At 42.1% G+C, this 114,660-nt stretch overlaps 1 protein-coding gene across 1 annotated transcript; it reads right to left on the reverse strand.

The window, feature by feature from the left end:
• Positions 1 to 213: 213 nt before the first annotated feature.
• LOC124711697 (UDP-glycosyltransferase UGT5-like) lies at positions 214 to 71,474 on the reverse strand. Its single transcript, XM_047241898.1, has 5 exons — positions 71,227 to 71,474; positions 51,459 to 52,039; positions 38,202 to 38,424; positions 20,681 to 20,900; positions 214 to 605 (listed from the first exon to the last, which is right to left on the reverse strand). Exons 1-5 carry the CDS (start codon positions 71,237 to 71,239, stop codon positions 296 to 298), a joined length of 1,347 nt encoding a protein of 448 aa, XP_047097854.1. The 5' UTR covers positions 71,240 to 71,474; the 3' UTR covers positions 214 to 295.
• Positions 71,475 to 114,660: the final 43,186 nt, after the last annotated feature.

Genomic DNA, 114,660 nt, shown 5'->3' on the forward strand with positions numbered 1-114,660 from the left:
GCGTGAATGGCTTCAGAATATTTGGTGATGGAGGAAATGTTGACTGCATTGCCTTCAGATGCTATCCATATGCAAGGTATGAATGGACGCAAAAATTGGCTGTGGATCATGATTGAAGGCATGAGTGTTGCTTAAGTGGGTGGGTGGATCATCAGGGATAACAAGGGGGCGAGATTTTGCAGTCGTGAGTTGAGTAATCATTGTTAGATCCTATATTTGTACAAACACGATTTATTAGGTTGACTGAGAAATGTTCATATTGCTTATATAGGACATATAAATAATAAGACAACTATCAGTCCCTCTTGGTGGACTTGGTGCTGGTCCCCTTAGCTTTGGATCTGCCAGCAGTCCACTTCAGTAGCCGCAGTCCCGCACTGAAGGCTGCTCTGGTGACGAGGAGAGCCAGCAGTGTTACGGCGAGCAGCGCCCCGACGACATCTAGCAGCAAGTATTGGTACCAGGCGAGGTCCAGCGCCGCGGACCTGAGGTGCGGCGCCCCCTGGTGCCTGATCACGTACTCTGTCCAGTAGACAGCCTCGTCCAGCGGCTTCACCGGGCGGTCGTTGAAGATCCTGGACAACCGCTGGGCGTTCTCGCGGTACCTGCACACCAAGAATCAACAGGTAGATAAACTACAGGCCTGGAAATTAACTACAGCTATTGTTACTGGAATATAGATGATTTACCGTACATAATAGAATATTTATACTTCATTAGGCGTCACATACAGACAGTAAACCATACACTGTTGTCACTAACGGCTGTACTCCTCCAGAGAAAGGATGCTTACGCTTGTATACAAATTACGTTTCTATATTTACGTATGTTGTATAGTTTCAGGTTACTGACCGTTGGGCTAGCATGTCCTAGTCTTCAGCTGTCCCTTTAATTCGGCTAATGTGTATCTCCACACAGTGGCCTATTAATTATTAATGGACGCCATAACAGACATATGATTTTTCTACCCCTTATCCTGGTATGTGGGCCAGAAGACCTTTCTTCATGCATTCATTCTGATAGCTCTTCATTTGATACCTTACCTATCCAGTTAATTTTCAATATTACCATAGCTGCAGCCGCAGAGACTATTGGACATGCCAGCCACAGCAGGAGTTACTCTCTACAAACACGATTTATTTTAGTTTTGGTTTGCACAAGCTTGTGCAAAGAAGTGGATTGTGTCTGTGTACTTAATTGTGTTCACTAGTGTATACTAGCTTATTCGACGGTTTTGCATAAGTCTCACTGCATATACAGGGTGTTACAAAAAGGTACGGCCAAGCTTTCAGGAAACATTCCTCACACACAAATAAAGAAAAGATGTTATGTGGACATGTGTCTGGAAACACTTAATTTACATATTAGAGCTCATTTTAGTTTCATCAGTATGTACTGTACTTCCTCGATTCACAATCAACATGTGTGGGCTGACGAGAATCTGCATGCAACTGTGCAATCACGTCATCAACACAGATTGTCTGTGAACGTTTGGGCAGGCATTGTTGGTGATGTCTCGATTGGGCCCCACGTTCTTCCACCTACGCTCAATGGAGCACGTTATCATGATTTCATACGGGATACTCTACCTGTGCTGCTAGAACATGTGCCTTTACAAGTACGACACAACATGTGGTTCATGCACGATGGAGCTCCTGCACATTTCAGTCGAAGTGTTCGTACGCTTCTCAACAACAGATTCGGTGACCGATGGATTGGTAGAGGCGGACCAATTCCATGGCCTCCGCGCTCTCCTGACCTCAACCCTCTTGACTTTCATTTATGGGGGCATTTGAAAGCTCTTGTCTACGCAGCCCCGGCACCAAATGTAGAGACTCTTCGTGCTCGTATTGTGGACGGCTGTGATACAATACGCCATTCTCCAGGGCTGCATCAGCGCATCAGGGATTCCATGCGACGGAGGGTGGATGCATGTATCCTCGCTAACGAAGGACATTTTGAACATTTCCTGTAACAAAGTGTATGAAGTCACGCTGGTACGTTCTGTTGCTGTGTATTTCCATTCCATGATTAATGTGATTTGAAGAGAAGTAATAAAATGAGCTCTAACATGGAAAGTAAGCGTTTCCGGACACATGTCCACATAACATATTTTCTTTCTTTGTGTGTGAGGAATGTTTCCTGAAAGTTTGTACATAAAGTCCGGGAACACTTTCACTTATTTATTGGACAAGAACAAAACATTGTACAGATATCACACATATGTCATTTTGAAGAGAAACCCTGAAAGTTTTTTTTTCATGTTTATCGCCACAGTATAGTTTAGTGATTTGTCGATAGTCAGCGCTAGTCGCAAACATTGCGAGTTCAGGTGCGGCGTGAGCTTTCTGCGTGTTGGAGTTCGACAACAACAAGTGCGCTACAGGTGTTCAATGGATGTTTAGAACCATGTACGGTAAAAAGCCACCAATAAGGAAGGCCATTTCCCACTGGCACAACAAATTCGATACAACGGATTGCTTGTGCCCGGCAAAGAGAAGCAGACGACCCAGTGAGAGTGAAATGAATATGGAACGTGTACAAGAGACATACGTAAGAAATCCAAGGAAATTGGTGTGTTGTGCATCCCATGACCTCGAAATGGCTCCAATGACAGTGTGGAAAGTCCTGCGACAGAAGCTGTCTGTGAAACCATTCAAATTGGAACTAGTGGAGAAGCTCAAGGACGACGACATAGACAAACGTTTTGAGTTTTGTTCGCAGTTGCAATAATTGAATGAGGATGGGGATGGCATTGTTAATTGCTTAATTTATAGCGATGAAGCCACTTTTAACACTAATGGGAAAGTGAACAGGCATAATCGTCGAATCTGGGGTACAAAGCATCCACACGAATGCATTGAATTTGAGCGTGATTCCCCAAAGGTAAATGTTTTTTGCGCCTTCTCACGTCGAAAACTGTATGGGCCATTCTTCTTCGCAGAGAGCACTGTCACTGGATACTCCTACTTGGACATATTCCAGCAATGGCTGATGCCTTAGATGCAATCGGACTCTCCGTTCATCTTTCATCAGAATGGGGCCCCACCCCATTTTCATCGTGAAGTTCGTAGGTGCCTGAAAACGGAGCTGCCGCATAGACGGATCGGCCGTGCTACAGAAGGGGACAGCTGTTTCAAGAAATTGCCGCCCCGATCACCAGATCTCACTCCGTGTGAATTTTTTCTGTGGGTACACATTAAAGATATGGTGTATGTACCGCCTCTACCACGTGATGTAGCAGAGCTCCGGCAGAGAATACGGGAAGCTACTGCCGCAGTCGACGATGCCATGCTGGGACGGGTATGGCAAGAATTCGATTACCGTATTGACATCTACCGGGTCACTGATGGTTCGCATATCGAATGTTTGTAAAAAGAAAGTTTCAGAGTTTCTCTTCAAAATGCAAAATGTATGACATCTGTACAATGTTTAATTCTTGCGCAATAAATAGTTGAAAGTGTTCCCACCATATATATCGTGATGTAATAAAGTATCATACAAACATTTTGCATACGTCCAACTAACATACGTCAATGGCAGATAGATAAAATAGAAAAATCTCGAAGACTAAGTGTAGAATTAGTTTGCCAAGGAAGAAGAATCATAAGACGTTGACTACTGAATTTTGATAAGGAAATCAGTAAGATATTATCTGGAACTCTAGGTGAAGATGATGCCTCTTATTTTAAGGCAAAGAGTGTTATGTTAGAGGGACAACAAAAACAGCTGTTGTGGTTAACGAGAGAGCATTCACAATAGAAAAAGCGACGCTAACAAGTTTCAATCGGACATTACCTTCCGTAGCGAGAAGTAAAAGGCTCTGTCAGCATGTAATACAGTTTAAGAATTGCGCAGTTAGAAACTAACAGAAAGCCGTTATACTGATAATCATCAATGAGCAGCTAATTCAGCTTCCGTTTGTGTTTAATGAGCTTGATTGGGAGTATGAGTTGCTGAATACAGCAATTGTAAATGTGCAGAAAAGTATTCTGGAACCGCACAGAAGTAATCCTGTGCAAGGAGTCAAATATTTGGCGCTAACAAAAGACGACATTAAACGTAAGAGATTCCCAATGGGATGTATGGTCAATAAACGATATTCACTGCTTAAAGTAATAGATCTTGATGTATTCATTGCTGGTAATGTTTTAAGTTGCACAATAAATATTACCGTTGTAGACAGCAGTGCCTTTGAAACGTATTAAATATGGCCACTTCCTGTTGAAGTTTGTGCAAGGAAACATTTATTTATATATATAACCCCAGAGATGGAAATACTATTAATAGATGATGCTAAAAGACAATATGTAAAGCTGAGTAATGACCAGTTACTTTGAAAAAAGACAGATCAAAGTCACAGAGTATAGAAGCAGACGTTTGTTCTTTTGTCTCCATATGATCACAAGATGTACGAAGCAAAGATGTTACAGTCTGTTACGCAGACACCCATAGATTTTACTCGGAAGTTCAAAAATGGTTCAAATGGCTCTGAGCACTATGGGACTTAACATCTATGGTCATCAGTCCCCTAGAACTTAGAACTACTTAAACCTAACTAACCTAAGGACAGCACACAACACCCAGCCATACTCGGAAGTATTTAGTGATAAATGAAAGAATCTGGAAACAGATAAGGGGTAATGAGTGGTTATTTGTAGCACCAGAAGATTAGTACTTGTTCCACAGATCATGAATACGACACTTCGTAATGATGTGGAATGTGTCAGGTTAATAAAAGGAGTCTGTGAACCATATTACAATACACAAAATATTACATGACACTTAATACTTATACTTTTTTGTGTGGGGGTGGGGAAATTACCCACTTACTATATCCAAAAATTCATCTAATGAGTAGCAGGAGTTGCCATTCAGAAATTCTTTTCATTTCCTTTTAAATGCTATATGGCTATCTGTCGGACTTTTGATGCTATTAGATAAGTGACCAAAGAATTGTGGCAGCACAATTTACCCCCTTCTGAGCCAAAGTTAGATTTAACCTTGAGCAGTGAAGATCATCCTTTCTCTTAGTGTTGTACCATGTACACTGCTATTACTTTTGAATTCGTTCAGATTGTTAATAACAAATTTTATAAGTGAATATATATGTTGTGGGGCTACAGTGAAGATCCCTAGCTCTTTAAATAAGTGTCTCCAGGGCGATCTTGGATGAGCTCCAGCAATTATTCTAATTACACGCTTTTGTGCAATGAACACTCTTTTACTCAATGATGAGATACCCCAGAATATGATGCCATACGAAAGCAGAGAATGAAAATAGGCGCGGTAAGCTAAACGACTGAGATGTATATCGCCAAAATTTGCAATGACCCTAATAGCATAAGTAGCTGAGCTCAAACGTTTCAGCAGATCCTCAGTGTGTTTTTTTCCCTTTCAACCCCTAATCAGTGCACACACCTAGAAATTTTGAATATTCTATATTAGCTACCGATTTCTGATCGAAGTCTATATTTATTAATGGTGTCATTCCATTTACTGTGTGGGACTGTTTGTCCTGTGTTTTGTCAAAGTTTAATGAGAGCCCGCTTGCAGAGAACCACTTAATGATCAAAATATCCACGGGTGTACTGCCGGTCTACAGTGTCCAACGGGCACAATATTTCGGCGATCATACATGTCGCCATCATCAGGTGAACTGACGGACTGAGCTCCTGTGAACGTGCCGGCACGGAGATCCGTACACTATGGCTGCTCAGGGGGAACTGGGTTCGGTCGCGGCGGCGGCCGATTTAAATACCCTCCGCCCGCGGCGCGCTCACTCCGCCGTCCGCGCCCCGCGCCACGGTCGCGCGGTGGAACAGATTGCGACGGCGTCTGAGATGACGTCGGTGTGATGGCTCTGCCCGCCGTGGTCGTCACAACTATACATTTGCTCGATTTACTCTTGGTTAACCCAATCGCTGGTTCCCAAGCCTTGCTAAGATTATAGCCACAGTCACGGTTTATGAGGTCGTCATTGGTGCGAATTTCGATGGCCTCTCTAACAACGCCGTCCCAGTATCTTGACGTCTGTACCAGAATCTTCGTGCGTTCATACTCCGTAACGTGATTTTCCGACAAACAATGTTCAGCGACCGCCGACTTGCTCGGATACATCAGTCGAGTGTGCCTCTGGTGTTCACGGCATCGATCCTCGACGGTACGCATCGTCTGACCAATATACGACTTGCCTCATTGACACGGAATCTGATACACGCCGGCCTTCCTCAAACCCAGGTCATCTTTGGCGCTCCCCACCAGTGCACGAGTTTTATTCGGAGGACAAAACACAGTTCCGACCCGGTGTTTCTTTAAAATGCGGGCGATTTTCCCCGAGAGTGCGCCTGTATATGGGATAAACGCAGTGCCTACCTCCTCCCTCGTGATTTCATCTATCTCCACAGGTTGTTTTGTAGTGGGTGGGCGGAGAGCACGTTGAATCTGCCACTCTGAGTACCCATTTTTTCGAAATACTGTTCCCAGATGTTCCAATTCCTGGGGTAGACTCTCTGCGTCAGAGATAGTGCGCGCACTATGTACTAGAGTTTTAAGTACCCCATTCCTCTGTGAAGGGTGATGGCAGCTGTCTGCGTGCAAATACAGATCAGTGTGCGTTGTCTTCCGATACACCCCATGGCCTAGGGTGCCGTCAGGCCTTCTCTTGACCAAGACGTCAAGGAAAGGTAGTTTACCCTCCGTTTCAGTGAATTTGATGTTGGGGTGTATGGAGTTTAGATGTGTAAGGAAGTCAAGGAGTTTATCCATACCATGTGGCCAGATGGCGAACGTGTCGTCCACGTAACGGAAAAAGCAAGTAGGTTTCCATTCGGATGACGACAGGGCTTCCTCCTCGAAGTTCTCCATGTACAAATTCGCTACCACCGGTGAGAGTGGGCTACCCATGGCGACTCCCTCCGTTTGTTCGTAGTATTTTCCATTAAAAAAAAATACGTGGAAGTCAAGACATGCGTAAAAAGTTCAGTGGTCTTTTCGTCAAACTTCTGACTAATCAATTCTAGTGACTCTCGCAGGGGTACCCTCGTGAACAAGGAAACGACGTCAAAACTCACCATGATATCTGACTCACCCAACGTGAAGCTATCAAGGCGTTTAACAAAATCCACGGAATTACGGATGTGATGAGGACATTTACCCACATAAGGACTTAATATTCCCGTCAGGTATTTGGCCAACAAATATGTAGGTGCCCTGATGTTGCTGACAATGGGGCGTAATGGTACCCCCTCTTTGTGAACCTTCGGGAGTCCATATAGTCTAGGCGGTACCGGACCTTGGGGTAACAATTTCTTAGCGTCACCCTCCAGTAAATCTGCGTCCTTGAGAAGCGACCTCGTCTTGTTGTCCACCTTCTTTGTAGGGTCAACGCTGATCTTCCGGTATTAATCGTCATTTAGCAGGCTGTGCATCTTATCAGTGTAGTCCTTATGGGAGACAACAACTGTAGCATTGCCTTTCTCAGCCGGTAAGACAACAATTTCAGAGCGCTCCCTCAGATCACGAATGGCCGCCCTCTCTTTGCTAGTGATATTTGACTTCATCGGCTTGGATTTCGTCAACGCACGACAAGTTTCACGACGTATTTCCTCAGCTGATTCAGGCGGGAGTCGAGCTGCAACCTGTTCAACAGCACTAACAATTTCTGCGACCGGAGTGAATTTGGGGGTGGGAGCGAAGTTGAGACCTTTCTGCAAAACCGAGACCGCATCATCACTTAACACCACGCCACTCAAATTGATGACAGTCTTGCCCGGAACCTGCAGAGATGGTTTGTCAAGGAGACGTGAGAACTTAGCTGTTTGACGTCCTGTAGCCTTTTTATGGGCGGAATCAGCTGACACCCAGGTGACACCATCAATCCAATCCCAGGAACAAGAAGTAAACTTACTAGCCAGTTGCAAATGTAGTTTGAGTAATTCCTGTGAGATAAACTCAAGGCTCCGGCGGGTGAATTGCACTCTCTCACGTACCAATGCGAGGCTGGCTCGTTTCTTGATACTCTTAGCTGCTGCAGAATCGATGTGATGCATAAGCTTAGCAAAATTTGGAACAACATTCTCGGAACCACATCCCTTTAGAAAGGCAAGAGTACTTAGCAAACGACATCTACGGTGGCGCAACTTTTCAAATTTCTTCATGCTGCGGTACATCTCCTCCCCATAAAGGTGTATGATGTGATTCTTGAGTTTCTCCCGGCGTATTTGATAATCAAAATATCCACGGGTGTACTGCCGGTCTACAGTGTCCAACGGGCACAATATTTCGGCGATCATACATGTCGTTTCCTTGTTCACGAGGGTACCCCTGCGAGAGTCACTAGAATTGATTAGTCAGAAGTTTGACGAGAAGACCACTGAACTTTTTAGGCATGTCTTGACTTCCACGTATTTTCTTTTTAATGGAAAATACTACGAACAAACGGAGGGAGTCGCCATGGGTAGCCCACTCTCACCGGTGGTAGCGAATTTGTACATGGAGAACTTCGAGGAGGAAGCCCTGTCGTCATCCGAATGGAAACCTACTTGCTTTTTCCGTTACGTGGACGACACGTTCGCCATCTGGCCACATGGTATGGATAAACTCCTTGACTTCCTTACACATCTAAACTCCATACACCCCAACATCAAATTCACTGAAACGGAGGGTAAACTACCTTTCCTTGACGTCTTGGTCAAGAGAAGGCCTGACGGCACCCTAGGCCATGGGGTGTATCGGAAGACAACGCACACTGATCTGTATTTGCACGCAGACAGCTGCCATCACCCTTCACAGAGGAATGGGGTGCTTAAAACTCTAGTACATAGGGCGCGCACTATCTCTGACGCAGAGAGTCTACCCCAGGAATTGGAACATCTGAGAACTGTATTTCGAAAAAATGGGTACTCAGAGTGGCAGACTCAACGTGCTCTCCGCCCAACCGCTACAGCACAACCTGTTGAGATGGATGAAATCACGAGGGAGGAGGTAGGCACTGCGTTTATCCCATATACAGGCGCACTCTCGGGGAAAATCGACCGCATTTTGAAGAAACACCGGGTCGGAACTGTGTTTTGTCCTCCGAATAAAACTCGTGCACTGGTGGGGAGCGTCAAAGATGACCTCGGTTTGAGGAAGGCCGGCGTGTATCAGATTCCTTGTCAATGTGGCAAGTCGTATATTGGTCAGACGATGCGTACCGTCGAGGATCGATGCCGTGAACACCAGAGGCACACTCGACTGATGTATCCGAGCAAGTCGGCGGTCGCTGAACATCGTTTGTCGGAAAATCGCGCTACGGAGTATGAACGCACGAGGATTCTGGTACAGACGTCAAGATACTGGGACAGCGTTGTTAGAGAGGCCATCGAAATTCGCACCAATGACGACCTCATAAACCGTAACTGTGGCTATAATCTCAGCAAGGCTTGGGAACCAGCGATTGGGTTAACCAAGAGTAAATCGAGCAAATGTATAGTTGTGACGACCACGGCGAACAGAGCCATCACACTGACGTCATCTCAGACGCCGTCGCAACCTGTTCCACCGCTCGACCGTGGCGCTGGGCGCGGACGGCGGAGTGAGCGCGCCGCGGGCGGAGGGTATTTAAATCGGCCGCTGCCGCGACCGAACCCAGTTCCCCCTGAGCAGCCATAGTGTACGGATCTCCGTGCCGGCACGTTCACAGGAGCTCAGTCCGTCAGTTCACCTGATGATGGCGACATGTATAATTGCCCAAATATTGTGCCCGTTGGACACTGTAGACCGGCAGTACACCCGTGGATATTTTGATTATCAAATACGCCGGGAGAAACTCAAGAATCACAACCACTTAATGATTTTCTGAAAAACATCGTTTACAATTTCACCAGTTAATTCTTGTCTGTTGTGTGATAGCTATACCTGTATCATCGGCAAAAAGTACCAGCTTTGCATCTTCGTGAATATAGAATGGCAAGTCATTAATATATATTAAGAACAGCAGAGGACCCACGACCAAACCTTGCGGCGCCCCATTCTTGATTGTTCCCCAGTTTAAGAAGTCACCAGTTTCTTGCATATTATGTGGTTTATTTCAACTTTATACACTCTTCCAGTTAGGTATGATTTAAATAATTTGAGTGCTGTCCCATTCATACCATAGTACTTGAGCTTATCTAGAAGTATTCCATGATTTACACAATCAGAAGCCTTTGAGAGATCACAAAAAATCCCAATGGGTGACTTCCAGTTACTCAGAGCATTTAATATTTCGTTAGTGAATGTATATACAGCATTTTCCGTTGAAAAACCTTTCTGGAAACCAAACTGACATTTTGTTTAAAAAACTTAACTGCTGTGGTCATCAGTCCCCTAGAGCTTAGAACTACTTAAACCTAACTAACCTAAGGACGCCACACACATCCATGCCCAAGGCGGTTCCAGACTGTAGCGCCTAGAACCGCTCGGCCACTTCGGCCGGCTTTTGTTAAAACTTTATTTTCACAAAGGTGTGAAGCTACTGTACAATACATTAGTTTTTCAGGAATTTTGGATAAAGCAGTCAGAAGAGGGATTGTGTGGTAGTTGTTGACATCAGACGTATCCCCTTTTTTATGCAGTGGTTTAACAATGGCATACTTCAGTCTATCTGGGAAAATACCCTGCTTCAGAGAGCTATTACATATGTGGCTTAGAATCCCACTTATCTCTTCGGAACAACCTTTTATAATCCTGCTGGAAATGCCATCATTTCCATGTGAGCCTTTACTCTTGAGAGAGTTTATTATCTTTCTAATTTCAGGAGAGGTGGGTGGAATTTCAATTGTATCAAATTGTGTGGATAAGGCCTCTTCCATTAACTGCCTTGCTTCCTCTAATGAACATTTAGATCCTATTTTCTCTACAACATTTAAAAAGTGATTTTTCAAAATGTTTTCGACTTCCAGATTGTTGTTTGTCAAGTTTCCATCCACTTTGATAGTAATGCCGTCATCCTGTATTCTTTGTTGCCCTGTCTCCCTTGAAATAGTGTTCCAAGTTGTTTTGATTTTGTTACCAGAGGTATCAATCTCAGACATGAAGCACATGTTTCTGGACTTTTTAATAACCTTTCTTAATGTTGCACAGTAGTTTTTATAATATTTGGCTGTTTCTGGGTCATTACTCTTTCTTGTTGTTAGATACAGTTCCCTTTTGTGGTTACAAGATATTTTTATTACTTTAGTAAACCAAGGTTTTTTGCATGGTTTCTTATAATTAGATTTAACTACTGTCTTAGGGAAACAGTTTTCAAATTCTCTTACAAATGTATCACGAAATAAGTTATATTTTAAATTAGCATCGGGTCCCTTGTACACCTCATCCCAGTCTAACTGCGGAAGATTTTCCCTGAAATTTCTAATTGTTGAGTCATTAATTGAATGCACAACTTTGGAGGGTAGTTTTGCATTACTGAATCGAGCTATGTCATATACTGTAAGTAGCTGAGCACCATGATCAGAAAGGCCATTCTCAACAGGACAAGATTTATGTTTTTAAACTTATCTTGGTCTATAAAAGTGTTATCCATCAATGTGCTGCTGTCCTTTACTACCTGAGTAGGAAAATCAATGACAGATGTCAAATTGAAAGAACCGAGTAAGACTCCCATGTCATTATTCGTATTACACTCTTTCAGTGAATCAACATTGAAGTGCCCACAAATAATAATTTTCTTTCCCGTATCTGACAGGTCTTACATTGTTATGCAGTGATAGTGAACCCACTGATGTAGTTGTTTGTGGTAAGGCAAACTGAAATTTCTGGGTAAGTGTAGAGGATATGGTGCCCAATAACTGATATAAGCAGAAACTATTATTAGAAGAAACATAACAAATAATGATGTAGCTCCAAGCTTGAAAATGTATAGATGTATAAGTATATTGTTAACCGAGAAAACAGGAATATAATTGAATGCACTTTGAATTTACTTGATGAGCATGTGAAAAGACAGATGACTTAAATGCAGCAGTTCATAAATTGGACGAGTTGTAGAATGACATTTGGTATGATCGAAACTGCTTTTAGTGGGTTTTCATTAAGTTGTGTGCCCATTTGGAGTTACATAGGGTTAAGTATAGTAATTCTGAACGTAATTCTGTGTATTTCTCGACAGATTAAATGTTGTAGAGATTTGACCTTTTCAGGCTTTCCCGACCGATCTGTTGCAAATTCGCTTCTCGCGTTTGCCCTATTGTGCAAATTCCACAATGTTTCGTCGATACAACTGTTCAACGTCTTAACGGGGTGGTAGATGCCGTTTTAGCAATTTCATCTTTGGCGCTGTCAATATCATCGTTTACTATTATACCTTAAACGTACTTTAAACGTAAGTTTAAGTACTATAGTACAGCCAGTTTAAACATGCGCTCTAGGCTATGACTGTACTGCCTGACGCTTCTGTGGTTAAAGACTAAGTTAAATCTGAGCAGTGCGTTGTGTAGAGTCATGAATCGTAAGTTCCTGTTTCTTCTATTTTAATTCAATGGCAGTCATTGCCGGATTCCAGGTGGCGCTTAGTTGGATGCCTGCATCCAGTTGATAAGATTGCCCGCCTTACGGATATGCACGGCCTCCTTAAGAACCCAGTCCCAGGAAGATGACGCTGGGGATAAAATTTCAGTCTTTTCCTTAGACATACGATACTCAGTGTCCAGGCAATACTCCGCTATCATCTACATCTACGTCTACATTTATACTCCGCAAGCCACCCAACGGGGTGTGGCGGAGGGCACTTTACGTGCCACTGTCATGACCTCCCTTTCCTGTTCCAGTCGCGTATCGTTCGCGGGAAGAACGACTTCCGGAAAGCCTCCGTGCGCGCTCGAATCTCTCTAATTTTACATTCGTGATCTCCTCGGGAGGTATAAGTAGGGGGAAGCAATATATTCGATACCTCATCCAGAAACGCACCCTCTCGAAACCCGGCGAGCAAGCTACACCGCGATGCAGAGCGCCTCTCTTGCAGAGTCTGCCACTTGAGTTTCGTAAACATCTCCGTAACGCTATCACACTTACCAAATAACCCTGTGACGAAACGCGCCGCTCTTCTTTGGATCTTCTCTATCTCCTCTGTCAACCCGACCTGGTACGGATCCCACACTGATGAGCAATACTCGAGTATAGGTCGAACGAGTGTTTTGTAAGTCACCTCCTTTGTTGATGGACTACATTTTCTAAGGACTCTCCCAATGAATCTCAACCTGGCACCCGCCTTACCAACAATTAATTTTATATGATCATTCCACTTCAAATCGTTCCGTACGCATACTCCCAGATATTTTACGGAAGTAACCGCTACCAGTGTTTGTTCCGCTATCGTATAATCATACAATAAAGGATCCTTCTTTCTATGTATTCGCAATACATTACATTTGTCTATGTTAAGGGTCCGTTGCCATTCACTGCACCAAGTGCCTATCCGCTGCAGATCTTCCTGCATTTCGCTGCAATTTTCTAATGCTGCAACTTCTCTGTATACTACAGCATCATCCACGAAAAGCCGCATGGAACTTCCGACACTATCTGATAGGTCATTTATATATATTGTAAAAAGCAATGTTCCCATAACACTCCCCTGTGGCACGCCAGAGGTTACTTTAACGTCTGTAGACGTCTCTCCATTGAGAACAACATGCTGTGTTCTGTTTGCTAAAAACTCTTCAATCCAGCCACACAGCTGGTCTGATATTCCGTAGGCTCTTACTTTGTTTATAAGGCAACAGCGCGGAACTGTGTCGAACGCCTTCCGGAAGTCGAGGAAAATGGCATCTACCTGGGATCCTGTATCTAATATTTTCTGGGTCTCATGAACAAATAAAGCGAGTTGGGTCTCACTCGATCGCTGTTTCCGGAATCCATGTTGATTCCTACAGAGTAGATTCTGGGTTTCCAGAAATGACATGATACGCGAGCAAAAAACATGTTGTAAAATTCTACAACAGATCGATGTCAGAGATATAAGGCTATAGTTTTGCGCATCTGCTCGACGACTCTTCTTGAAAACTGATGTATCAGGTTGGCCCAGGCGTGTATGACGACTGTGTTCAACACAACGCTCTTGCACGGTTCCGCATGTCTGCCCAATACAAGATTTTCCACATTAGCATGGTCTCTTGTAAACGCCACGTATCCTAAAGCCAGAATTTTCTTTGATTGAACGCAACAAATTCCTCAAATTTGCTAGTGGTCGACAAACACACTACGTGTCGTGTCTCTTGAGGATTTTTCTATTCTTAAAGATATATCGCCAAAATAGGGCAAAAACGCAGTTGCAATGTGTGCCTCCACACTTCATTAACATCCCTGCTTGGAACGGAATCCATGGCATATCTGTCTGTCAAAATAGCTGTCTTGTTGGAACACCGTTCTTAGCTGCTGTAGCTCACCAGGCAGACTGTCGGTATCTGAGACCACATGTGGTCTACATACCAAAGAGCATCAGACACTGCTGCGTTGGGCAGCTTGTGGCCTGCAGATATAACTGTGTGTGAGTTGCTTTGCGGTAGGCACTATGTCCCAGTGTAACGTCTACTTTTCTTGTAACCGTGACATCTAGGAATGATATGATACCATCTTTTTCCACTTCCATGATGAACTGTATGTTCGGTTGGAGCGAGCTGAAATTCGGGGGAAACTTGACAAGAAAAGACATTATGATTATAGTTGCTTTGTTCAAATGTATGCATTAAAAGAAGTAGCATATTCGTGAAGTGTTCATGATAAAATGATATTGCTTGTGACAAAAAAGAGATCATGATGTGTTTACCATAAAGGTTGCTTTGTGCAAACAAGAATTAAAAGAAATAGAAACCATCATGTATTCCTTATAAAAGATTTGTTTTGTGCAAATATGTGTATTACAAATGGTGTATTCATAAAGTGTTTGTGAGAAAGTGGTGACGTATATGGTCCTCGACAAGTAGAAGATTATCATGTGTGTACAGTAAGCGAGATGCTTTGTTCAAAAGTATGCATAGTAAAGGAATTGCGTACGTGAATATAAAGAGTCATGTTGAATATGTGATTAATTGTGTCCATAGGATAAATGTTTTACAGGATTGATGGTGAACTGAAGAAGTGAATGTGTATGGTAAAATACATAAGTATAAATGAAGGAAGAGAACTGCTTGCAAAGGAAAAATGTAAATAAAGTAAAAGTTCATGAGGCACATACTAACACAGCTCACAGAAAATTTTGTTTCTTACACGCTCATTGAGTCTTAGTTATTTTCCCACCGAGTTTCCCCGTCTGAAAATATTTCCGCCTTGTATCCTCAGGCATCAGGGCTATGATTTGGACGAGCCACTCCACTACTATAGACAGTATGAGCTACCATCCGGATCCACTCACAGGACACTACAGAATGTTGCACATGTCCAAGAGGCCTGAAACACCAGAAAGTTTAATGTTGACTAAATGATGGTAGGAGGGTGATTTCAGAACCAGATGTTAAACTGTAAGGCATTTGCAGACACAGATGTGAACGCTAACCACGATTTATTCCTTATGAATTACTAATTAAAACTGAAGAGATTGCAAAACCATAGGAAATTAGGGGGATGACACCAGAAATAATGAAAGAAGCAGAGATTGTTGAGAGTTTCGAAGGGAGCATTACACAAAGATGTACTGTAACTGGGGAAAGGAATACAGTAGAAGACGAACGGATAGGATTATAGAGAAACAGTAAGGCAGTAGAGCATCATTACGTTACATTAATACTTGTTCCATAGATCAAGAATTATATATTCTGTAATGATGTGGAACATGTCAGTTTTTAATAAGTTTTTTACACAATATGATTTTTTTTACAGTTACTACTTCATATTTATTGAGTAGAAGGAGTTTTATTCAAAAATTATTTTAATTTGTTTTTGAATGTTGGTTGGCTGACTGTCATACTTTAAACGCTAGTTGTTAAATGACCAAAGACTTTTGTGGCAGCAAAATTCACCCCTTTCGATGCTGAAGTCAGATTTAACCCACAATAGTGAAGTTCAGCCTTTCTTCTAGTGTTGTAGCTATGTACTTTGCTATTATTTTAGAATTAGGATCGATTATTAATAACAAATTTCATAAGTGAATATATGTGTTCTGATGGTACTGTGAATATCCATAGTTTCTGAAATAAGTGTCTGCAAAGTGATCTTGGGTGGTTTTCTATTATTATTCAGATTACACACTTTTGTGCAATGAATAGTTTTTCTCTTAATGATGAATTACCCTTAAATATGATGCCATATGAAAGCAGTGAATGAAAATAGGCACAGTAGGCTAATTTACTGCAATTTTATCGCCAAAGTCGCAATAATCCTAATAGCATAAGTAGCTGTGAATTCAGCAGATCATCAATGTGTTTCTTCCAATTCAATTTATAATCAGTCCCCACACTCAAAAATTTTGAATATTGTTGCCTAGCAACATACTTGTTTCAAAAGTATAAATTTGTCAACTGTGTTATGTCATCTAAGGTACAGAACTGTTTATACTGTGTTTTCTCAAAATGTAGTGAGTGTCGATTTGCAGAGAATCACTTAATAATTTTCTTAAAGACATTATCTTCAATATCCTCAGCTAATTCCTGTTTGTTGGGGGTGACTACTACACTTGTATCAACAGCAAAAAACAACTAGCTATACATCTTCTTGAATATAGAGTGGAAAGTCATCAATTGTATGTTAAGAACAATAAGGGACCCAAGACTGACCTCAGTGGGGCACCATACCTCCTGAGTTAGAGGACTCTGCTAATTCTTGCAGACTATTTGTGCTGTTAATTTCAACCTTCTGCACTCTTCAGTGAAATATGAATTAAACCGTTTGTGCACTGTCCCACTCATACCACTACACTTAAGCTTATCTAGAAGAATTTCATGGTCATGATCAGTTATTCATACCATTTATATTTGATTAGTGAAAACATATATAGCATTTTCTGTTGTAAAGACTTTCTGGAAACCGAATTGACGACATGTTACTACTTCATTTTTACAAATGTGTGAAGCTACTCTGGGATACATTACTTTTTCAAGAATTTTGGATAGAATTGTCAGATGCGAGATTGGGCGATAGTTGTACCATCTGATCTATCTCCCTTTTTGTGCAATGGTTTAACAATAGCAAATTTCACTCTATCCAGAAAAATGCTCTGTTTCAGTGAGCTACTACATATGTGGCTCAGAATCCTACTTCTCTGTTCAGAACAAGCTTTTAGTGCTCTGTTGGAAAGCTTTTACTTTTGAGTGAATTTACTATTTTCCTAATTTCAGTAGGAAAGGTGTGTTGAATTTCAGTTTTATCAGATTGCATATACAGCAGTTTTATCAGGTTGCATAGACAGCCTTGCATACTAATGCACAGCTGGATCCCATTTTCTCCTCAACAATTAAAAATTGTTATGAAAAATATTTCCTACTTCTGACAAACTTTTCATTGAGTCTGATAGAAATACAGTCTTCCTGTGCTCTCGGTTGCCCTGTTTCCTTTTTAACAATATTCCAAATAGTTTTCATATTATTATCGGAGGTGCTAATCCCAGACATAATGCACATATTTCTGAACTTTTTAAAAACTTTTTTCAATACAGTGCATTAATTTTTATAATGTATGACTGTTTCGGGATCATTACTCCTTCTAGCTACAAGATATATTTCCCTTTTCTGTTTACAAGATAGTTTTATCCTTTTAGTAAGACAAACGTCTTTGTCATTTGTGGCCTATAGTGGTTAAGAACCTCTAAATCTATGAGATGGTGTGGAAGAGGTAATAAGTTCCGACGACGCAGTCTCCGCCGCAATGTGTCTCGAAGTATCACATGATGTATTCTTACCAGTGGTGCTGTAAAATACTTACCGAAAATAATTGCATCTGCTGTGTGTCTATGTCTCGTTATCCCTCAATTAATTGCAAAGAAAGTGAATTGGGGAACTTTTTATGAGGCAAATCTTAGGCATCCTGAAGTAGGGTGGAACTCATGACAAAGATAGGTGTGCAAGTTAACAAATTTGCGATGTCCAAAGGTATGAAAAATATAATACGATGTTTCAAATAGACGACGTAGATATGATTTTCAGTTATGGATAAATACAAAGCGTGAGATCAAACCTTTTAACATCTCCACCGGACATTGTATTTCAAAGACATTTCAAAATATTACAAGGCCCGGAAACATGATTTCGTGTGTGAGTCTCTTGGTAAGTCACTTGTATTTACCAATGGTTAAATGAGAAGCGTGTAGCGATTATGACGTGTTTCAGCTAGGTCAAAAAAGGGAAAAAAGGCATAACAATCACAATGGTAACTGCAAATGCAAAATGCAACGCGAAAAGGAACACAGTTCTGCATAAACTTAAAGCACGTGTGAATTACAATCATACTAATATTAACAGAATACTCGTCACTTGCTGAGATCTCATCGTATTGATGACTGTTGTCGTTTGAATGCACCCATCTCGAAATACGTCAGTTCCATGTTCTGCTAGTAACCAGTGTGCTTTGTGCAGAGCTCCAAGGAGTTCCAACAGAAACGTAAGTGTCCAGCACACTGATTGGCTGTCACGAGTCAAAGCTTCTGCGTGCGTCCCAGAGATAACTCGCAATTGTTATGCAAAGATGCACTGCTCTAACAGACAGAGTCCACTGGGAGTGGATCGTCTTTGTGTTGACAACTTACTTACGCATGGCAAGCGAGTATGCGACATGAACATTCTCGAGTGAAATCGGGTGTCCTTCAAGCTTATGAAAACTTGGAAACGAGGTACTGAATGTAGTACGAGCGTGGTTTCACCAGTCTGGTGAACTTCCATGAAAGAATGGAACATCTTCGTAGCGCCTTCATTAGTGTCTTTGATTATTCCAGGGACCGTATACAGAATTTCAACAGTGCACACCATACAATTCATTGTTGACAGCCGTCTGAAGTGGTGACTGTGTCGAGTGCGATTAAAAATAGAGAATATCGTGTTTCTTTCCGTTATTAAACATTTTTATTCGAAAAGTTTGATGACTGCACATATAAAAACAGGTTTGGATGAACTTCACACGAATGCGACGCCACTATTGGAGACCACATACTTTTGGATTAATAATTTTAAACGTGTTCGGAGAAGTAACCAAGACGAAGCAGACTCTAGCTATCTGAGACTGTAAGCATTTCAACTAAGTGAATGCATAATGCCCTGCACAGAGGACTGGTGATGCAGGAGCTCTGTGGGAGGTGGGTGCTGCGATTGCTCACAGCCGGACAAAAGTGGTCCAGCACAATATGTCAAGGTCTGGCGATGTTTAAGCGCAGTCCGCAAGATTTTTTGCACCGATTCGTGACTTCTGATGAAACCTGAGTGCATCATTACACAGCAGAGTCAAACTGGCAGTCAAAACTATGGGCAAAGGTTGGTGAAAGAACACCGAAAAAGATAAATGACATTTTCTCAGCTGGTAAGGTGATGGCCACTCTTTTTTGGGATTCCCAAGGAATAATCCTTATGTATTACCTGGCAAAATGCAGAACTATAACTGAAATCTATTATGCTTTATTGTTGGGTCGCTTGAAATTTGCGTTGCCTGGAAAAAGACCAAGGTCGGCAAGCAAAAAAGTGCTCTTTCGCTAGCAAAAACACACCCTCCTGCAAATCGACGATAACAATGGTGAAAGTCCAAGAACTGGGCTTGGAATTGGTTCTCCACCCAACCTACTCACCAGACGTAGCCCCTAATAGCTTCTTTCTGTTCCCTGACTTGAAACTTTGGCTTTCTGGGAGGATATTGTCATCCAGTGAGAAAAGTGTTAGTTGCAATCGGCGAATATTCTGCAAAGTTTGACAGAACCTAGTTTTCAAATGGGACGAAAACGCTGGAGGATCGCTCGACCAAGTGTACATCCCTCAGTGCAGACAATGTCGAGAAGTGAAGTCAGTTGTTTGCGAAACATACATTTTTTCTGTCTTTTTTGCTAGCTGTGCGGGGAAATAACTCAAGGTAGTCGAAGCAGAGAAGCAATAAAATACAGACTGGCAACAGTAAGCAATGCATATCAGGAAAAGAGAAATTTGTAGCAGCGAACAATATACAAAGATTGCTTCCCTGAAAAAGTATTTGTCTCGAGTTTAGCCTCTTATAGAAGTGAAATGAGGACGGTAAGCGCTTAACACAAGTTGGGAACAGAAGCTTTTTGTACAATTTAGTAATGGTGGAAAGTATGTGCATGTGGAGGAGGGGAGGGACAGTGTGATCATAGCTTGACTATAGCAACCAGACGGAAACTGATGTGGACTCCAGTAGTTATGCAGCTATGAAGGGTGTTACACAGGATAGATCTGGCTGGAGATCTGCTTCAAAGACCGCAACAACAACACTGACAGTAAGTCATATGAGTTCATCGCCAATAGTTTTCTGTTGGCGAAAAAGCCTAATCTCTGCGCATTTTTGAGTGGCCACTGCCCCAAAAATCACGATACTGCAGGCACGAGCGCAATAGTATATTTCTGGTGTATTTTCACAGAACCTCCGGATCTCCAAGGGGTACCTTCAGGAAGGCAAATGTCTCCTGCATTGTGCAAACATGATTGGCTGCAAAATGTGCTTATGCTTGACCAAGAAAGACTAGTCTTCCTCCTATCCTAACCAGAGTGGGGATCGCTTTGCTTGGAGACTACCTGTTTACCTGGGGACGGTGAGCACCTCGGCGAGCGCCCAACGCAGAGAGTCCTCGGTGATGTTGCTCGTGGCCAGCGTGACAGCGTAGCCCTGCCTCTGCGCCTGCGCCATGTTGAGGAGCTGGTCGCCGAACACTGGGATCCCCACCAGCGGCACTCCATGGCTGAGGGCCTCCTGGTTGCTCAGGAGACCACCGTGTGTTATGAACGCCCGCACATTCTTGTGGGCTGCAACATAAGGAAAACAAGGCGTGGCCATAGCTACAGTACACAACTGAAATACTGCCCTCGTATGTCCTAGTAAAGAACTAGTATCTCAGCATGACTCCAAACCCACTGAGCCAACATAAGTCTGAGGACACCCAATACTGTTCGATCCAAAAATAGCAGTCTGTAACTGGAGAAGCCACTAAGTTCTGAAGGGAGGTGTTTGTTTCTATTCCTGGTGAACTACTGTGCGCAATGGTTTCCAGTGCACTGGACGAATAGCGTAACCAATTGCCTAGATTATATCAGCTGTGTCAAAGTACATAGACTATAATCCATTCAGTAATTATTTTCTTCCCTGACCTATGGAAGGCATCAGAATCCCTCCTGTTCCTAAATCACAGCAAACATACTCATTAAATCGCTTCGATTCATCAGCAATACGGCAGTCTTCAGTGAAGTCTGTGAATCCATCCTCCAAACACATTGGACAATACTTCCCCCAATCACCTGCTATGACATACGTCTCAAGTTTTCCTCTTTGGACCAACTTGTAAATATCGTTTGCCTCTCATACCAATAACATGAGACACGTGAGCCCTTTGTATCTCTGGACATCAAAAAAGCCTATGAATGTGCACGGCCTTTTCAGTGTGCAGACTTCTGAAGGCGTCTAAGAACCAGAAAGGTTTTCAGTTATGGTGGTGTTGCGAGATGCTGTTTAGGATGTGACAGTTGGTTTTGGTGTTGTGAAGATAACACTACGGAAAAATAAAGTTTCTTTTCTTTCTCCTGTATTTTTTACTTTTCTTCCTTTATTTTCATCATACGAGCACTTTGCAAATGTTATTTCAGAATAAGTTTTGTAAATTTAATTTTTGGTACAGTTATGTGTTGTTTACATAATGTAGTTACTACGAATAATATTGCCATTTCCATTTATCATGATGTCATATGCTTTCTTATCTGTTAACATTTTGTTTGAATTCATTTTCTATGAACAGAATAATGTGAAGTTGTAGTCCTGTATAACACTATAAGTCAATGTAATCAGAATCTTTGAAAGTGTAATGCGAAGCGAGTTGTATTTGCGGTATCACGCCATATCGATAGGTCTACAGAGGAAGGCGCCAAGACAAAGTCTGGAGCGAGAAGAACATATGAGAGTGGGGGTTACTGTCGCGCCTTGCGTTTGCTTCTACATATTGTGTTTCTAACCCTCTGACCGAACACGCTGAGCTACCGTGCCGGCATCACTCAGCTATTGGGGCGGACAAACTTTGGTGTGAAGACCGGTAAGCTACGTGCACGCCATAAAGATGCCGTCTTAGACTGTAGACAACATAGACTGGTTGACGCGTACCACAGACTGTTAAACCAAGCAGAAAATATGGGAACACACTTTCTTGTCGTTTATTGACACAGAGAACTCTGAGTGTGAATGTATGGTGCGCTGATGGCCCCGTGATTGAAGTGATAATATTGTGTGCAAGATGGAATGTTCGGCTCATACCTGTAGAATTAACTTGATTTACTTTCGAACTCCAGATGGATATACTGTGAAAAGTGCACAGTAAGACATAGATCTGAAAACTATGGCTAAGCTGCATAACAAATATCATGACGTCAGGTTCTGTCACGTGTCAATAAAAAAACTCGTTGTATAGAAACAACGATAACTTTCCTTGGTCTTTCATTTTACGTAATTGTAAAATGTTATATTGTAATACTATTCTGATCTCTTTTCAGTAACATTCAGAGCATAATCATAATAATTATGCAAACTCATTAACTTATGACGCAGTCCTTATTATTGCAAATAATAGCTCTCAATATGAATCACATATAAGTTAAACAGTTTTATCCCTTTTCATTCGCTGTTAATTACCAATGTATCTTGACTTATGTAGTTGGAAATGCCGTGCGACTAGGGCCTCCCGTCGGGTAGGCCGTTCGGCTGTTGCAAGTCTTTCGACTTGCGTGTTGATGGGGATGAAATGATGATGATAAGGACAACACAACATCCAGTCCCTGAGCGGAGGAAATCCCCGACCCAGCCAGGAATCGAACCTGGGCCGTTAGGCATGACATTCCGTTGCGGTGACCACTCAGCTACGAGGGGCGGACACTTATGTAGTTTGTAAGTGCTGATCTGCATTTGCTTGTTTTATTGTTTTGCATTTGATCTCTTACGAACTATTGTCCTGTGCTGATAAAGTTTGTGTGCTGTGCAGTATCTTCCATTACATCAGCAGGCCGTAGTACGACTGAGATGTTCAGTTTTCTTAGGCGAATATGTTATCAATGGTAATCTATTCGACTGGGACTAATGGATGATCAGTCGCAAGTTGTAGTTATTGTGCAATTACTCGCATGCGAGAGTGAGATCTTCAGTTAAATTGAGGAAAAAGTAGGTTACTCTTGGTTTCAGTTACGTTAAACTTTCCGGACGCGAAAAATTAGGGGAGACGGATCGAGGTATTGTCAGTCCGAGTAGTTGAACATGGTCGATTCTAGCTCAGTCGATATTCATGAAGGTACTGTTTCGGATAATACAGATACATTTTGTGATACGCTCTGATCCTTTATCTTCACAGGCTGTGTAGAAGCAGTGAATTTTTCCGGGAGCGAGTGAAGGTAATAAATATAAGAAAATGTTGTACTTACTGCAGTCCAGGATTTACACTGGGACCTTCCAGGAAGGATGTAATTATAGTAAATGAGTCAAATGCTAATTGTACGCCACCAGCCAGATCATACTCATTGGGTTCAGGCAGTCAAGTGGATGAGGTATTCCTTGAACACACCCAAGCATGAGGCACATAAGGGCACACCTATGAGGACTTCATCACCATCTATGTACGGTTTATTGATGTTCAAATGTGAGGCACATAAGGACACTCGAGCAGGTATGACGTCTGCTTTATAGCATCACCACCTAATTTATGGTCTATTGATGACTAACTGCCCAAGAAGGTACTTCATGAGAAGATTCATGAAAAGTAGCATTGGGAAAAACATGGAAGCAGACCATAGGAAGGAAGCTAAGCACTATAATAATGGGATCGAGTTCATGTGAGAAATTTTGCCAAATGTTGTAAAGTTGGGGGGAAGCTCATGAGGGAAGCTCTTGCGACAATTTTGGCGGCCTTCCCAGATCCTTAAACGTATAGCTCTGGTGACCATTGTCTTAAAGAATATTGTAACAGGAAGGGAGTGTTGAGCTCATATTTCTCAGTTAGATAATGAATACCATGTTGTATAATAACTGTTTTTAAGTGGAGGTCCCTCCATCCCTGCACTAACATGGTGACCATCACAAAAGATGTACTGTCACATCTGCTTCTTTTAATTGCATGAATCTAGGTACCACAAGATCTGGGGAATGCAATGTTGTCAGTACAGCTGGGCATGATTACCCATTAATACAGGCCCATGCAGAAAACTAGATGGAGTAGACGAAAACAGTTGGAGAATAGCAGGTTTAAGAGTGCAGGGAAAAAAAGCGTCAGGTAAGTGCCTTGGGAAAAAAGAACCTCCGTGACAGTTAGGACATGTAGTTATAGAAGTAGTGATTTTCATCTATCTACGACAGATGAAGCAAGGGTAGTTCATGTTAGAAGTGGATATTATGCAGCTTGATACCATTATAAAGTGATCTGTTCATCACAAAGAGGTCAGTCCGAATCTGTGCAACAGCACAATATGCTGCTCGGCGTCGTCTCTGCCGCACTTTGTCAGCGACTTGGTTTGAGAGCAGGCCTGGGCGACGGCGACCCTAGCTTCTGCACTATCTTGATGCGGCTGAGGGCTGTGGTAGGTCCCTGCTCATCACCAGGCCAGGCACTGCGGCTTTACTGGTGCAGCTTGCTGGAAGGGCTAACTGCTTGGAGCAGCATCTGCTGTACAGTTCAGCCATTGGAACTAAGCTACTCAATGTTCAGTTCAGCCTGCAGCAGCCTGTCTCAGAATGTCGCAGCAGCTGCTACGTTAATGGCCTGTTCATCTGCTTCTGTCTTCTTGTCAGGGCCCACCCCAGTGGCTCCTTGCGTATCTGCAATTGCGAAGGGGTGGTTGTGTGCTGTGCAGAGTCTTTTTTCACTATCCATGGGAATGATGACTCTCTACAAGGAACACAGACCTGTTCATCTTATCGGAAGTGGTACGGAAGCTCTGCACACATCTGTCACAGTTGGCAGTAAGCCTCCTCTTTTTCCACAACAAGGACACCTGCAAATGAAGCCCTCTCTACCGCCATGACGGGTTTGAGGGCTGCAGTTGCTTCACTGACTACCTCACTACCTCATGTATTGTGGCATAATTGTAATTCATCGCCTGCTGCTGCGTCTTCCTTGGAACAGGCAGTTTCTCCCATCCTCCTACCTGTGGCCGTCTCACCCACCATTGACAGAAAATTCTGGCTGCCCACAGGAGGAGGATTTGGCCAACAGTTCCTCTGCTGCTGCCCTAGTCAGGGTGCGACCCCTCCATCAGCCTGGTTGCGTCTTGAGAAAGCGAGGCAGCCTCACCAGTTGGCGACATGGGGCCCAGCACTTCCACAGCACTTTGGCGACTCTTCTGTGCCATGGTAGCAGGTGCTACTGTCATGCTCGCCTGAGCACTTAAGGCACCCTGTGGAACTACAACAATGTTTGTTGACATGACCTTCCTGTTGGCACCTGTAACACTGGGGCTTGCAGTCCATTCCTGGTGGAAGAGCTTCCACCTGCACACGTACATGTAAAAGCTTCGGCAGTTCGACGGTGTCGCTGCAGTTGGTGACGACTGGTATAGTGATGATGAAAACTGTTGGCCTCTTCCTGTTCGTCTGGTTGTATGGCTTGATTGCTATATCCCAGAAGCCGGCATGCGGCAGCCCTTCTAAGACTGCGTTCTCACTGCAGATCCAATAGAATACCCTGAGCAGAGCCTTGGTAGCCTTCTCTCGCTGCTTTGGAGTCGTCGTAGTCTATGCAGGCGTCTCTATGATGTGGGCGACTAGAGCGCTCTCAAGTGGCCTGCAGTCGGCCATGCTCGCTGCCTGCAGCTCGGTTGCGGCGTCAGATTCAACAAACTCGATGCTTGCTGCAGTTGGCTGTCTCGTCATACAGTTCTGTCCATCCAGTGTCTCTGCATTGGATGTACAGACGAGGGACAGGTGTATGGTCGTCTTCTGTCTTCTGCTGATCAGGAAACTCGCTGAGTAGCACGACCGAGGGCATCTCGATTGCTTCAGCTATATTCTATGTGCTTTGTTTGCCCATGCTGTGGCACAAAAACAGGACTCATTATATTGTGTCGTAAGAACCGTTATGTGAGCATTCAAGAGAAGTTGGAATGTTAAATTTAGCTTCCCTGTATTTCAGGGACCACTGTAGCCATTGACATGAAAGTTTTATAGGATATTAAACTGTATGTTCTGAGCCTACTGAACTACAATAATTGCATTTCAGCCATTGATTTTGGAAATACATTTTTTTAATTACATGGTTAAAATTTTGTGTACTTTTTTGTACGTTATCCTAAATAATTTTAGTTATACATAACATTATGTTCTTGTTTTAGTTCAGTAGACTCATGGTATGTTATTACTCCCTGAAAGTTTGAGTACTCTACTCAAAGTGGTTTCTAAGATTTAGGGGAAAATGCAACAGGAAACATAAATTTTCAGGAACGGCTTCTAAAGTTTCAAAAGACTGTAAATCACTTAAAATATGCTTAATTCTTTATTTTTAGTCACTCAGAAACACCCTGCACCATACTGTGTATCATCCTCTTGATCTTTTCTTTTTTCTGGGCTCCTTAGTGGCGGACAGTGCTGCATACTCTGCTTTATCAATGCGAACTTTGTCCATCCATTCAAGTTCTCTTACGCAGTTTGTTCCAGGATTAATTCCCATATGCTGTAGCACTTTCACCCTACCAATGTTGTCATCAATAAAAGCAATAACAGCATCACTGACCATCCACTTTAGTATCTTCATTACAAGAAAAATATTTTTTGGTAAGTGAGTCCATATAAGATTATTGAATGACTCCTTGGGCTTTTGAGTCTGACCACGCAGACACTTCTTCAGTAATTCAGGATTTGCCAGGTCTCTGTAAATAGGTTTTTATGATATCTATAACTGCTGCTGGAATTGATTGTTTATGGCTGTATGAACTGTTTTAGTACTGGGCATTGCGGTAATTGTACCATCAATCAGGTCCAGGAGGGCAAAGGTGGTGTACTGGTTTTTCATCAGTTGACAGTCTGTATAAGAAGGTAGCCCATACTGCCTGCTTCATTTTCAACAAATCCTCGGTATTATTTGTAATGGCCATCCCATAGTTCATCAATCACTTTTTCTGACAGCCTGCCTCATGGTTTTACCATCAGAAAGTTTCTTGTCTCTCAAACTTTCCTTCAGTTTCCTCAACCTGGTGCCCATCCTCTTCTGGACATGACCAATACAAACACGTAATTTAACCTTTATAACACAGCAATCCACAGCCTTCTATATAAAAAATTACCGATTTTATTAGATCTTGAAGAAATACACATAAAAATTTTAACATTTTCAACTGCTGTAGATTATATTTAAAAAAAATGAAGTAAAATACTACACATGTGAGTTTATAAGTGATATATATATATATATATATATATATATATATATATATATATATATATATATACATATATGGGTTTTTAAGTGATATATATATATATATATATATATATATATATATATACGGGTTTTTAAGTGATATATATATATGTGTGAGTTTATAAGTGATATATATCACTTATAAATTCACATGGGTATTATTTTACTTTATCTTTTTAAATATAATCTACACCAGTTGAAAATGTTAAAATTTTTATGTGTATTACTTCAAGAACTAATAAAATCGGTAACTTTACACACACACACACACACAGATATATATATATATATATATATATATATATATATATATATATATATATATATATATATATCATTTTATTCAGAAAATTGCAAATTTTATAATGAGATAAAAATCGGAAAATGTGAAAAAAAATTCCATTCAAATTCCCCTCAATGGATACATTTTTAGAAACTTTCTTTGTGTTTTTATATTGGACATACAGAATATCTTATTGCACAAGGAATCTGACATGTATCAGCATTAGTGCAAGATGACCCTCTCTTTTAAAAAAAAGATGAGAGAGGGGCAACTAGTTTGGATGGGGTAGATTATTCCATCACAATCACAGAAACAGCAGCCTGAGGGAGGCCCTTGGAGGTCAGTGGCTCAGTGGCAGGACAGCACAAGAAGCAGCACAGACTGCTGCTGTTGGTGCCTGCAGAATTCCTGTGGTTTGGGTACATGGGCAGTGCCTGTGCTTTGTACTCTGTGTTGTGTTTATATTGATCAGCCGAAACACTGTTATTTAATTGGCTGTTCTCTTTATTGACAAAACTCACATTGGGTCGGATCACAGTGTGCAGTGCCAGTGCTTAACGTGAAAAACATAAGTTTGTTCACTTGATACATTTGTAATGCCTCTAAGACAGATTTTCTGCTGAAGTTGGTCACTTGTCATACTGCTTCTATTTGTTTCACATTACATTGTTGCCAGAAGTTTAGCCTTTGTGCATAATTTACTCTTACATTATTTTTGTTGTTTGGTAATGCTAGGCACAGTTCTTTGTTTACAAAGGAATCCTGAGTAGAGCTCAGTTTCGTTGTGCAATAAAGCCGTGTTAACTACAGGAATACATATATATATATATATATATATATATATATATATATATATATATATATATATATACAGGGTGTTACGAAAAGGTATGGCCAAACTTTCAGGAAACATTCCTCACACACAAATAAAGAAAAGATGTTATGCGGACATGTGTCCGGAAACGGTTAATTTCCATGTTAGAGCTCATTTTAGTTTCATCAGTATGTACTGTACTTCCTCGATTCACCGCCAGTTGGCCCAATTGAAGGAAGGTAATGTCGACTTAGGTGCTTGTGTTGACATGCGACTCAGTGCTCTACAGTACTAGCATCAAGCACATCAGTACATAGCATCAACAGGTTAGTGTTCATCACGAACGTGGTTTTGCAGTCAGTGCAATGTTTACAAATGCGGAGTTGGCAGATGCCCATCTGATGTATGGATTAGCACGGGACAATAGCCGTGGCGCGGTACGTTTGTATCGAGACAGATTTCCAGAACGAAGGTGTCCCGACAGGAAGATGTTCGAAGCAATTGATCGGCGTCTTAGGGAGCACGGAACATTCCAGCCTATGACTCGCGACTGGGGAAGACCTAGAACGACGAGGACACCTGCAATGGACGAGGCAATTCTTCGTGCAGTTGACGATGACCCTAATGTCAACGTCAGAGAAGTTGCTGCTGTACAAGGTAACATTGACCACGTCACTGTATGGAGAGTGCTACGGGAAAACCAGTTGTTTCCGTGCCATGTACAGCGTGTGCAGGCACTATCAGCAGCTGATTGGCCTCCACGGGTACACTTCTGGGAATGGTCCATCAAACAATGTGTCAATCCTCATTTCAGTGCAAATGTTCTCTTTACGGATGAGGCTTCATTCCAACGTGATAAAATTGTAAATTTTCGCAATCAACATGTGTGGGCTGACGAGAATCCGCACGCAGTTGTGCAATCACGTCATCAACACAGATTTTCTCTGTACGTTTGGGCAGGCATTGTTGGTGATGTCTTGATTGGGTCCCATGTTCTTCCACCTACGCTCAATGGAGCACGCTATCATGATTTCATGCGGGATACTCTACCTGTGCTGCTAGAACATGTGCCTTTACAAGTACGACACAACATGTGGTTCATGCACGATGGAGCTCCTGCACATTTCAGTCGAAGTGTACGTACGCCTCTCAACAACAGAGGCGGACCAATTCCGTGGCCTCCACGCTCTCCTGACCTCAACCCTCTTGACTTTCATTTATGGGGGTATTTGAAAGCTCTTGTCTACGCAACTCCGGTACCAAATGTAGAGACTCTTCGTGCTCGTATTGTGGACGGCTGTGATACAATACGCCATTCTCCAGGGCTGCATCAGCGCATCAGGGATTCCATGCGACGGAGGGTGGATGCATGTATCCTCGCTAACGGAGGACATTTTGAACATTTCCTGTAACAAAGTGTTTGAAGTCACGCTGGTACATTCTGTTGCTGTGCGTTTCCATTCCATGATTAATGTGATTTGAGGAGAAGTAATGAAATGAGCTCTAACATGGAAAGTAAGCGTTTCCGGACACATGTCCACATAACATATTTTCTTTCTTTGTGTGTGAGGAATGTTTCCTGAAAGTTTGGCCGTACCTTTTTGTAACACCCTCTATATCTGCTCACCACAGTCCTCAGCCACTTACACTACATAGCCTAATGCTGCTGCAAAATCTTAAGTTATCAAAGTGGACAGTTCTGGTGCAGCACTGTAGCGGAATTATTCCAGTACATACTCAAAATGCCAAAAAATTACTGGAATAGTTCTCCTTGACATAGTCCTAAATCAGACATTAATAATTGTAATCTTTGGAAACTGACTGAGATATTCTGTAGATGAACAAGTTTAAAATTCATGATCCTACAAAAAACACAGCTGAAAATAGATTTCCTAAATAATGAATATTTTCGAATTTCACCAGTGTTGTGTGTGTGTGTGTTTTTTTTTTTTCATTCGTGAACTACACTGAGGTGACATAACTCATAGAATACCTCCCAACATCATTAGGCCTCCCGTTGCCCGGCGTAGTGCAGTAACTCGAAGTAAGGTATCCTCAACAAGTCGTTGTAAGACTCCTGGAGAAACTTTGACCCATGCTCCGTCTAGAGCCGTCCACAATTGCGAAAGTGCTGCGAGCGCAGTATTTTGTGGACGAGCTGACCTCTCTATCACACCCCACAGATGTTTAATGGTATTCGTGTCGGGTGATCTGGATAGTCTAATCATTGGCTGGAATTGTCTTCAATCTTCTTCAAACCAACTACAAACGACTGTGGCCGGGTTATATGACGTAGTTGTTTGGGAACATGAAGTCCATCAGTGGCTACAAACGGTCTCCAACTAGCCAGATATAACCATTTCCAGTCTACGATCGGTTCAGTTGGACTAGAGCACTCAGCCTATTCCATGTAAACACAGCCCATACCATAACTGAGTCACCACCAGCTCGCACAGTGCCTTGTTGACAGCTTGGTTCCATGGCTTCATGGGTTCTGCGCCACACTCGAACCCAACTGTCAGCTCTTGCCAACTGAAATCGGGACTCACTCGAGGACGCCACTGTTTTCTAGTCGTCTAGGGTCCAACCAATATGGTCACGAGCCCAGGAGATGTCGTGCTGTTAGCAAAGGCACCCGCGTCGTTCGTCTGCTGCCACAGACCATTAACGCCGTATTTCTCCGCGCTGTCCTCGCGGATACATTGATTTCTGCGGTTATTACATGCAGTGATGCTTGTCTGCTAGCACTGACAACTCTACGCAAATGCCTCTACTCTCGGTCGTTAAGGGAAGGTCGTCAGCCCCTGCGTTGTCAGTGGTGAGAGGTAACGGCTGAAATTTGGTATTCTCGGAACACTCTTGACACTGTGGATCTCCCCATTTATATCTTGTATATGCGATAGCGCCACCATCTGTATATGGGCATATCTCTATGCAATGACTTTTTTCACCTCAGTCTATAAAACATTCTGCCAAGAACCAATGGCAAATTCAATTAATACAGTTTGCGTGAACAGCAAAAGATGGTGTCTTGTCAAGCCCACGGTCGCTGGACGTGTTATCTCTTCAACGAAGCAAGATAGCGCTGATCTGAGACTTTCTCACGAAATGTAAAGATTTTAGGGTAGAGTCCCCGTTTTGGCAAGAAGGTTTAACCGGCCAGGAAGTTTCAGATCAACGCACACTCCACTGCAGACTGAAGACTCATTCAGGAAACAGTAACGCTCTCCGGTGGTCGTCCTACGAGTCACGGAGAAGTACAGCTCTCGTCTTTCACATACTCGTACTCTCCTATGGTAGTACGTCCGTGTAGTGACAACTATATCCCACATTGCCTCTTTTTAACAAAAGAGTCCATTATAATAGGTTTGTTGCCACAATAGTGGGTTGCTGGACCAGTTTGTGAGCGCATGGCTGTGGGGATTGCGAAGTTGTGAAAAATCTCCTGAAGATACTCTCCTCGTGTTTCGTTTGGATGTAATAATTAACCGCATGCTGTTAATTGATGGTTAGTAGAAAGTAGGCATGGTGGTTACGGCTTTTCGGTTACACATGTTTCTTTTGTCTTCTTCATTGTAACCTGACTGTTAAAACCGCTCAAGGTAACCAATATAAGAAATAATTGATTTTCACTTTTTGTTGCTGTTATTTCCAATAAAAATAGATGTCGAAAAATGACTGAAAAATTCTGAGACTCGGGCAACTTTTGCTTTATAAATTTCAATGTAATCCAAAAAACTGACAAATAAAAACCACAGTTCGATGCTCTTCTCGAAAAATAATGAGGAGCTGCATACTAAAAATGATCACCAGTATTCTCTTACAGATCACAATTTTTTGAAACTCTGCTCAAAAAACCTGTTGTATTCAAGGAGGCCACCACTATTTGCATTCGTACTTGTACATGTATTTCTTTATTCATTCTCTAAATGGTGATTTAGTACATAGTTTGTACAAAAGATGTAGGACAAGTCAGGTCTGATATAATACATACACGTCTATAGATACTGTGGTTCAGAAAAATCATGCAATACCGGTTGAATATTGGCAACATAAATACAAAAAAAATTAGATGATTGATACAATAGTATGATTAAGAACGTGTGGTCAATTCAACTTTATTTTCTTGGTGCTCTAAAAACTCAAAAACAGATAGAAGCAGTAATCAAGTAAGTACTCTGTCACTTTCAGTTTGAACTTATGTAAGTTTTGCATCAGTTTTAGAGAGGATGGCATGTGGTTATACAACAACTCCTCCCCTACAAATGTTTCTACTTACTGTACTGATATGGACGTAATGCTTCTGTCCAGTATCATGAGAGCGATAATCAGTTCTGCTTAATTTGCTTAAAATATCCTTACTTTTATGGAGATTAGTACTTCATAGATAGGCCGGCCGCGGTGGTCTCGCCGTTCTAGGCGCTCAGTCCGGAACCGCGCGACTGCTACGGTCGCAGGTTCGAATCCTGCCTCGGGCATGGATGTGTGTGATGTCCTTAGGTTAGTTAGGTTTAAGTAGTTATAAGTTCTAGGGGGCTGATGACCACAGATGTTAAGTCCCATAGTGCTCAGAGCCATTTGAACCAACTTCATAGATAAGTAAACACCGAAGGGGTAGTATATTAAGACTTTTAAATATTGGTCTCAGCAGTCTCTGTATTTAGCATGTATTATAATTCCTACAGTCTTTCATTTTGTTGCCTAAATATTTTTCTGCTGCATATGGAGTTCCCACAAGGTATTCTTACAGAATATAGAAGTGTATTTAACTTTTTGTTTATTCTTGTGTGTCTCCCGTTTCAGGTTATAATGGATATGCATACCTAAAAATCATGATTGTTACGATTACTCAGTTCGAAAGGGTGAAACCAGAGGTTGGAGAACCCTGTTTATCACATTATCTGTCTCCAAGGGCTGTAATCAAATAAATGCATATTATGTAGACATAGCCACCAGCTCACCTCCTTTATATATTTATTTCATACTAAGAATGAATGAATGAATGAATGAGTGGATTGAAGTGAGTCTCGACTACAACAGCAAAGATGGTGGATGTGCAAGAGAAGGGGGCAGCAAGAGCGACAGCGAAAGATCAAAAGTTGCTGTGCTTCCTGCACCGTCACTTTTTGATGGTATCGTTTTTCTACTCTGAAGCAGCCACATAATTAAGGGTTCGGTTACTACCCCGCGTTTATAGTACGTCAACAAAAGTGTAGGTATATCAGCCAAATTTCCTTTTCATTCCAAGGAACATTGTTGACTTTTTCCAATTAGATGATGCTGCAAGTTTGTTGTGTATTAGCCAGTTTTTAACCTTCTAAACAAATTGAGGATTGTACTCCATTGCTAATGCATTCAGTACAGTACTTTAAGTGTGTATGCGCCTATTCCAATACATCACACACATTAAATTTCTAATGAAACACACTTAACAGCCAAAAAAATTTATCGATTTTGAATGTAGGGAACATAATTCTTGACCAGTCAATGTCACTGCCAAGTTTTTCAATTAATCTAAACAGTCTGCATAAATAAAGCATAAATTTTTTCGGAAAGAAAACATATCAAATGATTTGGCTACATGTAAGAAATAATATAGATTAGAGAAATATTTGATGCACCTCATTTGCTGTACATCTTTTACATCATCATTCAAAGACACGTCAAACGTTTCTCTGATGTAGTTCATTTCTTACTTTTAGACAAATCATTTCACAAAACATTTGACCATTTTGTTTTCTTTTTTTCCGAGTTTTATTCCGAAGGCATGATCTTATTGGAATCTTGTTTGCCTTCCTTGCATCTTCTGCTCCGGAAATGTCCTTAGTTTAGTGCTTCATCCAAAGGAAAACCTTTTCGACAATTAAATATTACATCAATACATCTCTTTATGCGCAAAATAACTAGGACTTGAAGAGATGAACTTCTCGACATTTCAAATGCAGCTGTTAGCGAAATATTTCAATGTCCCTCAACTCACAAACTTTTTCTTAATTGCCCTGACCACTTTCAAGCAATTAAATAATTTTTTTGCAAAACCAGACCTCAGCTTGTCAATTTGATACCCTACGTGCTCATTTCCGTCTTCGTTTGGCTATAACAATTCGGACAAAAACCTATGTTGTAGTTTGTAGCGAAATTTGTTTTCGATCCACTCAGACGTTTGCCCCGTATATTAATCATAGAAGAACACGTACCTCTTTGTTTCGTATCGTCTGTGGAAACCTCGTTTCGAAATTTTTAACCGCTTACGAAATACGACGATTTTTACAACCAGTGATTCACACCGCACACGGACGGAATTGGGCACACAGCGTGCCACGTGTCTGCCAGATATAAAATCCAAAATCGCGAGAACAAAGAGAGACACCTGTCTGATATCGACTTCAAATGCAATTTGGTAGGTTGGCAACACTTCGCGCACAGAAACGTATCACCTCGTGGCGTTGCAGTGCTTCCTATGTCCGTGCTTGCTATGAAAACAGGATGAGGAATTTCGCCTTACACAAGACCCCTTTTCAGTTTCTCTTTACCCAGACATACCTCAGCACTTTTTGCGCTATCTCCAGTGAGCTATTTTATTCTTACGGTAAAATTATTGTTACATATTAACATTTAGAGAAGATTTCGGTATAAATATTTACAATTGTGAATGAATAATTGTTGTAAATATTATACATCATTTGTTTACAGTTCACAGTTGATATATGTATTAACGATGTGATACGCTGTATGTTGTTTGTTACACTATATCCTAAGTTCTATTTGCACCTTGGTTGGCAAAAAGTGGATGTATGCATTAGTTTACATACAACAACAAATTTTACACTCAAAAAGATGGACTACCCATGGGATCCCCAACCAGTGGTCTCCTAGCTGACATTTTCCTCCACCACATAGAAAAACAAGTCTTTGAGAAAATAGTAATACCAAAACAGCACAAACTAATATACTGAGACAGATATGCAAATGATATAATTTGTTTAATAGATGAGCCACAGACTCGCATAGAACATTTCATGACAACTTAAACTTCACCCACCCACAAATACAGTTAATTGTTGAAGCACAAACAGACAGAAAATTTCTTAGATTTCACCATACACAAGAGAAACAATAAACATAAATTCACAATCTACAGGAAACCCACCATCACCAGCACCATTATTCATAACCAATCCAATCACCCAATAACTCACAAAGAAACCAGTATCACATATTTACTATACAGACTGAACAAAACACTCAGGAACAAACATGATTACACACAAGAACTGCACAGAATAAAACAAATTGCACAGGAGAATGGATGTGATGCAAGGAGAGTAGATAAAAAGATAACAAAATACAAAACAAAAAAAACACACACACAAAACACACACACACACACACACACACACACACACACACACACACAACACAATACACCACAAATCAGCAGACAGTGAGCAACAAATGGCACATAATGATTACACCAACACTCACACTCAGGGTGGGTAATTTACTACAGAAACAAGGACTCAACATAGCACACAGAAAAACACAATACAAAGCAGACTTGGGAGAAATACCAACAACACTGACAAATACAGCCAACCTGGTATTTACCATCTTATTTGCAACTGCTGTCAATCTGTATATGCGAGTCAAACATGCAGGAATTTCAGAACCAGGTATACAGAACACCTCAGAGCACTGAAAAGCAATAGCTCACACTCAACATTCGCAGATGACCTGTTAGCACACGATTACCATCCAACAAACATTGAAACTGACTTACAGATCCTCAAAACTAGTAGCAGCTTATACAAAAATTAACTGTAGATGAAAACTATCACATTCAAAAGTCATAGCCCAATGAAAGAAAGTACTAAATGAATACACATCACTGTGCAATAAAACTCTCGTTGTCACAATTGAAGAACTACACGAATAACACCCACACCAAACCAACTCATGAGAAAAAAATACACTCATTCTCTCTCTCTTCTGCCCCAGTCCTGAACACACACACACACACACACACACACACACACACACACACACACACACACACACATACACACACAAAGGCATACACACACACACACAAACCAAACACTACAAATGCCAATTACACTTCTAACTTGTTCGCCTCATCCAGACAAACATGCCACGAAACAAATGAACACTACACAGCTATAACAACACGTAATGACGGCGAAAACTCCGCCCATGTTTGAAAATTCGTAGAAAGTGTGTTATCAAACGACCTTAAGTCACAGGCATCAAAGTATTAACCTCGCCAAAACATATGAGAAAACAATACAACATCAAAGGCGTAAGTTAAACACAAAAAACGTGTTATACACTCATTTACGTTCGTAAAGGCATAACAAACAGAAAATAAGTATTACGTTTTGCTGTTTGCAGATGACAAGTTGTAGATTGTGTAGCAGACTAGCTACCAACAAAATGGCTCTGAGCACTATGGGACTTAACATCTGAGGTCATGAGTCCCCTAGAACTTAGAACTACTTAAACCTAACTAACCTAAGGACATCACACACATCCATGCCCCAGGCAGGATTCGAACCTGCGACAGAAGCTGTCGCACGGTTCCGGACTGAAGCGCCTAGAATCGCTCAGCCACCGCGGCCGGCAACTACCAACATAAATACCCAATAGCTTCATGTAAGGTAGGTAAACTAATGCCTACATCTACACTAACTAGAACTTTAGACGTTATGGAATAAACATACAGTGCATCAGGTCGTTAATTCATATCTCAACTTGGAACTGTAAACAAATGGTGTATAATGTTTTGCAACAGTTATTCATTCACAATTTTAAACATTTTGTGCCAAACGTTTCTGTAAATGTTAATATGTAACAACAATTTTACATTAAGAAAATAAAATAGCCTCTGAAGATAGCGGGAAAAGTGCTGAAATATCTCTAGGTGAAACGAAACTGAAAAGGTGTCTTGCATATGGTGGAATTCCTCATCCTACAGAAATGTATGACAAAATGGACTACACACAGAATCTACGCAATTCTTTTTTACCTCAGCGAACTAGAAAATAATTCGCGCAGTAGTTTACTAAGTTTCGCGCAGCACAGTAACTACGACAAATAACGAAAAGAAATTCTGCCCCTCATCGAGCAAAGACATCATGCTCTAAGATGCAAGAAAATAAAATTTTTTTGCCTCCTCGTTCTCTTAAAATCGGACGATAAGTATTTCATAACACCCAGCACATTTGCTCGAGCACTTCACAGAGAAGATTGTTGTCACTATCACTCGTGTTGTAGTGACAAACTTCGAATGCGTTTGAATTCAAACGTCACTAGGTACAGCAAACAACAAGCAGCAGTACAGATATCATCCTCGGACACTTCCGTAGCTAAAACTTGCAGTCGTATTTTGTCTCCCGAAGCAGTCGTGTAGGACGTGGCCTTAATGTATAACTGAGAAATAAGTTTAAAAAGTAAAACAGCCTCCCCCAACAAATTTCTTGTAACGTCTTCTGTGTACCTAATAGGGAGTCAGCAGAGTGGATAAAGAGACGGCGTGACGCAGACGCGGCACTCACCCAGTATGTCGGACTGCGGCAGCCACTTGCCAGTCTTAACATTCGGCGGTTGTCCGGGCATGGAGTCCGTCTCCCATTTCCACAGCACTCGTTGCTTCAGCTGGGAAAACACTTTCAGGAAAACTGAGCGTTTTTCCTCTGGCCAATGAGCACTTTTCACGTTGGAACCCATACTGAAGTATATCGCTCCGTCTGTGGCCTCGTCCAAAAACTTCTGTATGTCCTGCGGAAGAGGAAAAATACGAAAAACATTTACACAACTAATAGAATATTTTTTAAGATTAAATATTGGCTGTAATTACATTCTAGTTCTGTATTTAATATGACACATGCGCTCCCTGGATCGTTTCCTGTACCAGCCAACACAAATTTATAGGTTTTTCAATGCAGGAAAGTTATTGCTCGTATATAATAAATAGACCTATCCAAAAGTATTCAACATTCTTAATAGTGGAAGCACTCAATCGTAGGAATACTATTGCTACTGGTAGTAACGTGATCATCATGAGCTCTGAATCAATTCTTGTATTGGCCGTACAATGATCTTTATACAGTGTATAGTTCTCAACTAGCTGTATACTTAAGAGAGCAACGAGGAACCGACAAACACCTTACATGTAATGAAGTGGTGCGTAATGCATCAGCTAAGCACTGTCGGCGGATGGCTCCCATCTCTTGCACATGCAGCAGCCTTGTAAACTTGTTGTAAACGAAACGTATCAAGGAGTACTTTTCTTAATTCGTCCTAACTATCACCGTCTGAACAGAGATTAATTGTCCACATTTTGATCAAATCTTGAACTATGTTGTCGAATGTACGTCTCCAGCACAATTAGTGGCACAGATTAGGAGCACGCCAGTTATCACGGGAAGTACGGAAACAGTGCCAGATGCGTGTATCTGACGTAACGACTTGTTTACTTTCCATCCAGCCGAGCGGTTCTAGGCGCTACAGTCTGGAGCCGCGCGACCGCTACGGTCGCAGGTTCGAATCCTGCCTCGGGCATGGATGAGTGTGATGTTCTTAGGTTAGTTAGGTTTAAGTAGTTCTGAGTTATAGGGGACTGATGACCTCAGAAGTTAAGTCCCATAGCGCTCAGAGCCATCTGAACCACTTGAACCTTTCCATCCAGATACTGACTTATGCGCCAGCAGTAAGTAACAGCGGTCGCTACGATGGCGGGCTTTCCATATACTCTTCGTATATTGCTTCTTAACACATCTTGTAACGTCATTCAACATCAGTGTTACAAAGTTAAGAGTAGTTTGAGGGAGCATGAATGGTAGTAGTCTCAGTAACACCGCAAAATGCATAACACTTCCGTACGTACTTTGTGCCAAATATGACGTAAACATACAGTGTTACCCTCTGGGAGGAATTTTGAAGTTTGACTGTGTCTTTAGCTAACAGACAGAGGGAATGATTTTCGTATAAAAGGCAATTAGTAGAAAGACTTTAATTTTGGATGCTAAGAAAGTAATGAAGTTCTCGCGAATGAAATAATAAACAGTCGCCAGCCTAATAATTTGAAACATTAAGTTCAAAGAATTTAAATTTTATTTTGCAAAAGGGACTTTCATTCTTTTTCTCTTTGTAAAGTACAATGAACACACACGACTACCAGACAAACTTAACATTGTATAGCAGTAGTTATCATTTGCATCATTTAGCAATCACAGAAAGATGAATGGTCCTTTACTCCTGTTAATAATAATCAGTATCTCAATCATTAACCATTTCAGCACCAAAAAGTTATCACAGACATCACGAGACTAAGTGAAGCATGACAAGACCCCTGGTTTAACTAACACACGAACATCACAAATGCAATAAAATAACAAGGTACAAACACTTTTTTACTATCTCTCATTTATGGAAATACTTCAGTTTTCTTTAGCAAAAGCAATATTTAATTTAACTTTTTCATAATAGAAAAGAATATAGTGGGGTCAATAAAATGTCATTTACTACACAGGCAAATTCCATGGCTATTTCAGAGACACATTGCATTACACTAATATGGATTTCTAACCCCACTTGAATCTGTTTGTATTTCAATACTATATAGCAGTTCACTCAAATGTTATTCTCAAATAAAACTTCAGAAATTGGTTCATGGTAATAGTCAAAGCAAAATCAAATCTCCTGTAAGTCAAATTATGTGCCATTTTCATTACCTGTGAAGCATGTGGTTTACCTAGCAACATTTATACACTTTAACACTGAAGCTTTGGCACATTCAAATTAGAAACAATTCAGTGGTTATTCAGGAATAGGATACTTGGTCTCTTGCACGATTAGGATAGGACCTTAAAATGATTTTATAGTCAGGACAGTTTCAAAGTTCACACATATGTTATTATCACTTGAATTATTATTGAAAAAGCACACCCACAAACATACTAAGATACATATCTGATTTCCTGAAGTTGGCGGAGCAGTGGCGCAATAGTGGTGGCAAGCACGTGGCAGCTATCTGGTCTCACTTCTTGCAGGTTAAGGCTCTTTTCAAATTTCTTCTTGGCGACATATTAATCATTTTTGAGCCATTCCGTAATAAAAGAGCACCATGTTACAGCCGAAACCACATCCTAGGCAATTTCAACATAAATCGGCTTCCCAATGCCTCACTTGGCACCCACGGTATTGACTGTACAACAGCTGGCCACTGACTGCATAGTGAGCTCTCTCCCTCTCTCTCTCTCTTGCCGCCCAGATTGACCGTCAAATCCATCTCTTCCCACGCACCAAGCCCCTTCCGCAGCGGAGGGGGTTCCCTATACCATTTCCTTTATATAATACAGCTCCCATAAGTATGAACCAGTATTCAAAGTACAATTTCTCTCTTATGAGCATACATATTTTATGAAGATTCATTATTTTTAAACACTATTAAATCTTTACAATATATACTTCACAAACTTCCGCTTCCCTCTGGCAATTCAAAGACCTCAACTAGTACAGAACAATCACTTCAAAGTTAAATACACATAATTATACTGTATAAACTACTTATAATCGATAATGGTGTTACAAGTGTTGTAACGTGTCTTGTAAATACTTATCTGTATGTGAATTTTAGCTGCGTTATCGCCAGAGGTTACGATTTTATTGTTCAAGAGCACATTTCAAGTCAGTTTCTTTCAGGGCGCCTAACTCTATCAACAACAACCTTTCGATCCTGGTTGTGTACATGTTTCACTGTCTATATATCTCAAGAGATCGACACGAAGAAGGTTAGCATATGATTATGAAACTCCAAGTATACAATGGGGTGACAAAAGTCGTGGGACAGTGATGTGTACATACACAGCTGGAGGCATAAAATGGCAGCGCGTTGGCTGAGCTGTCACTTGCACTCAGGTGATTCACGTGAAAAGGTTTCCGGCAATATAATGGCCGCATGAAAGGAACCAACAGACTTTCAATGCGATGTTGTTGATTTGAATTGCTTAATATTTTTCAAATCTGACAAACAACTTGCAGACATTATTTTTGTGGTTTCTCCTTGATTTTTAGAAACCAGTGGACTGAAACTTTTCATCTTTCTGTTATTTGATAACTGTAATTTATAACTTACAATAAGTTAGTATTGGGACAACCTATGTTCTCGCACACTCTGCATTGTTTCAGATATATATAAGATAGCGGCGATGACATCATCTGAGATGTCGGCGTGTAGACTTGGCAACAGTGCATCATGTCATCCAAGTCAGCGGCTGTGACGTCATTCAACATGGTGGATTTTGGTAGGAAGATAGGTCGCCTGGGCTAACCCCACTAACTGAAGTCACCCGATCGCCACTTCTTCCTAGGAACTGGCGCCAAGGTTGAATTTTAGTGCTAAAGACGGGTCAATTGGGATACCCCTACTAACCTAAGAAAAAACCTAAGTCACCTGACTGCCACCTCCTCCTAGGAACTGGCGCCAAGTTTCCTGCAATTTCCTTAGGTTGGTAGAGAAACCACAAGTGACCTTTGTTTACCACCAAAATTCAAACTTGGCGCCAGTTCCTAAGAGGAGGTGGCGGTCGGGTGACTTAGGTTAGTGAAGGCAGCCCAAGTGACCTTTCTTCCCGTGATTTTCTTAGGTTACTAGAGATAGCCCAAGTGACCTTTCTTTACCACCAAAATTCAACCTCGGCTCCAGTTCCTAGGAAGAGGTAGCAGTCGGGTCACCGTGGTTAGTGAGGGTAGCCCAAGTCACCTATCTTCCTGTGATTTGTTAGGTTAGTAGAGGTGTGATGCATTATCCTGTTGTTGGAGTTTGATCTTCCCGCCATTTTTCTTTGAGAGGGGAGGGGTGGGGGTTAGGTTAGTGGAGGTAGTCCAATTGACCTATCTTCCCGCCAAAATCCGCCATCTTGAATGATGTCACAGCCACCATCTTAGATGATGTCAAGCACTCTTGTCATGTCTACACGCCGCCATCTTGGATACATCTGGCAACAATGCAGAGTGCGCCAGAAAATAGGTTGTTCCAATACTTACGTTTAATGTGTTTCTTCACTTAATGCACTGTTTCTGGTAATAATGTTTACTTCTACGATGTTCACTTACTTTTTCGGATGGTGATAAAACGACTGACACGTGGACCAACAAATATTTCCTTAATGTGTAACATGTTAACCGACTAGCAAAAAATATGTGTTTCGATATTGTGCTGAAACTGCGTTTTGTTTGTGTTTCATGCTGTATATGGGAGCATGAAAGTATCGTGGAAACAATACTTTTGTATTCATTAGTGCTGAGTAACCCTTGTAGACTGGTCACGTTTATAGTACTGTGGGTACCTTTCATAGTCAAAGATTCCTTATAATTACATACTCGTAAATTCATTTTCAAGTGGCATTCGAATAATTCTTGGAACTTATTGGTGTGGAAAGATATTAAGAAGTCCACTGCTAAAATTAGGATTTTCTGCTATTCCATTCGTGTTAGTTCTGCTTGCTGAGAACTAATATTCATGTTATTCAGTTTTTCTTTGCGAGTTCTCACTGCAGTCACAATTGTTTATTTTCGATTTGTTATGTGTTTTGATATGGATGTCACTCAGTCTCGTTTTGTCGCAGTAGTTTTTAGACTGACTGTCTAGAAGGTGAGATATATTTATGAAAACATAGATAACAGAAGCTGGTGCCATCAACTTTGAGCATAGCAGTTGTGGCAAGCAGTACTCGCTTACAGGCGAACGCTTGCAATATATCACTGTGTAGCTGTGTTCATTTGTGCTTTATTGATGGGGACCATGAACTTAAAACATGGGTAGAATAATAATTTTGTCATATAATGCGGTGAAATCTGTTGACTTATCTTTGATAATGAAAAATACTATATTTTTTGTCTGTATATACTAATCATAACTTTCTTCTACTATTACTTATGTTGTGTGGCTTCGTCGCTGGATTCTTTGATTGCTATGGGATAAGCCTAATCAAACTAGAACACGTAAAGTATTCACTTTATTTCATGAATGAATAAAATAGTTACTTAACTTTGACACATTTCTTTGTCACAGGATTGCTTGTTGATTTAAAACTGTCATGGACCAGCAGAGCATCACTTGGTGCACTAATTAACAAACTGTTCTCTTGAGGTACAATGCTCAACATTAGTAACAGTACAATTTCATGTGCAACTTTAATACTTGTTGGTCCTACGCGATAGTGTTGACTGCTGTAGCTGAGGTCTCGAATTGGGCTGAGCTCTTGCTGGCTGAGACTATAGTGACCTCAGGGTGAGGACGCTGCTGTTGCTGAGATGGGAGAGAGGGGGGCGGGGCGTGGTCTTCTGGAATGCCTCCCATTGGTTGCTACAGACTGCAACGAGCCGTCGCTATTGTCTGTGGCATTGATTCGCATAGGCGATTTTTGGCGTCGCTCCATGCTCTCTGGACAGTACCAATCCTTCCATATTCCATTTTGAGATTGTGACGAAAATGAATTGTTAACCTACACCACAAAAAGCTGTACTGCACCGAACAGGAGTTGCAGACACTAACAGAGTATGCAGAAGTTACCGCTATTGACTAGTTTTGTCATGGCTCGCAATCCAAACGGTTTTAATATTCTGAGAGACCTTGGTCCGCGTAGGCCTTTTACGATCCATCAAATTCTACTAGGAGTATCGTATCTGCCATCTTACGTTCACCCACACCTCCTGTTTTTATAGTTTTGCACTCAAAGTTTTTTAACCTTTTATAGATACGCTATATTCCCTCAAACTTACAGCTTTCCTTTCTTTGTTTACCACTGTCTTCCTGTCCTAGCTGTTGATATTCAAACAAATGGTTCTCTTTTCTCCAAAGGTCTTTTAATTTTCGCTTCAGCTGTATCTATCTTTCCCCTAGTCACGCAGGCTTTTGTGATGTCTCAGGGGTCGTTTCTGCTGTTTATCCTCATTAAGCAAAATCACCCCATATAAGTACGAGACTTCGTGGAAAAAGGCAGAATGTCGTGACGAAGTTACAAATACTGGAACGCTTATTCTGCCAGAGCAGAACCTCTGCAACTGGGTAGTCAGTGGAGAACTCGGGTTCGATTCCAGGTACAGCCACGGAATTTTTTCTTGGTGGAATGGCGAGCGTTCAGTCTCGTGATGCCAATTGAGGAGCCACTTGTACGAGAAGTCGACTTGGTCTGGAAGGCCGGCAACAGCCGGCAGAGCGGTGTACTGGCACCACACCCCTTCCATGCTACAACCGAATGACGCCACTTGGCTGAGGACGATATGGCATTCGGTCGATGTTAAATGGGCCGTCAGTGCCAGTAGACGAAGCGTAGCTTTTAGGTTCAAACACCTGTCTGTTGTTCATTATTTACATACTCTGTGCAGTTACCGGTCCTTTGGCCAAATTGCTTTAATCATTCATTGAGCTGTAGAGTATGTGATTCTGTTCAACTCGACGTGTCATAAATTTCTCCACCTCTGCTAACCATGAAGTTTCCAATTGCAACACGTTTACATTCCGGAAAGAGTAGAGGAATCAGTTTTAAAAAAAGTATTGAAAGGGGCAACCAGTCACGCTGAGAATGTACAGTATAAGTAAAATTGTGATTACCTGAAATAGTCAGCTCTGAGACAGCGATTTGTAAATTTAAATCTCGTACATTTTATTAAATTCTTTATTTGTCCAAGATACATTGAGACCTTGGCCAAATGAAGATTTTCATAAGACTGCCACATATGAGGGGCATTCAATAAGTAATGCAACATTTTCTTTCTGAAAGAAGGTGGTTTGATTGAGATTCCAATATACCATCTTATTTCGCATATTTTGGCTACAAGACCATATTTTTTAACATAATCTCCGTCCAATGCGACGGCCTTACACCACCTTTCTGGGAGGGCATGTAAGCCCACATGGCACCACTCTGTTGGTCGACATTGGAGATTCCCAGGGAGTGGACCTTTCACTGGACCAAACAGGTGGAAGTCGGAAGGCGCAAGATCTGGCGTGTAGGGTGGATGAGCAGGAACAGTGCACTGAGGTTTCGTGAGCTCCTCTCATCTGCGCGGACTTCTGCGAGGCCTTGCATTGTCACGGAGAAGGAGAAGTTCGCTTGCACTGTTACGGCCCGGGGTAGCTTCCCTGGCATACAATTCAAGTTCGTCCAAGTTCTACCTCGGCGGTTCCCAGAAACCAGACTGGCTGTCTCAATGACCAGTAGATTGCCAGCTGGGGGTAAATGCCGAGTGAACTGTGGCAGACATGGAAGCTACTGCAGCATGAGCGAATGACTGGGTCCCCGAGTCTGCAAGCGAAGCATAACGACATAGTGGAAGCCAAGAGATATTGTCACACTAGTCACAAAGCAGAGTTTTTGGTAAAAATGACATTTTGTCTAAGGAGTGCGTGATTGATTCTCTTGTAAATTTTTTTGTTTATTTATAGACACAATTACATGTTTATGACACACTCACAACCGGTTTCGGCCATACAATGACCATCTTCAGATGCTATAACAATACAAAAGAAAATTTATATTAAAACCTAAAAAATAAGTGCAATATTTAACCACGCTTATTATTAATGTAACAGAATTTATGCGAAATACATATAGTTCATACCGAAAGGCAGTATACACTGAACACAGATTCAGGCCTTGTCAAACTAGCTATAAAATGTAAAACACCGGTCTTAGTGGTGGTGGTGGTGGTTAGTGTTTAACGTCCCGTCGACAACGAGGTCATTAGAGACGGAGCGCAAGCTCGGGTTAGGGAAGGATTGGGAAGGAAATCGGCCGTGCCCTTTCAAGGGAACCATCCCAGCATTTGCCTGAAACGTTTTAGGGAAATCACGGAAAACCTAAATCAAGATGGCTGGAGACGGGATTGAACCGTCGTCCTCCCGAATGCGAGTCCAGTGTGCTAACCACTGCACCACCATGCTCGGTACCGGTCTTATATAGATATAAAAATTTGTTAGATTTTGGTCACCGTCTTTGCGCTAGATGCGCGCGTCCTCTATAAGATAGTCATAATTTTTCGAAAGGCTAAAATGTACAAATTTACTATTAATATTTAGGTCAAATGTACATAAAATTTACGGTTACAGAACAGATCTTGAAATCTGTAAACTAACATTTCAGAATAAGGACAAAACATTGCTATAGACGAAAATAGTAGTAGCACTCATAGAGTGTATTTCCGACGACCGACGGCGCAGTATTTCCGGATATTGCCTGTTTGTGCCGTTGTCCATTAGTACGACAGGGACGACACGGGCAGGACGACGAGTGTAGTGCTCTGCTGCAGGTAGATGGCTCCCTCCTCTGCCTTAAAGGTTGTTGACATCTGTTGTGGCCCGCACCAGACAGTGCGTATGTAGTAAAAACGATTCGCTCAGGTGAACAGATCGTCGTAAATGTTGAAGTATGCGTCTGTTGCAAACTCATTCTGTTCATTGAGGAGTTTGTCAGGTTCTCTGCGTCTCGTAACATAAATCTCCATTTGTTCTAAAATGTCTAATCGTTTACTTTTTGTAACTTCATGTAGAATTTGCAGCTGTTCGTCGATGTTACCAATATTATTACCCTCCTCTTGCATATGTAAGCCTAGCGCTGTCGTATTACTGGGATACGTGTGTTCTTTAAACCTTACATCAAAGAACCGGCCTGTCTGTCGGATACAGCTTTTTTCGCATTATTTACATGATATTTTGTAGACCCCCGATTCACTATATTTATTACTTTACCGTGGCAAATTATAATGCACTAGTCTTTCTAAATTATCGAAATACAATTTTAACCCCGTTTCTTCCGAGTATATGTTCGATTTTATCTGATGTTTTGCCTATATATTTGATAGTGGCGTACTTATCCTTTTCGGTTGTCGGTTTTACCTACCGTTTCTCGTTCCTTTTTATCTTCCTCTTAATTTTGCTATGTATGGACTTAACTATATCTGGTCCATAATCATTTGCAAGGGCGACCTGTCTTAATATGTCAAGTTCTTTTTTCACTTCCATTTGACATAATGGAAGTTTTACTATTCTGTGTAACATTCTATAAAAATATGCATGTTTCTGACGTGGGCATTGATAATCACGTCCGTACCGTCGGTTTCCTAAATATTTAGAACGTATGTCTACCATTTTTGTTATGAATCGTCATATCTAGGAAAAGCCGGAAATACAGTGCCATCCGGTGTCACAAATACACTCTACAAGTGCTACTACTATTTTCGTCTATAGCAATGTTTTCTCCTTGTTCTGAAATGTTATTTTACTGATTTAACGATCTGTTTGTTGTTGTTGTTGTGGTCTTCAGTCCTGAGACTGGTTTGATGTAGCTCTCCATGCTACTCTATCATGTGCAAGCTTCATCATCTCCCAGTACCTACTGCAATCTACATCCTTCTGAATCTGCTTAGTGTATTCATCTCTTGGTCTCCCTCTCCGATTTTTACCCTCCACGCTGCCCTCCAATACTAAATTGGTGATCCCTTGATGCCTCAGAACATGTCCTACCAACCGATCCCGTCTTCTGGTCAAGTTGTGCCACAAACTTCTCTTCTCCCCAATCCTCTTCAATACTTCCTCATTAGTTATGTGATCTACCCATCTAATCTTCAGCATTCTTCTGTAGCACCACATTTCGAATGCTTCTATTCTCTTCTTGTCCAAACTATTTATCGTCCATGTTTCGCTTCCATACATGGCTACACTCCATACAAATACTTTCAGAAATGATTTTCTGACACTTAAATCTATACTCGATGTTAACAAATTTCTCTTCTTCAGAAAAGCTTTCCTTGCCATTGCCAGTCTACATTTTACGACCTGTTCTGTAGCCTTAAATTTTATGTACATTTGACCTAAATATTAATAGTAAATTTGTACATTTTGGGCTTTTGAAAAATTATGACTATCTTATAGAGGACGCGCGCATCTAGCGGAAAGACGGTGAACAAAATCTAACACATTTTTATATCTATATAAGACCGGTGTTTTACATTTTATAGCTAGTTTGACAAGGCATGAATCTGTGTTCAGTGTATGCCGCCTTTCGGTATGAACTACATGTATTTCGCATAAATTCAGTTACTTTACTAATAAGCGTGGTTAAATATTGCACTTATTTTTTAGGTTTTAATATAAATTTTCTTTTGTATTGTTATAGCATCTGAAGATGGTCATTGTATGGCCGAAACAGGTTATGACTGTGTCATATACATGTGATTGTGTCTATAAATAAACAAAAAATTTTTACAAAGCAGAGTGTCCTAGGGAGGCCTAGGTACAACGCAACAATAAGTAATCAGGTGCTGAAATAGCAGAGAAGAGCCTCTGAAAGGCGAAGCTGCGAAACTCTGAAGCCACTATGACAGCTGACAGCGAGGTAAGACCAGGTCACATGACATCATAACCATCCCCACCGCTGCAGACAGCACGGGAAGCGCCAACATAAGTACGTCACCCGTCTTAACTAAAGTCTGGTTGCTGAGTGCAGATTGCTGACTGCCCAGACCGTGGTCTCAGCCTTTGTGTCCGTTGTAGCTATCCAGTGAGAGGGGAGGCTAATGAGTTCGACTCTCGCCACACCTCGCTGTCTTCGATCGTCTATCGAGCCATGCATCTGGCCGGAAGGTCGCTGCTGATGCACTATCAACTTATGACTCAGCAGTGATGGGGCGCAGAGGCCTCCATCACGCTGCAGGCCCCTTGGAGGCTTCTCCTGTGTGACCTGGAAGCTGTCCTTCATCTGCCTTCGACGGAAAGGGGGGGGGGGGGGGGGGGGGGGGGGGTTACTGCTGCTGAGCAGACACCGATGCTGCCGCCAACTGTCCACTAAATGGGGGCTGAGGGCATACCCCTGCGAGTCAGAGAGTATTTATGTGCCAGAATGAGATTTTCACTCTGCAGCGGAGTGTGCACTGATATGAAACTTCCTGGCAGATTAAAACTGTTTGCTGGAACGAGACTCGAACTCGGGACCTTTGCCTTTTTGGTAGGTAGGAGACGAGGTACTGGCAGAAGTAAAGCTGTGAGGAGGGGCGTGAGTCGTGCTTGGGTAGCTCAGTTGGTAGAGCACTTGCCCGCGAAAGGCAAAGGTCCCGAGTTCAAGTCTCGGTCCGGCACACAGTTTTAATTTGCCAGGAAGTTTCAGTATATAGGTGGACCTGGGGCGGTGACTGTCGAGTGGAAGTCTTCGAAGTTAACAAGAGGACGCTCGATACTGGAGTCGGGGGCCACAGCCCGACGCTTCGCTGGATTGGCGGAACCGCAAGTCCAGTGCGTAACAGCCCTGTTTTGTTAGTGAGGCCACTGGTCTGCGGGCCTGGATGTAGCGTGGCGCTTTCCAAGACAATCCAGTATTGCGTTATTGTCACCGATGTTTCCTTGGCGCTTTCCGCGTGGCTAGATCCTGATCACTGCATCCTGCCTGACTCTCTCCTGACGACTGTAGGTGTCTGGAATAGCACTGCTATAGCATTTTTGTGGGGAAAAACACGCTGAAGTTGTTTTTTCAGTTCCCCGAAAGTGGCACATTACACTTTAGTGTTGATCATGGCACCATGAGGGTGGATAGCAAATAGAATAATCCCTTCACAGTCCCAGAAGACAGTTGCCATGACTTTACCATCTCATGGTGTGGCTGGGAACTTTTTCTTTTCAGAGCAGAGGTGCGTCATTTCATGGAGACTCCCACCCCGTCGGAGGTTCGAGTCCTCCCTCAGGACTTGTTCTTAGCGTAAGTAACTTTAAGTTAAATTAAGTAGCGTGGTAGCCTAGGGACCGATGACCTCAGCACTTTGATCCCATTGTGTCCCATAGAAACTTACCAGCGCCACGATGGACCGCCATTTCCTGTTCGAAGTGAGAGACTCATGTTCCATGGTCTGTGACGATGCCCGACAAAAAATTGTCGCAGTCAGCTTCGTAACGCACAGGCTATTACGCACATGCGGTCCACCAATTCTCCTTGTCCTGTCACGAGGCCAGAAATCCAGTGCAGACACACTTTTGAGTGTGTCAGCACTGCCAATAATAGATGTACATTTCAGCAGCGCGGTTTTTGATTGTCATATAGCGATCACCTCCAGTAACAGCGTGCACACGTTTCAACATCGTAGGAGTGACAGCCGCGTGCGGCCGGCTGGCAAGCTGGGGTTGGGACAGGTTTGCGCGACCTCCTTGCAATGATGGCAGACGCCTCGCCCAGCGACTCACCTTGCTTTTGTTCACCGCTACGTCTCCGTAGACATTCTGCCAGCTGCTGTGACTATCTGTGATGCTCTGGTTTTGTGCCGAAAGAAACTCAAAAACAGCTCTCTGCTTGAAAAGTACCTCAGTTAGAGACGCTGTTTTGAAGGCTACGGCCAGCCGCTGTGGCCGAGCGGTTCTAGGCACTTCAGTCTGGAACCGCGCGACCGCTACGGTCGCAGGTTCGATTCCTGCCTCGGGCATGGCTGTGTGTGATGTCCTTAGGTTAGTTAGGTTTAAGTAGTTCTAAGTTCTAGGGGACTGATGACCTCAGATGTTAAGTCCTGTAGTGCTCAGAGCCATTTTGAAGGCTACGTACAGTGATGCAACCTATCGGAACTTCAGGAAACTACAGGAACTGAAGCGGGAACATTCCACGATGTCCGAAAAAAAATTCTGCATTTTTTACAACAGAAATCGATTGATTAAAAAAATGTGTTGCTTTACTTATTGAACTTCCCACGCATTACTAAAATTATAAACATTCATGAAACAACATACGCAGATCCGCTAGGTTACAGTCTCTCCTGTTAATACTGTGACGTCTTACCTGTGGTAGCTGCTTAGGCTTCCCGACATGCATCCCTCCAACTTCGACCATGTTGGGTACGAGGGGACGTGGGCTTCCGTGAGTGAAATGGTAATTAACTAAGAGAAGTGAAGTTCGTCTTTCGATTTCTGACAGAGACGGCAGTGAAGGATCTCTCAGATGCGTTTGTAAAATAGAATCTAGTCGAGGTATGTATAAAATATGACGCAGCACGTTGTGTCCTATCCCAACAACTGTATTCACCAGTCGTTCAAGAAAATTCATGTGCGAGCCGAATGTGAGGAACGCAGTCGGAACGTAGGCGTAAGGGTTTGGACTCCCCACCATCCAGGCCATCCAGTCCAGACCTCCAAAACTCGTCAGCACGATCACAGGCGCTTCCAGGCCGTGAGCGTATCCGTGTAAACATTCTGTGAAGATATTCTCTAGAATTATGACGTCGAACTTTTTCCCCGACTTGTACAGACTCTGTACGTTTTCATCTTTCAGAAATCCGTGGCACATTTTTTCTGAGAACTCGAGGTATTGTTTTGCCCACTCAAAAACACCAGTCACGGCCTCGTCGAATGCGTTGAGATTATCTGAAAGGAGAAGGAAACAGAAACACCGTAAGTCGTGCATCGTCGCTCACGCAGCCACGCGAGAAGTGTAGCTTTTAAACACGGGCTAGTTCACTCGTTTTAAAAGACGTATTATCCTTAAGCAGAAGAAACAGAAGATCAGGTGTCTTTTTCAAAATATGTCGCTACTATTACAATTTGGATTGGGGGTAAGAAATGAAATAGGAAGCCGCCTGGTAGAATTTTACACAGAGCACAACTTGATCACAGCTAACGCTTGGATCAAGAATCATCAAAGAAGGTTGTATACATGGAAGAATCCCGGAGATACTAAAAGGTATCAGATAGATTATATAATGGTAAGACAGAGATTTAGGAACCAGGTTTTAAATTGTAAGACATTTCCAGGGGCAGATGTGGACTCTGACCACAATCTATTGGTTATGAACTGCAGATTAAAATTGAAGAAACTGCAAAAAGGTGGGAATTGAAGGAGATGGGACCTGGATAAACTGACTAAACCAGAGGTTGTGCAGAGTTTCAGGGAGAGCATAAGGGAACAATTGACAGCAGTGCGGGAAAGAAGTACAGTAGAAGAAGAATGGGTGGTTCTGAGGGATGAAGTAGTGAGAGCAGCAGAGGATCAAGTAGGTAAAAAGACGAGGGCTAGTAGAAATCCTTGGGTAACAGAAGAATTATTGAATTTAATTGATGAAAAGAGGATACATAAAAACGCAGTAACTGAAGCAGGCAAAAAGGAATACAAACGTCTCAAAAATGAGATCGACAGGAAGTGCAAAATGGCTAAGCAGGCATGGCTAGAGGACAAATGTAAGGATGTAGAGGCTTACCTCACTAGGGGTAAGATAGATATTGCCTACAGGAAAATTAAAGAGACCTTTGGAGAAAAGAGAACCATTTGTATGAATATCAAGAGCTCAGATGGAAACCCAGTCCTAGCCAAAGAAGGGAAAGCGGAAAGGTGGAAGGAGTATATAGAGGGTCTATACAAGGGTGATGTTCTTGAGGACAATATTATAGATATGGAAGAGGATGTAGATGAAGATGAAATGGGAGATACGATACTGCGTGAAGAGTTTGACAGAGCACTGAAAGACCTGAGTCGAAACAAGGCCCCCGGAGTAGACAACATTCCATTAGAACTACTGACAGACTTGGGAGAGCCAGTCCTAACTCTACCATCTGGTGAACAAAATGTATGAGACAGGCGAAATTCCCTCAAACTTCAAAAAGAATATAATAATTCCAATCCCAAAGAAAGCAGGTGTTGACAGATGTGAAAATTACCGAACTATCAGTTTAATAAGTCACAGCTGCAAAATACTAACGAGAATTCTTTACAGACGAATGGAAAAACTGATAGAAGCCGACCTTGGGGAAGATCAGTTTGAATTCCGTATAAATATTGGAACACATGAGGTAATACTGACCTTACGACTTATCTTAGAAGAAAGATTAAGGAAAGGCAAACCTACGTTTCTAGCATTTGTAGACTTAGAGAAAGCTTATGACAATGTTGACTGGAATACTCTCTTTCAAATTCTAAAGGTGGTAGGGGTAAAATACAGGGAGCGAAAGGCTATCTACAATTTGTACAGAAACCAGATCGTAGTTATAAGAGTCGAGGGGCATGAAAGGGAAGCAGTGGTTGGGAAGGGAGTGAGACAGGGTTGTACCCTATCCCCAATGTTATTCAATCTGTATATTGAGCAAGCAGTAAAGGAAACAAAAGAAAAATTCGGAGTAGGTATTAAAATCCATGGAGAAGAAATAAAAACTTTGAGGTTCGCCGATGACATTGTAATTCTGTCAGAGACAGCAAAGGACTTGGAAGAGCAGTTGAACTGAATGGACAGTGTCTTGAAAGGAGGCTATAAGATGAACATCAACAAAAGCAAAACGAGGATAATGGAATGTAGTCGAATTAAGTCGGGTGATGCTGAGGGAATTAGATTAGGAAATGAGACACTTAAAGTAGTAAAGGAGTTTTGCTATTTGGGGAGCAAAATAACTGATGATGGTCGAGGTAGAGAAGATATAAAATGTAGACTGGCAATGGCAAGGAAAGCGTTTCTGAAGAAGAGAAATTTGTTAACATCGAGTATAGTTTTAAGTGTCAGGAAGTCGTTTCTGAAAGTATTTGTATGGAGTGTAGCCATGTATGGAAGTGAAACATGGACAATAAATAGTTTGGACAGGAAGAGAATAGAAGCTTTCGAAATGTTGTGCTACAGAAGAATGCTGAAGATTAGATAGGTAGATCACACAACTAATGAGGAGGTATTGAATAGAATTGGGGAGAAGGGGAGTTTGTGGCACAACTTGACTAGAAGCAGGGACCGGTTGGTAGGACATGTTCTGAGGCATGAAGGGATCACAAATTTAGCATTGGAGGGCAGCATGGAGGGTAAAAATCGTAGAGGGAGACCAAGAGATGAATACACCAAGCAGATTCAGAAGGATGTAGGTTGCAGGAGGTACTGGGAGATGAAGAAAATTGCACAGGATAGGGTAGCATGGAGAGCTGCATCAAACCAGTCTCAGGACTGACGACCACAACAACAACAACAAGACAATTTTGAACCCAGACCTACGAAAATTCGTATATGGTTTCTCGGTCAGAAATAAAGAAATACGAGTTTCAGCCGGTTTTGCAAAATCAACCCGTAATGGGGTAAAATAGGGAATGAAGTGTCTTAGAAATATTTAATTATAAATGCATTTTCAAGACTAAATCTATGAAATTTTGCATTTGACTTCTCAGTTAGAAATAAAAAATAAATTTGTCACTGTTTTTCGAAATTCAATTCCTATGGGGGTGAAATACCGGATGTACGTTTGTGGAAATGTTTCTTAGCCAAACAGTTTTTAAAGCTAAATCTATGAAAATTTGTATTTGGCTTCTCTGTTGGAAATAAAATAATACCCACTTCACTATTTTTGGAAATTAATCTCGTCAGGGGGTGAAATGGTAGGGTGAAATGTTTTATGAAAACATTCCGTAGCGTAGGCATTTTTAAAACTAAATCTATGAAAATTTTTATTTGTCTTCTCAGTTACAAATGAAAGAAATTCGTGTCTCCCTGTTTTGGGAAATTCAACCCTTAAGGGGGTAAAATAGGGCCAGATTGTTTCAGTCACTCATCATCGTCCACCCGAAAACTCTAAGGATAGAAACTTGAAATTTTGAGGCGTGTGGATCTTATATTGTAGATATCGCTTAAGAAGAGACTGTTCGTAGCTCCACTTCTAAGGGGATGTAAGGTTTTTGAAAATATGTCGCTATAAAGACAATTTTGAAGACAGAAAGACGGAAGCTGGTATTTAGTTTCTCAGCTAGAAGTAAAAAGAAAGTAATTCAGCATCTCTGGATTTTCAACCATTAACGAGGTAAAGTAGTGGATGCGAGTTTTTTGGAGATAAATCATTTTTAAAGAGCCACTAAAGCATTTTTAAAGTTATATCTATGGAAACTGGTATTTGTTTTCTTGGTCATAAATAAAAATACTGTTTCTGGAAATTCACCCCCTAAGGGAGTGAAATATGGAATGGAAAGTTTTATGAAATTATTTCGTTATCAAAACGTTTTCAAAGCTAAATATATGAATATCTGTGTTTGGATTCTGTGTTGGAAATGCAAAAAATACGTTTTCCCTGTTTTTGGAAATTCAACCCTTTGTTGGGCGAAATATGGGGTGAGAATGTTCAAGAAAATGTTTCGTTACATTAAAAAAATTTTAAAACTGCATCCACGAAAACGGGTACTTCACTTCTCGATTAGACACAAAGATATATGTGTTAAGGGATGAAACTTCCTGTGGAGATATCACCAAAATGACGCAAAGGCACTATTAACATAAAACTTGAACTCCAGCTACCAGAATCGATTTTCGGTCAAAAGTGCATAAGCATTAGCGTGAAAAGTGTAGATGATGTTGCAGTTGGTGAAGAAATAATAATTTGGTCGAAGAAAAACAAAAGAAATCTTTGCAGACCATATCGATTGTGCGAGTGAAGCAGCGAGCGCTAAGCTAGTATAAAATATCAGAGGTTTAAAAAACAAAATTAATGAATTTCAGATCTGTTTAGATGAACTACAGTCTAAAAATCCTGTTGATATTATTTGTATTTCTGAACATCATTTAGGTAGTGAAATTGAAATGCTTATTATGGAAGGGTATACCTTAGCTTCAAGTTATTGTAGAAAAGAGATGGAAAAAGGAGGAGTTGCCACTTGAAAGGGTCACAATTATCAAAACATTGACAATCTTAAACACTGTAGTGATCAGCATTTTGAAGCATGTGCCACACAAGTAGAAACACACAAAAGAAAAACAATTCGTCACAATATACATGGTTCCAACCGGTAATTTCCAGCTATTCACTAAACTGATTGATGCAGTATTAAATTTCTTAACTTCTAAACATAATGAACTCACACTAGGTGGAGATTTTAATTTAAATTTTCTGGAAGATAGTCACTCAAGATCCATACTAGAGTCTCTTACCACTTCTCATAATCTCATTCCCTTAGTACAGTTCCCAACCAGGGTTATGGGTACCAGCAGCACTGCTATTGATAACATTTTCATAGATACTACCACACTAGCAAATCATAGTATAAATCCAATATTTAATGGCCTTTCAGTTCATGATGCCCAGTTGCTTACGTTTAAAATAGTGGGGTCTGATTCAACTAATAACAAGAAGTGGGAAACTGTACAAAGAATAAATTAAACGGGAATTGAAGGTATAAAAAACTATTTGAGAAATTCAGACTGGAAAGATGTATACAGTTCACCCATGATAAATGAACAATATAACTATTTCTCTAATATGGTCATAAGTCACATCGAAAACTGCTGCCCTAAGAAAGTAATCAAAGCAAATATATTAAATGTTTCAAAACCTTGGATTACAAATAGAATAAAAGTATCTTGCAAAACAAAAAGAAGACTGTACTTAATGTCAAGGGAAAACGATGACTACAGAGCTAATTCACATTACAAATTATAAGGTAAAATTCTAAACAAAGTAATGAGAACCTCAAAATGTATTTATTTTCAAGAAAAAATATATGCTTCTAATGACAAGATAAAAACTATATGGAACATAGTAAAAAGGGAAACAGGAAAATCTAATCAAGCAAATGGGGAAATTATTTTAAATGTAAATGGGTGATTAGAGATACCTCCAAAATTGCAGACACTTTCAACAACTTTTTCCTTTCTGTAGCAGACAACTTAGGTTTGCATAGTTCCTCACGAGGGAACCTCTCCATTGCACCCCCCTCAGATTTAGTTATAAGTTGGCACAGTGGATAGGCGTTGAAAAACTGAACACAGATCAACTGAGAAAACAGGAAGAAGTTGTGTGGAACTGTGAAAAAATAAGCAAAATATACAAACTGAGTAGTTCATGGCAAGATAAGCAACATCAAGGACACTCGGAAAGCAGGAGCGCCGTGGTCTCGTGGTAACGTGAGCAGCTGCGGAACGCAAGGTCCTTGGTTCAAATCTTCCATCACGTGTAAAGTTTAATTTTTTATTTTCAGTTTATGTGACAAACTGTTATGTTTTCATCACTTTTCTGGGAGTGATTATCACATCCACAAGAAAACCTAAATCGGGCAAGGTAGAAGAATCTTTTTACCCATTCGCCAAGTGTACAAGTTAGGTGGGTCGACAAGATATTCCTGTCATGTGACGCACATGCCGTCACCAGTGTCGTATAGAATATATCAGATGTGTTTTCCTGTGGAGGAATCGGTTGACCTATGACCTTGCGATCAAATGTTTTCGGTTCCCATTGGAGAGGCACGTCCTTTCGTCTACTAATCGCACGGTTTTGCGATGAGGTCGCAAAACACAAACACTAAACTTATTACAGTGAACAGAGACGTCAATGAACGAACGGACAGATAATAACTATGCAAAAATAAAGAAAGTAAACTCTTCACTCTAGGGAAGACTTCTGCAGCTGCACACGCTACCACGAGACCACGGCGCTCCTGTTGCAGATGATGTTGCATATCTTCACATGACCTACTCAGCTTGTATATTTTGCTTATTTTTTCACAGTTCCACACAACTTCTTCCTGTTATCTCAATTGATCTGTGTTCAGTTTATCAAGGCCTATCCACTGTGCCAACTTATAACTAAATCTGAGGGGGGTGCGATGGGGAGGTTCCCTCGTCAGAAGACAGTTTAAAATATTTAAAAAATGCATTTCCACAGAAGTTTGACAAAATTCAACTATATCCCACCTCACTGAAAGAGATTTCTAATACTACTAGCTCTCTTAAAAACATATGTTCCAGTGTTATGCTGAAATCAGCACTACCATGTTGCTCCACAGAACTTTTTAACATACTGAGTTAGTTATGTAATGAATCCCTCCAGTGTGGTATGTTTCCAGATAGGCTTAAATATGCTATTGTCAAACAATTACACAAAAAATGAGACAAATCGTCACTGGGAAACTGTCCCATTTCATTATTGGCAATATTTTCAAAAGTGTTTGAAAGGGTTATGTACAATAGACATTATGAACACTTGGCACAGAAAAATATTCTCATTCAGAATCAGTTTGGATTTCGGAAAGAATTGGCAACTGATCAAGCTATATTCACTTTTGCAGATGCTATATTAAAATCAATAAATCAAAAGTTATTACCACTTGCAATATTCTGTGATCTGGCTAAAGCTTTGATTGTGTTAAGCATGACACCCATGTACAAAAGTTAAAATGTTATGGGATAACAGAAGTAGCAGGCTCATGGTTCTCATGCTATCTTTTTAATGGAAAGCAGTATCAGGCTTACCACATATTAATAGTCATTCAAAATATGAAACCACCAGCCACTGGGTGCCACAGGGCTCTATTTTAGGTCCCTTGTTGTTCCTGTTATATATTAATGACCTTCCATATGCAGTGTCACAAAATGCAAATTTTTGCACATGATACAAGTATTGGTATAAAAAACAGTACCCATGATTTCACTGAGCAATCAGCTAATGAAATATTTGTAAGTATCAATGGGTGGTTCACAGCAAATGGATTTGACAAGACCCAGTACATACAGTTTAGTACCTCACGAAGAATATGTGACCCTATAAGTATAATTTATTCAAACAATGAAATTAAAGCTGTAGACAGTGTCAAATTTTTAGGGCTGCAAATTGACCACAACCTAAATTGGAAAACTCACACTCTAGACTTAATGAAACGCCTTAGTTCAGCTACATTTGCAGTGTGCATGATAGCAGAAATAGGTGATTTAACAATGAAGAAGTTAGTTTATTCGGCCCACTTCTCAGTACATACACTCACTGATGTCCTTTGTCATTTCCAACATTTCTCTTTTTACACAAAATAGTGCAAAACATAATTTTAATACCAGAGCCAAAAACAATCTGTATAAGCACTATAAAAGCTTAACATTAGTACAAAAAGGAGTCAAAAACATGGGTACTCATATATTCAGTAACTCATCAGAGCATATCAAAGGTATTGTAAGTGATAAAGATCGGTTTCAGAGTGGATTAAAGAACTTCCTGTTGGCCAATTCCTTCTACTCCATCGACGAATATCTTCACAAGGATTATACCTCATAACTCTGTCTGCATTAGAATTGTACAATATCCATGTATCTGAGTAAAAAAAGTATCTTAAAAAAAAAGATTTGACGCTTTCCACATCCCAGAGACTCCTCTCCAAGGGATCCATGGAAAACGAGAAATGTAATGTAATGTAAATACTTAGTTGCAAGAGAAGCTTCACGAACACAATTGCAACTTAACGTCATTCTGTGTCGGCGCAAATTTAACCACCTTGTGGCGAAACAAGCGCTGTATCGCTTGAGAGATAGAGGCGAGCGAGTGTGCCGCGACAGCCCAGTTCACTGTTACTAGTGCCACGTCACCATAACGCGTCTGAGCGTAGAGCACAAGTATTGCACCATAAATTAAGAACGAAATTAAAAGTTAAAGTTGCTTTTTCGAACTTTGTCAGCATATGCTTTAGTGTAATAATGTTTAAACTGTCAAGAATCTGATTGATTAGGTCAATACAATACCTAAAAAAAAATGTCGTGTGACTAGGGCCTCCCGTCGGGTAGACCGTTCGCCGGGTGCAAGTCTTTCGATTTGACGCCACTTCGGCGACTTGCGCGTCCATGGGGATGAAGTGATGATGATTAGGACAACACAACACCCAGTCCCTGAGCTCAGAAAAACTCCGACCCAGCTGGTAATCGAGCCCGGGCCCTTAGGATTGACATTCTGTCACGCTGACCACCCAGCTACCGGGGGCGGACGTATTTTACCTAAATACATCGTTTTAAGAAAAAAATGAATGGCGCTAAATAATAAAGCTAAGAAGCCAGAAATTGGTCATAATGTGCAGATGTATGTCAAAATTAACTGGTGCAAGTTTCAACGTGATTAAAGCAATAATTTGGTCAGAATCCACGTTTTTAAGAAAAATTGAAGGCACTAAATATTAGACTTAGGAATATGAAAATTTGCATGTCGCTTCAGTTCAACATTTGACCCCATTAAGCTACCTCTAATAGTTTTCAAGTAATTTACTGAAAACAAAATTTGGTACAAAAATGTCCTTATTTGTAGTACATTAAGTACCTGTTATATAAATGCTAGAAAGTTTTGGTTACAGCACGTGATGAAACCTACACTGCTGGCCATTAAAATTGCTACACCAAGAAGAAATGCAGATGATAAACGGGTATTAATTGGACAAATATACTACGCTACAACTGACATGTGATTACATTTTGACGCAATTTGGGTGCATAGATCCTCAGAAATCAGTACCTACAACAACCACATCTAGCCGTAATAACGGCTTTGATACGCCTGGGCATTGAGTCAAACAGAGCTTGGATGGCGTGTACAGGTACAGCTGCCTATGCAGCTTCAACACGATCCACAGTTCATCAAGAGTAGTGACTGGCGTATTGTGACGAGCCAGTTGCTCGGCCACCATTGACCAGACGTTTTCAGTTGGTGAGAGATCTGGAGAATGTGCTGGCCAGGGCAGCAGTCGAACATTTTCTGTATCCAGAATGGCCCGTACAGGACTTGTAACATGCGGTCGTGCATTATCCTGCTGAAATGTAGGGTTTCGCAAGGATCGAATGAAGGGTAGAGCCACGGGTCGTAATACATCTGACATGTAACTTCCACTGTTCAAAGTGCCGTCAAAGCAAACAGGAGGTGACCGAGACGTGTAACCAATGGCACCCATACCATCACGCCGGGTGTTACGCCAGTATGGCGATGACGAAGACACGCTTCCAATGTGCGTTCACTGCAAGGCCGCCAAACATGGATGCGACCATCATGATGCTGTAAACAGAACCTGGATTCATCCGAAAAAATGACGTTTTGCCATTCGTGCACCCAGGTTCGTCGTTGAGTACACCATCGCAATCGCTCCTGTTTGTGATGCAGCGTCAAGGGTAGACGCAGCCGTGGTCTCCGGGCTGATAGTCCATGCTGCTGCCAACGTCGTCGAGCTGTTCGTGCAGATGGTTGTTGCCTTGCCAACGTCCCCATCTGTTGGCTCAGGGATCGAGACGTGGCTGCACGATCCGTTACAGCCATGCGGATAAGATGCCTGTCATCTCGACTGCTAGTGATACGAGGCCGCTGGGATCCTGCACGGCGTTCCGTATTTCCTTCCTGAACCCACCGATTCTGTATTCTGCTAACAGTCATTGGATGACGACCAACGCGAGAAGCAATGTCGCGATACGATAAACCTCAATCGCGACAGGCTACAGTCCGATCGTTATCAAAGTCGGAAACGTGATGGTACGCATTTCTCCTCCTTACACGAGGCATCACAACAACGTTTCACCAGGCAACGCCGGTCAACTGCTGTTTGTGTATGAGAAATCGGTTGCAAACTTTCCTCATGTCAGCACGTAGGTGTCGCCACCGGCGCCAACCTTGTGTGAATGCTCTGAAAAGCTAATCATTTGCATATCACGGCATCTTCTTCCTGTCGGTTAAATTTCGCGTCTGTAGCACGTCATCTTAGTGGTGTAGCAATTTTAATGACCAGTAGTGTATTACATAATACAGCTATAATAAGTTTTAGGACCTTGATGTTAATAACAACCAGTAGGTCTCTTAAAGCTGTAGTTCCGAGTTCATGTTCTACTGTCAGTTCTGGTCTAAATATTCTGGAAGGCAAAGTTTTAATGAAGGCGAGCTAAAACTTTTTCTGTTGTCTTAACTAACTTACCTACATTCGTACAAAAATTATGAAGATTCTAAATTGATTCATAAGATTGTTATTAAATATTGTGTGTCCGAGAAAGCGGCCGTTTAGAGGCTGCTACCGTGGGCATAGGGCGGATGACAGCAGGTGTTCCCTTGGCCGTTCGCGTCGTCACATGTATAAATACAGTCCGAGAGGCAAGACTAGGCTTCACTTCGCACCCAGCCACCGTAAGACCCGCGTCACTCAAAAGCTGGAGTGCTCGCTGCCTCGGGTTATGGGATGATGTTAGAGACAGGCTGTTAGAAAACGTATATTTTCAGTAATAATAGAAAGTGGACTCACGAGGACCGTACACCGTCGTGGATCGCTTATATTTCGCAGAAGTAACTGTTAGTGTGACGTCTGTAATGTTATCAAATCCGCGTGGCAAGTGGTGACTATTATTTTCCACATTGTGACGAGCATTTATTTTGATTATCAGAAGTCAGGGCGAAAGACAATTTGGTAGGAATTTACTGTAGAGGTCGCCTCTGAACTGCTCATAGTGCTGTTTAGGATAGAAAGATTTCCTGCCAGTATGAATATAATGAAATTTTGTGCGTGTGGAACTTAATCGCTTATATGTATCAATTAGAACTCAAAATCTTCAACCGCGCGACCGCTACGGTCGCAGGTTCGAATCCTGCCTCAGGCATGGATGTGTGTGATGTCCTTAGGTTACTTAGGTTTAAGCAGTTCTAAGTTCTAGGGACTGATGGCCTCAGAAGTTAAGTCCCATAGTGCTCAGAGCCATTTGAACCATTTTTTTTTCCTCCGCCGTCCCCAGAACGTGGAAGAAGCAGTACGTCGGCTTCCAAAGGAGGATGCAGAGGAAGTCAGACGGGAAACTTGTAGAATAATCGACAGATCGCTATTACCTAAAAATAACGTATCTGCGGAAGAACGAGCAACTCTCCGGTCCCTTAGGGATGAACCTGATATAACGATCCTACCAGCGGACAAAGGGAACGCTACAGTGCTATTTAGCACTGCCGAGTACCGGCAGAAAATAAACCTGATGCTACAAGAGGCTGAAGAATGTATGTTATCAGCGGTGGATAAATTATTCGTTGGAGTGTGCGAAGCTGTGGCCATATCTATTTTCCTCGATGAATGGTTGCCGCAGTCGTATGTCAGGGAGAAAGCTCATCAAAGTTGAAAGAGGTATCCAGTCTCAGTGTCGAAATACTAGTATTTAATCTGACCCAAAGGCTATAAGCCAAAATTTTCCAATAAAAGCCCCACATCGCAGCACAGCAATACTATTTCCCCAAAGTCGACCCAACTTGGAGTGAGAGAAAAGTGAATCTCATCAAAGTTTTGTAAAAGGTTGATTGTCCGTGACTTAATTGTAGATGATTTTTAAAAAATCAGCAAATACAACACCACAAACTAGTCCCTCTCTTTTGTTGTACTCAGTAGTTTATTACTAGAAATTCCGCTGTCACCGGCAATGTAAGCCAATATCGTTAAAATAATTTTTGTGTTCATGTACCATTCAATGAATATGACAAATATGTCAAATGTTAAGCATAAGGCTAAGCTTTAAGTGTAATGGGGTCTAGACGAAAATATCTGCAAGGAGTGATATTTTACACTACTGGCCATTAAAATTGCTACACCACGAAGATGACGTGCTACAGACACGAAATTTAACCGACAGGAAGAAAATGCTGTGATATGCAAATGATTAGCTTTTCAGAGCATTCACACAAGGTTGTCGCCGGTGGCGACACCTACAACGTGATGACATCAGGAAAGTTTCCAACCGATTTCTCATACACAAACAGCAGTTGACCGGCGTTGCCGGGTGAAACGTTGTTGTGGTGCCTCGTGTAAGGAGGAGAAATGCGTACCATCACGTTTCCGACTTTGATAACGGTCGGATTGGAGCCTATCGCTATTGCGGTTTATCGTATCACGACATTGCTGCTCGCGTTGGTCGAGATCCAATGACTGTTAGCAGAATACAGAATCGGTGGGTTCAGGAGGGTAATACGGAACGTCGTGCTGGATCACAACGGCCTCTTATCACTAGCAGTCGAGATGACAGGCATCTTATCCGCATGCCCGTAACGCATCGTGCACACACGTCTCGATCCCTGAGTCTACAGATGGGGACGTTTGCAAGACAACCCATCTGCACGAACAGTTCGACGACGTTTGCAGCAGCATGGACTATCAGCTCGGAGACCGTGGCTGCGGTTACCCTTGACGCTGCATCACAGACAGGAGCGCCTGTGATGGTGTACTCAGTGACGAACCTGGGTGCACGAATGGCAAAACGTCATTTTTTCGGGTGAATCCAGGTTCTGTTTACAGCATCATGATGGTCGCATCCGTGTTTGGAGACATCACGGTGAACGCACATTGGAAGCGTGTATTCGTCATTGCCATACTGGCGTATCACCCGGCGTGATGGTATGTGGTGCCATTGGTTACATGTCTGGGTCACCTGTTGTTCGCATTGACGGTACTTTGAACAGTGGACGTTACATTTCAGATGTGTTACGACCCGTGGCTCTACCCTTCATTCGATCCCTGCGAAACCCTACACTTCAGCAGGATAATGCACGACCGCATGTTGCAGGTCCTGTGCGGGCCTCTCTGGATACAGAAAATGTTCGACTGCTGCCCTGGCCAGCACATTCTCCAGATCTTTCACCAGTTGAAAACATCTTGTCAATGGTGGCCGAGCAACTGGCTCGTCACAATACGCCAGTCACTACTCTTGATGAACTGTGGTATCGTGAATGGGCAGCTGTACCTGTACACGCCATCCAAGCTGTGTTTGACTCAATGCCCAGGCGTATCAATTCCGTTATTACGGCCAGGGGTGATTGTTCTGGGTACTGATTTCTCAGGATCTACACACCCAAATTGCGTGAAAATGTAGTCTCATGTCACTTCTAGTATAATATATTTGTCCAATGAATACCCACTTTTCATCAGCATTTCTTCTTGGTGTAGCAATTTTAGTGGCCAGTAGCGTAATAACATGCGAGACTCACGTAAACGATTTCAAGCAATCTGATCTGAAAATGACGACGTCCGTCGGATGTAAAATATTTGTACTTTGATTATCATTGAGCAAAAGGTTATTTTAATAGTGATCGCCATCGACGTTTCATACAGCCGAGTGTGAAACCGGCCTACTATACCAAAATCAGATAAGTAAACAGAAATTTAAAGTCAGTATGGGGAAAACCTGTGAGGTTACAATGGGAACATGGCGCAAATGAAGCTTGTAATACTGAAGTGGAAGAGGCGACATGTGAGAGTAGTACCCCAGTTATTGCAAGCGGAGGGGAAACATATCAAGATACGGCGTGCAACCGGCTCTGCCGCAGGTAACTCGAGACTAACATCAGCCACAGCTCTAGCATCATTCAGCGACAGTCGAGAGGGAAGTACGTGTCGCATCTCGCATGAAACTCGCGTCAGCCATACATCAATAATGAGAAGTTTGGCCACATGTAGATTGAAGCCTTAGGAAATGTAAATGTTAGAACATCTCACCTAGAACGATCCAGATCACCAGGTTCAGTTTTCAGAATCGGTGATACACATGTTGGACGAAAACAGTCGTTTATCCTGTGACCTACTATTTACAGATCTGGCCAACTTCTGTACGAACTGAGAGGCAAATAAACAGAATAACAAACACTGCTCAGATGTGAAGCACCGCTGAATCAGTCCAACGAAGGTAGTGGGTGCGTCGAAAGTGATCGTTTGGTGTCCACTACAGGGTTCCCGTATTGTTTGTTCCTTCTTCAGTCAGGGCTCACTAACAGGAGTCCATTGCCTCCAGCTGTTAGATGATGCCACTGGTGTCTGAAGAGGGGTCATTTCCAATTTTGGAGCCACATCTCTGTTTGGGATAGCTGTCCAGGCGCACCTGAATAGCCAGTTTCTCTAGAGATTTACAGGTCGTAGTGATCCTGTCGAGTGGCCCCCCGTCCCCAGGGTCTAAGTCCATGTGATTTTTATCTGGGAACAAGTGAAGGCAGTTGTGTAAGCGGTGCAGATCGGAAACCTCGCACACCTCAGGGAGCAAACTACTCATGCCTGTGATGACATACCAGCACACGTGTTGGCTAAAGTCGATAAGAAGTGGGTGAAGTGGATGACAACGACCTTGCAGATTAATGGACAACAACTCATTGAGCAAATCCTGCAGCCTCTACATATCATCATCAGCATTTGCCTTTCCCTGTACAGAATGTTGAAGAAGTGTCAACATCTTAAGAAACCTTTATTGTCACCTCACATTTTATTAATTGACAAGTAATTAACTGTTTTGTGAAGGTAAATGAATATTTACATCCACCCTAAACGTAACCCCATTTTGTGTAGAAGATTGATGAGGAAAAGCAAGGGTAAGGAAAGGAAATTGTTTGAAAGAATGTTGTACTCCTTGGTAAACTACGTGAAAACACGTGAGGAAATCGACAGAAAGCCTAGAGTTCGAAGTAGCAACCCTAAACCCGCCGGAAGTAAAGCAAGAGCAGCGCCAGTAGCGTCAAAACAGTGAAAGGGAGCCGGCCAGTGTAACCGAGCGGTTCTAGGCGCTTCCGTCCGGAACCGCGCGACCGCTACGGTTGCAGGTTCTAATCCTGCCTCGGGCATGGATGTGTGTGCTGTCCTTAGGTTAGTTAGGATTAAGTAGTTCTAAGTTCTAGGGAATTTATGATCTCAGATGTTAAGTCCCATAGTGCTCAGACCCATTTGGATCTGAGTGAAAGGGATGTTTAGGACGTCGAGTGTGCTTGACGTGAGAGTGGACGACGGCGAATGGCGTGGCTGCGCTGTGCGAACACTGAAATAACAAACATTGTTTTGGACAGAAAAGTGAGGGCATGAGATCGGATTGACTATGAAATAAGAAAATTATCGAACAGGATTTATATGTACAAAGTGGTGAGCAGAGTGAAGTAATGCGGTGCAGTCGATGGTAATGTTGTATTGTAACAACTACTGCCGAAAACAAATTGGAAATAATCGATGAGAACTGAAAAGGAAGGAGTGTGCGTCCATTATTTCATTTAATCGCCTAATAAAGAACATAAACAAACAATGACGCACTCAACATGGTCTCACCATTATCTCAAAGAACACAAAGAGGACATTGTACGAATGTGTAGCAGAATGCTGCTTTAACGTGGAAGATACATAAGAACTGTGTTTCAAGATGAAGACTCGAGAGTTCCAATGAGCGAGACTAAAGTTATTATGTCGCAGATTCTCTCACTAGCATTTCACTGCGGTCAGGTTAAATCGTCGAACAGACATAAAGTCAGTTACGATAGTAATCAATTAAACGTTTAATGTTTCAGAGTTAAAAAAGATTAAAAATTCAGTTGAGGCACGTTACTTGACTTCCAGTGCCAGTATTTTGGATACAAACAGTGTAAACAGCTGCAACGAAATGGCATTTTACAGTGTGACGTAACACCATGCTCAAATGAAAAACACATTTTTTCCCTCGTGTAATTCTTCACCTGTTCTATGTGTTACACGAATCAATTTTCATTTAAAATTACGAGTTGCATCCAAGATGGCGACTCCCGTACTAGCCGTTCACATAGCCTCCCAAGTTTTTCCGTCTCCCGTTACATACATTTTGACCATAGATTTCTGTTTAATCACAGCTATCGACCACACTGTAAAATATAACAAGAGCCCGTCTGTCCCGAGTCCTTTCGTCTATCGAGCGTTTCAAGGTGTTTGTCAACACGCCCTCACTTTTTTCTCTTTTCATCAGTTTCGCATCCCTATAACAATTGAACGTAACATATGCGTTGTGATCTTATTCTGTAAATCATTTTCGAAAGACAGAATCTTGACTTTACAATCTTCTGTCCCGATGTTATCATGGCCAGTGACTATTTGGAGAGAGCAGTTCGTTCCATTTACTGATTTTTAGCATGGCCAAAAGTTTTAGTGTTTTTTGACATCTCAGTAAGTATATAATCATGCAATCAAATTTATCGAATTGTCCTTACCCTGGTACTGATTTTGCTCTGCTTTTGTCCGTCAACAAATATTCTGCTTACTTAGAATCTGCTGTATAGCTCTCTACCTCTTTCCGCTTTCGTAGCAGCTTCCGAACACTGGGTTTGAACCATGGGGCTTCACTGCCTCCATCGCACCAACAGATATAACTGACTGCCTGCAGTACATCTGAGATCTTCCCCATTCAACTCACAAGAGATGAATGTTTGCTGGTGGCTGCTCAGGTGGTTTCTAATCATTTTCTTGACGCGTTTACGGAGCAATATGGCTTCGTTATCTTTTCGTCTATCTGCGACAAGTGGTACTATAACAGAGTTGTACTCGTTGATTCTATGCTTTCGCTGAAACGGTAATTTCGAGAGTCTTCGTTTTCAGAGATCCAGAAAGTATTGTTCGTGAGTATGTTTTCATTCCAACTGATCGAATGAAATACTTTTCTGGAAAACGCCTTTCATACAACGTCACAAGATTCTTTCTGTGTCCCCCCCCCCCCCACCTCCCTACAAATTCTAAACGGATGCCTCTCCTAGTCTACACAATGGATATCGAAAGCTCCCCAGAAACACTGACCGGAACACATGACCACACCAAGAATTAATTAATGTAGAGTAATGAAATTTCTGGAATACATTTGTGTAGGTGACATATTTAAGTGATAAACATGATTACAGGTCAATGTAGGCACCAGACAAGGAAGTGAAAATGTGAAATACAGATACAAAAAATAACCTATGTGACCGCCAGAAAGTTGAACGCAAGCACGGAAAAGTGCATCCACTGCGTTGCACGGGCGCCGGTTGTCAGTTTGTGGTATGGAATTCCACGCCTGTTGCACTTGGTCTGTCAGGAAAGGGACGGTTAATTCTGGAGTTTTAGTCCCATAATGTCACACATCTGCTCGACTGGAGACAGATGTGGTGATCGAGAGACCAAGACAACATGACGGCTCTCTGTAGAGCATGTTGACTCACAACAGCGGTAGGCCCTTGGAAAACAGCCTCATGACTTCTGTTGATGAATGGCAGCGCAACAGGTCGAATCATCAGACTGACTTACAGATTCGCAGTCAGGGTGTGTTGGATAACCATGCTCCCGCTGTCATTCGAAACCACACCATAGACCATAACTCCAGGTTTGGGTCCAGTGTCTCTAGCACGCAGACAGGTTGCCTGCAGCTCCTCAATTGGGCTCCTTGTAACCAACACACGGCCACCACTGGCAACGAGGCAGAAACGGCTTTCGTCAGGAAACACAGCATACCTCCACCCTGCCCTCCTGTGAGCTCTCGCTTGACACCACTGGAGTCGCAGATGGAGATGGTTAGGGGTCAGTAGAACGCATGCTATAGAGCGTCTGGTTCGGAGTTGCCCTTGAAGTAACCGATTTGTTACAGTTCCTTGTATCACCGTTGTGCCAACTGCTGCTGAAATTACTGCTGCAGAGGCAGTTCGATGCACCATAGCCGTACCCTGGACGCGATGGCCTTCCCTGTCAGTGGTGCCACGTGGCCATTCAGAGACCGTACATTCTCCTGACACTGCTGCCAGCAATCATGTACAGTGGCTACATTCCTGCCAAGTCTTTCCGCAGTACCGCAAAAGAAACATCCAGCTTCTTGCAGCCGTATTATACGTCGTCGTTCAAACTCGGTGAGTTGTTGATAATGGCGTCTTTGTCGCATTAAAGGCATTCTTGACAAACATCGACTCACCATGTCCAGTCTCAAAGATACCTAAAGCTCACGATTGTTGAAGCGTGTATTGAAAGGACCCTAAAAAAAACTGCTAGCGCTAATTGTGCGACTGGCACGAAATATGAATGGACGTCTTCTTTCAGAAGTAGAAACACCGCTACCAACTTTCGCTTATGTCCACAACTCCCTCTTGTTGTCGAGATTTGTTCCCTATCAGAGTATATTTGACATGGTCAGAAATATAAACGCAGTTCTCCATGCTTCTCCTGAAGCGTTCCACCGCTTAGTCCTAGACGTGAGGGGACAATAGCGACATTCGAACACTCGTCTTCACAAATCAACACCAAAGCTAGAAGAGCTTGTCTCTGAGGCATGTTTATGAAGGTCGTGGTAAACCAAATTCGAAAGTGTAGTGCACAGCTATGGAAGGTAGATAATCTTGCGAAGAAATAGCTTTACTAGCAGGAGGAAAGAGGTAACGCGTCACGCTGGTAAATCTGATTTCTTTGATAACATTTTCTTCCCACAACCAGGACTACCGAAAAGGTTCCAGTGATGAGTAAGTTGAAACTTTCCTGGCAGATTAAAACTGTGTGCCTGACCGAGACTTGAACTCGGGACCTTTGCCTTTCGCGGGCAAGGTTCGCAGGAGAGCTTCTGTGACGTTTCGAAAGTGGGAGGCGACTTACTGGCGGAAGTGAAGTTGTGACGACGGGGCGTGAGTCGTGCTTGGGCAGCTCAGTGGTAGAGCACCTGCCCGTGAAAGGCAAAGGTCCTCAGTTCGAGTCTTGGTCCGGCACATAGTTTTAATCTGCCAGGAATGTTTGATATCAGCGCATACTCCGCTCCAGAGTGAAAATCTCATTTTGGAAACATCCCCCAGGCTGTGGCTAAGCCATGTCTTCGCAATATCCTTTCTTCCAGGAGTGCTAGTTCTGCAAGGTTCGCAGGAGAGCTTCTGTGAAGTTTAAAAGTGGGAGGCAAGGTACTGGCGGAAGTAAAGCTGGGAGGACGGTGCCTGAGTCGTGCTTGGGTAGCTCATACGGCAGAGCACTTGCCCGCGAAAGGCAAAGGTCCCGAGTTCGAGTCTCAGTGCGGCACACAGTTTTCATCTGCCAGGAAAGTTTCATATCAGCGCCCACTCCGCTGCAGAGTGAAAATATCATTCTGATGAGTAAGTTCCTTTACCGTCTTCATTCATGGGGTTGGGTATGAGGATCTCGGTCCAGTTGCCCGCAGTGCTGCCCTGAGTGGAGGGGAACGTGGTGACGGCGGTGATGCGATGGCCCCGCCGCTCCAGCGCCCTCAGGTACGTCTCCGCCAGCACCCAGTGGCTGCGGCCCGGTGACTGGAAGAGGCCCAACACCTCGGCCGCCTCCAGAGCTGGCACCAGCAACCCGAACACCGCAAACAGCAGCAGCAACAGCACAGACGCCCTTACCTGTAACGCGAGAAACAAGTTAATGACAGGCAACGAAATACAATACATTTTTAATAACTACAGAACCAGGAACCACTGGCCCATATGAAGCTGAGTTGTACTATCTGTGGAACCCTGTAAAACCAACAGGTGAACAAGATCACAACAGAACAGTGCACTTGTATGTTGTTGTTGTTGTGGTCTTCAGTCCTGAGACTGGTTTGATGCAGCTCTCCATGCTACTCTATCCTGTGCAAGCTTCTTCATCTCCCCGTACGTACTGCAGGCTACATCCTTCTGAATCTGTTTAGTGTATTCATCTCTTGGTCTCCCTCTACGATTTTTACCCTCCACGCTGCCCTCCAGTACTAAATTAGTGATCCCTTGATGCCTCAGAACATGTCCTACCAACCGATCCCTTCTTCTAGTCAAGTTGTGCCACAAACTCCTCTTCTCCCCTATTCTATTCGATACCTCCTCATTAGTTACATGATCTATCCATCTAATTTTCAACATTCTCCTGTAGCACCACAGTTCGAAAGCTTCTATTCTCTTCTTGTCTAAACTATTTGTCGTCCATGTTTCACTTCCATACATTGCTACAGTAAAGCTGCATGCCCTCGCGAAAAATTACAGCTGTAGTTTCCCCTTGCTTTCAGCCGTTCACTGTACCACAACAGCAAGGCCGTTTTGGTTAGTGTTACAGGGCCAGATCAGTCTATCAGCCAGACTGTTGCCCCTGCAACTATTGAAAAGGCTGCTGCCCCTCTTCAGGAACCACACGTTTGTCTGGCCTCTCAACAGATACCCCTCCATTGTGGTTGCACCTACAGTACGGCTATCTGTATCGTCGAGGCACGCAAGCCTCCCCACCAACGTCAAGCTTGAATGTCAAGCAATATTCTCTCTTGTCTGCCCAGAAAGAGCAGTTACATCCTAAACTGAGTTACTGAAGAAATGCCTAACAAAGTGAAGCGAGCATGCAGCTGCTGATATTGGCTGCCTACATGGGAGGTGTATATCAAGGGGACAGACGAATTTTCTCCAGGAAATGAGTTTGTCTCACTGCAGAAGCAAAGGACCAAAGCCAGTTCTGGCACACCCTGCATTGCTGTCAGATCTCCTCCACTCCCCAGACAACGTTAAGGTCACCCCTCCCCCACCCCCTTCTCTACCCTTCTACATAAATTACTTAATATATAAATGGCGGGATATTTAGAAATGTTAGATGGGTTTTGTCCCATTGGGTGTGGGTGCTGCCACAGTTAGCAAAGCTGCCAAATTTCTGGGACCTTTATCAAGTAATGTACTACATCACTACTATAATTTATAACCTTCATCTTTATGATCTATTACCTGATTAGTACAACTTAGGAGCCAAAAAAGGTTGCCAGATGTTTTCTTTATCGCTATAATTTATTACCCAACGTATTACCCTCATAGCTCCCATCCACCAAGATTGTGGAACTACTTAACTATGACAGGAAATTCAAAAATTATACGAAATCCTAGATATCTTGCTTGTTATCGGGGAAAACCCAAAATTCAATTATTCCACTTAAGCTCGCTTCTTGTGAGTGTAAAATGGCGGGAAATTTAAAAAATAAACCAAGATAGTGAACTGCGTTTATTTTTTGAACAAATGGTGTACTATGTCTTACAACCAGCACTGTCAGACATGTGGCAGGAGCTTTCATATACATCTAAATATAGCCAACAGCTACAGTTGTGTTGGAAGTGCGTGTTTAACATTAATAAACATGAATTTAATGTTTGAACCATTGTGCAAATGTTTCAAAACATCGCTAACGTGTCTTATGCCACTGGATAGTCTGCAGCAATGACTGCAGCTGAAAGTGGTCATCCGGATAGTACTCAAGTCAGGGAAGCTCCCAGTTGCTCTTATATCCTAGAGGCCATACGCCACAATGCAGTTACGCAGTGTGAGGAAGGAGGCTGACATGCGTGGGTGTTCAGACGGTTATTTACCTGCAGCTGTGGCCCTCAGAAACTGACTCTATCCAGTGCTCCTGCTCCCCAAGCCATTCGCTCCAACACATCACCACTTCCTGTTAAGAAGACAGCTACATATCTCATGAAAAGTGATGAACTGCAGACAGTGATAAACTCTGCAGTGGGCACATCTCAGAAGACTTTTCAGCGAAGCTCTGTTTTCTCTTATTTTAGCATGCATTTAATTGAGAAAACTTTTGGACCATTCGCTGTTTATCGTTTTTATCCCATATAAATCAGTCAGTAAGAAAGATGTTGTTGGTTTCACAATTAAACCTAATCATCATTTGCTACAGATGAATTCCATTTTGCTTTCTATTGTTTAGAGGTACTGTAAACCCATCAATGCATTAAATGGTTCTCGTTTAGTTGTTTCCCTTCCTTTCTAAATAAACGAATAATATCATGGTGTCGATGTACTGAGACATATTTGTACGTGATGTGATGGTCTTTGTGTATTATCATAATCCCAGTGGACACACTACTGAACAATATTAACTTAAGCATTCATTCATATACCAGTGATGAATACTGGAACAATGTACAAGAGGCCATCCTCACAGCTGCAACTAATAACCTACTGAGAACTAAGAAAGGCAGGAAAAAATGGTTCGATGAAGAGTGTGAAGAAGCTGAAGGCAAGGTTATGAAACTACAGAAAAAATTATTGCAAACAAATAAGAATTCTGAAACAGAACTTGCTTATAGGCAGGCTGAAACGCAGGCAAGAAAAAGAACCAATTCCTAAAGCAACAGACTGAATCTATTCATGAATATGATCAAAATAACAGCATCTAGAAAATGTATGGTACAATCAACAAAATTCGAAAAGGTTTTGATTACAAACCGAAGGTGATGAAGGATTTAAATGACAGTATGATGATGGAACAAAGAAACATTTTAGTGACAAGCAAGGAGTGTTTTGACAACCTACTGAATTGTTCTGGTCCATAAGCATCAATTACTAGTTCCAGCAACAGTCACAACTGTGAGGAAATTCCAGAACCCACATGTTGGAAGTGGCAGAGTGTGTCAAACACCTAAAAATGGTAAAGCAACTGGCAGTGACAGCACCCTAGCTTAGATACTGAAATATGGAGAAGCATTGCACAGAGGTTTATTTCATCTATCTAGAAAACACAGAACATTCCAAGAGAGTGGAGAGAATCATTAATAGCGTCTATACATAAAAAAGGAGACAGGGAAGATCTAAAGAAACAATAGAGTAATATCATTAGTCAATATCATTTGGTTATGAGATCTTATCTTGTTTATTGCTATGCCGCTTAAAACCATATGCAGAAAATATAGTTGGAGATTATCAAAATGGCTTACACAAAAACAGATCCACCACTGACAACATATTTGCAATCAATCAATAAATGAAAAATTTTGGGAATAAAAATAAAAAATACATTATATGTTCATGGATTTCATGAAAGCTTATGACTCCGTCCGCAGACAAATCTTGTGGAATGTAACGACTGAATTTGGTTTGCCAATGAAATTGATAAGTCTCTGAAAAGTATGCATGGACGAAAATACAAGCAGAGTTTTACTAAATGGATTAAAGTCTGACCATTTTAAAAATAAAACTGGGTTAAGCCAAGGAGATGATTTGTTGGCCCTTCTTTCCAATATATCTTGAGAAAGAGTTGTGAGGAAACTCAAACTGGCACCTGCTGGGATCCTCCAAGAAAGCAAAATTAACATGTTAGCTTACGCAGATGACATAGTACTCATTGGAAGCAGTGAAATGGAGATTAGGGAATTATTTGTGGAGCTTGCAGCAGAAGCATCAAGACCTGGCCTGAAAGTAAATGACGAGGAAATGAAATACATGATAGTTCAAAGATGTAGAGATCAATGGGATAAGCAATGACATATAATAATTGGTGAACACAAATTCGAGCGTGTTAAAGAGTTCAAATTTCTGGGATGATTGATAGATGATCAGAATCAGAGACAGGTACAAATAAAAGCGAGACTGCAAAATGCTAACCGAGCCTATTATGCAATACAAAATCTCTAATGGTCCAAACTGCTGACTAGGAAAACTAAAACAGAGTTATATAATACAATCATCAGACAAGTTCTAATCTATGGGGCAGAAACATGGAGCCTAACGAAAACAGAACACCACCATTTAGAAGTGTTTGAGAATAAAGTTTATAGAAAAGTGTTTGGTCCATATTATGACAATGAATCACAATTCTGGAAGAGAAGACACAACATAGAAATCCACGAGCTACCACAACAACCAACGATAGTAACCATAATAAATGCTAGAAGACTGCAATGGGCTGGACATCTGATGAGAATGGAAGAAGATCGAATTGTGTTAAGAATACTCAGGGAGGAGCCATATGGCAAAAGACCAAGGGCGAGATCCAGGAGTACTTGATGCAATGAAATTGATTGCATATGCGAAAGATTGGGAATAAATAACTGACAAGAGTCAGCACAAGACAGGAGCATATGGAGGAATCATGTGAGATCGTCACGGGAGCTTCGAGTCCCTTAGAAACCTACTACTACTACTACTATTACTATTACCTCATGTACTACTCGAATCACTGGATGCTGACGTATATGAAGCGAATTCTCAGCGTCATATTTATTTAAAAAAACACTCCACATGTGCTGGGTTTCACCACAAAGGCATCACTGGCTGACCGAAGTAGTGCAGTCTGGAGTGGCTGGCTGTGCGCTCCTGACTGCGAGCGTCACTACGGATCTGGAACACAGAGGAGAGGAACCACAGTAGCGCCACCACCCTCACAGAGGCTGCCAGACACCCCCCCCCCCCCCCCCGCCCTGACCCCATGCCGAGGGCTGAGTCTTGTGCATCCTTAGCGAAAGGAGGATCTCAGAGGAGATGAGTCGGTGTAGAAGATGGGGATTTGACAAGGCTGGGACACATTGGCCACATTTGCGACTGTCTGGTACAGGGGTCACCCAGAGAGTTGTTTGAACAAATGGTTCAAATGGCTCTGAGCACTATAGGACTCAACTGCTGTGGCCATTAGTCCCCTAGAACTTAGAACTACTTAAACCTAACTAACCTAAGGACATCACACACACCCATGCCCGAGGCAGGATTCGAACCTGCGACCGTAGCAGCAGCGCGGCTCCGGACGAGAGCGCCTAGAAGCGCACGGCCACCGCGGCCGGCGTTGTTTGAACATGCACGTATGCAATTTACATGCTTGGTCCTCATCTCTACATTATATATGGTACTACATTGTTTTATTTTTCTACAAAAATCAAACCACTTTCTTTAACAAGTGGACCTTAAGCTGTTAAGTTAGCCAGTGGTGGTGAAAAGTAACCTGCATGTGTTTTGGGGAACCTTGCATGTGATTCCATGGGAGGAAGAGAACATCGCTCTTGCAAAACCATGTTACATAAATTTTGAGAACCTGTATTCAAAGAAGACAATGTGAAGTGCATCGCAGTTACCACCGAATTTTCAAAACACGCACTGAACTTATAAAAGAAAATCATGGCTTTTAAAAGATAAAAAAAATTGTATAAACAAAACCATTACCACAGATCCATAAACCTACGTTTTCTATGTATAATTAAAACACACACACATACACGCTAAAAGGAAACAATTAGCAGGCAAGTGTTACACATCTAATAGCATGAGTGTTGTGTTGCGTTTAACAATTTGACTGCTACATACGCACTCGCAGCGTTCTGTGCCGACAGCGTGTTCTGATCATTGTGGAATATCCATCACCCAATTTTAAGAAAACTATTTGGTAAAAGAGTTCACGTTTGCCCATCTTACATTCTAATATCTTCGCTCAATAAAGGATTGAACTTCTTTTCATAATTCGTCATACTTACTGAACTAAATCAAATTAAGTAAATCATTGCAAGAAATTTGTGTTTTCAGACGCAAAAACGCATTACGTAATTTTTTTGTGTTTGGTTGATTTTAGGTCATGCAATGTTGTGCATGAAAGTAGATAAGATATCCAAATTTTATTTAAAATTGATAGGAGAACGATGTCTCATTTCATTCTCCAGGCGTTGGCTTTTAAACCCATCCTGGCTGCAGGTAGTTGAAGTTTGGCAGTTTACATGAAATTTTATGGGACAGTCAATAGTCTGCTGCTAATTTCACTTGGCTAATGACTGTAATTATTAAACAGCACTAACCCCTTGCCTACAAGTAAGTAAGGGGTTAGTGCGAGCTTGCAATGGAAACATTTTCATCGCCATTATACCGGGTGAAGCGAAATTCACGGACTCGGGCATCGCAGCGAGACTCCTCACGTGGCAACGATAACAAAATATCTCTCACCAATTTTGGCCGGTGAGTACACTCGCAAAAAACGGCCGTTAAAAAGTGGCAATCTGGCAACGCTGTAACCAAATGTAGGGTAAGTATCTCTGTCAGTCGTGCTGTACAGTTGGAGCAGTGGATAAAGTTTTGGGTTAGCATTATAGCGTCCCCGGTGCTATATTACGAAAAGATTTAAAAACGGTATTTATAAAGAAGAGACATTTAAAATTTGAATAATAAGTGGACACTAGCCGCTCAGGCGAACACACATTTTTCTCTATATTATAATAATTTCTCTGTGTAAGTTTCGAGGGCAAAGAAATATAACAAAATGATCTAAAGAGACGACAAGATACGCTCTTTTGTTAATTTTTTAGTCGTGTTCACTTCTTCTCTTGTCTTGATTGCGTGTAGACGGACATCTTGCGAGTGCTGGCAAATGTAAGCATATTTGTTCTAATTAAGCAGATAATATATTGATTTAATATTTTTGTTCACTTTTAATTTGTAAGAGGTGATCCCGATTTCATGTCTGCCTTCCTTGAATTAACCTGCATTCAAGTAATTTACAGTTCAACAATCGCAGCGGCCGATGCAGCCAACGACGCCATTACGTGGCGATATTAACTTTTAAAATTTAGCGGAAGCGAAATACTCGCCCGGTATTAACATATTATACATATTTCTCCACAGCTGCCCGACGGTGCAGAAAATACGTAGCTTTAAGGTTCTTATTTTCAGTACAACAGCCGAGAGCCAGAGCCAGGACTCCGACTACAGTGCAGTGGTTAATGGAGGTAAGAAAAAATACTCCCGCGCGTGTGTGGGCCGCAATTGTAATCAATAACTAAAGATTTTTTGCTTTAAAGTGAACTGACTAGCCGAGGAAATTAATATGAAAAGTTTATTCCATTGTTCAACTTATACGATCATGTTTTAAGATTCAGCCAGTCTAACTTTCATTAACGTAACAAATAATTTAACACTAATATTGTTAAAAAGGAGAACTTGACGAAAGCATGTGATCGTAAATCAAAATTGAATGAAATATCATTTTTATTAAGGCCCACCACGTAAATCGGCAACAATCAAAATAATAATATATTAAATTACGACGGCCGACGGACGCGAGAGCATGCACGACATCGAGGGTTCGATCCTGTGATAGGGCGCATTTTTTATTTGCTAATTTCATTCTGTATCCTAAATTCACAACATTTTGCAACGCTGGACATAACAAATACGTGGTTAGTCAAATTAGAAATACACAGTTGAAACAAATGACCTGTTATAGGACAGAATAACTACAAAAACTGTATCAATTTCGAGATGCTAAGGATGATAGCGCAGTACAATAACACAACATCTTCTTGTCATATGAGCACTCAGACGTCGCACATTAGCAACCAGTGACTATAATAATGTCCATATTAATGACCGCATGACCTTCACAACAGAATACGTTGTCCTCAGAACAACAGATGCTCATAGCGGCCTCCCTGCACGTCCAAACATAGCGCCACCAGCCGGATCTTACAGCTCTGGACCCTTCGCAGCAAAGCTGCGGCCACCGTAACAAGAGCAGCATGAACACGCGCCACCAATTCTTTCACATTCGTCGGCGGAATAGAGTACACGTGATCCTTCAGGTGTCCCTACTACAGGAAGAACTCCAGGGGATGTAGTCGAGGCGAACGCTGTGGCCATACAATTGGACCTCCATGTCCGAGCCATTTTCCTGGAAATGTTGTGTCCAAATGTTGTCGCACATTAATTCCAGACCGTAGAGGTGCACCATCATGTTGGAACCATATTCTCTGCAGAACATGTAGTGGAACATATTCCAGCGCGTCAGGCAGGTAGTTTGATAGGAATTCACGATATCTTCGTGGAGGCAACCGGTCAGGCAACATGGGCATTGTGCAGGCTGATGACACCCTAACGAGTGAATGCTGCTTCACCCAACCATATAACGGTGTTACCAAAGTCATTGTTGGCTCGCTGTTTGGAACCATTCACAGAATTGCATCCGCTGATGGCGACCTGCAGGTTGCAGGTGTTGCGTGAGAGCATAACGACAGGGGTGCAGCCCGTGCTCGTGCAGCACGTTAAGGGGCTCCGGAACGCCCTATACTTGCAATGTTAAAATAACGCTTATAAATTACATCTTTCCACACAAAGTATTTGAGGTAGTAAGTTGAACTTTTTACAGATTATTTATTGGAATATGGGCTACAACTTAACACAGGGATTTTACAAAATTTTAGTTCAGTTATTAAAGATGATTTTTTTTCAATTGTAATGAAAATTCACATTTTTTTGCAATTTTTAATTTGTACATTCAAAAATATACATTTTTTTGGAAAAAGGCTGTGTTAACTTACGCAGAAGGTACTGTGTAACATTTACTGAAAGTTTGAAACAAATATGTTTGGAAGATCCTTAGAAAACTTGTAATTAGTATGAGAAAATAAAAGTTTTGGGAATCGAGCGACAAAGATTGGATTAACTTTTTAGTGCATTCCAGGTCCATAGGATGGATTATCTTCATCCTCTGCAAACTCCTCCTCCAGCTTCCACTTGTTCCTCCTCCTGTTTACTCTTGCTCGTATTTCTAGACTCTTTACAGCCCTGTCTGCAGCCCGAAGGCGTTCCTTGTCTAAAGCAAGCATCGCTCGTTGTTGTGTTCGTAGATTTTGCTACCGTTTTCTTCAGTTGCAGTTACTGCAACACTGTTCCAAAAGGTGGTCATGTATGAACGCTTATCACATTTCAGTTGTATTTCACTAGCAAGTCCTATGTGCTTTACTATGGAGAGTTCCAGACCAACTTCACTACAATGAATACATCTTACACAGTTTGAAAAAATTCCTTTGAGAACCGACCTACCAAATATTTCATTCACATCCGATTCGCCCATAAAACATTCATAGTTTTCACTCATTGAACCAAGCTTCTTCTGTGAAGTATTTTCTTTCCCACTTTGACTGCTATGGACAGGTCTACTTGAGAGGTTAGGTTCACTCACTTGGTTATCGTCTTTATTGTTTACAGTAATAACACATACCTTTGGCTTTCCAACATTTCTCCTTTTCTTAAAGGCCTTCGGAGGATTTCTAATAACTTTACTTTTACTCATTATTATACTTCAACAAAACAGAGACTCAAGAAACAGAATTAATTACGAATATTTTCGAGATAACGACAGAGTAAATAAACATGAAACAATCGACAATCACACCAGCGATATATATTGAACCATCACAGGTTAGCCACAACACATACTTTATCTCACATCACTAAAATGTACCTGATGAACACGGACGTTAATAATAACACCATTTGACAGCAGTTTAACAGCGCCACAGTGGGTCACGCCCATGTAGAACACATTTCAAAAAAAATTTAAAAATAGTTGTAGTCTTCGGAATTGAATAAATTATATATCTATTAAAAGGTAATAGTCTTCAGATTCAGAAAACGCAAAAAAGTAAAAATTGGACTTTTCATGATTTTGAGCCTTTCCGGAGCCCCTTAACGACCGCGCTTTGTGAGACACGCAGCTGGTCTTGCTACGCTACGTGTACTTCGCTGATGTTCTTGGTGTAAGACATCCAGAATAGCTACTCAGTAGCTGGAGTACGGCGAGTCCGTGGATGACCCATGTCATGCGGTGGTGGAAGGAGAGAACCTGACTCCCGACGGTGCAGCTCCAGACGACGAAACACATTTATATCTGGATAGCATTGGCGAGGATACCTAACAGCATATTCACGAGCAATACCAGCCCGGTTATCAGATTCACCAAGGACCAGAAGCATATCCAAATATTCATCGTTTGTGTATGCCATACATCTGCCACACTGATTTAGAGGTTTACAATGAGAAAATTCTATACGTCTATACATGTACGTACATTGGAGTCGCCGCTCGCAACTAGTCCCTGTCTGGCGAACAGAGAATACAGTATAAACACGCCGTCAGTCCTGCGGGCTGGTCCACCTCACACGCATTACCCCTCTGACGGACATTGCTCTGCGTGATTCATCCCCACAGCGCTAGCCGGGAAATGATCGGTTTCGAATTACACTGTTTCACTAACGGTAACAGACGTGATGTTTCCACAATCCCATCGATAGAATAATAATAATAATAATAATAATAATAATAATAATAATAATGCATTGAGATACATAGTAAATAACATGCGGTTATCAGACTCAATGTTGAAAGGCATAATTAGTGGGACCATGGTGATATCTGTATGTCTGTGGATCTATATATTGAGCAAGCAGTAAAGTAAACAAAAGAAAAATTCGGAGTAGGTATTAAAATTCATGGAGAAGAAATAAAAACTTTGAGGTTCGCCGATGACATTGTAATTCTGTCAGAGACAGCAAAGGACTTGGAAGAGCAGTTGAACGGAATGGACAGTGTCTTGAAGGGAGGATATAAGATGAACATCAACAAAAGCAAAACGAGGATAATGGAATGTAGTCAAATTAAATCGGGTGATGCTGAGGGGATTAGATTAGGAAATGAGACACTTAAAGTAGTAAAGGAGTTTTGCTGTTTATGGAGTAAAATAACTGATGATGGTCGAAGTAGAGAGGATATAAAATGTAGACTGGCAATGGCAAGGAAATCGTTTCTGAAGAAGAGAAATTTGTTAACATCGAGTATAGATTTAAGTGTCAGGAAGTCGTTTCTGAAAGTATTTGTATGGAGTGTAGCCATGTATGGAAGTGAAACATGGACGGTAAATAGTTTGGACAAGAAGAGAATAGAAGCTTTCGAAATGTGGTGCTACAGAAGAATGCTGAAGATTAGATGGTTAGATCACATAACTAATGAGGAAGTATTGAATAGGATTGGGGAGAAGAGAAGTTTGTGGCACAACTTGACCAGAAGAAGGGATCGGTTGGTAGGACATGTTCTGAGGCATCAAGGGATCACCAATTTAGTATTGGAGGGCAGCGTGGAGGGTTAAAATCATAGGGGGAGACCAAGAGATGAATACACTAAGCAGATTCAGAAGGATGTAGGTTGCAGTAGGTACTGGGAGATGAAGAATCTTGCACAGGATAGAGTAGCATGGAGAGCTGCATCAAACCAGTCTCAGGACTGAAGACCACAACAACAACATGGTGATAACACATACAAATAGTAACCGAGTATCGACATGATTCACAAAGCACGTTTCCAGTCCTACTGGTAACATAAGGCACTAATGAAATGTAATGGACCTGAATGAGGCAAGAATAATAGTTGGTACTAATCTGTGGGACCATTGGAGGAGGGTACAGAGAAAACAGGTTTCGCATCTGGTAGATGAAGTGGTGCGAATAAATTCACTCCCACGACGTGGAAAGGGGTTCTTTCACAGCTTCCATTTCTTCGATTGCAGTATGTAAGTGCAGATGTTTTCTAGCGAACCCGCTGCAGTCGCTGTTGACGATTTTTGATGCTAGACACCGTACCACCTGGACTACATTTACCAAATAAAAAGCATATACCTCAAGATCGAACCATCGACCTCCTGGAAGCTAACTCAAAACTCTATCCACTGCACCAACTGTACAGCAGATTAACATCTGATGACAGAGATACTTACCATACATGAGGTCACAGTGTTGCCAGATTGCCACTCTTTAACGACCTTTTTCTGCGAATGTACCGCCGGACGAAATTTTGTGACAGACATTTTTTTATCGCTCGTGTATGAGAAATCGCGCTGCGAAGCCCGAGTGCGCGAATTTCGCTTCATCCAGTTTATACGGCAGGTCGAATCGTCTGGCGTAGTGGTAACAAACTGTATACGGAAATATTCCTGGTGAATGAGTCTATCTATCAGTGAAAACTGCACCAATATCGCCACAGCAGTTCCTGAGGTTAGCCTTTACACACAGACAGAAAGACACTCAGAGGGACTGTAATTTTTTGGTACGTAACGAAGATATGTGCACTGATAAAGCCTATTATCAGCGTAAATTAATATATACTGTGTCGGCTTTTCGGCTTTAGAAGATCTCGAACTCTCCTGGGAATACTCTTAGTGAGGGATGTGGTTGTCTGCACAAGAATGTCAGCTCATTCTCCCTCAAGATCTGGAACCAGAGGAACCTTTGTGGTCTTCAGTCTCGAGACTGGTTTGATGGAGCTCTCCATGCTTCTTCATCTTCCAGTACTTACTGCAACTTACATCCTTCTGAATCTGCCTAGTGTATTCAATGCACCCTGTCATAATGCAGCTTGTGTGGAACAATGGTTTGTAGAGAACGACATTTCCTGAAGTGGTCTGGCCCACCCAGAGCCCCGGCCGATTGGTATGTCTTTAAGATCAATCAGAACGTCGACGTCATTCCAGACCACAAAAGTCCAAAATTTTAAGCACGAGGGTATAGAGCTGAGTATTGTGGAGATAGTGACAGTGGAAGAGAATGACAAAAGGAGGCAGTGTATGTGAGAGAGGAACCACTGGCAGTGGGGTAGACTGTAAATCTCAACTGGAGAGACAATGCGGGAGACACGAGCATAAAGACTGTTAGTCAGAGGGAGTGAAAGCTGAAGTACAAAGAGAGACTGCGAAAAAGAATTTAGAATACGTCCGCACGCCAAAATGTTTGGTGAGGAAGACGGCAAGAGAGTTGACGCAGCCGTTTCCCCACTTCTCTGTCAGAGTCTTTTAAAGAGGAACGCATCCGCCTTTCTGTGCTCCGACTTGAGCATTTTTCCACTGATTCATATTGCTTCGTCTACGCAAAACTTGTTTGTCTTTAGCTCTTCGTCTTTCAGTCTGACCCGTTAGCGTTCTTCTTCGAGGCTTAACCTAAAACAATGTAGTTCCCAGATAATAAGGGAAGTCGTAGCTATTGAAAATGCAGAAATTGAAAATTAGAACTTCAGTTGAAATTTTGTGGCAGCAGTGGTAAATGAATACAAATTCAGTTCTGTTTACTCTTAGACAAAAGTAAGCGAAAACACGACGCAAGTAAACAAGGTTATGTACAGTCTGTGTTGCTCTGAAGGCGTCTTTACTGTGACGTTTTGTTTTCCTCTGCTGAAAACATCAACAGCCTAGCAATTAGGGCCGGCCGATGTGGCCGTGCGGTTCTAGGCGCTTCAGTCTGGAACCGCGTGACCGCTACGTTCGCAGGTTCGAATCCTGCCTCGGGCATGGATGCGTGTGATGTCCTTAGGTTAGTTAGGTTTAATTAGTTCTCGGTTCTAGTCGACTGATGACCTCAGAAGTTAAGTCACGTAGTGCTCAGAGCCATTTTTTTAGCAATTAGGGCACTGTACTTGCCAAGCATCCGTGTGTTACGTCAGCTTAACAATCCGCAACATTTAAATACGAACGTCCGTAGAATGCGATTTCGTGAAACGTTATCACTTTTGCACTTCGTTCTACCATAGCACGTTATCAGTAAGCGAAGTAGAACCTGGTAGCAGCGTAAGAGGAAGAGGCAAACTTTTCTAATGTGTATATATGTTTCCTTTTACCTCTCTTAACGGCTACGTACACAAATAATTTTTTGTTCACATTTACGGCAAAGTATCTTTATATATGTGTTTCGTTGACCTCTTTTATGATTAATTTTAAAAACTGGTCTTCAATTTTCAATGTTTACGTATTAATATTATGATTTTTCCTGTTACAGTCCCGACAAATGTTACTATTAAATTTTATTTTTTTGCAGAGCGCGCTCTTCAGGCATTAGGAGTATACAAGACACAAATTATACAACAATTCTACTTACTTAATCCAAATCCACAAGTTTATGATTACTGAAATTTACCGAACAGTGCGCTCATAAAAAGCAGTGTTCGATGAAGGGCAACATTTTTTAATTTGTAATTAACTGTAGTTTAATAAATTAAATTTTATATAGCTACCAATTACTACAGACGGAAAATCTGAAGAAGAAGAAAAAGAAACACGTATCACTTAGCTACCTAACAAAATAAAACGTAGCACTAACACGTATTTAGAACGAGAGCAGTAAAAGCCATTCCACTGAGTTCCTTCCATCCTGGGAGCATAACGAAGAGAAGATAAAAGACTCAATCGAATATGTCGCTCCTATCTTCAGTTGTAATCGTCAGTGCGTACAAAAATTATTATTATTTTTTTTTTTAGCGTCCCGAATTTTTCTTCCTCATAATTTTTCCATAACGAACAAAACAAAATAAAAATTACTCATGTCCACCGTCCGAATCGTGATTTATGCTCTTGAGTTCATTCAAAAATCCCATAGCAAAAGTACTTTCAGGTTTTCCAGAATTTTACATTACTCCGGGCAAACTTTCCAGTTTGTCTTTCCCTAAATCCTTATTCGGACTACTACGAACTTTTTTATTAAAAAATTGGCCAAATCGGTCTAGCAGTTATCAGTTGATGTGCTTACCAACGAACAGCATTATAGATAACTTTCACTCACTTTCATATAAACAACACTAAACGCAGACGTTTGGTATATACACATTCCGTCCCCAGGGCTAATCCCTGAAACTAACCATGCAAAATCCGTTACTCACCATGCTGAACCCGCGCAGATCCGTGACAAGGGCACGAAGAAAAGAAGCAAAAGATTTAAATAGTTTCCTGTATCTTTCTACCGCATTTTACTACTCAGGTTTCTCGAGATCTAACACGCGACATTTCTCAAGTTACGTACCCATTCCCACCACCTCGACTTCCACCAGAACCTCTTTTGAGTACATTAAACGCAATCAGGCGGTAAGACGGAGCCAGCTTGACTGCACTAGTTTGCGCAAGCGTCATGCGCAGTGGGCTGTGCCAACTTACTTCCATTGTATGTGGAAATTCCTCCGTCCCTCTTCAGCCCACGGATCTCGAGCTGTACTGAGGCTTCGGTGAACCGTATGGCCTCGCGCGGCCAGACAGCTAACCTCACCAGATAGGCGATCACTGACCTGAATCACTCCAGATACGCGGGGGCACAGATAACGAAACTGTCTTTGCCGTAGCATCCAAACATTGGGCTCTGTGGTTTCATGCGATGCACTCGAAAGAGTCTTCCTGAGCACTCCTCTAGAGATGTAAAAGTTCATTGTTGGTTTCGTTGTGCAGTGCACTGCGACGGTCGACCTAAATTTAAAAAGTGTATATAGGGTGGTCCACTGATAGTGACCGGGCCAAATATCTCGGAAGGAAGAAACCAGATGGCGCTATGGTTGGCCCGCTAGATGGCGTTGCCATAGGTCAAACGGATATCAACTGCATTTTTTTAAATACGAACCCCCATTTTTATTACATATTCATGTAGTACGTAAAGAAATATGAATGTTTTAGTTGGATCACTTTTTTCGCTTTGTGATAGATGAAGCTGTAACAGCCACAAACATACGGCTCACAATTTTTGACGAACAGTTGGTAACAGGTAGGCTTTTTAAATTAAAATACACAACGTAGGTACGTTTGAACATTTTATTTCGGTCGATCCAATATGATACATGTACCTTCGTGAACTTATCATTTATGAGAACGCATGCTGTTACAGCGTGATTACCTGTAAATACCACATTAATGCAATAAATGCTCAAAATGACGTCTGTCAACCTCAATGCATTTGGCAATACGTGTAACGACATTCCTCTCAACAGCGAGTAGTTCGCCTTCCGTAATGTTCACACATGCATTGAAAATGCGCTGACGCATGTTGTCAGACGTTGCCGGTGGATCACGATGGCAAATATGCTTCAACTTTCCCCACAGAAAGAAATCCGGGGACGTCAGATCCGGTGAACGTGCGGGCCACAGTATGGTGCTTCGACGACCGATCCACCTGTCACGAAATATGCTATTCACTACCGCTTCAACCGTACGCGAGCTATGTGCCGGACATCCATCATGTTGGAAGTACATTGCCATTCTGTCATGCAGTGGAACATCTTGTAGTAACATCGGTAGAACATTACGTAGGAAACCAGCATACACTGCACCATTTAGATTGCCATCGATAAAATGGGGGCCAATTATCCTTCCTCCCATAATGGCGCACCATACATTAACCCGCCAAGGTCGCTGATGTACCACTTGTCACAGCCATCGTGGATTTTCCGTTGCCCAATAGTGCATATTATGCCGGTTTACGTTACCACTGTTAGTGAATGATGCTTCGTCGCTAAATAGAACGCGTTCAAAAAAATCTGTCATCGTCCCGTAATTTCTCTTGTCCCCAGTGGCAGAACTGTACACGACGTTCAAAGTCGTCGCCATGCAATTCCTGGTGCATAGAAATATGGTACGGGTGCAATCGATGTTGATGCAGCATTCTCAACACCAAAGTTTTTGAGATTCCCGATTCTCACGCAATTTGTCTGCTACTGATGTGCGGATTAGCCGCGACAGCAGCTAAAACAGGTACTTGGACATCATCATTTGTTGCAAGTCGTGGTTGACATTTCACATGTGGCTGAACACTTCCTGTTTCCTTAAATAATGTAAATATCCGTGCGAACGGTCCGGACACTTGGACGATGTCGTCCAGGATACCAAGCAGCATAGTTAGCACACGCCCGTTGGGCATTTTGATCACAATAGCCGTACATCAAGACGATATCGACCTTTTCCGCAATACTCGGATAACAAAAAACAGCAGTAAATTGATAGATAATTTTTTATAGACCAAGATAAGTTTAAGGACATAAATGCTTATCCTGTTGAGAATGGTCTTTCAGATCATGGTGCACAGCTAGTTACAGTACATGACATAGCTCCATGCAGTATATCAAATCAGACTTTCAAAGCACTGCGTTAAATTAACAATATAAATATTGCAAACTTTAGGGAAAGCCTACAGCAGCTAGACTGGGATGAAGTGTATAAGGAACCCGATGCAAACTTGAAATATAACTTATTTCACGATACATTTTTAAGGGTATTTGAAAATTGTTTTCCCAAGAAAATAGTTAAACATAATTCCAAGAAAACATATAAAAAACCTTGGCTAACTAAGGAAATAAGAATATCTTGCAACCGTAAAAGAGAATTGTATCTAACAGCAAGAGGGAGTACTTACCCCGAAATTGTTTAATATTATAAAAACTATTGTGTGATACTAAGAAAAGTTATTAAAAAGTCCAGAAGCATGTGTATCATGTCTGAGATCAGTAACTCTGATAATAAAATTAAAGCAATTTGGAATATTATTGAAAGGGAAACAGGGCAACCAAGAGCACAGGAAGACTTTAGTGCCATAAAACTGAATGACAAGTGTACTAACAAACACTCAGAAATTGAAAATATTTTCAATAATCATTTTTTAAATGTTGTGGAGAAAATAGGATCTAGATCTTCACTAGAAGAGGCAAGGCTACTAATAGGAGAGGCCATACCTGTACAGTTTGAAACAACTGTAATTCCACCAACCTCTCCCTCTGAAATCAGTAAAATAATAAACTCACTGAAAAGTAAAAGCTCTTACGGAGCTGATGGCATTTCCAGCAAGGTACTTAAAGCTTGTTCCCCACAGATAAGTAGGATTCTCAGCCACGTATGTAATAGCTCTTTGGAGCAGGGTGTTTTCCACGATAGACTGAATTATGCCATTGTAAAACCATTGCATAAAAAGGGTGATGCGTCGGATGTCAACAACTACCGCCCAATCTCTCTTCTGACAGCTCTATCAAAAATTTTTGAGAAAGTAATGTATTCAAGAGTAGCCTCCCATATTTGTAAAAATAAAGTACTAACAAAATGTCAGTTTGGTTTTCAGAAAGGCTTTTCAACAGAAAATGCTGTAACCGCTTTCACTGATCAAATATTAAATGCTCTGAATAACCGGACATCACCCATTGGTATTTTTTGTGATCTCTCAAAGGCCTTTGATTGTGTAAATCATGGAATTCTTTTAGATAAGCTAAATCATTAAGGTTTGAATGGGGCAGTGCACAAATGGTTTAATTCATACTTAACTGGAAGAATGCAGAAAGTTGAAAAAAGTGGTTCATGTAATGTTACAACAACAGCTGATTCCTCAAACTGGGGGGCTATCAAGTACGGGGTCTCATAGGGTTTGGTCTTAGGTCCTTTACTGTTCGTGATACACATAAATGACTTACCATTCCACATTGATGAAGATGCAAAGTTAGTTCTTTTTGCTGATAATACAAGTATAGTAATAACATCCAAAAACCAAGAACTAAGTGATGGAATTGTAAATGATGTTTTTCACATAATTATTAAGTGGTTCTCAGCAAACGGAGTCTCTTTAAATTTTGATAAAACACAGTATATACAGTTCCGTACAGTAAATGGCACAACTCCAGTAATAAATATAGACTTTGAACAGCTAGCTAAGGTAGAATTTTCAAAATTTTTAGGTGTGTCCATTGATGAGAGGTCAAACTGGAAGCAACACATTGATGGTCTGCTGAAACGTCTGAGTTCAGCTACGTATGCTATTGGGGTTATTGCAAATTTTGGAGATAAGAATCTCAATAAATTAGCTTACTATACCTACTTTCATTCATTGCTTTCGTATGGCATCATATTCTGGGGCAATTCGTCGTTGAGTAGAAAAGTATTCATTGCTCAAAAACGTGTAATCAGAATAATTGCTGGAGCCCACCCACGGTCATCCTGCAGACATCTATTTAAGGATTTAGGGATCCTCACAGTAACCTCACAGTACATATATTCATTTATGAAATTTGTTGTTAATAATCCAACCCAGTTCAAAAGTAATAGCAGTGTGCATAGCTATAACACCAGGAGAAAGGATGATCTTCACTATGCGGGTTTATATCTGACTTTGGAACAGAAAGAGGTAAATTATGCTGCCACAAAAGTCTTTGGTCACCTACCAAACAGCATCAAAAGCCTGACAGATAGCCAACTAACATTTAAAAATAAATTAAAAGAATTTCTAGATGACAACTCCTTCTACTCATTGGCTGAATTTTTAGGTATAAATTAAGGGAAAAAAAACAACGACAACAACAACAACAACTTAAACATTAGTGTCACGCAATATTTTGTGTAATCTTTTATTAACCTGACACGTTCCACATCATTTCGAAGTGTCGTATTCATGATCTATGGAACAAGTATTAATCTGTGATTCTTGAGTTTCTCCCGGCGTATTTGATAATTAAAATATCCACGGGTGTACTCCCGGTCTACAGTGTCCAACGGGCACAATATTTCGGCGACCATACATGTCGCCATCATCAGGTGAACTGACGGGCTGAGCTCCTGTGAACGTGCCGGCACGGAGATCCGTACGCTATGGCTGCTCAGAGGGAACTGGGTTCGGTCGCGGCGGCGGCCGATTTAAATACCCTCCGCCCGCGGCGCGCTCACTCCGCCGTCCGCGCCCCGCGCCACGGTCGCGCGGTGGAACAGATTGCGACGGCGTCTGAGGTAACGTCGGTGTGATGGCTCTGTCCGCCGTGGTCGTCACAACTATACGTTTGCTCGATTTACTCTTGATTAACCCAATCGCTGGGTCCCAAGCCTTGTTAAGATTATAGTCACAGTCACGGTTTATGAGGTCGTCACTGGTGCGAATTTCGATGGCCTCTCTAACAACGCTGTCCCAGTATCTCGACGTCTGCACCAGAATCCTCGTGCGGTCATACTCCATAGCGTGATTTTCCGACAAACAATGTTCAGCGACCGCCGACTTGCTCGGATACATCAGTCGAGTGTGCCTCTGGTGTTAACGGCATCGATCCTCGACGGTATTAATCTAATCTAATCCAATCTAATTGGTAAACAGTCCGTTTTAACACGGGTAATGAATCAGGAAGCAAATACCGTCCGCACTGGCGGAATGTTGCGTGATACCACGTACTTATACGTTTGTGACTATTACAGCGCCATCTATCACAAAGCGAAAAAAGTGGTCCAACTAAAACATTCATGTTTCTTTACGTACTACACAAATATGTCATAAAAATTGGAGTTTCCTATATCAAAAAAACGCAGTTGATATCCGTTTGACCTATGGCAGCGCCATCTAGTTGGCTAATCATAGCGCCATCTGGTTTCCCCCTTCAAACTAGCGAGTTTCGATCTTTGCAGTTTTTTCGTTTGACGCTTATTTCGTGAGATATTTGGCCCGGTCACTATCAATGGACCACGCTGTATAATCATGTGATCAAGTGGTGACCTAATCTCGTTATGTTGCGCTCTACCCTTACACAAGCATGCAAATATCAGGATCAGGAGAAATAAATAAACATCACTGTCTGACATTAGACATATTTACTACAAGTATAAACAATGAGGTGACGAAAGTCGTGCTATAGCGATATGCACACATGCAGATGGCGGTAGTATCGAGTACACAAAGTGAAAACCGGTGGTGTACTGGGGGATGTGTTATTTGGACTCACATGAAAAGGTTTTCGACTACATTACGCCGCAGATGGGACTTAGCAGATTCTGGACGCGAAGTCGTAGGTGGAGCTAGGCGCATGGGACATTCCGTTTCGGAAATCGTTAGGAACTTCAATATTCCGAGGTCCACAGTGTCAATAGTATGCGAACAATACTAAATTTGTGGCGTTACCTCTCACCACGGACAATACAATGGCCGACGGCCTTCGCCCAAGGACCGAGAGCAGCAGCGTTTAGGTAGAGCTGTCAGTGATAACAGACAAGCAACAGTGCTTGAAATAGCGGCAGAAATCAGTGTGGGACGTACGACGAACGCATCCGTTAGGATAGTGCTGCGAAATATAGCGTTAATGGGCTGTGGCAGCAGTCGACCGACGCGAGTGCCTTTGGTAAGGCCATGTCCTACGTGAGCGACAGGAATGCTGTGCGAAAAGGAATGCTGTGCGTGAAATTTACAAAGGGACGAATCTCCTTGGAGAATTTCACAAGTATCGTCAACTAGAAGATCACCAGACAAATTCTTCGAATACACGTGAATGGGCAGAGGAGCACTCGACTATCTCATCGATAAATTAAATGAGAATGTTTTTTTACATGATCAAGAACTTTTAACAGCCAATAAATGCGGAGGGATAAGTGTTACATGACTGACTACGCTAAATACAAACATCAGCCCACAAATTGATGCTGGTGAGCAGCAGCTAGCTGTAGTGTAGTGGTAGCGGTTACAGTTCAGAATTACGTGTTTGGGAAAGGTCGTGGGTTCAATCTGTGGCTGCCTTTATATTTTTACTGACTCAGTTACGATTCTGTATATGTATACTGGTTACATTGCATCGCTAAGTATATTTTTAAGGCCTTGCCAAAGAACTTGATCTTCACAGCTATCCCAGCATATCACACACGTTTAATTCTCACAATGAACCATGAAATTTTACAGATATTTGATGTTGCGAACGTAATTCATTAGCAGTCAGTATTAAGGCCAAGCGTTTCAATTACTCTAAATAGTCTGTAAAAGTAAAGCTCCCAAAATTTGTTAAAAGAAAGTCAAATTTTTTGTGTAATGATTTGTCTCAAAGTATGAAATAAAAAATATTAGGGAAACGTTTGGTGCACCTCATTTTCTATTCATGATTTCAAACATCATTCAAAGGCACGTAGAACGTTTCTCTGATCTACTTATTTCTTTTACATAAACCATTTCATAAAATATTGGACTGATTTCTTCCATTTTTGAATTTCAAGTTTTATTCATAAAGCATAATCTTACTGACTTCTCATTTGCCTTCCTAACGTACTTGATTCGAATGAAGCCTTTTTGACATTTAAATGCCTCACCAATGCATCTTTTCATGTGCAAAATAGCTAGGCCTTGAACAGATTAAATTTTTGACACTTCATTTACAGCAGCTGTTAGTGAAATATTTCAATTTTTCCTCTGCTTATTAATTAAGTTTTCGTTCATTGCCCTGATTACTTTCAAGCAGTTAAATATTTTCATGCCAAACTAGACTTCATGCTGGTCACTTTCATGCCCAGTTTACCTGTTTCTCTCCCTTCGTTTGGCTATGAAAATTTGAACGAAATCTCATGGTGTAAGTTATAGGAAGTCTTGTTTTCGCTCAGCTCACGCGTTTACAAAAACGTATCGAGTATTAATCATATGATAAAACACTCCTTTCTGCGTGCAGTCATTTCCAAAATTCGTCATTTCGATATCTTGAAGCTTTTATGAGATACGACGATTTTTACGACCACTTGATTCCCGAAGCGCAAGAAAGGTTCGGACGCGCCGCGGGCGACCCGTCCACGGATATAACATCCAATATCTCAACAATGAATAGAGATATCATTCCGGTGTCAACTTTATATACAAGTTAGATACATTGATTACATTTCATATACAATAATGTATGGCCGTAAATGAACTATACGGAAAGTCTACACAATGCGATTTTACCTCTGCAAATTCTTAAAAATTTCGTGCAGCCATGTACTCAATTTCGTGCAGCACAGTAACTATGACGAATAACGAAAGTAAATTCTGACCTTTATCATTTAAGGGTATCAAACTATAGGTTGCGGAAGAATCAATTTTTTTTTCACTGAATAGTTTTGGTAAAATCGGATGTTGAGTAATTCATAGCTGCCACCGTGTCCGCTCCACTGCTGTGCCAAGAAGGCACGTGGCTGTTGCTCTGTGTCGCGTGTGCTGCAGCGACAAGATTCAAACACGTTTGAATTCAAAGGTCGCCAGTTGAAGCGGGAGACAGGCAGCGACACAGATGCCGCTCACGTAAGACACTTCCGTAACTACACCTACGGTTGTGTTTTGTCGCCTGAAGCTGTCGCGCGCTGTCGCTCGCTTCTGTCGCTCACGTAGGACACGGCCCAACACCACGACGTCGCCTGTAGCGCCTCCCCTGAGCTCGCGACCATATCGGTTGGACGCCAGGCGACTGGAAAACAGTGGCCTGGTCACGTGAGTCCCGATCAGAGTTGATAAGAGCTGATGGTAGGGTTCGAGCGTAGCGCAGGCCCCACCAAGGCACGGACGCAAGTTGTCCACAAGGCACTGTGCAAGCTGGTGGTGACTCGATAATGGTGTGGGCTGTGTTTACAAGTACGAGGTGCATTCAAGTTCTAAGGCCTCCGATTTTTTTTCTAATTAACTACTCACCCGAAATCGATGAAACCGGCGTTACTTCTCGACGTAATCGCCCTGCAGACATACACATTTTTCACAACTCTGACGCCATGATTCCATGGCAGCGGCGAAGGCTTCTTTAGGAGTCTGTTTTGACCACTGGAAAATCGCCGAGGCAATAGCAGCACGGCTGGTGAATGTGCGGCCACGGAGAATGTCTTTCATTGTTGGAAAAAGCCAAAAGTCACTAGGAGCCAGGTCAGGTGAGTAGGAAGCATGAGGAATCACTTCAAAGTTGTTATCACGAAGAAACTGTTGCGTAATGTTAGCTCTATGTGCGGGTGCGTTATCTTGGTGAAACAGCACACGCGCAGCCCTTCCCGGACGTTTTTGTTGCAGTGCAGGAAGGAATTTGTTCTTCAAAACATTTTCGTAGGATGCACCTGTTACCGTAGAGCCCTTTGGAACGCAGTGGGTAAGGATTACGCCCTCGCTGTCCCAGAACATGGACACCATCATTTTTTCAGCACTGGCGGTTACCCGAAATTATTTTGGTGGCGGTGAATCTGTGTGCTTCCATTGAGCTGACTGGCGCTTTGTTTCTGGATTGAAAAATGGCATCCACGTCTCATCCATTGTCACAACCGACGAAAAGAAAGTCCCATCCATGCTGTCGTTGCGCCTCAACATTGCTTGGCAACATGCCACACGGGCAGCCGTGTGGTCGTCCGTCAGCATTCGTGGCACCCACCTGGATGACACTTTTTGCATTTTCAGGTCGTCATGCAGGATTGTGTGCACAGAACCCACAGAAATGCCAACTCTGGAGGCGATCTGTTCAACAGTCATTCGGCGATCCCCCAAAACAATTCTCTCCACTTTCTCGATCGTGTCGTCAGACCGGCTTGTGCGAGCCCAAGGTTGTTTCGGTTTGTTGTCACACGATGTTCTGCCTTCATTAAACTGTCACACCCACGAACGCACTTTCGACACATCCATAACTCCATCACCACATGTCTCCTTCAACTGTCGATGAATTTCAATTGGTTTCACACCACGCAAATTCAGAAAACGAATGATTGCACGCTGTTCAAGTAAGGAAAACGTCGCCATTTTAAGTATTTAAAACAGTTCTCATTCTCGCCGAAGGCGGTAAAATTCCATCTGCCACACGGTGCTGCCATCTATGGGATGTATTGACAATGGACGCGGCCTTATTTTAAAACAATGCGCATGTTTCTATTTCTTTCCAGTCCAGAGAAAAAAAATCGGAGGCCTTAGAACTTGAATGCACCTTGTAATGTACTCCGTCCTCTGGTACAACTGAACTGATCACTGATTGGAAATGATTGTTTGGCTACTTCGAGACCATTTGCAACCATGTTCACAAATAAGGGTGGCATTTTTATGGATACAGTGCGCCATGTCACCGGCCACATCTGTTCGTGATTGGTTTGAAAAACATTGTGCACAGTTCGAGCAAATGACTCGGGCACCGAAATCGCTGGACATGAATCGCATCGAACATTAACTGGACACAGTCGAGAGATCAGTTCGTGCACAAAATCCTGCACCAGTATAACTTTCTCAATTATTGACGGCTGCAGATGCAGCAACGCACAGTATTTCCGCAGGCGACTTCCAAGCGCTTGTTGGGTCCATTCCACGTCGATTTGCTGCACTACTCCTGCAAAACGAGGTTCGACACGACTTTAGGACGTATTGCACGAGATTTTGTCACCCTAGTGTAATACTATTGCTGTTGAATAATATGTACCCTGACCCAAAAATGCACTCGAATATCTCGAAATAAACCGACGAGGCACCGGTACGCAGTTTGCGTGCTATTGTAAACCGACCAGTCCCGAACACGGGTGCACCAGCAGCTAGATTTTAATACAGTGCCTTCTGCGTTTGCCGACCAATCAGAACAAAGCACGTTTATGATGGGTTCGCGCGCACGTCGTAAAATGGCGGTCTGGAAATTTGCCCACTTCGGAATATTGTGTATTTATTAGTTGATAAATCAGAATCACCGGATAGTGGAGAACCTGCTACTGAATGGAAGCATATGTGACTACTACTCGCATTCGGGAGGGCGACGGTTCAATCCCGCGTCCGGCCATCCTGATTTAGGTTTTCCGTGATTTCCCTACATCGCTCCAGGCAAATGCCGGGATGGTTCCTTTGAAAGGGCACGGCCGACTTCCTTCCCCATCCTTCTCTAATCCGATGAGACCGCCGTCTGGTCTCTTCCATCAGATCAGCCCAACCCAACCCAGCCCAGCCAGAGTGCCAAGCTCTTTCTGTGATTTGTATGGTTTTAGTTTATGACCAAAGAGGGCACACAAATTTTCATTATAATTTTTCATTGTCATTTTACTTATTTGCCCATTTTTACATGCCACCACTTTATACTGCAAGCACAGAAATGTCGCAAACGTAATTATACGAGTTGTATGATCTTAGTTCATGCCCAGAGAGGGAACACAACGTTTCATTGCACAGCTTTCATTCCTTTAAAGTTTAATTTTTCTGGTATATTATTTTAAGACTTTTCTTTTCGTGTTGAATCGATCCGTAAATGGATCCTTTTGCATTAGTTGGCAAGAAAGTGCGCTACATTTATGAATCCATACATGTGATTTATTTAACATGTTACTTGTGGTGGCTTTAAAAATTATTTATCAAATATATTTCTTTACTATTATTTAACTATTACCCGGATATCGATATAGTTCACCACACGGCTCTGACGTCACATTTTCTTGTTGTTCAAGCATGTAAACAAAGACTTTAGTTCATATTAGACTCTTGTATGCACTTCAGTAACCTATATTGTTTATTATGTGGCACTATGGACTAATGTCACCTGTTGTTATATGGCATGTAACTCCATGGTGCTTATGTTTGCACTTACACTGTCAGCTGCCTTATACACTCCTGGAAATTGAAATAAGAACACCGTGAATTCATTGTCCCAGGAAGGGGAAACTTTATTGACACATTCCTGGGGTCAGATACATCACATGATCACACTGACAGAACCACAGGCACATAGACACAGGCAACAGAGCATGCACAATGTCGGCACTAGTACAGTGTATATCCACCTTTCGCAGCAATGCAGGCTGCTATTCTCCCATGGAGACGATCGTAGAGATGCTGGATGTAGTCCTGTGGAACGGCTTGCCATGCCATTTCCACCTGGCGCCTCAGCTGGACCAGCGTTCGTGCTGGACGTGCAGACCGCGTGAGACGACGCTTCATCCAGTCCCAAACATGCTCAATGGGGGACAGATCCGGAGATCTTGCTGGCCAGGGTAGTTGACTTACACCTTCTAGAGCACGTTGGGTGGCACGGGATACATGCGGACGTGCATTGTCCTGTTGGAACAGCAAGTTCCCCTGCCGGTCTAGGAATGGTAGAACGATGGGTTCGATGACGGTTTGGATGTACCGTGCACTATTCAGTGTCCCCTCGACGATCACCAGTGGTGTACGGCCAGTGTAGGAGATCGCTCCCCACACCATGATGCCGGGTGTTGGCCCTGTGTGCCTCGGTCGTATGTAGTCCTGATTGTGGCGCTCACCTGCACGGCGCCAAACACGCATACGACCATCATTGGCACCAAGGCAGAAGCGACTCTCATCGCTGAAGACGACACGTCTCCATTCGTCCCTCCATTCACGCCTGTCGCGACACCACTGGAGGCGGGCTGCACGATGTTGGGGCGTGAGCGGAAGACGGCCTAACGGTGTGCGGGACCGTAGCCCAGCTTCATGGAGACGGTTGCGAATGGTCCTCGCCGATACCCCAGGAGCAACAGTGTCCCTAATTTGCTGGGAAGTGGCGGTGCGGTCCCCTACGGCACTGCGTAGGATCCTACGGTCTTGGCGTGCATTCGTGCGTCGCTGCGGTCCGGTCCCAGGTCGACGGGCACGTGCACCTTCCGCCGACCACTGGCGACAACATCGATGTACTGTGGAGACCTCACGCCCAACGTGTTGAGCAATTCGGCGGTACGTCCACCCGGCCTCCCGCATGCCCACTATACGCCCTCGCTCAAAGTCCATCAACTGCACATACGGTTCACGTCCACGCTGTCGCGGCATGCTACCAGTGTTGAAGACTGCGATGGAGCTCCGTATGCCACGGCAAACTGGCTGACACTGACGGCGGCGGTGCACAAATGCTGCGCAGCTAGCGCCATTCGACGGCCAACACCGCGGTTCCTGGTGTGTCCGCTGTGCCGTGCGTGTGATCATTGCTTGTACAGCCCTCTCGCAGTGTCCGGAGCAAGTATGGTGGGTCTGACACACCGGTGTCAATGTGCTCTTTTTTCCATTTCCAGGAGTGTATTTGTTCCTGAGTCTCGTGTTCTGTAATTTTTAGCGCAAAAGATGGCTATTTAATTGTTGAAATCTAGATATAATGTAATAAAACAACAGATTTCGCGATCGATTGCTGTTTTCTCCGTTATCTACATTCAACAATCACTGCGCACAAGGCGATCATGTCGATCCATAACAAGTTTGTCTGCGTGGCCATCCTCCGCAGCAAACAAGTATATGCATTCCTGTCTGATTAATACGTTTGTGTGTTATTACTGTTGCAGCAAATCGCGTCAGTATTGTTTATCTAAGACAGTATTAGAAAACGGAACAACGTTTTATTTTACTCAGAAAACAGTACACAACTTCTGCAGTTGGGAGGCTTATCAACCTATTCCAAACGTCTCCACCTTTGTTGAACCTCACCACGCTGTAGGGTTTCCAGATAGTGTAGTGACGATGCTGCTGTTGAAAATAATACCTCCAGGTCCATTACTAATAAAGATCCAGATCCGCGTGCACATGTTCCAGATGACGACACGACTCCTGTACTCAAAAATGGTTCAAATGGCCCTGAGCACTATGGGACTCAACTGCTGTGGTCATTAGTCCCCTAGAACTTAGAACTACTTAAACCTAACTAACCTAAGGACATCACACACATCCATGCCCGAGGCAGGATTCGAACCTGCGACCGTAGCAGTCGCACGGTTTCGGACTGCGCGCCTAGAACCGCGAGGTCACCGCGGCTGGCGACTGCTGTACTGTCGGCAGCTTGACGTCGTGGGATTGCAGTTCCACAGTGTGCACAAGTTGAAATAAGCATTTATGAAGTATACCTTTATATACAAAGTCCTACTCCGTGATACTCGCGAAACAGTGTCAGTTGACTGAGAGATGCGATACAGGTTTGGCCGGGATGGTTCCGATTTCCCCCTCTGTCCCCCTCGGGTTCTGCAGGGACTCCTAAATGTTCTAGTTTCTAGAAATCACATCAGAGTCTCGATCATGCGCGATTTCAACTTACAACTTTTTATACGACTAGCACTTCAAAAGTACCTGTACTTTTCTACTTCAGTATCGTATGCCTAACCTAACCTACCATGACGCAACGCGCTACGGAATGCGTTCAAACGGCCTACTTGATGAAGTCAGAGATCTCCAATAAGACGTTGTTACTGAGCTGCATTTGCTCAGCGGTAACCCCAATGCTTTCTTCGTTGTGCAGGACTTCTTGCACAGGTAACAGATTCTCCATTCACTTTGTTAGGATTGTAATCAACTCCGCGATGCACTGCATTTTCATTTCGTAAGTTCAGGAGGGGTGAGTAACACATTCATAATAAAATGTCATAAATAATGTGATAAAACACGGTTCTAATTAAATCAAATTTAGGAACACAAACACCCATACATTATTACACCACTGGCCATTAAAATTGCTTTACCAAGAAGAAATGCAGATGATAAACGGGTATTCATTGGACAAACATATTATACTAGAACTGACATGTGATTACATTTTCACACAATTTGTGTGCATAGATGCAGAGAAATCAGTACCCAGAACAATCACCTTTGGCCGTAATAACGGCCTTGATACGCCTGGGCATTGAGTCAAACAGAGCTTGGACGGCGTGTACAGGTACAGCTGCCCATGCAGCTTCAACACGATACCACAGTTCATCAAGAGTAGTGACTGGCGTATTGTGACGAGCCAGTTGCCCGGCCACCATTGACCAGACGTTTTCATTTCGTGAGAGACCTGGAGAATGTGCTGGCCACGGCAGCAGTCGAACATTTTCTGTGTCCAGAAAGGCCCATACAGGACCTGCAATATGCGGTCGTGAATTATCCTGCTGAAATGTAGGGTTTCGCAGGGATCGAATGAGGGGTAGAGCCACGGGTCGTAACACATCTGAAATGTAACGTAAACTGTTCAAAGTGCCGTCAATGCGAACAAGAGGTGACCGAGACGTGTAACCAATGGCACCCCATACCATCACGCCGGGTGATACGCCAGTATGGCGATGATGAATACACGCTACCAATTCGCGATCACCGCGATGTCGCCAAACACGGATGAGACCATCATGATGCTGTAAACAGAACCCGGATTCATCCGAAAAAATGACATTTTGCCATTCGTGCACCCAGGTTCGTCGTTGAGTACACCATCGCAGGCGCTCCTGTCTGTGATGCAGCGTCAAGTGCAACCGCAGCCACGGTCTCCGAGCTGATAGCCCATGCTGCTGCAAACGTCGTCGAACTGTTCGTACAGATGGCTGCACGATCCGTTACAGCCATGCGGATAAGATGCCTGTCATCTCGACTGCTAGTGTGATACGAGGCCGTTGGGACCAGCGCGGCGTTCCGTATTACCCTCCTGAACCCACCGATTCCATATTCTGCTAACAGTCGTTGGATTTCGAGCAACGGGAGCAGCAATGTCGCGATACGATAAACTGCAATCGCGATAGGCTACAATCCGACCCTTATCAAAGTCGGAAACGTGATGGTACGCATTTCTCCTCCTTACACGAGGCATCACAACAACGTTTCACCAGGCAACGCCGGTCAACTGCTGTTTGTATATGAGAAATCGGTTGGAAACTTTCCTCATGTCAGCACGTTGTAGGTGCCGCCACCGGCTTCAACCTCGTGGGAATTCCCTGAAAAGCTAATCATTTGCATATCACAGCATCTTCTTCCTGTAGGTTGAATGTCGCGTCTGTAGCACGTCATCTTCGTGGTGTAGCAATTTTAATGCCCAGTAGTGTACTTTAAAAGAGGTACCACTTCATAACGAAGAGAGTGCCGAATTCCGTGACTTAAAAACTCATTCTACACGGAAGTATGTGGGCATGAACAACTGAGCGTTAAAAGCTGTGTGTAGTTACCTAAGAAAGTGTACTGTCGTGTTTACTAACTTTTAAGATCTATGTGTGTTATAATTATTCAGAAACTATGAATGTGTCTATGTTTTACGTTATGTTTGTTACATTATCATTTGCTGCCAATTATTCACTTCGTTGTAAGCTTCAATGATGCATAACAATTACAGAGAATTGTCGCATTCCGAGCAGTGAGCACATTTCCGGTTCTCGACCCAGCTTCGAGTACCTGAAATGTGGTCACCTTAACTCGCGTCATGTAATGTCCACACCTGATGTCGTGCACACGCATTTCTTCACCAGTGATCTACCAATCAGCGTCCATTACACACGCAAAATCTGTTTCAGTTCACGCAAGAACCAAGGCAGAGGGCACAGTTCGCAGTTTACTCACTTGTCTCTGTGCAGTTCGCTTTGATATGGTGCACACGTTAGTTTTAATGTTTTATACGCGTCCTCACACACGATTACCAACCCACGCGTCGCGCCGTCATATCAACGATCCGAGTCCCCTCGTCACCGGCAGATGACGTCACCAGCTTCGAGTAGTGGAAACAGGCTCTCTTCCAGGAGGGATTTGTGAAAATGCACTGAAACGTTTGTGTTCGGGTAAACGTAGTTACAATATTTGAATACACTGGCATTTAGTATTAAAGGTCATCGCCTACCCTTGAATGCTTGCATAGGGATAAAAATGCGGCCCATAACGAGACAAATTTCGAAAAGGGGTGACTTTTTTACACCTGAATTAGAGATTTCTGTATTGAAGAGAAAAAATTGTCATCAATGGAAGGGAAGTTGCAGATGGTTATTGTTTCTACCCTTAATGATCAGCGTGCTACGGGCAAATCCAACTGCTCGCCGGCTTTCGTCGTCTAACTCGGGGATGATCTCCTACCTACCCTTTCTGCCGGCAGACACGTGCGCTTAACACCTGTTGGAGTGCATAAATAGAATACTCTCGATGCTGCTGACCGACAAGTAGAAATGTTAACCAGGTTAGTCTAGGAGGCTGATGTCAAATGACAAATCGAATGCTTGTGTTAAGTTCATTAACGTTCACATGTTTTTATTTATAGCTAAGTGCAATTCACTGGTGATACCTTCCAAAAAGTCACGTGCCGTTTTAATTATCACTGTTCTACAAAAATAAACTTTTTTCTGTTTCTGAAAAAATACATTGTGATCCTAGTTGTAGTTCGAGTGTTGAATTCAAGACTATTTTTAGTTTTTTTTCTGTCAGGGATAATTTATGAGTAATCACAATTTTATTTTTCTTTTCTGTTTCTGATATAGTGCAGCAAACATGAGGTGAAATTCGATAAACAAATTCACGTTTTTATGAAGTTATACGTTCATCACATTAATGGAGGGTGAGGTCTAATACAAAAATCTTCAAGTATACACTTTGTAGCACTTATTTGACACGAGTAATTACAGAAAACTGACAAGAAAATGTGCCACTCTATTGTAATGCACATCACTTTTTTGCTCTTGTATTGTGAATCTTTCTTCTCTCGAATGATATTCCGGCAATAATCTGCTTACATAGAAGGTACCCATTTTCCTTCATAACGCCTTTCTATGGTAGAAATGTCTTTATGGAATCTTTCGCCAAGTTCATCCGATATGTCACTACAACTCTCTGTGAAGTAGTCCGGATGAGAGTCCCTCATATGTACCTTCTAGAATCTTGATATGCTTTGATCTTGTCACTCAAAGAAAAAAAAAAAAAGGTTCGAATGGCTTTGAGAACTATGGGACTTAACATCTGAGGTCATCAGCCCCCTAGAACTTAGAACTACTTAAACCTAACTAACCTAAGGACATCACACACATCCATGCCCGAGGCAGGATTCGAACCTGCGACCGTATCACGGGCGGTTCCGGACTCAAGCGCAAAGAACCGTTCGGCCACAATGGCCGGCCATGTCACTCACCATGGCTTTGTAGTTAGTAGCTCATCTTTTTCCGAGGAAGTTTTCTCACACCATCTTGAAACAGTCCCATGCTGTCTTTTCTTTGTTAGGTAAACGTGCTTCAAAATTTGCATCTTTCTGCAGCTCTCTGATTTGTGGGCCCACAAATACACCTTCCTTTATTTTTGCAGCTGAGAGACGGGGGAATCTGGTAGCTAGATATGCAAATCCACTGCCTGTTGGTTCCATGGCCTTTACGAATTGTTCCTTTAGGCCAAGTTTGATGTGAAGTGGTGGAAGTAGCATATCTTCAGGAGCTACCAGACTTTCACGTTGTACATTCTGTTCACCCACTTTCCATCTCTCCCTAAGCCATTTCTTTTTCATGTAGTGAGAATTTCTGTCTCGACTATCCCACTCGCACTTGGTGTAGCCTTGTTGCATTCCCAGTACCACTGCAATTGCTTTGAAATCTGCAGATATTTTCCATTTGTATTCATAGTATTGCACAAACTCGTAATTTTCTTTGGTCAAGCTGGCGTAAGCTACTGTAACAGAGGGTATTTTATTTCCATTATGGAGTGAAACATTCTTGAGACTTGTTTTCCACGCATATGTGAAAAGTCTCCATTCCTGTGAAATATAGGTGAAGTTCAGCACTTTCATTAGGCCAGGAACGTCATTGCAAAAGTCAGTGGTCCGGCAGTTCCAAAATAGGAAATAAAGGCATGTTCTCTGTGCCTGAACACACTGATTTTAGTACTTTCGTGGAGTAGATTATACTCTTGTAATCTTCAACCAAGCATCTGCGTCTTTTGTTTACTTATCCTAGATCACATACTAAATCATTTAAATCTGCTTGTATTAACAAATGTGGCGATGACTCACTCTTGCAGTGATATAAACGATCATCATCTGCGATTTCTTCAGTACTATTACTTCACTGTCACTCCGAATTTCACCTGGTGCTCTTGAAGGTGCTGGAAGGTTGTCGGAATGCTGCACTGGCAATCTCGCTGAAGGCGTATCTGGCTAAACAATGGACCTCTTCTGCTTTTTGTTTGTAAAACCCTGAATTTCTGTTAGACAGAAATAACAATCATACCGTGGTCCTTGAGCTCTCTCCACACCATGGGCACCGCGAACAATGCCGCATTGTCTTTACGTTTCCACCACTGAATTAGTTCGCAGTAACATGTAGCAAAACAGAAATTAGGAGCCCATTCTTTATCTTGGTCTCCTACCTCTACTCCAAAGTAATGTTTATATGATTTCTTTATGGCTGTTGAAATTTTCGTCCTACTTCTGACAAAGGTGAACTTCCCACAGATACAGCAGAAGTTGTCTCGCTTATATCGACATCCACGACGACGTGGCATTTCTGAAAATTTAAAATACCTCTTCAGTAACACACCTGTACTACATTAACACTAGAGAACTAGGGAAACACTGATATGTAAAAACAAGCAGTCAATTTACCGTCAGCACCGGGTTAAATCGATTTAAACACAGGAACTTGTAAGTGCAACTGTGCTCGGAAATGTGACAGAGACGGCTACTTGTCAACCAAAACACCCACTCGTTAAGATTCACACAAATTACGGCTAACACCACTGTTGTAAACTCGATGCACCTGCCTCTGGGAAGCATAAAGCTTTACTGCCGAGGCAGCGACCGGCTGTCGCCGTTCGAGTTAGTGAGATGTTTCAGGTGGTCTTAATGTCATAGGTGTGGCGGGGGATAACTGAATGGCGTCTGATTCTTCCCACCTGCTGTTGAACAAGAAATTGTCACGTTCCATCACTTCTGGATACGGCAACATACCCGTATTTCTCTATAGCGTCCCTGTTGAAACGTCGCCTTTGGAAAATTATAAATTACTGTGCTGGTTACTTACGTTATTTGATTTTCAAACAGCTGAGCAAAACTGAACGAACTCAGACATTTTTCTCTATACTTATTCTGATCATCACTAAACTGAAACACAATATTTTTAGCGCAACGCAATCTGAATTTCAATAATCCCTACAAAAGAGTGGCCCTGACTAACAATAACCTACAGCTTTCATGAATCACGTACCTCACAAAAATCTTCGATACTACTACAATACAGCGGACCTCAATACTGCTAGCTAAATGAAAGATTCTAACTACTGAAGACACTAACTACCGATATGCATAGTTAGCAAAAGAAAGATTTTGATAGAGAACAAACAATGTATTTACCTTAATAATGTTCAAAAGTATTACAAATTTACTCTTTCTGATGGACACACGTCTAGATGGTCCGCTCTCAAAATTCTGCCATCTCTCTCCCCATATCCACCACTGCTGGCGGCTCACCTCCAACTGCGCAACGCTACGCGCTGTTCACATCCAACTGCACAGCACGACAATAGCGAATATTCCAACAATGCCAACCAGCCACAGACTGCACACAGCACAGTCAGTGATTTTCATACAGAGCGCTACGCGGTGTTACCAATATAAAAACCTAAACAACCTACTTGCGCTGTATTTGCCATGAATTATGTATATACATATATACTCTATATATGTACACATATTACATGAAAGGTATCCCTGACAACGTTATTTTGTTTACATATTTCCCATGGTAAAATGGGTCAGAAGCAAACACTTCAGTATCATAAATAGAACAGTGAATCATTACTCCACTAGCGATACTGAACACGCTACAAATATTAATATTAGTTCTCGAATGCTTGAAAAAATCGATTGATGTTTAGCAATCCATCATTTCGCTAATACAAGGCCTAATCCCAATTATCTAAAGTTCACTCCACACTAGGGCGAATTCCTAAGAGTCGGATGCCACGTAAGTCCCGACTGGTTTTAGACATACTGAAAAGCCCAGTGGCTTTGTTTCAGAATCAGTCGCCTAAACGTGGCGAAAATAATTAGTCTAACCTGACTGTATAAGAAGCTAAGACCCGTTGGTGTCCCAAAACACAGTTCGGAATGTTACAAAATAAACAGAGTCCCACAGCGGCGCTCCATCGGCTAAGTGTGGCAGCACTCGAGTGGCAACAGAGTCCCAAAGGTATAATTCTGCAGCAAAGTTCCGTTTGTTCGCAAAACCGATCACCAGAAGACACAAGGCGTGAAAAACACAAGTCCTACTGTGTTCCACACCGAAAATATCCCAAGTTCTGATTCGTCGTGTAAAAGTCCCTTCTCCGTTTGCACGCACACACGAAATTCGGCTGAGTTCAACACTTGTGGAACTGCAAAAACTGTCACCAAAGCAACACAGGTCCGCCGTCGGCAGAGGCGCGCTGAACCCTCCTGTCCCCTGGAGCCTCGTGTCAGCTCTGCTACAGTACCCTCGATACGAAACTCCCCAAGCTACGTCACGTAACTGCTTTCCATTGATCAGCACTTCTTTGCATAATTTGTGACACTGAAGAGTAATCTTCTTACGTAGTTCTGTTTTCACCATTGTTTTCACCATTGTATTCACCAATTCACTTCAAAGATATGTTGCTGTTATTGTGGTCCAGATTGGTTTGATGCAGCTCTCCATGCTACTCTAACCTCTGCAAGCTTCTTCATCTCCCAGTAGCTACTGTAACCTACATCCTTCTGAATTTGTTTAGTGTATTCATCTCTTGGTCTCCCTCTACGATTTTTACCCTCCACACTGCCCTCCAGTACTAAATTGGTGAACCCTTGATGCCTCAGAATAGGCCCTACCAACCGATCTCTTCTTCTAGTCAAGTTGTGCCACAAATTTCACTTCTCTCTAATTCTATTCACTACTTCCTCATTAGTTATGTGATCTACCCATCTAATCTTCAGCATTCTTCTGTGGCACCACATTTCGAAAGCTTCTATTCTCTTCTTGTCTAAACTATTTATCGTCCACGTTTCACTTCCATACATGGCTACACTCCATACAAATACTTTCAGAAACGACTTCCTGACATTTAAATCTATACTCGATATTAACAAATTTCTCTTCTTCAGAAACGCTTTCCTTGCGATTGCCAGTCTACATTTTATATCCTCTCTACTTCGACCATCATCAGTTATTGTGCTCCCCAAATAGCAAAACTTCTTTACTACTTTAGGTGTCTCATTTCCTAATCTAATTCCCTCAGCATCACCCGAGTTAACTCGACTACATTCCCTTATCCCCGTTTTGCTTTTGTTGATGTTCATCTTATATCCTCCTTTCAAGACACTGTCCATTCTGTTAAATTGTTCTTCCAAGTCCTTGCTGTCTCTGACAGAATTACAATGTCATCGGCGAACCTCAAAGTTTTTATTTCTTCTCCATGGATTTTAATTCCTACTCCGAATTTTTCTTTAGTGTCCTTTTCTGCTTGCTCAATGTACAGATTGAATAACATCGGGGATAAGCTACAATCCTGTCTCACTCCCTTCCCAACCTCTGCTCCTCCTTCATGCCCCTTGACTCTTATAACCGCCATCTGGTTTCTGCACAAATTGTAAATAGCCTTTCGCTCTCTGTATTTTACCCCTGCCACCTTTAGAATTTGAAAGAGAGTATTCCAGTCAACATTGTCAAAAGCTTTCTCTAAGTCTACAAAAATTGTACATTCAAGGATATATATTACACAAATTTGTACCTGCAGTAGTTCGCCCAGAATTAACGTTGTCATGTTTTGCAATTGTATTCGCTGAGTGCGAAAATAGTTTTTTATCCATTTGTCCCGCCAAACAACATTACAGTTCTTTATACTTTCCATACGAATTTGAATCGCTTTTTCCTATGTGCTGATCACAATTTACGATTGTAAGAGGTTAAACAAATGTGTACAATACTATGCAAAGGTTATTAATAAACAAAATCAACATATCATAATAATTACAAATATCACAAACTAATCTTTTTGAAATGTGTATAACGATACCTGCCGTCATAGAATGTCTTTCTGTTCGTGTAACTGTCTTGTATTATTTGTTTTAATTCATTATTAGTAACAAATTAATAAAATTCGTGTTTTACTAGTGAAATATTAATGAGGCAAATTACGCAAGTAAGTCAGGCGTTACGTTTCGACTAGATCTTTAAAATAAGCACTCGCTTCTTCTCCGTACTTGTATTGGTTCAAAAGTTATAATTATTCGGTAAAGAGCACATACGAAGGTTTTCTTTTTATTTAAAATCTTTTGATGCAAAATTTCTTATAAACCGTAGCAGCCTCTACGCTGATTAGTCTCAGCTCCCCTTTCATTTGCCATGTTTTACTTAGTCGTACCATTTTCTCAATGCAAATGTGGATAAAGCATCGTCTTCAAGCCGTGGGCTGGAGCAGGGTAAACCCGTGTGACATCACGTAGCCGCCAGCGCTTAAAGAGCGCGAGCCGCGAGCAAACTTCTCTCTCCAAATCACAACAAATGCCTGTCGTGTCACAAGTAGCCATTATTAAACTTGACAGTTTCTGTGAAAAAGTTGTCGATGTGGACGGTAACCGGTGTCAGAGTAAATAACAGTTTTGCTCGATAGGAAACGTTAAAACTAGACGCAGCAGGTGCCGACGAAACAGTTAGTAATGTCGTAAATTCACCTACCTCGCAAGTGAAGTATCCCATGACATACGAAGCAATAAAGCCATACGAATCGGACTAGCACAGGCGAAGAGAGCATTTCTTCTCGACAAAAGGCTGCCGATATTAAACACAGGCCTTAGTTTGAGAGAGGAGTATCTGAAAATGCGTGTCTGCAATACCGCGTAGCACGCTAGTTTATCGTAAACACTGGAAAAACCAGAGGGGAATGGAATCAAAGCATTAGCGATGTGGTGTAACAGAAGAAATGAGCTCTGCAGAATCGCCGAGAGAAATAAAAAATATTAAAGACTGGCTTAATAAATAATGAAAGGCCCGTGTTCAGCTGCAAGGAAATGAGGTGGATGAAGTTGAGGACTTGATCATCTCTCGAGTATTTAATACAAAGCCACAATGAGAAGTTCGAAGGGATTTGTACTCTTCCAAATGTGTGATGCAGTAATGGTTTAACTGGGTTTGGAAACTGTGAAAGTGGGTCTGTCTGAGGACTGGAGAGTATGTGCGACGTGAGTACAGGATCTTATCTACATCTACATCTACGTGATTACTCTGCTATTCACAGTACTGTGCCTTGCACAGATCTCAGTGAACTACCTTCAAGCTGTCTATCTACCGTTCCACTCTCGAACGGCGCACGGGAAAAACGCGCACTTAAATTTTTCAGTGCGAGTCCTGATTTTTCTTATTTTACCGTGATGATCATTTCCCCCTATGTAGGTGGGTGCCAAAAGAATGTTTTCGCAATCGGAAGAGAAAACTGGTGATTAAAGTTTCATGAGAAGGTCCCGTCGCAACGAAAAACGCCTTTGTTTTAATGATTGCCACTCCAATTCACTTATCATGTCTGTGGCACTATCTCTCCTATTTCGCGATAATACAAAACGAGCCCTCTTTCTTTGTACTTTTTCTATGTCAACCGTTAGTCCCACCTGATTCGGATTCCACACTGCACAGCAATACTCCAGAACAGGGCGGACAAGTGTAGTGTAAGCAGTCTCTTTAGTAGACCTGTTGCATCTTCTGAGTGTTCTGCCAATGAATCGCAGTCTTTCGTTTGCTCTACCAACAATATTATCTATGTGATCGTTCCAAAAAATGGTTTTAATGGCTCTGAGCACTATGGGACTTAACTGCTGTGGTCATAAGTCCCCTAGAACTTAGAACTACTTAAACCTAACTAACCTAAGGACATCACACACATCCATGCCCGAGGCAGGATTCGAATCTGCGACCGTAGCGGTCGCGCGGTTTCAGACTGTAGCGCCTAGAACCGCTCGGCCACTCCGGCCGGCGATGGTTCCAACTTAGGTTATTTGTAATTGTAATCTCTAAGTATTTAGTTGAATTTACAGCCTTCAGATTTGTGTGACTTATCGCGTAATCGAAATTTAGCTGATTTCTTTTAGTACTCATGTGAATAACTTCACACTTTTCTTTATTCAGGGTCAATTGCCACTTTTCGTACCATGCAGATATCTTACCTAAATCATTTTGCAATTTGTTCTAGTCATCTGATGATTTTATAGGACGGTAAATGACAGCATCATCTGCAAACAATCTAAGACGGCTACTCAGATTGTCTACAGTGTCGTTAATTTAGACCAGGAACAATAGAGAGCCTATAACACTTCCTTGGGGAACGCCGAATATTACTTCTGTTTTACTCGATCACTTTCCGTCTATTACTACGAACTCTAACTTTTCTGACAGGAAATCACGAATCCAGTCGCACAAGTGAGGCGATATTCCATAGGCACGCAGTTTGGTTAGAAGAAGCTTGTGAGGAACGGTGTCGAAAGCCTTCTGGAAATCTAGAAGTATGGAATCAATTTGCCATCCCCTGTCGATAGCACTTATTATTTATTAGTATAAAGAGCTAGTTGTGTTTCGCAAGAACGACATTTTCTGAATCCTTGCTGACTATGTGTTAATAAATCGTTTTCTTATAGGTACTTCATAATGTTCGAATAAAGTATATGTTCCAAAACCCTATTGCAAATTGACGTTAGTGATATGGGCCTGTAATTCAACGGATTACTCCCACTTCCCTTTCCTGGCATTGGTGTGACTTGAGCAGTTTTCCAGTCTTTAGTTACGGATCTTTCTGTGAGCGAACGGTTGCATATAATTGCCAAATATGGAGCTATTGTATCAGCACAGTCTGACAGGAACCTGAATGGTATACAATCTGGACCAGAAGCCTTGCCTTTATTAAGTGATTTAAGCTGCTTTGCTACACCAATGACATCTACTTCTATGTTTCTCATCTTGACAGTTGTTCTTCATTGTAATTCAGGAATATTTACTTCGTCTTCTTTGGTGAAGGAGTTTCGGAAAACCGTGCTTAATAACTCTGTTTTTGTGGCACTATCATCAGTGACTTCACCGTTGTTATCGCGCAGTGAAGGTATTGACTGCGTCTTGCCACTGGTGTGCTTTATGTCTGACCAGAATCTCTGCGAGATTTAGAGACAGAGTTTCGTTCTGGAAATTATTAAAAGCATCTCGCATTGAAGTACGCACTTTATTTCGAACTTCTGTAAAACTTTCCCAGTCTTGAGGATTTTCGTTCTTTTAAATTTGGCGTGCTTTGTTTTGCAGCTTCTGCAACAGCGATCTGACCAATTTTGTGTACCATGGGGCATCAGTACCATCATTTATTAATGTATGTGGTATATATCTCTCAATTTTTGTCGATACTATCTCTCTGAAAACATTCCACATATTTTCTATGCTTATATGATCAGATCGGAAGGAGTGAAGTCTGTCTCTTAAAACGGCGTTAAGAGTATTTTTATCAGCTTTTTTTAAAAATAGATATACTTTGCGTTTCTGTTTGATGGTTGTAGGTGTTGCGACATTCAGCCTAGTAGCTACTGCCTTGTGTTCGCTAATCCCTGTGTTCATCACGATATTCACTATTTCTCCAGGATTATTTGTTGCTAAGAAGTCAAGTATGCTTTCGCAACCATTTACGCTTCGAGTGGGCTCATGAACTAATTGTTCAAAATAATTTTCTGAGAAGGCATTCAGTAAAATTTCAGATGACGCTTTTTGCGTGCCGTCAGCTTTAAACGTAAAATTTTTCCAGCATATCGAGGGTAGATTAAAGTGACCACCTACTATAATAGTATGAGTGGGGTACCTATTTGAAATGAAACTCAAGTTTTCTTTGAACTGTTCAGCAGCTGTATCTTCTGAGACGGGGGGTCGGAAAAACGAGACAATTAATAGTTTAGTCCGATTGTCAGGTATAACTTCTACCCATACTATTTCGCAGGAACTATCTACTTCAGTTTCACTACAAGGTAAATTACTTCTGACTGCAATAAATACTCCACCACCAATTGTATTTAATCTATCCTTTCTGAACACTGTTAGATCGTTAGAAAAAAATTCTGCTCAGCTTATTTACAGCTTTAGCCAACTTTCTGTACCTATAGGTATTTGAGCTTCAGTAGTTTCTATTAGGGCTTGGAGCTCTGGTTCTTTCCCAACACAGCTACGACAATTTACAATTACAATACCGATCGTTTCTACAACTAATTTACTGTGTTTGACCTGCCCCCTTTGGGTGGACGCCCTTTCTGTGGTTCCCTGAGACCCTCTCACCTAAAATATCGCCCAGTCCCTTCCACACAGCCCCTGCTATTCATACAGCCGCTTCCTATGTGTAGTGGACTCCTGACCTATTAGGCGGAACCCGGAAAGCCACCACCCGATGGCGCAAGTCAAGGAATGTGCAGCCTCACGGTCACAGAACCGGCTGAGCCTCTGATTCAGACTCTTCACTCGGCTCTACACCAAACCACCACAGTCGGCTCTATCGACGATGCTGCAGATCGTGAGCTACGCCTTAATCTCGCAAGCAAGACTGACAGTCTTTACCATTTCCGCTAGCCGCCCAAAACCAGAGAGAATCTCCTCCGATCCAAAGCGACATTCGTCGTTGACACCGACATGAGCCACCACTTGCAGTTGGCTGAACCCTGTACTCTTCATGGAATCCAGAAGCACTCATTCCACATCCAGAATGACTCCCCCCGGAACGCACTCGGAGTGCACACTGGCTTCCTTCCCCTCCTTGGCACCCATGTTCCTAAGGTGTCCCATTATGCGCCTAATGTTGGAGGTCCCAACTACCATCAAACTCACCCTCTTTGAACTCCCAGACCTTGCGGGACGAGAAGCTTCCTCTGGAACAGGGTGGGCAACTGCACCCGGCTCAGAGATAACGTCCGAAACAAGTTCGTCAAACGAAAGGGGGAGGCCCTACGGTTGGCCCCTCAAAAAGGTTTTTGCTGCCTGCCAGACTTCAGAATGATCTCCCACTCGACCACAGGTGAGGGGTCAACGTCAGTGCAGGCAGTACCCAGGGCAGCCACAGCAGTGGACCGATCGGGGAACACCTGGAACATGCTCGACGTCTTCTCGCATACCCGCGACAGAGCCGCCACAGTGATGCCCCTTGGCAGCAGCCTCAAGCTGTGTGATGGAAGCCAACACAGCCTGGAGCTGTGAGCGAAGGGTCGCCAACTCTGCTCACATCTGTACACAGCAATCACAGTTCCTGTCCATTACTTCAGTCGCTCCTGTTTGAAGCTCGTAAAAGTATGTAACAAACGAACAGTGTACTCAGCTTATTAGCAGCAGGAATTCTAAGTGCTCTCTCACTAACGGTCTAAAGACACTGAGCTGTACTAATAAACAAAAGCCTATATGATACGAGGGTCGACAACAATGGCGGTACTGTACACTACACTGTTATTAAAATAAAATCTTGTACCTAGTAAGTACTTGAATACGCAAGAAATTACAAAAATAGTCTAGTAACTATGCAGGTAACTGTCGCTCCTGTAGGAAGCTCATAAAAGTATATAACGAACGAACGGTGTACTCGCCGTATTAGCAGCAGGAACACAAGATGCTCTGTCTCTGACGGTCTATCCAACACTGGATCATGTTTGGAAATGGTATCGGCAACTAGGTATTTACAAGAATCTATCATTTGTACTCTGCTATCCCCATACCCTTGGTAAAGGAAAAAGGGTTCTGATAGTAGAAAGTAGGTAATGCTGAGGAAAATCGAGCCTTTCGTAGTATGTATACTGGACAGAAACAGAATGATTTGCTAGAAGGAGTGTGCGCGTCAGGGTGATG

This window comes from Schistocerca piceifrons, chromosome 8 (genome assembly GCF_021461385.2).
Source record: "Schistocerca piceifrons isolate TAMUIC-IGC-003096 chromosome 8, iqSchPice1.1, whole genome shotgun sequence".
Classification (NCBI taxonomy): domain Eukaryota; kingdom Metazoa; phylum Arthropoda; class Insecta; order Orthoptera; family Acrididae; genus Schistocerca; species Schistocerca piceifrons.

Bases quoted from the DNA above. Each gene is read 5' to 3' on its own strand.
- LOC124711697 (XM_047241898.1), bottom strand. The intron at 20,901-38,201 runs GTGAGTGCCGCG...CTTATGTTGCAG, and splicing joins GCCGCAGTCCGACATACTGG to CCCACAAGAATGTGCGGGCG. The intron at 606-20,680 runs GTAAACAGGTAG...CTTGGTGTGCAG, and splicing joins GAGGTGCTCACCGTCCCCAG to GTACCGCGAGAACGCCCAGC.